Below are 101200 nucleotides of genomic sequence, written 5' to 3'. Positions count from 1 at the left end.
TAACGAGCCGCCAAGAGACGTCCCCGAGCTCCGACGTACCCGCTACGTTCATTCTCCGTGCTTACCACGAATTTGATTTTTATTAAACTCGGGAGAGCTCTTGGAATGAACTTGCGCCGTGGGACAGGGGTATAACTGCAGCACCTTATGCCAATGTTGCTCTCTTCCTTTCCAGTGCCCTTCTATTCCTCCCATTTTAAAGGGCTGGACAAAATTGGCCGAAAATGCAGTATTTAACAGGTACTACTCGCCCTTCAGCCCAAACCTTCTTTACAGTTGTTGGGCTCAGTGAGGAACTCGATGAAGACTGCACATTAGGAAAGCAGTGGTTGTACTCCCAAGAGCAAAATCCATGGAGCGTTGGGAAGGCAGGCAATAGATCTTATCCCAGACTACAGGTAATAAACCTGCTCACTGCACCCTGAAAGATGGAGAAAAAAAAGGCATGGGCTCAAGAGGTCTAGAGGCAGAGTCTAGACGTCTGGATTTGATGGTCAGGGTCCTAGGTTCAGATGTTAAGAGTCAGGGGTCATAGTCACCGGTTATATGTGGTGGAGGGTCTTTTGGTCATCATTATGATTTGTTATTCCGTTATACTCTTTATCATGCCCAATTGATATGCCATTACTCAGATAAACCCCAGCAGAGGCTACCACACTGGGTCTGACTTTCAAATCTCCCGTAAGCAGTCTGATCACCTGGATGCTCAATGCCAACATCACAAGTAAATAGAAATTTGTCTTGCAGAGAAATGTAGAGATTGTTACCATGCGCCACACCAAACATAATAGGACTTGAAACGAGCAGCTTTTAACACATCCATCTTTTCGAAATGATGTTGCATATTTTCGTCAGCTTTATATGGAATTTATTGACATGAAATTTACTCATTCGAAGATGGCCCAAATGTAATTCAGTGTACATCTTTTACATTTAGCTGCAGATGTTTTCTGAATATAACTAAATAAATACTACTCCCACTTTTTTTGCTCACTCACAAGATTGTTTCTTTCAAAGCTGGTTGGGAAAGTGAGATGTGAAGAGGATACTTCATAAGTGATGGGAGCGGAATTAGGGCATTCGTCCCATCGAGACTACTCCGCCATTCAATCATAGCTAATCTATCTTTCCCTCTCAACCCCATTCTCCTGCCTTCTCCCCATTACCCCCCGTACTAATCAAGAATCTATCCATTGACTTGGCCTCCACAGCTTTCTGCAGCAATGATTCACCACCTTCTGACTAAAGAATACTGAGTGTCACAGGTTGAATGAAGTGGCTGATAAGAGTAGGGTGGTGTTAGGCAGAATGAAGGAGATGATGAGGATCCTCCTTGAGAAAGAACAGAACCAGTTTGAGCAACATTGTTTTCCGGAGAGGTCTGGGCTGCTGGTTCAGGAACTGCAACGAGTAAATGTGCAGTGCGTTTGGGCAGGCAGTTGCTCACTAAGATATTATATAAAGCCAAATGAAAGGAGCAACTGAACACAACTTGGGTATTACTTCTGGGGGACTGGGTGTTTTTCGGTCTCCGATACCTGCCTTGGAAGAAATGCAACAGAAGGACAATTTTCGGGTTGCTTTAGTATTTAGAACTGAATAAATTAGCAGTGTATTGAGCAGCCGATTCCAGCCACCCACCCACCTGCCAGGTTTGCTGCCTGCAGCTAACATCATCTGATGCAATTAATTAACAGCCTGCAGGAGACTTGCAGAAACCGCAGTATTTAACAGCTACAGTCCGATTATTTCTCTTTTTTTTTCACTTCTAATGGATATTCTGATACTCACTAATGCGAACAGACATAATATACTTTTCCCCCAATATCAGAGGCAATCACTCTGACACAGGTAGATTTAAAAAAAAGGCACAGAGTGTTGGAGTAACTTAGTGGGCCAGGCAGCATCTCTGGACAACATGGATAGGTGGTTGGTGGGAAGGGATGGTGAGAAAGCTGGAAGAGAGGTAGGACCATAGAACAATGCTTGGTGATCTTTGGACAAAAGCCAGAGGTGAAAATAGAACAAGTGCGAGATAATGATTGAAAAGGTGCAAATTGTGAAGCCAGAGCAAAGGATGTTGGTGGAGGGGGGGGGGGGAGGAGAGGGGGGAAATGGGTGCAAGTCCGGGAAGGGCACAAGGAAGAGCGGGAAGAGGAAAAAAAAAAGGGGGGGGGGTTAATACAGTTGTTTGTAGGTTAGTTATCGATAATTGGAGAATTCAATGTTCATATTGCTAGGTTGTAAGCTGCCCAAGCGGAATATGAGGTGCTGTTCCTCCAGTTTGTGTGTGGTCTCACTCCAGCAATGGACGGGGCCCCAAGACAGAAAGGTCAGTGTGGGACTGGGAAGAGAAGTTAAAATGGTTGGCAACTGAGAGATCCAGCAGGCCTCGGCAGACCAAGTGCAAGTGTTCAGTGAAACGGCTGCCGAGTCTAAGCTTGGTCTCGCTGATGTGCATGAAGCCACAGGGCCAGACAGGTCCTGCTTGCACATTTGATGCAGAGCGCAGGAATTGCCACACTATCAAACACTTTCAGGTCAAATACATTTGGACAGGTACTTGGTTGGATATGAAAGGTTTAGTGGGATCTGGACCAAATGAGGGCAGGAGGCACTAGCACAGATGAGGCATCTTGGTTGGCATGGGCAAGTTAGGCTGAAGGGTCTGTTTCTGTGCAGTATGACTCTATGCTCCCAAGGCAAGCAAAGCATGAATTGCATACAAGATGAAGCTCTTTACGAGTGACCCAGCAAACACTTCCAAGGTCAGAGGCAGCACAACAGAAGGTGGATACCAAGTAAATCCATTGTGACAAAACCAAAGACAAGTTACACGCAGGATAAAAGACAGAAAGGTTATGCTGAGAGTAAACGTCCCTTGGAATTATCCTGTGAAACGATTCCAAATGCACCTGCAGATCAGATAAAGCAAGCTCCTTCTACACTGATCCAAAAACACTCCTGTGTCCTGCATTCTTTCGGCCTCATGCCTTTGCTGAGTTTTGAACATGTTGAAAATTGCAAGAAGGTGAGACTTGGGGTTCAACGGAGAGAATGACAAGAGAGAAAGGTGCGAAGGACTGCAAGCAGAAAACCATTTAACTTTTATTACATTTCATTTACAAAGACGGAAGCCTCCACACAAACATAAACTTTTAAAAAACATTTACATTTTAAAATGAAGTTCTTTTGACAGTCAATCAGCACAGGTTATTGGTTTGCAATACATCTGAAACCCTCTTCAAAATTTCAAAGTTTATTTATAAAAACCAAGACATCAGAAAAATAAATAAGTGTTGGCGAGGTTGAGGACGGAATCTGATTGTTGACCCTTTGGGGGTAAGCTGCTCTGCTGTTGTATCTCTGGGGGAAAAGAAAGGGATTTGCTGCCAATTCACTGTCTGCTGGGAGTGAGGGTGCGAAACACACAGAGTCTGGTGCACACACACACACGCGCGCGCGCACACACACACACACCTACACAGAGTTCTCCAGAAGATTGAAAGAGGAGAGGACAACCACAGGTTAGTGCAATGTCAAACAGGGCCCCCTCCCCGACTGAGGCAAACATGCCAACGTGCCCTAATGTAAAGTGCCAATTTGCCAGTGTCTGCTATTCAGAACCTTTTGTGAGATTACGTAGGATGAATGATGAAACTACAGATTATTCAAAAAAAAGTTGACAGCAAGACTGATGGGCAGGAAACTGGAGGTTAATGAGTGACCTTCTTCTGTTCTCCAAGCATCTGGTTTTAATTCACTCTGATAAACCACTTTTCATAATTTCACACTCTCGGTTCAACAGATGTGCTGTTATTTTCACACTAGGTGGTGAACAAGAAGTTTAACTCAGTTGGTTTCAGGCTAATCTGTAAAAAAATTTATTGGCTACGCACAATCAGAAGTAAATCCGGATTAAAAAACTTTCTAACCAATGAAGCCTTGGACTTTAATTGTAGTCCATCGGGCAGTTTTTAAAACAACCTTGTAAACAGTTCAGAAAATATAGCACATTTATGCCCCCACCCCCCCTTTTAAGCATTCTCAATACATAGCTACAGTAACTATCATCTATAGATCCTGGTCGCAGAGTTTGAGTTTACACTGCATTTAAGAGCTACAATGATTGTTCCCCACTGTAGTTTTAATGACCCAGCAATCACTCCAGCCTAGCACAAAGTAGACTGTAATGAACTCAGAAGTACCTCAAAGTCTGAGAAAGGAATCGCTCCCACCACCTCTCCAAGGATAATCCATCGCATCCGGCTTTAAAAGCACGGCTTGGCTGTCAGCCTTGTCGTATTGAATGCAGCACACAGGCCCTCGTATGAATGCAGTGCCCCATGTAACACTGCCCTGGACCATGCAGTGCAATGTATACAGAGCAACACCACCCAACAACACAGAAGGTGGAAGGTACATGGGTAGACAGACATGCTGCCATAATCTACATCAGAATATCAGAGTTCAGTGTAGTTTTGGTGATACAGCATTGGAGTGTCAGCAGAGCCCCCGTCCGTCCCCTGGAGGCAGTGCTGTCATTGAATGAGTGTGTAGTGATGGATCGAGAAGGCCTGTGTCTGCCAGCTTCTTATCACTGGATGAAGCAGGGAAGAGGTAGAGCCAATGAGAGAGTGTAGACTAAATCTGCAATCAGCAGCCATAATATTGCAGAAATATCAAATGATAATGACACGATAACGCATTTGGCTCATTGTACCTACACTTACTGCTTGGCTGAGATAAAATAATTCCACAATCCTGCAACTTTATCCCTCAAGCTTTTACCCAATTCCCCCTTTCAACTAACAGTTACAATAATACCTCTTAATCTCCCCTCTCTAAAACCTCTCCATTCTGTCATTTTGAACCTCTCTTATTTAACCTTGTCTGATCTATTTCTGCTGCAAGACCTCCAGTTTCTCTACACTGAACACACTGAAGGAGCCCTTTCTTTGCGCCACCTCTGGACTCCCCTCCTAGATATTGGCTTGCTTTGTGAAGTGCACTGCCCCATGGTGGAGGGTACAATACCTCACCTTGGGATTACCGGTGCTTGATAACATTTTGCGTAATTTCTGTCTCTTGTACTGATTTTAAAAAGCCAATGATCCATGTGCTTTTGAGAGTTTTCCCAACATATTCTTCCACCTTTGGAGATCTGTGTAAACACACCCACAGTCTTTCTATTCACGCACCTGCTTTAAATCTGCAAGGCTTATCTTATCTTTTCTCTCTCAATGCAATCCATCAAAATAAACCAATTCATACTTCCGTGTTAAAGGTAAACCCCGGGGTGGAAGATTGCAACCTTCACGTGGTCCACCCGGTTTCAACTAATGCAATTAACTCGACGTGCACAAACGGAAGATCAAATAGAACAAGTTGTCCAACAACTTTAGGCTGTGCATGCCACACGAAAGAAGAAGAAGAAAGCTGCCTATTTCACCAGCCTGCATTTCCACTTTATGTCGATAACAAGCCCCCCCCCCCTTCAAAGCTTACTACATTTCACAATTTTGTGATGTGCAACCTTTGAAATGCTACATTGGATAGCAATTTTAGGTAATTAATATTACATAGAAAGTAGTGGTTGTAATGCTGACCCCTGGGACACACACCATTGCACACACCCCTCCAGTTTCTGGAGCAATCATTTAGCACTAATCTCTGCTTTCTGTCCCCTTGCCAATTCTGCGTTCATGCTAACAAGATCCCTTTAAGCCCAATAAATTACACAGTAACTAACTTCTAAAAGCCAATATTCATAACCACCACTCACATCAAACCTGTTATTTCAAAAAGCCACTCAATTCAAACAAACATGATCCGCATTTAATAAAACTTCCCTGACTATTATTAGCTCAGATTTCTGTAAATAGCAATTCATTTTGGCCTTGACTATGGGTTCTAACATTTTCTCTGCCAATGTTAGATTGACTGGCCTTTAGGGTCCAAAGTTTACCCTTCTTTCAACCATCAGTATTCCAACAGTACACACCCTCATCTAACAAATCACCAATGAAGGGGTGAGCAATGAACTCCTAGCACACAGGCCACTCTCTGATGCCAGGTACCCATTCAAATGTTCACTTCAGATCTATCCAACTCCTCGACAGTGACAATGAAAAAGGGGATCGATCCATCCATTATGATGCAGCTAGGAATGTTCTAAGATGATGCCTCTGTGCAAGCTCTTTGCCACTTTACTTCCCAGTGCACACTATTTGACCAAAACATGACCGCACTCTCAGACTTGTATTCGTTTAGTTTAGTTTAAAGATAGAGTGTGGAAACAGGCCCTTCGGCCCAGCGATCCCCACACACAAAAACTACCCTACACACACTAGGGAAAATTTACAATTATTCCAAGCAAATTAACCTACAAACCTGTACGTCTTTGGAGTGCGGAAGGTAACCGGAGATGTCGGAGAAAACCCACGCAGGTCACGGGGAGAACATAGAAACTCGGTACAGAGAAGCACCCGTAGTCAGGGTCTCTGGTGCTGTAAGGCAGCAACTCTACAGCTGTGCCACCGTGCTTAATTCTTAAATGTGTAAATCAGGAGATACTTTGTGTTAGCAGGTGATAAGAATATTCTTTATATAAACACTTTGGTGCATGTTTGGCCCCAGTAAAATATCACTGTTTCCACACTCCCCGCTCAATTATTCTATTACCACTCAACGATCCAATAACTACTAACAGCATTGCTCTCGGTTACAAGTGGGGGTTTAGCCGTGGTAGGGTTACCTGAAATATGCCTTCCTGAACCTGATTATTTTCTGTGTGTTGGTCAAGACACAAATCAGGTGGTTTTGAAGTGTGGGTCAATGAAGAAGAGGATGTGGGGAGGATTTTTCCACCAGTGGAACAGAGGGCACAGCCTCAAAATATAAGGACGTACCTTTAGAAAGGAGACGAGGAGGAATTTCATTAGTCAGATGGTGGTAAATCTGTGGAATTCATCGCCACAGAACGCTGTGGAGGCCAAGTCAATGGATATTTTTAAGTCGGAGATTTACAGATTCTTGAGCAGTAAGGGTGTCAGGGGTTATGGGGAGAAGGCAGGAGAATTGGGTGAGAGGGAAACATAGATCAGCCATGATTGAATGGCGGAGTAGACTTGATGGGCCGAATGGCCTAATTCTATTCCTATAACTTATGAACGTATCATTGCAGTCAGCAGGGACAACACCACAATCCAACCAAAACTCATCACATTCTCAGTTACACTTCCATGACGACAAAGATCAGTTGATACCCTGAACAAACCACACAGTAAAAGACAAAACAAAAAGAATCTCTGACAACTGTTTATGCATTTAACAACTTCTCAGTAAAACTCACGCTCTCGCTCGAAGCTTCACAGCCTGAGTTCACTATTTGAGACAATAATCTCAAGGATAAGGTCTCAACAATTCAATTAACGGCTGCGCATCTTTGAAGTTTTGCTGATCTCCAGGAACCCAATTGATCACAAAAGTTAATTATTTCTACAAGCACATCAAGGACACTTGCTTATGATACGTAGGAGACACAAGAGACTGCAGATGCTGGAAATTGAAGCAAAAAAACAAACTGCTGGTGAAATCCCAATGCAGGGTCTTGACCTAAAGCATCAACAATTCCTTCCCTTCACAGATGCTGCTCGACTACTGTGTTCCACCAACAGTTTGTTTTTGTTCCTTAATACTAATCCTCTAGTTTTGGACTAACCCCACTCAATTCCTTAAGAATAAGGAGTAAGCCATTTAGAAAGGAGACGAGGAAACACTTTTTCTCACAGAGAGTGGTGAGTCTGTGGAATTCTCTGCCTCAAAGGGTGGTGGAGGCAGGTTCTCTGGATGCTTTCAAGAGAATGCTAGATAGGGCTCTTAAAAATAGCGGAGTCAGGGGATATGGGGAGAAGGCAGGAACGGGGTACTGATTGGGGATGATCAGCCATGATCACATTGAATGGCGGTGCTGGCTCGAAGGGCCAAATGGCCTACTCCTGCACCTATTGTCTATTGTCTAAATCACGGACATACAAGAATAAACCAAATATCAATTCAGTATCTGTTCAGTAACCTGGGTTAACATAGCCCTTCAAAGAGCCAATAATATGGGTTAATCTGTGCCTGGGTGAATGCAGCATCTGAATGAACCCTGGACCTGGTTTAATGCAGATTCTCAATCAGTTTGGGATCTGATTAAGGCAGATCCACACTGATCTGGGATCAAGGCTAATTCATCTGTTTATAGAGCCTGGAATCTGGGTAACAATCTGAGACTTGGTTCAATGCAGCTATCTGAACCTTGGACTGGGTTAATGTCATGCCTCATAGGGTCTGGACTCTGGGTTAATGCAGATCTCCATTGAGCTCAGGATTTGCTCAGGATGCAGCTCCTCACTATTCTCAGTCTATGGAAATCCTCTGCATGTTACACATGGCTTCCATTCCTTGATAGACTGAAGGAGCTTCCTGGCTTCAGGGTTTATCCGATTCTCATTGCTCACGGGGAGATGCAGTGGGAAATCACACGCGGGTTCAGCGTAAGAATGTACAGCATGGGTTTTGCTTCACTCACGTACACAATCTGAGGGAGGGGGGGAGGAGGTAGAAGGTTGATGTTATAGTACTATCTGTGCTCCTTTTTAGGAGTCCTGCAGCACCTTTGGGCCATCTCAGGATCAAACTATATTTCAGATTTCCCAAGCCTCAGCCTTTCCAAGGTCCCATTCATTGCATTTGGCTAGAAAGTTATTTGATTATTCACCAATACGGCGGTTTCAAATTATGCATTGTGTCAAATAAGAAGTTATCAGAATATTACTGTTTTTTATACAAATTAAAACTAGATATTTTGATAATGAAACAAAAGAACAATGATAAATATCCCCAAAACGCTTGCAGTTTTTCCCCTTCTCAAACTTGTCCAATTAACTTCATTTAATTTTCTTTGTTTAACAAAATCCCACCTGATTCACACAGACACAAGGTGGAGCACTTGACATTTCGCTTCAACATGCAGAATTGTTGCTTATAATGAAAAAAAAGTGCAACATTGCAGTAACACAGCAGAAGTCAGGCAGGGTGCATTGCAGCAGTGTGAAGCACACCACAGAAATGCTGGGGAATGGCAGGCAGCACATTACAACACTGCAGCAGAGGGGGAGGCACAACACATTGGAACACTGCAGTAGAGAGGAGGGGGGGGGGGCGAGGCACAACATTGCAACAATGCCACAATGCAGCATTGTGAGGCACACGGCATCACCAGCAGTCCAGTAATGCAGCACAGCGAGGCACAACTCATTGCGACGCTGCAGTGATGCACTCAGAGAGGCACGGCAGAGTGTGAGGCACAGTTCATAGCGACACTGCGGGAATGCAGCACAGCACCGACCAAGTCACACGGTACGAGTCTGAGTTTTGCAGCAAACAGCACTGAGATCCTACTCAATTCTGGTCACATCACACCAGAACAGATATTTAACGGATTAAAAGTTCAGATTTGGCATCTAGGCGGCGACCCGACACAAAAGTAACTGACAATGAAACGACAACTGGTTGACCATAAACCAGGCAAGTGTCAAAAGTTGATCTGTTCTCAACAGCTTAATGGCTGCAGCATTTCCCGCGGGGCAGGTGCCTGGGGAGAGGGCCAGATAGGGAAACACAATGGCACACTATGGCGATGAGAGCTCTCTGTGCTTGCTGGCAGAAACAGTTCACATCCCAATGACTGTTACTCAGAGACCAGCTGCTGTAGTTTTAACCACACAGCTCGCCACACACGGATCCAGTCACACAAACAGTGATGAAGCACCTGCCATGTATTAATGTGTAAGCAGAAAAGGAGGGAACTTGACCCAGCCCCACGTTCAATTAGGCCATTACCAACTCCACTATGACATTTACCCAATTTCTGTGGGGGACATGTACCCTAAAATCTATCCACCTCGATCTATTTGCCAAATGTTTCACTGTTTTACGTGTAGGAAGATGCACTTCACATTATCACCTCGAATGGCTTGGATGTGACTTCTGACCCTCTATTCTCTGAACCTCTGTAAAACCTCGCCAAACTGAGGAACTAGTATCTATTCACATTGTCAGAACTATCAAACGTAACGATCAGATAACTAACCATTTTTTCTAAACTCAACAGAATACAAACCAACCCTGCCCACCTTTATAAATTAATTCCTCTATTGCCACTATCATTATGGTGAATGTACTCAGCGCCTATGCTAATTTTCCAGAGATGCTGCATTCATAAATAAGCTTGGTCACACAAATGGAGTCTAAACCCCAGCGTTGTATGCTTGTGACATGATTCCCACACACTTGCAATCCTGCCTCTTTCAGATAAAGGCCAACATTCCATTTGATTTTTTACTTGCCCCCCAGCTTGGAATAATTGCTGTACTTGGGAGTTTTAAATCATGGCTCCCGTTCTTCACTTTCTAGAAAATATCATGAGAGGCATTTTATGGGTCCACAAAAGGGAGGCTATCATTCAACTCCACCTTATGCCCATTGGACTCTATCCCTTCAAACAGGTTCTAATAAATAGAAGAATGGCACTCAGACACGTGTTCCCGGGCACCTTTATCAAGCACGATAACACATTTTCTGAATTGTTGTCATTACAGAGTTTGGATGTGACAAGAGGGAGGATTCACTCAATGGACAAGGGAGTGTACGATGGAGGATTAACACACGAGAGAGAACGGATGTCCTGTATGTGCGGAGTCCATCACAAGCAGGGACAAAGGGAAATATCCCAAAGGTTCCTTCTACTGAGAGAGATTTATCACAGCTTTGAGGTGCCCAGATATTCCACATAAAACAACCTCTGGGCTTTAAATACTTTGTATTTAGTGCTGGGAAATATGATGAGTTAGTGTTCTCTGTTTAGATAATTTAGTGGGAGGTCAGTTTTGACAATGGTTCAGCAGACCAGCAGCACCTTAGTGTTTAAGAAGGAACTGCAGATGCTGGAAAATCCCAGGTACACAAAAATGCTGGAGAAACTCAGTGGGTGCAGCAGCTTCTTAGTGTCTTGAATTAATATTAGTGATTCTGTTGCAGAAGAAGATGAACCTGTGCGGTTACAAGTTTGACAGAGTTTTAACCTGTAGTAGACGATTCGGGAGACGAATCCCAGTAGTGTGTTCTTTTAGTGGACAACCCTCTGACAGCTGTAGGCCAGCCCTTCTCTTGGAACTGAAATTATTATTTTTGGTATTTCTTGTTTTGGTGGCCAGTAATAAGTTTGGACACAGCTATGAACCCAGGCAAGGGCTGAGAGAGAGCGACAGAGCCCACCAGTGCAGCCCCTGGCCCCCCAAGTTCAGAGCACTCACACATCACGTGCCCATGATGTGGAAGGTGTGGTTACAGTCTCCTGTTTGGAAGAGAGAGAGAGATGACAGTCTTCTGAGGTGAGACCTTGTAGCGGGCTCTGATTGCGTATGGTTACAGCAGGAGGGCAGGAGAACAAAACGATCGATTTCTCACCGAGAGAGAGAGAGAGCGAGAATGTAATCTCACCGTAGGAGAATCGAGAAAATCAGTTGCTTGTCGAGGGAGAGCTAGAAAATCAGTTCCACTCTGTGGGAGAGTTGGCAGCAAACATTGGTCTCTGACCGGCAGAAAATGTGGAGCTATTTTTCAAATGCTGCTGGAAATAAATAAATTAGAGGGACACACTGGGAGCGAGCATGGCCCCTCATGAACATTGGCAGTAATACAATTTCTGTCCATGCACTTAGCTCATGTCAGATCATTCTTTCAATCACTATCTCAGCAACATACAACAAGGCAGTGGCATTTGCTGAACACAAAAAACAGTGAAGGGAACGGAACAGGGGCGAGAAATCACAGACAATGTAAAAAATATAAATAAGAGTTGAGCAGCATGGGGAAATACAATGGCAATGGTACAGTGAAGGGGTCCTCGGTCTTGGTGAGTTTGGTTTAAATGACATCCGTCACCAGACTGGTAGCTGCCGTGTGTCGTTGTTACCTCACACGAGAGATTCCACTCTTCCTTCGTAAGTCGGCCGACGAGAGCGACGCCCTTGCGGCCAAGAGGACAATATCAACAGAGCTGCGGGGAAAATAAAACGAGAGGCCTGGGTATGAAATGGAGTCAATGAGGCTGCAATGGAGGAGCGCGCCACACAGCTGCACAAGCGCTATACTTGGTTCATTCGGGGTCGCAGTGCTGCAAGCTCAGAACAAGAAGCGGAATTCATTGCACGTTACGGCTCTCACGCTAACATCATTCCACCAGTCGTACTCGGTCACTTGATTTCCGCGCCCGGGTGGGGGCTTTTGGCTGTCTCCCCGCTTTGTCCTGGGTCTGGGTTTTACTTATTACAGACGATCCATGCGGAAAGTATCCTCTGTGGCGGGGTCCGTCAGCACCATGTCGGGGTCGTTCAGCATGTGCAGACCGTCTAGCGTTAAAGGGTCTATTTTCAGTTCGTCGAGAGGAAACTGGGAGTCGGTGTCAAAAGCCACATCGCCGACGCCTGCGAGCGAATTGGTCAACTCCTTCGACAGAGTCGGGGGGGATTCTCCCGTTACTGAGTGGCAAAGACACAAAGTTAAAAGCAGGTTTACTCTGGCCGCTGCAACAAGCATCAACTACCAACCTGGTAACCCCAACCCAGGCGACCATCCGAATCCTGGGAAGCCCATCCAAGCCCAGCGGCCCCCTCCCCTCCAGAAATCCACCCAGACCCTGGTGCATAGGAACGGCACAGCTTCACTGTGGTAGAGTTACTGCTTACAGCGCGGGTTCGATCCTGGCTATGGGCGCTGTCTGTATGGAGTCTGTACGTTCCCACTGTGACCTGCGTGAGTTTTGTCCGGGTGCCCTGATTTCCTCCCACACTCCAAAGACATGCAGGCTTGTTCGTTAATTGGCTTTGTGTAAATTATCCCTTGAGTGTAGGATAGAACTAGTGTATGGGTGATTGTTGGTACCTGTGGACCCACTAGGCTGAAGGCCCTGTTTCCATGCTGTATCTCGAAACAAAACTAAATTTCCTTTAGGTTATGGTAACTGGGCAGGGACTGCACGAGTTAGACACTGCGTAAAGCTCCCTCAGCACAACCTCCTATCAAAAACTCCCAGGATAGTGACTGCGTGGGTTACATACAGTGGAGAGCTCCCTCTACATTTCTTTGTCATATGCCAATTCCCTGGCGACAAACATCTAATTGTCCCAAGCAAAATCTTGCTAGATTAACAGATTGATAAATCCAGAGCAAAGGTGTTGTTTCCAGAGGATCACTGAGTTTACCAATACCCCAGTTTAAAGTGGGGAGAGCAATATCGAAACAATTATGGGAGGGCAGAAGCTGAAATAGTAATGCGTCAGATCTTTGATCAATCAGTAAAATAGGAGATAATTCGATGATCGTCCGGCATGGGGAGACCACCCAGTCATACAGCATGGAAACAGGCCCTTCGGCCCAACTTGTCCATGCCAACCAAGATGCCCTAAGCTAGTCCTGTTTATACGCATTTGGTCCACATTCCTATAAATCTTCCCAATCCGTATATTTGTCCAAATGTCGTTCAAATGTTATTATTGTATCTGCCTCAACTACTTCCGAGCAGTTAATTCCATACACCTACCACCCTGTATGACAAAACTGCCCCGTAGGTTCCTATTAAATCTTTCCCCTCTCACCTTAAACATATATCCTCTAGCTCTTGATTTCCCTACCCTGGGAAAAAGACTGTGCATTCACTCCATCTATTCCCCTCATGATTTTATACACCTCTATGAGATCACCCCTCAGCTTCATGTGCTCCAGTGCCAGCCTGCCCAACCTCTCCCTATAGCTCAGGGCCTCAAGTCGTGGCAACATCCTCGTAAATCCTGTCTGCAGCCTGTCTAGCTTAATGGCATCTGGTTGTACTGCACCAGTCAGTACCAAATGAATGATTTGAGGTGGGAAAGGTTTGAGTACAAGGCTGGGAAGTTGCTCACCGGTCAAGATGATGTTGGGTATGTTCCCATGGTTGGTGTAACTGAGCTGCGTGTCGTGCAGACTTCCATGGCTTCCCGTCAGTCCCATCATCGCTGCCTGAGAGTAGTTCAGAGTCGAAATTTGGTTGTAAAGGCTGTTGCTGCTGCTCGGGCTCTCAATCATATTAAACTGTTCAAGCTGAAGTAAAGAAGAGTGAGAGTCAGTCTCATGCCCTGGTCGTGTCCGGGACTATGCCGACCATTTGCTTACCTGCAGGAGGAAGGGAGGGAGGGTGAGAGGTTGGGTGCAGGGACTAAGCATCTTCAGCATAGCACGGTTATTGATAGGGGACGATCAGCCATGATCACAATGAATGGCGGTGCTGGCTCGAAGGGCCGAATGGCCTCCTCTTGCGCCTATTTTCTATGTTTCTATCTGTAGACATAGCTGGTTTACACAAAAGGACACTAAATGCTGCAGTAACTTAGCGGGTCAGGCAGTATCGTTGGAAAACATGGATAGGTGACGCATCGGTTTGGGACCCTTCTTCTGTGTAAGGTCCAGATCTAACGTGAGTCACTATATAAATCTGTATGTGTTCCGGATATAGTAGATCTTGTATCATGTCAGCAGCCGCAAAGAAAATAATTTGAATCCCACATTAAAAACTCACAGCTTAAATCAAAGCTTAAAGAAAAAGGCCGTGCTTTCAAATGCTGAATATGTCTTTAACATCTGGTGGTCCGGGGAAGTTGTTCCACACCTGTCAACCTGTGACAGCAGGTTGCTATGGGTGTACTGCGCACTGTGTGTGTTTTACCGTGCCTGTTTGTTTTAATGTGTTTGCCGTCGCCACTTACCTGGTGTGACAGTGAGTTGGCCTGCCTGCTTGTCAGCTGCTGATCGTAGTAATCCCCAAATACACTCCCGAGTATGGATGTCTGTTGGAAAGACAGCTGAGGTCAGTGCTCAGAGATCATATGCTGATCATCCTGCGATGGGCGTGCACTCACAGACACAGACAATGACTCTGTTACAACACACTCACTCACCGCCCAGTTCCTCCCCAGCTAGCGTGTACAGCACAGCACTTGTCCCCTGGTAACTAGTTATCATGTGATGGGACACCAAAAGCTTCCAATCGGACAGTACTCCATCCTGTCTGAAAGGCCGGGCAAAACTCGTATACACTCAAACCCCAGGTTTATTAACTCTGCACTCAGTTACTGGACCATCCATAGAGCCGGTCCTCTATACTCACTAACACTAAGTGCTGACGGGGTCTCAATAAGCGAGGAAGGTCGAGGTGGGTCAATGTGTCGAGGATAAATTTCTTGCCTGGACACTGAATGCCACCACCTCACACCAGGCTGCTTCTCATACAACTGATTTCACTGATACTGACTCAAATGTTGGCACTCAGCTTTCACCCACCAAAGCACTCGAGGTTTGTCAGCTTGCCTGTGCTGCATTACAAAGCATGATTCAAAAGTAAACACACCTTAAAAACAGGCAGACTACAACAATGGTATCAGCACCTCCAACAAACATACCTCCCCACTAGACAGAGAACCTCATAAAATAACAGAACTCAGCAAAAGCATACAGACTACACACCATTTCAAGGAGCTCTCTCACCATCCTCAGGGAGAAATGTTTAATAGAAAAAAACCCACAAGTTGTGATTTCTTTATTTGAAACACGGAATGTAAGCCTGTACTGTCATGTCATTCTCAGTGAGTAGTTCTCAGATTCGATGGGGACTGATCCATTTTACTCCACGCACTGGTTGTAATAGGTACTAGTGGGGGCTAGATTGGTTGGCGTGGAGAGGAGTTGCTGAGAGGACTCACTGCTCAATCTCTCCATAGTGCATTGTTTTGTACTCAACACTCAACCAAAACATGTTTCCTGCTGAAACTAACTCCCAAATGTGTGTGTGTTCCTGCCCACAATAAGTTCCCTCGTTCCAGAAGCAGAATTAGGCCATTCGGCCCATCAAGTCTATTCGCCATTCAAACATGGCTAATCTATCAACCCCATTCTCCTGCTGTCGCCCCTGATACCGTCAAGAACCTGTCAATCTCCGCCTTACAAATACCCATTGACTTGGCCTCCACAGTCGTCTGGCACAGCAGCCACAGGCAAAATAATGCTTCCAACTCACATTCACCTCTCTCCAGTTCTCACTTTTATGTTAAAGGGAATGTTTCTTGTTCACACTCAACACTCAAACAAATGTGTCCTACAAACACCCCCAGGGGTAGGATTTCCACCAATCTGCCGACACTCGCATCCAAGGAAATATTTCCTGCTCTCATTCATCCTCACTCAACGGATGCATCACGATCACTCTCCCGAAGGGAAGGTTTCCTGCTCAGAAGCCAAAGGATAAATTTCTTGATCACACTCATCTTCTGCCTGGATTAGAGAGTTTCCGCTACAGGGAGAGGTTGAATAGACTGAATTGTTTTCTCTGGAATATTAGAACTTGAGGGGAAACTAGATAGAACAATATCAAATTATAAGAGGCATTGATAGGGTAGACAGTCAGAACCTTTTCCCCCCAGGGTGGAAATGTCCAACACTAGAGGGAATGGCTATAAGGTGAGCGGGGAAAGTTTAATGGAGATGTGCAGGGCAACGTTTCTTGCACAGAGGATGGTGGGGGCCTGGAACGTATTGCTAGGAGTGGTGGTAGAGGCAGATACAATGATGGCGTTTAAGAGGCTTTTGGATAGGCACATAGAAATGCTGGGAATAGAAGGATATGGATCATGTGCAGGCAGATGAGATCAGTTCAGCTAGGCATCATGTTCGGCACAAACATGGTGGGCCAAAGGGCCCCGTTCCTGTGCTGTACTGTACTGCTCTATGTTCTATGTTAACAGATACTCTAAGAATATTTTCTGCTTACTGCCCCCACCCCCCCCCAAGTTTGCCAAAGGAATGCTTCTTCAAGAAGCAAAGGAGGCAGGATGCCTACAATATTTCTAAGACCATTTGCTGAGTCTAACCTACCTTTAAAATAATCTGTGGTATTTCCCATAAATTATACAGCCAACACAAGTCGACGTTTGAATCTCTCATGTATACATGCACCGTAACATGCGCACAAACATATACAAATGTGCATTGACAAACATGCAACTAATGCCCTGAATAGAGTCACATACACATGAACCAACATAGAGTGGCAAAAGAAGCATGTCAAAGGTTGAGAAATAATTATTGGTAAAATGGAGAGAAGCACAATGGAAGATGATGAGGGAACTGTGGTAAGGGGGCAGTTCTGGAAGAAGACGAATGCAAATAATGAATCAGTTACAACAGCAAGTCAGGCACTGGAAGCAACGGTTCCCTTACTTGAGGGGAGCTGCCTGGAGAGAAGCCTTGATTGGAGACAGGAGAGGTGGGAGACTGGTTGACTGGAGACCCAGCATTACTGCGGTACTGCTGGAGGGAAGGCTAAAGAACAAAAGAATTAAAAGTGGCTGCTGAGATACACGGAGCACGGCAACCTGGGAATTAGACTCACCTGTTAGAAAAAGACCTGGGACCACATATTTTAATCAGTTCACATCTACCTGAGAATGCTAATTGGATCTAAGACTATGAAACCAGAAGTTATTTGGCATTGTCCTCGTTTGGATGATATACGAGGGTTGAGCCACAGGACCTACTATGATTTATAGTTATATTGCGTGGAAACAGGTCCTTCAGCCCAACTTGCCCATACCAACCAACATGTCCCATCGACACTAGTCCCACCTGCCTGCGTTTGGCCCACATCCCTCTAAACCTGTACTATCCATGTACCAGTCTAAATGTTTCTTAAACATTGTGATAGTACCTGCCTCAACTACTTCCTCCGGCAGATTATCCCATACATAGATACATAGACAATAGGTGCAGGAGAAGGCCATTTGGTCCTTCGAGCCAGCACACCACCCATTGTGTAGAAAAGTTACCCCTCAGGTTCCTATTAATTCTTTCCCCCCAGCACATTAAACCTATGTCCCCTGGTTCTCGAATCTCTGGGCAAAAGACTGTGCGTCTACCTAATCTATTCCTCTCATGAACTTGTACACCTCTATAAGACCGTCCCTCACCCTCCAGCGCTCCAAGGAATAAAGCCATGGCCTGCTCAACCTCTCCCTATAGCTCAGGCCCTCAAGTCCTGGCAACATCCTCGTAAAGTAGATGCAATACAACTCACTCTACTGGCCTTCTCACCTCCCCCCCCCCCCTCCCCCCCATCGACACACTAGCCTCCCACCAATGATTATCTCTGTTCTAATCACTATGTCTCCTTGAGTGCTCCTTTCATGTTCTGCTTTCCCTTCCCATGCACCATGTTTTCCTTCCTCTCTTCCATCTTTCCTGGGTATCCCTGTCCCTTGTGCCTTTTGCCTTCCCACTTCCCTTACCATGGCCACCACTTCCCTACCATTCCCTCCTTCACTACATACCCATTCCCTCCTCCATGTTCCGTGTTAATTCTTCCCCAGCTCCTTTTCATCCCCCCAATACCTCCATATATTACCAACACAATGCCCTCTCACTCTTTTTTCTATGGATTTCTCTTGCATCAAAAACACTATTCCACAACGGCAAACATGTCTCCCTGTTAACTCATGATTATTATTTATGCCTTGACCAATATCACTCAAAAATATTTGGTCATTTTCTTCATATTTGTGAGATCTGATGAACAAAATTTCTGCTGCACTTCCTCCAATTTAATATGGACATGGCTTCAAAAATGTAATTAGCTTTAAAGTATCTTGGAATATCATTAAAAGGTGAAATTTGCAACCTAAATTCAAACCCTTTAATACAATACAAAGGAAAGTGGTATTCAGGTTGTATAGTTGTGTATCAGTCTGCAATGTAGGAACAATGTTTGTGGTCTTTCTCGTTTCGAACAGGGCCTGAATGTACAGAGTAACTGCATTCTCACATCCCAATCTTATGAACTAGCTGCTAAAGCTGCCAGCTGATCTCTACCAAGTAAAGATGCTCAGCAGTGGAAGGTGTGGCTGAAATTTTGAATGGGTTAAAAATTGATATCAAGGCAAATTATTTGATCCTGGATCGCCATGAGAAGTGAAGGGAGAAACTCCAGAGGTCAGTCCATAATCTATCAAATATCCACAGCTTCAAAGGTGGTAAGAATAAATATCACACACCTTTTCAAGGGACTATAGACTAGTCAGTTCTACCTCAATGATAGGGAAAGTCCTAGAAGCAATAATCAGGGACAGAATTAACAATTACATGGACAAGCGAGGACTGATTACAGAACCAGCATTGATTTGTTAAAAGCAAATCATGTGTAAGCAACAAAAGGATTGGATGAACAAGCTTTTCTCTAATAAAACAAGCCTGAGAGTTGAGCCAATAAAGGCTTTTAATAGAAGAATGGGATATTCCAGGTAGCCACCACCCCATTTGATTGAATGTCTATGACCATTGGTGGGATCAGTGCTGGGACCCTTGTGATATACAATAACAACATGGATTTGAATGTCACAGGTATGATGAGTAGGTTTGCGGCATTGTAGACAGTGAGGACGGTTGCCTAAATGTGCAATAGAATATAGTTCAGATGGAATGTTGGGCTGAAGTTTGGTAGTTGGATGTTAATCTGCTGTAGAACAGAGAAACTTCGATATAAACATCTTTAAACACGGTGACGCAGGTCGACAGGGCAGACAGGAAAGTGTTTGGCAGATTTGTTTGCAACTGTCAAGGCAATGAGTACAGGAGTTTGGATGTCATGTTACTGCTGTATAAGATGTTGGTATGACCACATTTGAGTACTGTGTACAGTTCCTGCTATTGGAAGGATGTCGTTAAACGTGAAAGGGTGCAAACAATTTAGGGGAATGTCACCGGGAATGGAGGGTTAGAGTTATAAGGAGAAGCAGGATACAATACAAAGGTAGACACAAAATGCTGGAGTAACTAAGTGGGATAGGCAGCATCTCTGGAGAGAAGGAATAGGTGACGTTGCGGGTCGAGACCCTTCTTCAGACTGATGTCAGGGAAGTGGACGGTACAGAGACAAAATGTAGTCGGAGACAGTAAGGCTGCTAGGAGAACTGGGAAGGGGGAGGGGATGGAGGAAGAAAGCAAGGGCTATTTGAAGTTAGAGAAGTCAATGTTCATACCGATGGGGTGTAAGTTGCCCAAGGAAAATATGAGGTGCTGTTCCTCCAATTTGCACTGGGCCTCACTCTGACAATGGAGGAGGCCCAGGGCAGAAAGGTCAGTGTGGGAATGGGAGGGAGAGTTAAAGTGTTGAGCAACCGGGAGATCAGGTAGGTTAATGCGGACTGAGTGGTGGTGTTCAGCAAAACGATCGCTGATGGGAAGGGACGAGTTGACCAGGGAGTTGCGGAGGGAACGGTCTCTGCGGAAAGCGGAAAAGAGTGGAGATGGGAAGATGTGGTTAGTAGTGGGATCCTGTTGGAGGTAGAATACAAACGGTTTGCAAGGACAGCTAGTGCACATCTGTAAGAGTCAATTTTGACAACTTCAATTACATTCTTTGCAGACAAAAAGCAAGTACAGAGGTAAAGTTAATTTGGTAGATGATGTGCATATTAATGACGAAGGAAGATTTCCAGGGACGGTAGCCGTGGAATAAGGAAGTTGGTGGTAAGGCAATAAGAGGTTGGTAACGGTAATTTATTAATGGCTGGTGGGATGTGAACAATGGCATCCTAAAACAAATGAATACACTTTGAAATATTTTATGTAAGTACAGTTAAATAACAGCAGCTGACAAAGCCAAATATCCACAACTGCAGATGACGCATAAATAATACTTGTGGCTAAATGTATTTAAAAATTGTGAAAGGGTGTAAAACAGGGAAGATTAATATTGGCGAGAAATGTCGGAGAGAATAAGAGAGGGCATATACATCAAATGGCAGAAAATCAGAGATTTGAGAAGCTTAAATAAACAAACTGACCATGGTCGTAAAAAGCCATACACTCAGAGGCTTTATAAACAGAAGTATTAATTAGAAATGAATGAGCACCATAAATCACAGATTCATAGATCTCACTAGTGAGAACGTGGAGATACTAGGGACCACAGGTGCTGTAAACTGGAACAAAAACTGCCAGAGGAACAAACCGTCGACCCGAAACGTCACCCATTCCTTCTCTCCACAGATGCTGCCTGTCCCGCTGAGTTACTCCAGATTTTTGTGTCTATCTTCGCCAGAGTAACTCAGTGGGTTAGGTGGCATCAGTGGAGACAAAGAGAGAGTCGATGATTTTGGTTAAGACCCTGCACTTGGACATATCTTTGCCTCCACTGATACTCACGGACCCGCCGAGTTCCTCCGGCAGGTTTTTTTTTTAGTGAGAATACATTGTGAAAATGTATTTTTTATAGTGAGAATACTTTGTGAACATTTCTAGGCATCATAGAACGGTGCTTGGGAGGGAGATTTTGTTTACATGGAAAGACTAGTACGCCACCAATATATAATAAGAGTTAACTGCTTTTTCTCTACCAGGCTGACTAAATATTTCCAGCAGTTTATGTTTTTATTTCAGACATCCAGCGGCTGTGGCCATTTGCTTTTTGATTATAAATGTACATTGCAGCAGCAGCAGGCCGTCAAGCCCGTGCCAGTCTTTACACTCCACCAAATCTTTCCCTTGCAGGGCTTCAATTGGGAATATCCTTCCATTCCTATCTCACTGTATGTTTATCCAGCCTCACCTTGAAAGAGTTTGCCACAGCCTGTGGCAGAGAGTTCCACATTCCCACCGTTCTCCAGGGAATAGTTTCTTTTGAATTTCATGCTGAGTTTATCTTGTGTTTGTGAATTCCTGTTTTGTCCATCCCCATTAGTGGAAAAAAGCCCTTTCTTTTTTCTTCTAGAGAAAAGCTTGTACAGTTTTCCTGGCAGTTTTAACTTCTTAGTTCTGCTGTATTATTCTTCAGCTCAATATCCCATTTGTAATAATGTTCAAGAAGGAACTGCAGATGCTGGAAAATCGAAGGTAAACAAAAATGCTGGAGAAACTCTGGAGCGAAGGAAATAGGCAACGTTTCGGGTCGAAACCTTTCTTCAGACTTCTCCAGCATTTTTGTCTACCTCCTATTTGTAATAACATGAAAAAGGAACTGAAGAATAATGCAAAAGGAACAAAGCTAAAACATCAGTAAAGAGCAGTCAGGAGAGAGTTTGTTCAGTGAGGCAATACATGTTTAATGGCATAGCGATTCTCCTGTGCCGTTTAAAAATATATATTTTCTTGGTTGTGGGCCTACTCCCCTGGTTGTCTCCTGGTCAATGGTTAGATTTCTCCACAAAGGGCCCAAGATAAAGCCTTCCCACAAAAAGTAAACAACATCCTCTGTCTAAAACTCAAGAAAACTATATCTGCAGCAGAGAAGGACATTTGGGACATCAGGTTTGTGCATCTTTGTGTACAGCCATCCCATCCCCATGCTCTCTCCCCAGAGCTTGCAAATGACTTTTTTTCAACTACCTATCCAATTCCCTTTTGAACTTCTGATCGACTCTTTTTCCACCCCTTCGAAAGTCCGTGACGTCACCAATCATGAGGTTTGTGAGAATTTTTTTTAAAAACTCATAGTTGGTGAGATGTAAGAGCAATGTAACTTTACAGACTTATGGAGGAGCAAGTAACAGAATGAAAAACAGTAATGGGGCGCATTCATCAAAAACAAAAAGAATCGGTAGTACCTTCAAGCCATGCAATAGTGAATTTCATAAAAAATCATTACAAAAATAACTGTAATGGGAATATAGAAGTGTATCCCATACTGTCAAACTATAAAGCCCAATAAACCAAAAGGTTACAACAGTAGTTAAAGCATGATTGACGGTGTGTGCTGCCAGCACTTAAGAGGTTTCCATTGTACTCTTGTACCACGAGGTGTGAACTAAAGAGCTCAGAGACAGAAGGCAGGTACTGACACCATCAGTCCTCGTCCCACTAAAAGGCGTCTATATTAATTGTCCATTCCCCAATGGCCATTGAGCAAAGCTCAAGAACAGAGTGGCATAGTGGCCCAACTAGTAGAGCCGCTGCCTGACAGAGCCAGAGACCTGGATTCAATCCTGACCTCAGGTGCTGTCTGTGCGGAGTTTGAATGTTCTCCTTGTGACCGCATGGGTTTCTGATAACTAAGAGTAATTTCCCCCCGGATGCTCTGGTTTCCTCCCACATCCCAAAGACATGAGGGCAGTAGGATAATTGGCCTCAGGAAATTGCCCCTAGTGTGTAGGGAGTGGATGAGAAAGTGGGATAACCGAGCAAGTGTGAACGTGCGATTGATGGTCGGTGTGGACTTGTTGTGTCGAGGGGCCTGTTTCCACGTTGTATCTCTAAACTAAACATGCTGCTACCCTCACATCCCAACTGTGAAACTGGGAGCTCTGCACCTACACTGAGATAGGATCTACTAGGTCAGCTGGGGCTTTTATTCAGTTCATGTGGTATCCGATGAGCAATGACCTGCAAAATGCACCAGCAATTACATGTGACTTTTCACTGAACTTTTAATTTCACTCTCACAGAACCTTTCTCAAAGCACAACGAGCCAGGATGGACAATTATGCTTTTTGCTTAAACCAGCTTTGCCCAATTCCTCTACACTTACCGTGCTGATATCCATTCCTATCGGTGCCTGCGTTTGGTTCATTGGAGGAGATTGTGGCACTGTGGTTGCCTGCTTCTGCCCACTGCTCTGCTGTACTTGCGAACTCTGACCCATGTTGCTGGAGCTCTGTGACTGCGGCTGTGTTGTCTGTTGCGTGAAAAATGAATATGCAGGAAGGTGCTGCTCCAGTGCTAATGCATCCATAGCAACGGCCTGCAATAAAGCAGAAATTCATTATCCTGTCACACATAGCACAATAAAATATAGAACACGTTACAGACCTCCCAGCCTCTGCACTGTTAACCGATTTCACTGGGTAGTTGAACGGTGAGGAAAAGGGGACAGGAGTGCTTAATCTTTTGCTAACATATTCATTCATGGTTGTTACTGGCATGTATTATTATTTCTCATTGCACCTGAATTGAGGAGGTATTTTAGGAGTTAACTACACTGATAACTAAGAGTGATTTATAGAGTGATTTACTCTCTGCCTCAGAGGTCGGTGGAGGCAGGTTCTCTGGATGCTTTCAAGAGAGAGCTAGATAGGGCTCTTAAAAATAGCGGAGTCTGGGGATATGGGGAGAAGGCAGGAACGGGGTACTGATTGGGGATGATCAGCCATGATCACACTGAATGGCGGTGCTGGCTCGAAGGGCCAAATGGCCTATTCCTGCACCTATTGTCTATTATAGGCTATAACAGGTAAGAATGGCAGATTTCCTTCACTGAAGGACATTAGTAAACCAGATAAGTTTTAATTACAATTTGCTATTCATTGTTATCCTACTGAGTCCTGCTTTTCTGTAAATTCCAAATGTATTTAATTACTTAAATGTAAACTCCCTGGCTGCCAAGGTGGGATTTGAACTTGTGGCTCTGGATCCAGATCTCTGGCATGCAGCCCATTAATGTAACCACTCTGGCTTCAATACAGTAGCCAGAAACTGGGTTTGTAGCTGCTGGCTACTGGATGAAAAATCAGGCAACATTCCTACTCTTAAAATCCAACTAATGCAAAGATTTGTATGTAGATGTCTGCCTATCTTTCCTTGGCAGCTTACCATGAACACAGAACAGTGTAGCACAGGAGCAGGCCCTTCGGCCCACAATGTCTGTGCCAAGCATGATGCCAAGATCAACCATTTCATTTATCTGCACGTGATCCATATCCTGTCATTCCCTTCATATCCGCGTCTATCCAGAAACCTCAACAACGCCACGATCGTAACTGCCTTCACCATCACCCCTGGCAGCGTGTTCCTGGCACCCACCACCCTTAAACTTGCCCCACTCACCTCCACTAAACTTTCCTCCTTTCACATTAAATCTATATCTCGAATCTTTGACATTTCCACCCTGGGAAAATTATTCTGACCGTCCATCCTATCTATACCTCTCATCATTTTGTATACTTCCATCGGGTCTCCCCTCAGCCTCAGCATTGCGAGAAAAAACAATCTAAATTTGTCCAGTCTCTCCCTGCACACAATGCCACCTAATCCAATACTTTTATAACGGTACTTGCCAAACCTTTGACCTTCATCAACTCAAAGGCATGGGCAGAAGACACTAGGAAACTATACCTGCAGGATCCTCTCCAGGTTATACATTATGCTGAGCTCAAAATAGATCATCATCACTGCATCTTAATTCTAGATCTTTTCAAGGGCAATAAAAGCTGCATTTGCCAACATACCCATAATCCAGAAGCGATTTTTTTTTTGTTAAAGCCCATGAATAAACAAGTAATCAGTGTAAGAGAGCAAAAGAAACTATACACTCTGTAAATCTGAGATGTACAACAGATAATGCTGGAAGTACACAAGAGGACAAGTAGTCTCTGTAGTGAGATAACAACTTGCTTATTCATGGAGGCTAATCAGTCTGGTGGCGGTGTAAATACTGGGAGAACAGGAGAGAAACAAGTCAAACATATTGGAATGTGAGAAACAGTGCACAGTAATTGCTTGAAATCTGAAGGGCCGAATGGCCTACTCCTGCACCTATTTTCTATGTTTCTATGAAATAAAGGAGAACTCTGATGAACGAGCTGCCACTCACCCTCTCTCAGGCAACACTCTCATAGTCTGCCCTATTTTCTTCTGGTCTTCGGCATATCATAGACACTCTCTCTGTAGTCACCACCTCACCTCACCTCCCCACCCCCCCCCTGTTTTTCCCTGCAACTTAAAATATACTTGTTCTATAGTAACTCAGGAGGTCAGGCAGCATCTCTGGTGAAAATGAATTGGTGATGCTTCAGGTTGAGTCCCCTCTTCAGACTATCTTTGGTGTAAATCAGCATCTGCAGTACCTTCCTTCATATACTTGTTTTATAAATGTTCCTAGTGCACAATAAAGGTTCTGGAACAGCAACATTAATTCTATTTACAAATATCGACACAAATTGCTGGAGCAACTCAGCGGGTGAGGCAGCATCTCTGGAAAAAAGGAATGGGTGACGTTTCGGGTGGGAACCCTTCTTCAGGCTGGTTACTGAACTGACAGTCTGAAGAAGGGTTCCGACCCGAAACATCACCTATTCCTTTTCTCCAGAGATGCTGTCTGGCCCGCGGAGGTACTCCAGCATTTTGTGTCTATCTTCAGTATAAACCAGCATCTGCAGTTCCTTCCTACACTCTATTTCCAAATGTTCTGTTTATAATCTCAGATTTTTCTTGCACCATATCACGATTCAAAATGTGATAGCGTCTGACCTTTGAGATTCTATCTAACAATTCACAGAAAATATGACTCAAAAGGAAAAAATGGGACCAAATAGTTGAGTGTAAGGTTGGAAGTGCCGACAAACAGTGGGAGGCCAAGAGAGCAAGCAAACTTTTTGCATGGACTGGAAAGTAGCTGGTCTTGCCAGAGATTGGTTGTGTGATAAATTCAAAACACATGGCCAAGATTGTTCTCAAACTGCTCCAGGCTGATACAGCAGCGGGGAACAATGCGGTTGGGATGAAGGAGAGAGCGGTTGGTAAAAACTGAAGAGGTTGGTTCTTATCCAGCAAATATTGTCTGTCACTAGCTGACCTTGAACAAGTTGAGGCAGGGTATTAGGAACAGTCAACAGGAACTTTCATTGCACATGTTGGATCTGATGATATGAGAGACCATTGAGTCACAAGGTTGAAGTTTCCCAGGATGGCTGCCCCCATCATTTATCTCCCAGCAAACCCTACCGTATTCGACTCCCAATTCGTTTCCCAATTACATATACCACTTTACTTTAGACTTCAGAAGTACAGCGTGGAAACATGCCCCTCGACCCAGCTAGTCCACGTCAACCATTGATCACCCCGAACACAAGCACTATCCTACACACTAGGGACAATTTCCCGAAGCCAATGAAACTTACAAACCTGTACGCCTTTGGAGTGTGGGAGGAAACCAGAGCATCCGGCGAAAACCCATGCGATCAAAGGGAGAAGGTACAAACTCCATACAGACAGTACCCGTAGTCAGGATCAAACACGGGTCTCTGGCGCGGTAAGGCAGCAACTCTTCCGCTGCACTGCCGTGCCACCAGTGTCATGATATCTGATGGACCCCGAAGAAGGGTTCCGACCCGAAACGTCATCCCTCCTAATCCCATTCTCCTGCCTACTCCCCATAACCCCTGACATCCGTACTAATATATAACATATATATAACATATAACAATTACAGCACGGAAACAGGCCACCTCGGCCCTTCTAGTCCGTGCTGAACACTTATTCTCACCTAGTCCCATCTACCTGCACTCAGACCATAACATCTGGAGCTAATTTGTTATTCTCTTCATATATTCATAAGATCATGTGATAGGAGCAGAATTAGGCCATTCGGCCCATCAAGTCTACTCCGCCATTCAATTATGGCTGATCGATCTCTCCCTCCTAACCCCATTCTCCTGCCAACTCCCATAACCCCATGACATCCGTACTAATCAAGAATCTATCTATCTCTGCCTTAAATATTACTTTTTAAAAACATGTTACATATTGGGTGTGAAAACCTCTGGATCGCAGACAGTACCTGTGTGATTGGAGAGAGTGGGGAGAGGGCAGGCGACATCTGAAGTTGTTGCTGCTGTCTTCGTGAGTCCGTGTTGAGCGGTAAGGTTAGGGGGGTTGCTGTGGGTTGCCGGCTCTGGAGTGACCCCGTCAGTGATCCTTGTGACGATGTCAAGCCTACAGTCAATGCAAGATGTTACTAACTGATGTTACTGAAAAATGACAAAGCGATCAGACTATTTTGCAGCAACTCTGCCCTAGTTCACACACATGGTGCTCTTATTAAGTCATGGTCACAGAGTCGTAGGGCCTGTTTCCACGCTCTTTGCCCCAACTGGCCAACGTTGCCCAACTACACTAGTCCCATCCCATCTGCCTGCGTTTGCCCCATATCCCTCCAAACCTGTCCTATCCATGGTGCACAAATATGCTGGAGAAACTCAGCGGGTGCAGCAGCATCTATGGAGCGAAGGAAATAGGCAACGTTTCGGCCCAAAACGTTGCATATTTCCTTCGCTCCATAGATGCTACTGCATCCGCTGAGTTTCTCCAGCACTTTTGTCTACCTTCGATTTTCCAGCATCTGCAGTTCCTTCTTAAACACTGTCCTATCCATGTACCTGTTTCATTGTTTCTTAAACATTGCAATCACTCATGCCTCAACTACCTCCTCTGGCAGCATCAACTACCTTCGCTGGCAGCTAAATGAGCAGATTAAAAGCACAATTCTACATATTTGCAGATATTTTGTATCTTTACTATCTAAAAATAAAAGGCACTTCAGGGTCTCACTGGAAGAATAATTTGTCTTCCATTCACTCACTTCTCTTCTCTTGCTGCTCAGCCAGAATATATATTTAGTAGAGAGATGCAGCGCGGAACAGGCCCTTCGGCCCACCAAGTCCGCACTGACCAGCGACCACCAGGTACAAAAACACTATCCTACACACTAGGGACAATTTATAATTTTTACCAAAGCCAATTAACCTACAAACCTGCATGCCTTTGGGACGTGGGAGAAAACCGGAGCATCCTGAGAAAACCTACGCTGTCACGGGTGAATGTGAAAACTCCATACAGACAGCATCCATAGTCAGGATCAAACCCGGGTCTCTTGCGCGGTGAGTCGGCAACTCTACTGCTGCGCCACCCTCTATCAAATGAGTGGATCTGTTGTTCAACTTATTCTCCCAAGTCAAGATACAGCATATTCCCTACATTTCTGGATTAATTCAATTTTGCACTTATCCTGGTTGTTGGTACAGAAAACCCACATAAGATAGAGACGAAATGCTGGAGTAACTCAGCGGGTCAGGCAGCATCTCTGGAGAAAAGGAATAGGCGATGTTTCAGGTCGAGATCCTTCGTTAGACATGATGTCTGATGTGGTCTCGACCCGAAACGTCACCTATTCCATTGCTCCAGAGATGCTGCCTGACCCGCTGAGTAACTCCAGCATTTTGTGTCTATCTTCGGAGTAAACCAGCATCTGCAGTTCCTTCTTACACCACACGTGACCTAGCTCTTGACACTAATACCCTTTCACGTACCTTGGTTGCTCGTGCTGAGTCCCAGATGGTTCATGTTTGCTGTCAGGTTACCGGTACTGTTTGCACTGCCCAGGGTCGGGAATGTTGACTCCTCTGGGTCTAATGGAGTGGGGAGAGGTGGTGGGAAGTGAATATTTGTGAGGTCCGGCAGAGATCCACCAGTGTTATGGGCAGCAGGTATCAGCGATGTGGTATTTTCTTGGTCTCCGGATGGGAAAATACTGTAAAGGAAAAACAAAAAAACATTGAAGTTTGGAACTGCGTTATCATGTTACATGCACGCACACACATGGGAAAGGAGGGGGGGGGGGGGAGGCACAAAGTACTGGAGTAACCCAATGGGTCAGGCAGAGTCTCTGGAGAACATGGATGGGCAACATTTTGGGTCAGGACACTTTTTTATACTGATTGTAGTAGGAGAAGAAAGCTGGAAGAAAGGTGGGGGGCGGGACAAAATCTGGCACGGGATAGGTGGACAGAGATGTGGTGGGGGGGGGGGGGGGGGTGGGGTCGACTGGCATAAGGTTGAACAAAAGTCAGAAATGAAAAGACAAAAAGTGTGAGATAAGAGATAAAAGAGGCGAGAAATGTGAAGTCAGCGGAAGGAAAATGGGTGGAAGAGGTCATGAGGTGAGGCGGGGTCGGGAATAAATGGATGTGCATCCAGGTGGGGCACAGAAAATGGGGGTGGGGGGCAGGAATGGGTGGTGGGTGTTTGTAGGTTAGTTACCTAAAACTGGAGAATACAATGTTCATGCAGTTGGGTTGTGAGCAACCCAAGCGGAATATGAGGTGCAGTTCTTCCACTTGTGAGTGCCCTCACTCTGGACATGGTGGTGGCACAGGCCTGAAAGGTCAGTATGTGAATGGGAAGGGGAGATAACATCTTTCATGCAAACAAAAAAATGTAATTGTACCCTTGTGTAAATGACAAGAGACTAAACTGAACTCACTTGATGCCTGGAACTTCACATGATTTCGGTCGTGATGATCCAGACTGCGGGTTAAATTGAGGGATGGATTAAAACAGTAATCGCCCCAGTTCATATGTCATAGAAGAAGTAGGCCATTCGGCCCTATGAGTCTACAGTTAAAAACTAGCAAGAGCAAAGCAATAATCACATCAATCCTTAGCATTCCAGTATTCCAACTTCCCCCATTTTGGACGGTGTGTAATTTCTTATTTCCAAAAGATTACCCTCATACTTATCAAACTCTAAATGAATTAAGTTCCTGGGAAATTTGTCAGAGGATTACCCACAGTATACAAGACTCAGACAGGAAGCAATGCTTTCCTGATCAATAAATAACTAATATAATCTTAGTATTCTAACAAACTTCCGCATAAAAATACTTTGACATCATGTTGAAGATGAAAAAGTTAAGCAGCCTAATTTAAGGGTGGCACAGTGGCACCACAGACCCGGGTTCGATACTGACCTCGGGTATTGCCTGTGTGGAGTTTGCACGTTCTCCCCATGACCACTTGAGTTCTCTCCCACATCCCAAAGACATGTAGGTTTGTAGATTAATTGGCCTCTGTAAATTGCCCCTCGTATGTAGGGAGTGGATGAGAAAGTGGGATAGAATTGGTGATGAGTGATTGATGGCCAGCATAGACTCAGTGGGCCATAAGGCATATTTCCTTGCTGTATCTCTAAACTAAACTAATCAGTATCAGTAACAGTAACAGTAATCCACCTTCTAGCACCTAATCCATAGATTTGTACTGCAAAAAATGATTGCAATTTTAGTTCCAAATATCTCAAATCTACATAAGTGAAGAAGTGAAGCTACATACAGTGCCCTCCATAATGTTTGGGACAAAGACCCGTCATTTATTTATTTGCCTCTGTACTCCACAATTTGAGATTTGTAATAGAAAAAAAAATCTCATGTGGTTAAAGTGCACATTGTCAGATTTTATTAAAGGATATTTTTTATGAGTCTTTGTCCCAAACGTTATGGAGGGCACTGTGCTTGCAATGGAGAGTCTTCAATAAAAATTCACTGGAATAATTCCAAGGATGTAAGTAACAAGAGCAGGTGTAGACCTGTTGGCTCCTCGGCTCTGCTGTGCATTCAATGAAATCATGGGTGATCCAAACTTGGCTTCACCATTTACTTTCCATTCACCCCCATATCTCTCAACACTCATGTAGTTTAAATATCAATCAGGTTCAGACTTGAATATATTCAATTTACGTCACTACTCAATGTTCCTGGAAAGAGAATTCCAGTCACAACCCTCTGAGAGTGAAAATTCTTCTCCGTCTCGCTTAGATAGATGACTCCTGATTCAGAAACAATGGCCCGAGTTATAGTCACCCCCCCCCTCTTCTGCTAAAATACTCTCAGTATCTACTCTGGCAAACCACATCAGAATCATCCGTTTCTATGACAGCACGTATCATTAATCTATCTATTACCTATCTATCTTAATTCCAATGAGTATAGGCCCAACCTGCTCAATCTTTCTTCATACGTAACCCAGTCACCCCAGGAATGAATCTAGCGCACCTTCTCTGCACTGTCTCCAATACAAGTACATCTTTGGGACTTTAAAATATAAAGACCCAAACTGTACCAGTGCCGTGTAAATTTGCATTAAATCTTCCCTGCTTTTATACTTCATACTTCTTGTGAACAAAGCCAACATACCATTAAGCTTCTTCATCACCTGCATGCCGACACTTTTAGTTACATGCTCTTTAACCGTTCTATTTAAATAATAATCCGCCTTCTCAATCTTCCATCAAAAGTGGATGACCTGACATTGTCCCTCTTTACCCTTCATCGGCCATATGTCTGTTGACTCACTAAATCTACATACAGTGCCCTCCATAATATTTGGGACAAAGACCCATCATTTATATATTTGCCTCTGTACTCCACAATTTGAGATTTGTAATTTAAAAAAAAAATCACATGTGGTTAAAGTGCACATTGTCAGATTTTATTAAAGGCCATTTTAATACATATTGGTTGCACCATGTAGAAATGACAGCAGTGTTTATACATAGTCTCCCCCTCCCCATAATATTTGGGACACATGGCTTCATAGGTGTTTGTAGTTGCTTGGGTGTGTTTAAATGCCTCCTTAATGCAGGTATAAGAGAGCTCTCAGCACCAAGTCTTTCCGTCACCTCTGGAAACTTTTATTGCTGTTTATCAACATGAGGACCAAAGTTGTGCCAATGAAAGTCAAAGAAGCCATTATGAGACTGAGAAACAAGAATAAAACTGTTGGAAACATCAGCCAAACCTTAGGCTTACCAAAATGAACTGTTGAAACATCATTAAGAAGAAAGAGAGCACTGGTGAGCTTACTAATCGCAGTCTGGCAGGCCAAGGAAGACCTCCACAGCTGATGACAGAAGAATTCTCTCTATAATAAAGAAAAATCCCCAAACACCTGTCCGACAGAACAGAAACACTCTTCAGGAGTCAGGTGTGGATTTGTCAATGACCACTGTCTGCAGAAGGCTTCATGAACAGAAATACATAGGCTACACTGCAAGATACAAACCACTGGTTAGCTGCAAAAATAGGATGGCCAGGTTACAGTTTGTCAAGAAGTACTTGAAAGACCAACCACAGTTCTGGAAAAAGGTCTTGCAGACAGATGAGACGAATATTAACTTATATCAGAGTGATGGCAAGAGCAAAGTATGGAGGAGAGAAGGAACTGCCCAAGATCTAAAGCATACCACCATGTCTGTGAAACATGGTGGTTCGGTATGGCCTGGGCATGTATGACTGCTGAAGGTACTGGCTCACTTATCTTCATTGATATAACAACTGCTGATGGTAGTAGCATAATGAATTCTGAAGTGTGTAGACACATCCTATCTGCTCAAGTTCAAACAAATGCCTCAAACCCCATTGGCCGGCGGTTCATTCTACAGCAAGACAATGATCCCAAACATACTGCTAAAGCAACAAAGGAGTTTTTCAAAGCTAAAAAATGGTTAATTCTTGAGTGCCCAAGTAAATCACCCAATCTGAACCCAATTGAGCATACCTTTTAAGTGCTGAAGAGCTGGACTAGCCCCCAAAACAAGCATAAGCTACAATACAGGTCTGGCAGAGCATCACCAGAGAAGGCACCCAGCAACTGGTGATGTCCATGAATCGCACACTTTAAGCAGTCATTGTATGCAAAGGATATGCAACAAAATATTAGACATGACTACTTTCATTTACATGACAATGCTGTGTTCCAAACATTATGCCGAAATAACATCGATGCTATTTCGATGAGAGGAAACATCTTAACCCAGAGGGTATTGAAATATTTGGAATTCTACAACATAGCTGTGGAAGATCAGTGGAATAGTGTAGTTAAGGTATTGAGAACGATAGCATATTAATTATTACGTGAATCAAATAACATGAAGCTAGTGCAAGTAAGTTTAACAAACAGCCTTGATTTTAATGAATGGTGGAGCTGGCTCCATGATCCAAATGGCACACCGCTGCTTCTATTTCTAATGTTTTATGCATGTCAAAGCGCTTCAGTACACACAAGGACTTTTAAAAATGGGACACTGTAGCACAGTGGGTAGATTAATGATCTAGTAGTCAGAAGTAGGACTGTTGATCCTGTAACAGGTTCAAATCCCACTATAGCAATGGGGGGATTCAGATTTAAGTAATTAAACAAGTCTGTAATTAAGATTATCTCAGTGATGGCAATAACAAAATAACTAAATTATTGTGAAAATTCACCTACTTCACTAATGCCGCACATGTGAAAGGAAATCCACGACTTCAGGCCTATCAATACGATTGACACATAAAAGGCTCCTCAGCTCAGAGGCATTTGGAGATAGACCATAAAGGCAAGATTTCTAACAACAGCCACAAGGAAATAAATAACATTTTGAATATGTCAAGAGGTGCTGACAGTTGAATGAAGTGCAAGGCCTCGCTGCTGGGACTATCCTACAAAACACCAACTAGGTGTTCTCTAAGGTCTTTGAATCAGACTGCCCTGATGTCCTGCTGGCAAATGCCTTTTACATTGTTTCTACGTTAACTCTAAGTGAGTTCCATTTGTCAGTTAAACTGGTATCACACTTCAGTTGGAACATGGAGGACTATGATCAGTTCTGATCTCCATATTAGAAAAAAGATATGGAGATTTTAACGCATGTGGAAATGGTGCAAAAAGATTAATTTGTATACCAGAAGATACTGGTCACAAGGGAAATGTTTCACTTGCAGTTAAAGCTAAAAATAGGGACCATGAATACAAGATTGTCTCTACTATACCCTATAGAGAATTTACAACAAATGCCGCTATCAAAAGAATTATTGCATTGCAAACTCAACAGCTCACGGAATGATTGAGGCAAATAGGAAATAAAAACAAGGATGAAAAGAAAAGAGTTATATGATAAGAGGGTAGAATGAAAGAAGTGGGATGCTTATTTGAAGAGCAGAAACGCTGGTGCATATGCATTTTCAAAAGACTTGTAATCTTCAGGTGGCTCCACAATCCGCATTTGGCTTAATAAGAAAACGTAAGATAAGATTCGTATCTATATAACAGCATTAGGGTTTCCAGGGTATGAGCTGGTTCCTGGTCTCAGATTGTCCACATATCTAGACTAGCAGCTGAGTTAACACATGGCTACCACCTCGCTGCTAGTCAAAGGAAGCTGCTGCCTACTGAATCTTGATCTTCAGCACAAACTAGCCTCTAAGCCACATTCATGTGCAACTTTGAGATCATTGCATCCTTATTGCAGTCCTCTGTTACCATAATGGACATTGTGAATTTAGGGTTACAGCAGGGTGCCTGGCTGATTTAAGGAATGCTTTTGTTTGTTAATAAATGCCTGTACTCCCCTGGATCAGCACAAATCATAAGACCGGTTACTCAATGGCTCAAAGGTGAGATCACCAAACCAACAGAACACAGTAGATCAAGCTGCAACTGTGGAGGGAACAGGACAGAAAACAATCACCCCATTTCCCTCTATTTGCTGCCTGACCCGGGTTCATCCAGTACACTGTCTTTACCAGCATATAACATCTCTTGTGCAACCAAACCAGGTAGAATGTAGGATTCATAGAAGTGTTTTGATCGCCCCAATCCCCTTTCTCAGTAAAAAAGAGCCAGGGTATCAACATTTCCTGCATAATAAATCTGAATTTAGAATCCACGCAATACTAAAAGAACGATACAATAATGAAAAAAAGTTATCCTTCTGGAGATAATATCTAAACCAAGTGTCCTCAACCAAGGTCCTTAGTCAAACAATATTACTAAATGCTGGAGTAACTCAGCAGGTCAGGTAGCATCCCTGGATAACATGCAGAGGTGCGTATCGGGTCTCAACCCGAAATGCCACCTATCCACTTTCTCCAGAGATGCTAGACACAAAAAGCTGGAGTAACTCAGCGGGACAGGCAGCATCTCTGGAGAGACGGAATGGGTGACGTTTCGAGTCGGGCCCCATCTTCAGGCTGGTTAGGGATAAGGGAAATGAGAGAGATAGACGATGATGTGGAGAGATAAAGAACAATGAATAAAAGATATGCAAAAAAGTAATGATGATAAAGGAAACAGGCCATTGTTAGCTGTGTGTAGGATGAAAACCAGACGCTGGTGCGACTTGGGTGGGGGAGGGATAGAGAGAAAGGGAATGCTCCAGAGATCCTGCCTGACCTGCTGAGTTACATCAGCACTTTGTGTCCTTTTGTGCACCTGCAGTTCTTTGTTTCACCATTACTGAAATAGTTTAACACAGATATCAGTTCAAAACTTAATTTAGTTGGCATGAAGTGTATTGGAGTAAGTCCAGACTTGCAAACATTATCATAAAGAACACTACTTGAAGTGCAATGCAACAAAGAGAAGAAAAGTAAGATTTTCTAATTAATGCTGTCGTATACTTAAAATAATAATTGATGCATAAAAAAAAACTTTAAAGGAGGGACAGAGACTGTGCAAGTATTGATATTAAAGGTGAAGAATGTACAGAATGTAACCAATGTTCTATCACACAAATCACAAGGTTTGCAGCCAGGTTTCATTTCCTGTGTTTCCAAGTCACACTTCACAAATTAAATGATTAATGGCTTACTGTACCTTTTTGTTGTCCCATAGCTGTTTGGATAGAGATTTATCATTGTCAGACGTATTCTCCTCCATCCCAGGAACCGTTAACAGTAATACTAAGTGTTGAGAGGGAGAGATGAAGAGAAAGAAACATACAATAAATGGGAATGAGGGAGTTCTTGTGCTTGGGAGGAGAGAGAGAGTTTACGCTGTTTAGGGGAGGGAGGGTGTGTGGCATGGGGCAGGAAGAATCACAACGCAGGAGAGAGGCTTACCAGTCCTCAACAAACAATTTGCTTTTGCAGATAATGCTTTTGCAGGAACTGCAAGGCAGATGGCTTGCGTCTCATATGATAATGTCGTTAAGTAAAATAAGAGGTCCGTGGCTCGAGAAGGTTAAATGCACAAACCATCTTGGACACAGAACACAAGTCCTTGAGACTCCAGCCATTTTGTTTTACCATTCTGACTTTCATTCTTCTACACACTGCGCCAGGTTCCTGACAGGGGCAGCACAGTAACTTCTCCTAGTATTCAAGAAGGAACTGCAGATGCTGGAAAATCGTAGGTAGACAAAAATGCTGGAGAAACTCAGCGGGTGCGGCAGCATCTATGGAGCGAAGGAAATAGGCAACGTTTCGGGCCGAAACCCTTCTTCAGACTCCGAAGGAAATAGGCAACTTTTCGGCCCAAAACGTTGCCTATTTCCTTCGCTCCATAGAGGCTGCCGCACCCGCTGAGTTGCTCCAGCATTTTTGTCTACCTTCTCCTAGTATTCACCCACTTCTTCTGCAGTCTAAGATCAGTTTAATGTAAGTGGACAGTCGACATTGACTTTTTGGCTGAAGGACTTGGTTCCATGCTGAATGACTCTAACTTTTTGAACCTATTGGAAATATTCTTACCTTGTGGCTTCCCCTGCACTCATTCAGTTTAGTTCAGCTTAGTTTAGAGATACATTGGGGAAACAGGCACTTTGGCCCACAGGGTCTGCACCGACCAGTGATCACTATCACTGGAACACCATCACTATCCTACACACTGGGAATAATTTACAATCTTTACCGTAGCCTATTGACCTAAACACCTGTATGCCTTTGGAATGTGGGAGGAAACTGGAGCACCCGGGGGAAAACCCACGCAGTCACGTGGAGAATGTACAAATTCTGTTCAGACAGCACTCGTAGTCAGGATCGAACCCGGGCCTCTAGCGCTGTAAGGCAGCAACTCTACTGTAGCACCTATGTGCTGCGCTGGACAACACCGTGTTGTCTGGACACCTACTGTTAACCGACAGCCCTAGACTGACGGGACACCGGCCCGGAGCAGTGGCGGCCCAGGCTTATAGCCTGCGCGGAGAAGAAGCGCTAACTCCACTGTTCCGGGCCGGCGTCCCGTCAGTCCAGGGCTGTCGGTTAACAGTAGGTGTCCAGACAACACAGCGGGACAAGCAGAGTTGAACTGGAGTTAGTGCTTCTTCTCCGAGCTGGCTGTACGCCTGGGCCGCCACTGCTCCGAGCCGGTGTCCCATCAGTCCAGGGCGCCACTCTCCGGCCGCCCCCAGACAGGGATGGGACACTCGGGAGGGGACGGGGACGGTCCAGTAGCAATTCAACAGCGCTTGCAGCGCCGGAGACCCGGGTTTGATCCTGACTACGGATGAAACGCAGGTCTGTATACATACAGCAGCACAGTAGCTGAGAATGTTTATCGCGAGTGACCTATGACCAGGGCATGCGCAGTCGGAATACCGAACTCGCTTATTAACGTTTTTGAATTGTGGGAGGAAACCGGAGCACCTGGAGAAAACCCACGTGGTCAAAATGGCCTCAGAATAGAATTCATGTCTGAAATGTGCCTTGGTGGGTTGCACAGGACTATTCTTTCCTTCCCAAATTTTTCCTGTAAAACTGCAAAGGCTTGGTTGCCAAAGGCTTTTGAAGTTTTCTACAAATCACCAGTCCTGTCACAGTCAACTGCTTTTCATGTTTATTTGGTTCCCATCAAAGTGGAATTGTAGTCGATGGAAAATGATAGAAAAGCCTGACATTTGTCATTCAGTTTAACCAGAGAGCTAGTGTGAACGAGAATCTAGTTTAATCACTCTCTCAACTAAATACTGCTCCTAGGCCTTTGTCAGGGACTTTCTCTGGTATATGGGTGTTTCCGTAAATAAGGGTACCAACCCGTGGCATGGGTAGCCAAATTTGAAAGTTATTAAATAATGAAATACCGCAGCATTAAAAATGGGCCTACCTATGATCCTTTTGAGCTAATTTGTGACCAAAGTGTGACCAAAATTTTATACTTTCAAAATTTGGAGGGAAAAAAATGCGGACATTTTTTTTTAATAAGACATACAAGACATATGGGACACTTACTGATTTCTAAGCTCCCTTACAAAAAGTCGGCACCTAACCCACCACGAGGCCCGTAGTTCACGTCAGGGTCAATACAATCACGTTGTTTGATATTATATTGTTATCGCGACAAGTGCAACAAAAACGTTATAGCGCTATATATAGCATTGCCGTTACTCAACGGGAGGGACCACAGAATAAGACATCGCTAAAATAGGTGAGCAAACTAGATTTTTATTTCATGATTTTAAGTTCCATTCATTAATAAGTATTTCAATGGAAAGCTTAAACACAAAATATAAACAATAAAAAAATAAACAATAAATATTAAAATGGTTACTCTGTTTTTAATTCACACATTTCACACGTGACCAAATGGATACTGCTACTCACGTTCTGCTGCAAAAACTTGGGACATCAGAAAACCATCTTATCGGGTGATAAATGATAAAAAATCATAAGCATAATCAGAATTTGGTTGATAGCGAGTTATTTAATTGCATAATATAATGTAATCTTTCTGCTATAAATTAGCCTAAGGATTTAATGAAATCCCACTTGAGAAATGTCACAAAAAAAGCAAGAAAACACAGGGACATATCTGATATTTTTCTTTGTAAAAACAGATTTATTTATTTTTGCTTCATCTCATTATTTTGGCTGTACACCATGATCTTTACTACTTAAAATACAGGATATGAAACAATGTGAATATTACATAAAAACAGGAAAATAAACTGGATGTTTGGAGACCTTCAGTTTCACTACTGAGTGCTGTATTTACAGAAACACCCATATATATCGTCAATGCATATTCTTTTCTGCAAGGGTACATGATAGGGCTCAGATGTAAGGAGGTTGGCTGCATTGCAATACAGTGAAAGGGTGAAGGGACTGTCGTAAATTCACAAGTTATAGGAGCAGAATTAGGCCATTCGGCCCATTAAGTCTACTCAGCCATCCAATCATGGCTGATCTATCTTTCCCTCTCAACCCCATTCTCCTGCCATAAACTTTGACACCCTTACTAATTAAGAACCTGTCAATCTCTGCTTTAAAAATACCCAATGACTTCCCTCCACAGCTGTCTGTGGCAATGAATCCCACAGATTCATCACCCTCTGACTGTAGAAATTCTTCTTCATACCCTTTCTAAAGGCATCTCCTTTTATTCAGACTCCTGGTCCTAGACTCTCCCACGAGTGGAAACATCCTCTCCACATCTACTCTTTGCAGACCTTCCACTCTTCGGTAAGTTTCAATGAGGTCCTCACCTCATCTAAACTCCAGCGAGTACAGGCCAGGTGCCGTCAAACATGCATCATATGTTAACATAGTATTCCTGGCTTCACCGTATCAGAGAAATTCCCTTTGTCCTATCAACCCCTCTGTAATTTAAAACCAACTCGTTTTCTCTCATTCCCAGTTTTGACAAAGGGTCTTGGCTCTGAAAAACTGACTGCTTCTTTTTCCGCAGATGAACAGATAAATGTTTCTCATATTTCTGCTTTTATTTCAGCATCTGAGATTTTTGCATTTTTATGTTACAGCAGATGTCAGTTTGAGCTAAGCCATGTCTGCATACTGGCAGCCTACAATGATCATCTCCCCAAATTGCTCAAATCTGCATCAAGCCTATCATTAAGACATTCTGAATCCCATAGTTCATGACCTAGGCCTCATGAATTTTAATCTAGATGGCAAAGCTAAAGGGATCGGAACTGGGAGCTTTGTCCAAGGCATACCAGACGGTTAAATACTGAGGTTTACATAATCAGGATGGAGCCCAGCATGGTTGTGTTCTGATTAAACCAGGTACAGCAAATCAGAGAGGACTCTCCTCCACTACAGTAATGATGGAAATGTCTGAACTGGCATAAAATATGCTCAGTTACACTGCCAATTGATCAAGATCTACTCACTGTACAATCTTGCCAACCTCATCAATATTCAACCCATGTGTAGCCCTGCCCACAGCATTAATAATGGGTTTGCTTGCAAGCTAGCACACATCAATAGTTTAGTTTAGTTTAGTGGTACAGTACGTAAACAGGCCCTTGGGCCAACTGAGTCCACGCCGACTAGGGATCCTTGAACACCAGCACTATCCTACACACTAGGGACAGTTTACAATCTTTACCAAAGCCAATTACCCTACAAACCTGTACAGCTTTGGAGTGTGGGAGAGAAAACCCACACGGTCACGGGGAGAATGTACAAACTCTGTACAGACAGCACCCGTAGTCAGGATCGAACCCGGATCTCTGCCGCTGTAAGGCAGCAACTTTATCGCTGCACCACCGTGCCGTCCCTAGACCCTAGGCCTGTTTGGGATAGTCAAATCTGTAAATCCCTGCTGTCCAATCTTTAATGTAGCTTGGGTGCTGAATTGCCTCGGTCTAATGCTGGATACTGTAATGTTGATGGTACAAATGAGTTTGTAGCCAATCATCTAGAGATTGCATTGAGAACAGAGATTGCCATCTCCCTCCTCTCAGAACTGCTGAGAAAGGTCATCAACCTAAAGTATTAACTTTCTCTCCCCACAGATGCTGCCTGATTTGCTGAGGTTTTTTTTTGTTTCATCATAATTTCAGGTTTCAGTATATTTTGTCGCATGCTATAATGTCGTCACGAGTCTGTGGCTTTGAATGTAGAACCTGTTATTCCTTTATCATGTATCATGTATATGTATTGTCTTTCTGCTTACTGGATAGCACGCAACAAAAGCTTTTCACTGTACTTCTGTACATGTGACAATAAACTAAACTAAATTAAAGTTTATACTTGCAATTGAATATATATATATATATATATATATATATGTTATATATAGGGAACAAATTGCTAGAGAAATTGAACTTTTGAATCTCCCATAACTGGGTATAAGAGGCTGGCCCTGATATCTCTGTCTAGGCTGCTACCGATCAAAGGGACCAGTGCCCCAAAACGAACATTGCTCTCACCTCGCTTGTGTTGATTTTGTGATTCTTGGCTGCTCCCATTAAATGGATCCTGTGCAGTGGGATTCATTGTACTCTGGTGCAGAGCAGAGTCTGAATTAGTCCTGAAATTAAAAGAAATGTATTATTTACTCAATCCGTGATAAGATCCAATAGCAAATGTCATGTTACAAGTGTGACAGAAATATAGGAAATAAGAAAGGCAAACAAACAGATCAGTGAAAAAAATTAAGTGTTTAACTCCAACAATAAATCGTGGATAACAGTAATCGTGTATGCACTTGTGACGTACATGTACAAAGACACATAAAACAATATCACAATGGACACATTACAGAACAAGGAAGATCCCTGCATGTGATAATTACAATCCCAATCTTGGAGCATAAGACAAGCATTTATCCTTCATGCAGGTTACTGGACAATCACAATTCCAGCGCACAAATTACAAGCAAAGTCCCTGTACCTAAATGTAACAGTACCTGCAGCTGTGGAAGAAAGACAGGCTCCATATATTCATTTCAGGACAATGACAGCCTTGTCACACGTATTACAAGACAAGGACAGAGCAGATACATGTATTGCAGGACACGGACAGACCATATATACACATGTTAATACAAGGACAATCTGTTACCATTTCAGCATCGTTTAGGATACCCAACAAATGAAGTCCTTTCCCTTTCTATGGATTGGGAATGCAGATCAGAGTCTTGCACTACGCTGAATAGAATCCGAAATGTTGCAGGGAAAGAAGACATTATCTTTATGATTCCTGATGTACACAGAAATGTAACTGATTGCTTCTGTAAGGCTGTCAAGTGAACATTGCTTTGCTTTTGTGCAAACCTTCTGCACATCAGAGAGGTAAGATCAAAATACGACTGAATACTCAAGAGCAGCAGATCTGCGCCAAATATCCCCACCCTCAGATGCCCCAGCTTGACCTGCCAACTGCACGTTCCACTGTACTCCTATGCTCAATGCCCTGACTGATGAAGGCCAGATTGCCAAAAGCCTTCCTTATCCACCCCATCTACCTGTGACATTACTTTCAGGGAACAATGTACAGCTAAGATCCTCTGTCCTATAATACTGCCCAGGGCCCTGATTTAACTTCCCAATATTGTGCAATCCGGACCCTGATTTAACTTCTCAATATGCAACATCTCGCACTTATCTGAATGGTACGCCATTTGCCATTCCTCAGCCCACTTACCCAACTGTTCAAGATCCCGCAGTAATTTTTGATAACCGTTTTCGCTGTTTATGATACCACCTATTGTAACATCACCTGCAAACTCATTTATCGTGCCTTGTACATTCTTAGCCAAATCATTGACATCAATGATGAGCAACAATGGGTCCAGCACTGATCTCTGTGGCAAAGCACTTGTCACTGGCCTCCAGTCCGGGAAACAACTTGTCACCATCAACCTTTGCTTACTGCTATCAGGCCAAAGATGTATCCAATTGGCTGGCTCTCCCTGGATCCCTTGCGACCTAACCTTCCAGGCTAGTCTATCATGCAGGACCTTGTCAAAGGCCTGGCTAATGTCCATACAGACAATATCCACCACCCTGCCCTCATCAATACTCTTGGTTACCTCTTCAGGAACACAAATTGATTTAAAAGACACGCTTTCACACACACAATGTTGCATTGACTATTGGTAACTAGTGTTGGTAAATCCTGAACCTCAGAACTCCTTCCAGTACCTTACCCACCACTGATATCAGCCTCACCAACATGTAGTGCCTGGCCTCTCCTTGTTGCCCTTCTTAAATAACGGTACAACATTTGGCACCTTTCTGTAGCTAAAGATTATGCAATTATCTCTGCAAGGACCTCCAGAATTTCTTCCTGAGCTTCCCACAAGGTTTTGATGCTCCACATGGTCAGGCCCTTGGCATTTATCCACCTTAACGTCCTTTAAAACTTACAAAACTTCCTCTTTCATAATTCATATCTGGTCCAAGGCATCTCAACTCATTTGCCCCAATTCCTTAACTTGCATGATCTTCTCCACAGTAAAAACTGATGACAAATATTCATTTAACATCGCACCCACGTTGACGGCCATGTAGTTCATTAAGGGAAACTATTCTCTCCTTTGCTACCCTTTTACTCTGAATATATCTATGGAATCTCAGGGATTTCTCATCACCTTGCCTGCCAGGCTTGTAGGAGAAGCCTTGACCCTACCCTACAACTGAAACTGCACCCTCAGCTTCCCTTTGTGCACAGTCATTCCCATTTCTAAGAGAAGTTATATCAGTAGGATTTATGAAAGATCTCCCGAATTTAAAAAAAATAAACTTCATTAGTTGATGTCTATTACAAAGAGCAGGATCAACACACTGATGATCTGACATCAGAGCTTTAATTTTAGTAAAGTGTCTCTCACCTTCTCCAGCTGGTTTCAGGTGGAGGCGACAGATAGATCGAACTATATGGACAGCTGTCTGCGTACTGCGGAGTCAAGGAAACTTCAGAGAACAGAATGGATTCTGTAACAAACTGTTAAACTGTGCAGAAAATTATATATTATACGCAGGGCTCCAGGCCCGTGGAGCAATACCTGTAAAAATATCACATAAACTTTGAATGCCCTATTCCACCCAGACTACACCAATCCATCACCAAGACCTGCTCCCATTATATTGCCCACACCTGCCATACCACATCCCATTAGCCGCTGAAAGCTTCACTATGTATCATATCTTAAGTTTCATAAAATAGTCCAATACAGAGGAAGGCATTCGACCCATGAAATGCAGGCTCCTTCAGAGAGCATTTAGTCCCATTATCCCATTCTTTACTTGCACTTCTCTTAATATTATTCACCTTTGGGTATTTATCTAATTCCCTTTTGAAAGCCACAACTGAATTAAGCAATTAAGCAAAGTTGTATAAAAGACTTTCTTTGATTTTATTTGCTGTTCAGCAACTGCCCCTGAACCTGTTCTGTGACAGTCAACGATTTCTGTATTAAACCTTATCTGCGATGTGCTCACCCATTCCATCCGTCTATCTCTTCTTTAGTACCTGTCCATTAGTATTTGTCTCACCTATATTTTGCATCATTAATGATTTTATAAACTGTGGGATCGCCCTAAGATCCACGTTAATCTTTGTTAAAAGAACCAGAGGTCCAGTAATGAACCACGTGCAGTTTTTTGGTTTACCATCTTCAATTATAAAAAAAATACAAGTCTTAAGTTTTCTGGTCATACAGCATGGAAACATTCGGCTCAACTTGCCCATGCCAAGAAAGATACCGCCTCTAATCCTGGTCTTTGTATTATACTCTATCCATGCTATTGCCTACCTTTTGGGTTCAAATCAAGATGGCTATTTCAATGCTTCTCTGTCGCTTCCTTTGTAAGATGGATCTCATTCAAAATGTTGCCAGCTGCACCCTAACTTTCACCAAGTAGCCTCCATTCATTCCTGTGTTTGTCGACTGCATTGCTTTTGAAAATGGGAATTCCTTGATTTTAACATCCTTATTTGTGCTTTCAAATTCTTCTCCTACCCCATCGCTCAGATCTCTGACACCTTTCTCCAGCTTTACATTTCTCCGGATTGCTTGACCTCCCTGCTTATTCTTGCATTGAATGGTGTACGAGACCACTTCAGAAGGCCATTAAGATTCATGTGTGTCTAGTACCACATACAAGTCAGAATAAGGTGGCATGGTGGCGCAGTGGTAGAGTTGCTGCCTTATAGCATCAGAGATTTGGGTTCGATCCTGACTATGGGTGCTGTCTGCACGGAGTTTGTACGTTTTTCCCGTGACCTGCCTGGGTTTTTTCCAAGATCTTCAGTTTCCTCCCACACTCCAAAGACGTTTAGGTTTGTAGGTTAATTGGCTTGGTATAGATGTAAATTGTCCCTAGTATGTGTAGGATAGTGTTAGCGTGCGGGGATAGGGCCTGTTTCCGCACTGTATCTCTAAACTAAACTAAACCCGGATTTGATCCTGACCTTGGGTGCTATCTGTGTGGAGTTTGCACATTCTCCCTGTGACTGCATGGGTTTCCTCTGGGTGCTCTGGTTTCCACCCACATCCCAAAGATGTGCTGGTTAATTGGTCTCTGTAAATTATCCGTAGCGTGTAGGGAATGGAGATGGAAGTGAGATACATAGAACTACGGTGAACGAGTGATCAATGGCCAGCCTGACTTGGTGGGCTGAAGGGTCTGTTTCCATGCTGTATCTTTCAACCAATCCATCCAATAGGAAGAATGTAGAAACAAGGAACTGCAGATGCTGGTTTACCAAGGAAAGATGCAAAGTGTTGGTGTAACTCAGTGGGCCAGGGAACATCTTGGAGAATATGGATAGACAACATTTCGGGTCGGGACTCTTCCCGATCCGAAACGTTGCCTATCCATGTTCTCCAGGGATGCTGCCTGACCCAGTGAGTTACTCCAGCACTTTGTGCCTTTCCAATTCAATAGAAGACTAGTTTTGTTTGCTCCAGGCCAGAATTAGGTAAGGCAAGCAGAGTTTGTGAGCCAAAGGGTTGTCTTCTACACTGTCCAACTCTCCGACTGAAGGACATTTAGTAAAGCAGATTGATCTTCACATCATTCTGATAATTTCATATTCACTGTTGCTGATATATTTGTTTTTTAATTTGTTTTTTAACTAATTTGAACTTGTATTTTCAAATCATTTGCCACACCTAGATTACTAGCCCAATAACATAACCACTTCCTTTAACCTGCTCCTTCAAATTGTCTTTAACCACATTTTTGGTTACCAATCTTAATACTCTACCGAGATTTGAAACTAGATTTCATTTTTTTAGGCTGTTCTGAAGCATCATGAGATGCCTTGTACCTTAAAGCATGATATAAATGAAAGTTGCTGTTGTCAGGAAACTAACCATTAAGATTTATGTATCTTTACATCAGTAAAAAGGTGATTTATTTGTGCACATCAATATTATAGATCTATATTTCAGAAACAATTCAGTTTAGTTTATTGTCACGTGTACCAAGGTACAGTGAAAAGCCTTTGTGGTAAAATACCAAGAATTCTTTAAAATTGTGCACTGCACCTCTAAGTGCTTCACCCAAAAAAAATTAAAAAATGAGATCACTGGTATTGATTGTTCAGTGTGGGACCACTCAATGTTTCTTTTGGAAGCAATGTAAAAAACAACAAGAGTTCTTCCTTTGTTTAAGAAAGAACTGCAGATGCTGGAAAAATCAAAGGTAGACAAAAATGCTGGAGGAACTCAGCGGTTGAGGCAGCATCTATGGAGAGAATAGGCGACGTTTCGGGACGAGAACCCTTCTTCAGACTGATGTCGGGGGTGGAGAGGCGGGAAAAAGAAAGGAAGAGGCAGAGAAAGTAGGCTTGTGGGAGAGCTGGGAAGGGAGAGGGGAAGGAGGGATAAAGCAAGGACTATCTGAAATTAGAGAAGTCAATGTTCATACTGCTGGGGTGTGACTTCTCTCATTTCAGATAGTCCTTGCTTTCTCTCCTCTTTGCGAAACGTCGCCTATTTCTTCTCTCCATAGATGCTGCCTCACCCGCTGAGTTCCTCCAGCATGTTTGTCTACCTTAAGAGTTCTTCCTTAGTTGGATGATTGATAATGTTACACTGGGTCCAAAAGCCAGAAGACTATCAAAGGAGGGTTCAGGAATGAACACTAACACTCTGAACCCGTGAGACTCCCTCCACTGCTTTGTGAGGCTTTACCTGGCAGTATGGGTGAAACATTCTCACTAGAGATCATTTTCCTCAGTGCTTCTCGCTCTGGCCCACATCTCAGCAGCCACACCGCTCTGACAGAGGAAGGATATCTGACGCCCATGTTTGTCAACAGGAATGGAACGGCGGTGTGGTGATCCCATCCGGTTTTTGTCCCTGTAGACCCGATCGACCAAGCCATGATGCCTGGTCGTTCTACTCGTGTCCAAAGCAGACGACTGGAACGGAGTCTGTAACACAAACAGGGGGAGTCTTTTCACCTGTTCTGGATATCTTCCCTCTTCGGCCTCCAAACTCATAGACAACCAACCCAACTCAGCAAAACGTGTTCAATATTGATTATCACACAAGAATTAATGGCATTGGAGTGATTTATTAGTATGGATTGGCCACTGGGTAACCAACTGAAAATAGTCGGGGTGGTGGGGGTGGTAGTTATTTTCAGGCTGGCAAACTTATTGGGAAGGTACCACAGAAATCAGTGCCTTAATTAATTACAATTACAATCTAAATTAGTAATATAGATGAACTGACCAAGTACATTCTAGTCAATTCTGATACAAAGATAGGAAAGCAAGTTATGAGGAAGATACAAAGAATTTGCAAAGGTACTAAGGCAGGTAAGGCAGAAATCAAGTAGATGGAATATCATGTGCAGATTATCTAGTTCAATAAGAATATGATGGCATAGTGGCGCAGCTGGAGGCCCCCCTGCTTGCTTTATAACATCTCACATGCAACGGGAGACTGAACGGGGGGTGGGGGTGTTGGTTGTGCACATAACATTAAGGAGCGCCAAACTATCTGCATTGTTAACCCAGAATTTAACTCCTGTTAAGGGCATCGGCCCAAAACATTGACTCTTCACAGATGCTGCCTGACCTCATAGGAATTTTAAGCATGTAGTTTCCTTTCAAATTTTCAGGATACAGTATACAGAAACAACATTTTGGGACAAGCGAATGCCATTTAATTTGCTTACCCCACAATGTCTCAAATATGTGGAAGTGGATAAGACCTCCCATACACAGCCTGGGCTGCCGTATCTCCCACCATGTGTTGAAATAAACCCTATTACATCCACAGATAAGACTTTCAGTTCAGTCACATCATGGGTGTTGGAACTATAAAACTACTGGGCACCATCTTAGATACCTCGGGCATCATCTCAGGTACTCTCAATGCTTAAGAGGCATTTGGACAGATATATGGATGGGATAGGTTTAGAGGGTTATGGACCAAGTGTGGGATGGTGGGAGTAGTGTGGATGGGGGCATGTTGGTCGTCATGGCCAAGTTGGGCCAAAGGGCCTGTTTCCATGCTATATGTCTCTATGACTATCTTCATGGGAAAATGGTGATGATTCTCAATCTGACATTGACTGAGGTGTTCCAGCAATTAAACAAAAAACTTGAAAGGAAGAGACTATTCTGCAGATAAACCAACAACTCAAGCAGCATCTAAACACTGGAAGGTTCACTCAGTTCCTCACACACACAGTACTTCACGCTTCATACTCTGTTTTAATGGCAGTACTTCATTGTTTACATTTTGTTTGAAAACTGAACATAGCAATCGGGAGACTTTAGCAGTCCTTGGTGTAACCGATTAATAGTGACTTCAGAATCATTGGAAACAAACAACTGAATACTAGGCATTGCCATGAATATAAAACTCTGGGCTGAACGGAGAGATGACTGTCTCTTCATAGCTGCAAATATCATGAGTGGATGGAAATTTCATCATCTCATGACTTTTCGTCATCCGAATTTGATCAGGTGCAGAATTCACACTGACCTGAGTGGAATGTCCTTGAGGGGTAAGCGGTAGGGGACAAAGGCAGAGGGTGTTGTTGATTTGGAGGAAGGGAACACAAAGGTTTTATGCAATTTGGTTTCCAAAAAAATTAGCCACACAGCATGACCAGCAATATGAGCTTGCTTGTCAGTCCCTTTTATGCTGCGAATTGTTTGGAGACATAAGGAACTGTAAATGCCGGAATCTTGAATAAAAGTGCTAGAGTACCTCAGCAGGGTAGGCAGCATCTCGGGAGGACATGACTAGGTGATGTTTTAGGTCGGGATCCTCCTTTAGATAAAAAATGGGCTATGAATTGTTTTGTGATTCTAAATGAATTTTTTTCTCTTTGTCCCTTGTAACTGCCGAAAAGCTCCAATCACCAGTGGATGGAGATTCTCATCTCTTGAGATGGTTGTGGTAACAACCCTTTTCGTTTTTTACTGCCCAATACCCACTGATTCAGAGGTAAACAAAAATCAAAAAAATACTTCAAGACACTGGAAATCTGAAATAACAAATGCTGGAAAAATCAAGGTCAGGCAGCATCAGTGGAACGAGAAACATTAATACTGAAATCTGGATACTCCAACCTTCATCAGAACTGGGAAGGAGACTGCTACTCTTTACACAGATGCTGCCTTATTTATATAGTTTTTCCACCATTTTCCGTCTTGAATCAGACAGTTTCTCAGACATTCCAGAACACCAGATGTGAACCCAATATGTTTTAAGCCAATATGTAGAAGAACCGACTGGAGGACAGGCCATCCTAGACTGGGTATTGTGTAATGAGGAAGGATTAGTTAGCGATCTTGTTGTGCAAAGCCCCTTGGGCAACAGTGACCATAAAATGTGGGAATTCTGCATTAGAATGGTAGGTGACACGGTTAATTCAGAGACTAGGGGCCTGAACTTAAAGAAAGGAGACTTTGTAGGTATGTGACGGGAATTGGCTCGGATAGACTGGCAACTTATACTTAAAGGGTTGACGATGGAGATGCAATGGCAAGATTTAAAGACTGCAAGGATGAACTCCAAAAATTGTTCATCCCTGTCTGGCGAAAAAGTAACATGGGGAAGGCGGTTCAACCGTGGCTAATGAAGGAAATCAAGGATAGTGTTAAATCCAAGGAAGAAGCATATAAATTGACCAGAGGAAGCAGCAAACCAGAGGACTAGGAGAAATTTAGAACTCAACGGATGAGCACAAAGGGGTTAATTAAGAGGGGGGGGGAAAGAGCATGAAAGAAAGCTTGCGGGGACTATAAAAACGGACTCTAAAAGCTTCTTCAGATATGTAAAAAGGAAAAGATTAGTGAAGACAAATGTTGGTCCCTTACAATCAGAGACAGGTGAATTTATAATGGGAAACAAAGAAATAGCAGAACAGTTAAATGAGTACTTTGGTTCTGTCTTCACAACAAGACACAAACAATCTCCCGGAAATACTAGGGGACTGAGGATCTAGTGGAAGGGAGGAACTGAAGGGAATCCACATTAGTCAGAAAATGGTGTTAGGTAAACTGTTGGGACTGAAGGCAGATAAATCCCCAGGGCCTGATGGTCTGCATCCCAGAGTACTCAAGGAGGTGGCCCTAGAAACCGTGGATGTATTGGTGATCATTTTCAAATGTTCTCTCGACTCTCAATCAGTTCCTGTGGACTGGAGCGTAGCCAATGTAACCCAACTTTTTAAGAAAAGAGGGAGGGGGAAAACGGGGAATTATAGACCAGTTAGCCTTACATCGGTAGTGGGCCTTCATTGCGAGAGGATTTGAGTATAGGAGCAAGGAGGTCCTAATGCAGTTGTACAGGGCCCTGGTGAGACCACATCTGGAGTATTGTGTGCAATTTTGGTCTCTATCCATATGTACATTGCAAATTCAGACTAACATATAAATTATAGCACAATCCTCCGATTAGGACATTGTCCTCTGCAAAACATTAGTTCGTTCTTTGTGCATTTTCCTTCCAATGTTGAGGGATCTGCTATACATGTCAAGTAATTTTCCCTCTTTTATTTCTGGGATGAGTGGCTAGCATTTTAGAACCCAAAAAGAAACTCACCTGAAAAGGCAGGTCCAGAGTGGTGCTTCCTATCTGGTTGACATTGGGCAAGGAGCCTCCGTAGTACTGAGCCCGGCCCTGTCCCAGCTGTAGGTATTGAGATTTCTGCAACTGCAACTGAGAACAAACAGGCCCATTATAAATAAGCTAACAACACTTGAGACATTGGCTGCCCAATCTTCCCGAATCTCTCCAGTAAAGACAGGACAGGCTGATCATCATCACATCATTTATAAATGCACCTGACATCAAAGACTTCTTAGGTAGACAAAAATGCTGGAGAAACTCAGCGGGTGCGGCAGCATCTATGGAGCGAAGGAAATAGGCAACGTCCCGAAACGTTGCCTATTTCCTTCGCTCCATAGATGCTGCTGCACCCGCTGAGTTTCTCCAGCATTTTTGTCTACCTTCGATTTTCCAGCACCTGTAGTTCCTTCTTGAACATCAAAGACTTCCTGCTGAGCTGAACTCTATCTCACAGCATGTGGCAAAACAACTACCTGGAAAGATACCTTGACGCTAAAGGTTAAACCACAATAGCAGTTTGCATAAACTCGGGCTTTAATCCGCTACAATACTGGCAGCATTCATGTAGAGAGGAGTATAAAATTACAAAGAGCTACTGAGAGATTAAGGCAAAGTTCAATGGGGGTGGGTGTGAGCACATCCACCAGTAACTGTACAGCATGCAGCAAGTATTCAAGTATGAACATCCGTGGCAATCAATTTCAAATAGATCTAGGGACCAGTGTGCACAGATCACAAAAATGTAGCAGTTAGGTACAAAGTAAATAAAACAGCTATTAAATATTAATTTTAATATCTTTAGAGAAGTTATGCTACAATTACACAAAGCCCTGGTTGGTCTGCATCTGCAGTACTGAGGATGAATATAGATGGGAGCATACATACAGAAGCTATGTAGTCACAAAATGCTGGGGTAACTCAGTCGTTCAGGCAGCATCTCTGGAGAAAAGGAATAGGTGATGTTTCGAGTCGAGACCCATAGGGTCTGAAAAGGGGTCTCGACCCGAAACGTCACCTATTCATAGAAACATAGAAAATAGGTGCAGGAGGAGGCCATTCAGCCCTTCGAGCCAGCACCGCCATTCCTTGTGATCATGGCTGATCGTCCCATATCAATAACCCGTGCCTGCCTTCTCCCCATATCCCTTGACTCCACTAGCCCCTAGAGCTCTATCTAACTCTCTCTTAAATCCATCTAGTGACTTGGCCTCCTCTGCCCTCTGTGGCAGGGAATTCCATAAATTCACAACTCTCTGGGTGAAAACGTTTTTTCTCACCTCACTCTTAAATGACCTCCCCTTTATTCTAAGACTGTGGCCCCTGGTTCTGGACTCGCCCAACATTGGGAACATTTTTCCTGCATCTAGCTTGTCCAGCCCTATTATAATTTTATATGTTTCTATAAGATCCCCCTCATCCTTCTAAACTCCAGTGAATACAAGCCAAGTCTTTTCAATCTTTCCTCATATGACAGTCCCGCCATCCCAGGGATCAATCAATATTCCTTTTCTCCATAGACGCTGCCTGATCCGCTGTGTTACTCCAGCTTTTTGTGTCTATCTTTGGTTTCAACCAGCATCTGCAGTTCCTTCCTACAGAGACTATGTATTAGGCTGTGAAGATAAACTGCTGATTATCACAGATTCACTGGAATATGCTCAATGATTGTACAAACAAGGTTTACATTCTCTGGAATACAGAAAATTAAGAAGCATAAATTATGTTGTTTTCAAATTCCATAAAATGCAAAAGTATAGTAAACAATGAGAATAGTGACAGATATCAGAAAGGCACAAACTGTAAAACTAGTTGGCCTACTGTAGATCGATTAACAATAATGAAGTGATACAAGTTGTGAAGTGAAATGAAGAGAGGCAACACTAAATATGTGGTAAAAGTGTAAAGGTGATGGCAGCAACAGAGAATTCTGGGGATCTTTGAAGCTGACAAAACATGTTAAGAAGGATATTTAAAAAAATGCAGAATCCACAGCTGTATTAACAGACCCCATAAAACTGTTCTGCCGTCCATTGAGATCACAGTTGATCTATTACCCAGCTCTATATAACCGTCTTTCCTCTAATTCCTTTAATACATTCTTGAGCAAAAATATGGGTATCAGTTATGGCCTCAGCATAGCTCCTTCAGGGCTATCACAATTTACATTTTACCAATCTGAGCACATCCATTATTCCTGTTTTCTTTTTCCTCCCACTCACCCAATTTTATAGGCAAATCAATAATTCTCAGCATTCCACCTGAGCTAACAAGCTAAAATGGAGTACAGTATCAAATACCTCTGGAAGTACACATATGCATAACACCATTTACATACCTGCCTGACCCCATTATTTAAATCACTCTTCAAAATGCTCAATCAGGATCATTAGACATGACTAGCTCTATAAATCATGTTGCTTATTCCCTGCAAGATTTTTTTTTAAATGGTGTCCAGTCACCTACACTTGATTAGGTTCAATTAATTTCTTGATAGATGTTGGGCTAACCAGAGTATAATCTCCTGGGTTTCCATCTCTCATTTTGGGGAATTACAGATATGTGCAGTTTTCCAATTAAAAGACAGTTAGAAGATTATAGTTAGAGAATCTACAATGTTCTAATCTGCCTCATTAAAACCCTGCAACAGGAACAGTCTGCTCCTGGGAATATGTCACTCTTTGATGCTGTTATTTCTTTCTTCTACAAGATAATGTGTTAATACTGGTAAATTACCTGCTCATTTATGATTTTGGAAGGTGCAGCATCACCAAGGCAAGCACGAACACAAAGTGGTCATTCAGTATGGTCACTATTACCGTACAATTTCATTAAACCGTTGCATAATGTTTTAGTTTTGATATCCTTTGTACTATTATTAGCTCTTAGCTATCTAGCCACCTTTTGCTACACTTTGTAATGGCCCTGTCCCACTGTCCAAGTTCATTCAAGTGCTCTCCCAAGTTAAAAAAAAAATCAAACTTGTGGTAAGCACGTAGAATGAACGTGGCGGGTACGTCGGAGCTCGGGGACGTCTCGTAACGCTAACGGCAGGTACTCGGGAAGACTCGTGAAGATTTTTCAACATGTTGAACAATGTCCACGAGAGCCCCGTGTACTTACGAGCGGCCATTACTCAGATCCAGCACATTGATGCAACCATAAAGAAAGTCCATCAACGCCTCTATTTTCTTAGAAGCTTGAGGATATTCAGTGTGTCGACGAATGCTCTCTTGAACTTCTACAGGTGTATGGTGGAGAAGATATTGACTGGTTGCATCACGGCCTGGTTCGGCAACTCGAACACCTAGCAGTGAAGATTACAAAAAGCTGTGGACACTGCCTGGTCCATCACAGGTACTGACCTCCCACCATCGAAGGGATTTATAGGAGGCACTGTCACAAAAAGGCAGCCAGCATCATCAAGGATCTACACCATCCTGGCCATGCTCTGCATTTCATCCCAACCATCAGGAAGAAGGTATAGGGGTCTGAAAACCATGACCTGCAAGTTCAGAAACAGCTTCTTCCCTAAAGCTATCAGGCTATTCTGCACTACAAGCACCAACTCAACTTAGGACTTCAAACTGTCTTGGTTGCATTAGTGACTTCAGGCTTTCAATTTGTTTTGCACTATATTGTTTTTTAAAATTCATTGAACTTCTTTTTTGTTTGTTTATTATGTTATCTACGGAGTACTATGTTTACAAACTTGCGGTGCCACTGCAATTAAGAATGGCATTGTCCTGTTTCGGTACATATGACAATTAACCATTCTTGACTCTTGAAAATATATGCCCCGTCTACTGTGGCCAATCTTTGTCGCTTCACATGGAAATCAGCCTTCCTAGAATCCATTTACATTTTTCTGTTCTGAACAATACATTAACAAGATTATGTTAGGATCACTATTACACAGATGTTCATGTGTCACATGATTGTTAACATAGTTTCCATCCAGATATTTACTTTCTTTCAGACTTGAATTAGTTTGCTTGTTCCAATTCATTTCAAACATAATATTTACGCTCTGCTACATTCTTCTGTAGTTCATCTGTTAAGCTAATTCTTTTGTTGCTGTACATGACTCTATCTTAACTGGCAGCTACATAGTTTTTATATGCCCTTTCATCATAGACACAGTTTAATCCTTGTGGCTTCTCTACCACTTTCCTTATCTTTTATTGATTGTATAATTTAATAGATTCACTTCCCAGTCCTGACCATTTGCCGTCCTTTCTCACCATGTACTACCTTTCCGATATAACCACTTATGCCATCCCGTATGCAGCGAAAAATTAATGGCATTACATGCTATATGATCACAAACCCAAATATGTATAGTTGGGCATGGACATAAACAGCAACTTTATACAAATTAAATTGATATTATACAGTTGATGAACATCTAATGAATGAGGGAAGATCAAAGGTCACAGAATCAGAGAGGCCATTGTCTCATCAAATTGATGTCAGCTTTATTCAAGACCATAGATAGTCACAAAATGCAGGTCAGACAGCATCTCTGGAGAAAAAGAATAGGTGATGTTTCAGGTCGAGACCCTTTTTCAGACTGAGAGATCAGGGGAGAGAGAAACTAGAGGTATGAAAAGGTTCAGAATACACCAGAGCCGGCACCGATGACCAAGGAAACGTGGAGCCCACAATCAATATTCATGCTGCTGGGTTATGAGCTATATACCAGCTAGACCAACCGCACACTGGGCGATCATTTCGCTGAACACCCACGCTCAGTCCACTTTGGCCAACGTAATCATCCGGTTGCCAAACATTTTAACACAAAAATTGGAGGAACAGCATCTCATATTTCACTTGGGCAGCTTACAACTTAGTGGTATGAATATTGATTTCTCTAATTTCAAGTAACCCTTGCATTCCCCCTCTCTCTGTTCCTCCCCCACCCTAGTTGGCCTGCTAATTTCACTGTTTGCATCCATATATCCCTTCGTTATCACCCCTTCCACAGCCAACAACGGACCCATTGTGGGCTCTACCTTTCCTTGGTCATTGGTGCCGGCTCAGATTTGTTCTGAACCTTTTCATACCACTCGTTTCCCTCTTTCCTGGCTCTTAATATGAAGGAGGATCTCGACCCGAAACATCACCTACTTCTTTTCTCCAGAGATGCTGCCTGACCCGCTGAGTTACTCCAGCATTTTGTGTCTATCTTCCGTGTAAACCAGCATCTGAAGTTCCTTCCTATACATTTATTCAAGACCTTTCCTGCTTGTCCCACTCCTGCACTTCTCTACAAAGTCCTGCAAATCGTTTTCTATAAAGGACATATCCAGTTCCTTTTGAACACCATCAATATATCTACCTACCCAACCACTACATTCCAGATCTAAACCACTATGTTGCGGGGGGAAAAAAAAGGTCTTCATACCACTTTTGTCTCTTTGGCCATCGCTTGCATCTATGACCTCAGGTCTACAACTTTCCTGCCAATGGGAACATTTTCTCTCATCTGGACCCTTTATGATTTTAAATACTTTTGGTGGATTTTCTCTTACTCTTCGCTGCTCCAAGAGAAACAACTCCGACATTTTCAGTTCATTCAAGTAACTGCACCCTATTCCCGGAACAATTCCAGTGCATGCATAAAGATGACTGAGCCAAGGATATTTCTTTGAGGAATGCCTGCAGTTATATCCTGGGGTTGTACTGATTCACCTCCAACTAAAACGGAATGTGAACCTGAGCTGGTAGATTCTTCCTTTACCTCATTTACTTCATTTTACCAGGCTTCTTGAGACTGCATCTTGCATACTAATATCTCATCTTCATTTCATAGGCATCAACTCTCACAGTGTCTCTGCAATTCAGCTAATTTGTTCTTGGTTGGGTTAAAGGTATAAAGTTTGAGTTAAGTAGTCCTGGCAGAATATAAATCAAGCAGAATTTTCACTTGAACATTATCTTTACTATCTCCATCATTTGTTGATAGGCCAGTTATTATGTTGCTTTTAGAGGGAGAGATACACCTGGGTAATTTTCTACTTTGTAGTACTCAAACTGCTAAACAAGAGATGTCAGTAGTTCTGGAGTAAGAAACTGCTGGAGGTACTCAGTGCGGGTCAAGCATCATCTGTGGAGGGAAATGGACAGACGACACTTCAAGTTCGGTCCCTGCTTCAGAGTGTCTTCAATCTATCCCATAATTCCAATCACCTGTACCTGGAATAATCCCAGTATGTACATACAAGATGGTTGGGCCAATGATATTGCCTTGAGGAACTGCAGTGATATCCTGGGGTTGTACTGATTTACCTCCAGCTAAAATTATCTTCCTTTGCAGCAAATGTAACCCAAGCCAAATTGTAATTTTATCCATTTTCTTCCACAGATGCTTCCTGATCCGTAGAGTTCCTCCAGCAATTTGTTTTTTATTCAAGATTCCACCAGCCGCGCGGTCTTGTGTGTCTCTGGAGTACAAGAGTGCATAAGACCTTGCATAAATCAAATTGGAAGCAAATTGGCTTCTGTATTGGTGAAGACCTCAGGAGGCTAAGACAAATCAATCAATCGGCAATCCTGACTGAAGATATCTACAAATGCTGAGCTTACACTCACTCAGTGAGAATGGGAAAGAGGACGGAACCTAAATGGGGAAGAGTCAACGTTGCGATAGTACCATCCTCAGCTCATTCCACACACCCAACCCCCTTTGTGTGAAAAAGTTACCCCTCAGATTCCTTTTAAATCTTTCCCTCCTCACCTTAAACTTATGTCCTCTGGTTTTCGACTCCCCTACTCTGGGCACGAGACTCAGCGTTTACCCGATCTATTACTCTCATGTCTTTTTACATCTGTATAAGATCATCCTTCATCCTCCTGCGCTCAAAGGAATAAAGTTCTAGTCTGCTCCCTAGAGCTCAGCCCCTGAGTCCTGGCAACATCCTTGTAAATCTTCTCTGCACCCTTTTCAGCTTGACAACATCTTTCCTATAACATGGCGCCCAAAACTGAACACAATACTGTTTATGTGGCCTCACCAACGTCATATATAAATGCAGATAGACGCAAAAAGCTGGAGTAACTCAGCGGGACAGGCTGCATCTCTGAAGAGAAGGAATGGGTAACGTTTTGGGTCGAGACCCTTCTTCAGACTGCATAACTGCAGCATGACTTCCCAGCTTCTATACTCAATACTCTGTCTAATGAAGGCCAACACGCTGAATTTGATATATGTAACTTTTCAGTATTATGTGGCTTCCACTTGACTGGTTCCACAAACGGCAGGTTTGCCACATGAGGAGCAATTGAGCATGCCAGGCCTCTCTGGAGCTTAGACCAATTAGAGGGGATTGCAATGAAAATCATAATATTTGTAAAGGACTTGAAAGGATGGATGTAGAGGTTGTTTCTCCTGTTTGAGGAGCCAGAATTTTCAATTTCGAAATGTGGGGTAGGCGGTTTAGGATTGAGGTGAAAATATTTTTCCACAATAGGGAAGTGAATCTTTTAGGATTTTCTATATTAGGGAGCAATGGAGGCACAGTTGAGTTTGTTCAAAGATAAATAATTAAATTCTGCGCATTAAGGTAATCCTGGGATATGCATATAGTGCAAGAAAATGAACTGAGCTACAACATCAGGTATGATCTTGATCAAAGAGTGAGCAGGTAAAGGCCTAGATGGCCACCTTCTGCTCCTGTTTCTTCTGTTCTGATGTACATGTTAGCACCTCATTTTAAAGTAACCCTGCACTCTATCTGACCGGCTATTCTGCTTCCTCCATTGAACCCAGGTTGCCCCCTACACTCAACCACAATGGCAATGGCAAAGTGAAGCATGTTATATTATAAGATTACAGTCACGGAATATTCCGTGGAGTAAGCTATGGCCCATTGTTCTGCTGCTGATGGTCCTCAAAGCCTCATGAAAGTCCAGCTTTGAGCTGCTGACGCTTTCCTTTCTAGTACAATTGCAATGCCACACAACACAGTGGAAAGATTCTTGTGTGTCAAGGCAGCATTTCACATTAATGTCTGCAAACTGGTCATGCCTACCAATGCTATCATTGATGGAGGCATCAATGATGTTTAGTTTAGTTTATTGTCACATGTACTGAAGTACAGTGAAAGGTTTTTGATGCGTGCTAACCAGTCAGCGGAAAGACTGTACATGATTCCAATCGAGCCATCCACAGTGTAAAGATGCATGATAAAGGGAGTAGAGATTTAAAAGAGTGGAGCGATTGTAATGTATGATTGCAGATCCACTTCGGTGACCAGCACACAAAGAGGCACCTGAGTTGGGTGCCATCTTGGATCATGCTCATAAGTAAATTAGTGAGGATGCGAATGGATTATTTTGTTTATGTTGCCTCATGTATCACCAACTACAAACAAAGTCTGGTAGCTTTGTACCTATGGATTTGGCCTCAAAATCTTGCCTACTCTGTGTTAGTAGTTGGAATATTGACAAATTCTTCCCTCTTCTCCATTAACCCTTCAAGCCAATTTAAAATGTCCCTCCCAGATGCACAAAATACAACGTTCCCAAAGGAAACTATCTGGACCCTCAATTATAGAATCCTGCAACTACCACGTTTGCCATCTTCCACCTTGTCACAATCAGCATTCCGGCTGTCTATCTAACAGTGTTTATCCATACACTCACAGACAGCAAACACAACACTACGCCACCCAGAAGTGATCTAAAAGCTTTGACAAGAAGTCATCTACCTGAAATGTTAACACTGTTTCTCTCTCTCCCCTCATACTATATTTCATCATTTTCTTTTTTGTTCTAAAGGTGGCGTCAGAAGAGCATTCATCATTCTCTCACTCCCTTCAACAATAAATGTGAAAACTATGATTGATGAGAAAGGTGTTCACAGTTATGGAATAAAGCAAGTAAATGCAATTAAATATACAGAATCACAGACCCACTTGAAAGGCTTATGGGGCTGAGTGGCCTACTTCTGATCCTCTGGTTTGTTTGGCAATTATCTTTAATGTGTATCCTCTGTTTACTGATCCTACCTCTGAAAACAGTTAGTCCTTTGATCAGATATCGATCGAACCCACTGCCTCTCAGGGTTTCCACATCCTATTGCTGTTTTCAATTAAGTCTATGCAAGTGAAGCAGCTGCACCTAGTGTTCACATTACTCAAAAGCATCAAATTTGTTGTTGGCATTGTTTAGCTTGTTGCTGAAATATAAAAACCCATTCACATGGAAGTGATGCAGTGTTGATAAATGGATGATTTTCTAAAATGCAAAGGGAAAAGTCCAACAATACTCAAAACAAACAAAAACCTGCTGGTTTGTTGGAGGCAAGAAAACAGTACGAGCACTTTTAATGACAATAAACTACATTGACTTTCAATTTCTGGGAATCTGTTGACATCACCTTCATCTGAAACGAAAGCCGGTTGTTTCGCTCAACACATTGAAAGCAATCCAAAACTTCTGCACCAAGAAACCCAAATAAAAGCACTCACAACCAAATGCACAATTAGCCTCAGAATATAAAATCCAAGGAACTTCACTCGAAAATTTCACAGCTGTTATTACAGGATGAGAGACTTATTCCGTTTGCGGGGAGTGGAGATAATTATTTTAGACACCCCTGAATAAATATTGATTTTGACAGTGTCAGATTGGTGGGTTATGCAGGTGCACTTCTTGCAATTATGTGGCATCTTTATTCTGGTTTAAAAAAAACACATTCCAGTGCTTCACAATGTGGGGTCATGCAGTTTACATTGTGCGGTATTGTCGAGGCAATATGGGATGTTGTGGGAGCGAGGGCGTTCTCTGCAGTCAGGGAGTCAGTGTGGGATTGGCGGGGTTCAGCGTGTAATGGCAGGCGGTACAATATGTCTGGATATTTAGTGCAGAGTTGATGATACGGAGAGAGGGGGTTAATAGGGATTTCAGGAGTTCGCTGCGGGGTCATGGGGTAGGGGTGCGGTGAGATCTGGGTTCAATGTGGTGTCAGTGTGCAGCGTGGGCGCGGAGTGTGGTGGTGGACAGGGTTTGGTTTGGTGTGGGCTGGGGAGGAAGGAGCCGGCGTGTGGAGTAGGGGTAGGGGTGCAATGTTAGTGAGTTCAGTGCGGGGTCGGTGGGTTCACGAGGGGGGGAGGGAGGAGGGGGATGCTCGTCTGCAATAGGCCCGAGTGTGGAGGCCGATGTCGGCCCTTTTAGCCAAATATCCGCACGCTCGGCTCTTGCGGGGGTTTTGTGACTGAAGGGCTGGTGCCCGCGGGCAATGGACGGGCTGTCGAGGCCGGTCCCTTCCCCTCAGTGCGGGGGCTGCGGCATCCCACCCCCGGCCGGCCGGGCTGCAGCCTCCGCGGGTACATCCTCCCCCCCCCCCCCCTCTCCCCCCTCAGCCCGGGGCGCCGACTCACCCGGGCCGCCCGGGTGATGCTCAAGTCCTTCATCACTTCCTCGAACGCCGCCGTCTCCTCCGCCTGCTTCTGGGTGTGGAGCGCGATCTTCTCGCTGAATTTCCGCGGGTTGTTCGACGCCGCCATTTTCCGCAGCCGCCTCCTTCATCCTACGCGGGCACGCCACGCCACGCACGCCGCGACCTCCGCGTCAGCACGCACGCACGGGCAGGGCAGCGTCGGGACTCCGCTCCCAGTCCCATCGTCATCCTCGCCCCTCGCCAACTCAATGCCCTAGACACATCAATGCCAACTCCATGCCCTCGCCAACTCAATACCCTAGCCAGCCCAATGCCAACTTAATGGCCTCATGTGCTAAATACCAACTCAATCGCCTCATCAACTCAATGCCCTAGCCATCTCAATGCCAACTCCATGCCCTCACTAACTCAATACCCTAGCCATCTCAATGCCTTCATTAACTCAATGCCAAATCTATGCCCTCGCCAACTCATTGCCATCACTAACTCAATGCCCTAGCCAGCTCAATGCCAACTCAATGGCCTCATGTGCTCAATACCAGCTCAATGCCCTCACCCGGTCAATACCAGCTCAATGCCCTCGCCCCTGCCCATCCTCGCCCCCTCACCAACTCAATGCCCTATCCTACACGCTGTCCTTGCCAACTCTATGCCCTAGCCTGCTCAATGCCAACTCAATACCCATGCCAGCTCAGTGGCAACGTAATGCACTCACCAGCTTAATGGCAACTCGATGCCCTCGCCAACTTAACGTCCACACAACTCAATGCCAATGCAATGTCAACTCAAAGCCCTCACCAATGTAATGCAACTCAATGTCCCCATCAACTCGATGTCCTCACAATTCAATGCCTTCATCAATTCATCGCCCTCATCCTTCGAACCCTCTCTCCCAAATCATGACACCAAATTTCCCCATGCACCAACAATTCAATCCCCACTCTAGCAAGCCATCCAGCGGTCTGAAGAAGGATCAAAGACCTCATCCCCCAACCCCATTCTCCAAAATCGCATCATCAAATTATTTCATCCACCAACAAATCATTCCCCATCCTAACAAATCATCTCACAGTCAAAAGAAGGGTCCCGACTGAAACCGTCGCCTGTTTCCACCACATATGCTGCCTGATCCATTTACTTCCTCTGTGTTTTTGCATCTGCATTGTTGTGTCTCCATTAAACATATCCCCTTTGGTCCTGGATGTCCCCATTATGGGGAAAACTTCTCATTATCCATCCTGCGCCTCCTCATAATTGTGTATGCGATGTGTGGAGAACGAAACTGAATTCACATTCAAGCCAATCATCTGTCTGAAGAAGTGTCCCGACCCAAAACATCACCTATCCATGTCCTCCATAGATGCTGCCTGACCCACTGAGTTACTCCAGCCCTTTGTGGGTTTTCTTTTGTGTAAATCAGAATCTGCAGTTCCTTGTGACTTCATATTTTATTAGAACTGGTCAAGGTTGAAGCAGCTCAGCAACTGAACCTCACATTTCATCAATTGAAATAGGAGGGGATGATTCCCCCACTCTAGCCTGTTCAAAGATTTAATGCGATCACATTTCCACTTACTTCCCCTTGATCTCTTAAGACAATACATTGATCTGCTTAAAAACCATTCCCTTGACAAAAGTTCATTGACCACAGTGTCTTACAGCGCCAGAGACCCGGGTTCAATCCTGACTACGGGTGCTGTCTGTGCGGAGATTGTACCTTCTCCCTGTGACCTGCGTGGGGTTTCATCTGGTTGCTCCGGTTTCCTCCCACACTTCAAAGACGTACAGGTTTGTCGGTTAGTTGGCTTGGTCAAAATTGTAGATCGTCCCTCGTGTGCGTAGAATAGCGTTAATGTGCGTGGATTGCTGGTCCGCGCGGACTCGGTGGGCCGAAGGGCCTGTTTCCGCGCCGTATCTCTGAACTAAACCTGAAATAATTATTTGTTTCTTCGCCGATGTTGCCCGACTCGCTAAGTTACTCCAGCACTTTTGTGTTTTGCTCAAGATTCCAGCAAAATCCTTGTGTCTCCAACCCCTCATCCATCCTACCTACTACCCATCCACCAATTTCCCATCTGTTTATCCAGTCCCTGCTCCCCACACCCAAGTCTCACCCATCTTATCCATTCCCTTAACAGAACACTTTCTCCCATCCCAACTCCCTCAACTTCCCTAAGACCACAAGACAAAGGAGCAGAATTCAGCCATTCAGCACAGTCTAATTTAACTTTCCGATCATGGCTGATCTATTTTCCTCTCTCGACCTCATTCTCCTGCCTTCTCCCTGTAACCTTTGACACCCTTATGAATCAAGAACCTATCAATCTTCACATTAAAAAAATTCTATGTCGGCCTCCACAGCCATCTGTGGCAATGAATTCCACAGATTCACTACTCTCCAGCGAAAGAAATTCCTCATCTCTATTCAAAAGATACATCCTTTTATTCTGATGCTGTGCTCTCTGGTTCTAGACTCTCCCATTATTGGAAACATCCTTTCCACGTTCACTCTCTCTAGACCTTTCCCTGCCCCATTCTCCCTTACTCTAAACCCTATTCAGTCAACCTAATCTCCATCCTTTAGAGATACAGCGTGGACACAAGCTGTTTGGCCTACCGAGTGCACGCCAACCAACAATCACCCCGTCCTATCACTATCCTACACACTAGGGACAATTTTACAATTTATAGAAGCCTATTAACCTGCAAACCCGTATGTCTTTGGAGTGTGGGAGGAAGCCAGAGCGCCCAGAGAAAACCCATGCAGTCACAGGGAGATGGTACAAACTCTATACAGACAGCACCTGCAGTCAGGATCGAACCTGGGTCTCTGGCGTTGTAAGGCAGCAACTCTAACGCTGTTCCCATGCTCTAATGTTCCCATCTGTGGAATGTCTGTGGAATTCTCTGCCTCAGAGGGCGGTGGAGGCAGGTTCACTGGATGCTTTCAAGAGAGAGCAAGATAGGGCTCTTAAAAATAGCGGAGTCAGGGGATATGGGGAGAAGGCAGGAACGGGGTACTGATTGGGGATGATCAGCCATGATCACATTAAATGGCGGTGCTGGCTCGAAGGACCGAATGGCCTACTCCTGCACCTATTGTCTATTGTCATCCATCTTCCATAAACCTGCACCCCATTCAGAGTTAACAAAGAGTATAGAGTGGTGACCAGCAACCCACCCCGACTGACTGGGTTTTAGCTTCATAACACACACACGCGCGCACACACAAATCATTCTCAAATATTATATTAGTGTTTAACATTCAATGCATTTAAAAAATTGATTCCACACTTCATTTCCAGATGTCATAATCACATAGTTTGATTAATTTGTGGAAAACAGTCTCAGTTGGAGCAGGATTCCATGAATTTTGAATAGGTTCCAGATTTACGACAGATTCAATTCCCCCTTCTGGGTCAATCCAATTCGCTCCTCGGTGTGGCAGAGTGCATTCAAGAGAGTTGCATCAAAACTTAATGATCATTCAGTAATTTTTAAACAACAATCTGGCGAGTGAACAGAGGGAGAGTGGGTGGGTGATGCAGGCCAGCATGCAAGTGTTGTGGTTCAACATAAGCTGGAGTGTGAGATGTACAAGGCAACAAGGACTGAAGTGCGAGCGACTTGCTTTTCGATCTGCTTTGCTACCCATCCATGGGCTGCCGTCAAATCCTTCCAGATCTATTGGCTTCTTGGGTTTAAATCGATTCAAGAAGCTGCTAAATTGGGACACTGCAACGAAAAGGCTGGCTCGGTACAGCAATCAATTTTCTTTTCATCACCACTGTCAATCTAGTTCTGGTTGTAAAGTGATTAAGATGTCAGTTGGTGAGAGCTCCTGGGTAAAACAGACTTTGACCTGGCTCCTTCCTCTCTCTCCTCCCCCTCCTTCCCTCCTTCTCCGTCCCCCTCCCCCTCGTCCCAGTCCCCATTCCGGTCAATTCCCCCTTCTGGGTCAATCCAGGAGCATTCTCATCACTACCTCTGTGGCGGAAGCTGTGGAAGGATGATAGGAGAGCAGGCGATGCCCGCAAAGGATTCGGGGAAATGCAGGTCCCTCTCCCACTCATCGGTGCCAATGTTATAAACCTGCACCACGCTGGTCACGTTGTTCAAGTGCCAGTTGTACCCTCCCACCACGTAGATCTTTCTGTGTAGCACACAGCAGCCAGCTTCCGACTGGCCTGTCCTCATTGGACTGACTGTAGTCCATTGGTCGGTCTCGGGGATGTAATATTCAACGGCCAGGACGTCAAAGCAGTGGTCGACGTGGTCCATCCGGCCACCTAGTGCGTAGATCCTGCCGTTGGCCCCGACCATGGAGTGGAGGACCCGTGGCTCATTCATTGGAGTCTTTTGTTCCCAGACGTCCGTCTTGGGACTGTAGCAGTGGAGAGATTTCTTGTCTTCGATAGTAATACCGTAGCCCCCGGAGATGTAGAGGTTCCCCGCGCTGGTTGTGCCCGCGTGCCCCCACGTCCGCCGTTTCAAGCAACACACGACGGTCCACTCGTTCTGCCGCGGGGAGTAACGCTCGACCGTGGCGAGGCTCCCGGTGCGGTTGCGGCCTCCGGTGGCGAACAGCATCCCCTGCAGCACGCCCAGCTGGAACTGGATGCGGGCCTCGTGCATGGCGCAAATGCGCAGCCAGTGACTGAGGTGGGGGTCGTAGCGGAAGCACCAGCTGACCGCCCCCTCGCCGCTGCGGTACTGCAGGTGCTGACCTCCCACCACGTACACAAAGTTGTCCAGGACGGCCACGCAGGCGTGACTGCACCCCACCTCCATCTCGGACCGCTCCGTGAACTGCCGGGTGTTGCCGTCTGCGAGGACGAAGACCTTGCGGCTGACGGTCCTGTCGTTGTCCGTGTACGGGGTGCCACCGAAGGCCACCAGGGAGAGGGTGTCGGAGCGGATCGTGGTTCGGGCCGACTGCATCTCGTGCTGTCGGAACGGCAGGATCTGGTAATTAAAGGCTTCGAGCAGGTACTGGCGACACATGGGGTCGTCCAGCATCAAGCTCTGGGTCTGGACGCTGTCTACCAGCTCGGTGGACTTCATCAGAGGGAAGCGGATGTGGCGGAGGACCAGGCCGGCGCTGGCCTTTCGCGCCTCCTCGTACTGCAGCCACCTGATGGCGGCGCGGAACAGGTCGACCTCGCCGCAGTTCGTCAGCTTGTTGCTCTCCAGGAAGAAGGCCAGTCGCTCGAGGGGGAGGTGCAGGAAGTCCTCTTCCTCCACGATTTGCAGAAAGTGGGCAAAGGTGAAGGCGTCCACGGACTCCTTCAGGGAGGAGAGGCTGAAGGTGGTGGCCATCTGGCCAATGTTGAGGCAGGTCTCCACACTCATGGCCGTCTTTAGGAACTGCTCACACAGTTCGACCACGGGCACAATCTGCAGGAAGACAGCAGCCCCCAGCACGTCTTGTATGCAGTCGAGGTCCAGCGTCACCTCGGCGCTGTAGGCAAAGTCAATGATGTGCTTCAGACCCCTGGCCGACACTCCTTTCAACTCAATGACATCCTGGCCGCTTTCCCGCATTCCTCCAGTGAACATCGCTCTGGGAAGGAACAGATGCAAAGGTGAACAAAACACAGTGCACATCCTATCAATACCACATTGTTCAAAGCAGGGATTGCTGCCATTACATCAGATGCCTCTTTTTTTAACATTCAATAGGGCAGCATAGTGGTACAGTGGCAGAGTTGCTGCCTTACAGCTCCAGAGATCCAGGTTCAATCCCGACTACGGGTGCTGTCTGTATGGAGTTTGTTTGTTCTCCCTGTGACTGCATGGGTTTTCTCCCACACTCCAAAGACGTGCAGGTATGCAGGTTAATTGGCTTCAGAATTTTTTTTGTGAAATTGCCCCGAATGTGGAGGGTAGTGCTAGTGTCCGGGGTGATCACTGATTGGCGCGGACGCGGTGGGCCGAAGGGCCTAGGTCCACGCTGTATCTCTAATGTATAGTCTAAGTAGATTCTGAACATTGACAAACACCTACGTTCAACCTGCCAATCCCTATTGGATCTCCCGGTTGCTAACCATTTTAACTCCCCTTCCCATTCCCATAACGACCTTTCTATCCTGGGCCTCCTCCATGGCCAGGCTAAGACCACACGCAAGCTGGAGGAACAGCACCTCATATTCTTCTAGGGGAGTTTCCACCCCAATGGTATGAACATTGGATTTCCAGTTTTAGGAAACCTCTGATAATTCCCCCACCCCATTCTTCCCCCAATCCCCCTTTCTTCCCCCCCCCCCCCCCCCCTTGTACCCCGCCTGGACTTATACCTATAACGCCCCTTCACCTACATTCCTTCCTCTGGCTTTACAATTCATAACTCTTCAATCCTTTTGTTCCACACTTTCTGTTTTCTCATCTCTGGCATTTGTCCAACTATCTGCCTATCAAAACCCTCCCTCACCTGTGCTCACCTATTACCTGACAGATCTTCTCCTGCCCCTCCTCTCTTCCAGCTTTCTCCCCCATCGCCCCCCCCCCCCACCCCCCCTCCGCCGCGACAATCACTGAAGAAGGGCCCCGACCCAAAACGTCACCTATCAGTGTTCTCTAGAAATGCTGCCTGACCTACTGAGTTACTTCAACACTTTGTCTTTTTTCTCTCCCACATCTTCTCTGTTCTAAGAACAATCTCAGCTTCTCCAACCCCCACTATGTAACTGACATCATTCACCCTTGGGACCATCCAAGTAAACCTCTTTTGCATTTTCTCCAAGAGCTCCGTTGGCTGAGGTCTAAGCATTAATTTGCAATGTGTTTGCATGGTTTCAGTGCATTTCTATCCTCTGCACCTATTTATTAAGCCTCGCACCCCATCTATTTTCTTGAATCATCTTAACAAGCTTATCATTTCACCTTCAATGATTAACAAAAATGTACCAGTCATAGAGTCTTACAGAGTGGAAACAGGCTCTTCGGCCCAACTTGCCAAGATGTCCCATCTACACTAGTCCTACCTGCCTGCCTTTAGGCCTCTAAACCTGTCCTATCCATGTTCGTGTCAAAATGGTTCTTAAATGCTGCAATTGTACCTACCTCAACTACCTCCTCCGGTTACTCGTTCCATACACCCACCAATCTTTGTTCGAAAAGGTTACTCCTCAGGTTCCTATTAAATCTTTCCCCCCCTCACCTTAAACCTATGTGTTCTGGTTCTCGATTCCCCTAGTCTGGGCAAGAGACTCTACCCGATCTACTCCTCTCATTAATTTGTACACCTCTATAAGATCAATACTATCTCTACCACCCGACTTCATGTTGCCATTGCATAACAATGCGATTTTCTAAAGTGCATTACTTCAGTTACTGCTATTAAAATGCATCTTATATGTGTCAAAGCATTTTATTAGTCCATGGTTCTTTAAATTCATTCACAGGCCGTGAACGTCACTGGCAATGCGGACATCTATTGTCCGTCCCTGCTCCAAGGTTGTCAAAAGTCTTCCTTGTTATGTTTGAGGCACATTCAGGCATCCAGAGTAGGAATTGATGGCTTTCATTCCTTGACAATAGATATTTACAACAATCCTGTTGCCCTAAGGTTGCTTTTACCTTTCCTTTTATTTAATTCACTGATTTGAAATCTCTCAGTTCCACGATGGGATTTACAATTATATTTCAGGAACAACATTCCAGAGTTCTATTAGAGGTGTAACGGAACCACAATGTTCTTGACATGTACTAGCTCGGCTATGTACGAAATGTACTATCGTATTCACATTAGACCATCTTGCCAAATCAACCAGCAGGTAATTGCATTTGTACTCCCTATCTCCATCTCAAGGTAACATAAACATTAAAAGGTGCAACACCAATCACGGCTGATTAATTTCCTTCCATTCCTCAGCATTCTCTTTCCGACTGACTCCACCATCACCTTCATGTTTCTGTTTCCCGAGTAAGTCACTTCTGATGCATTTATTCAAATTCCTATGAATGTTCATGCCGACCATCGATCACCCGTCCACACAAATTCTATGCCATCCCACTTTCGCATCCACTCCCTACTCACTGGCAGCAATTTTACAGATGGCTAATGTGTCTTACAAACGCGCACGTCTTTGGGATGTGGGAGGTAACGGGAGCACGTGGAGGAATCCGCAAAACGCCACAAAGGCAGCACCCAAGGTCGGGATTGAAGCCGGGTGTCTGGCGCTGAGGCAGCAACTCTACCAGCTGCGCCACTGCTGCATAATCTTCAACATTCCCTTCTATGGGCTAAAGGGCGCAGCAGTAGGGTTGCTGCCTTATAGTGCCTGAGACCCACGTTCGATCCTGACTATGGGTGCTGTGCGTATGGAATTTTCCCTATGGCCTGCGTGGGTTTTCTCCGGGAGCTCCCGTTTCCTCTCACACTACAAATATGTTCAGGTTTGTAGGTTAATTGGCTTGGTAAAGTTGCAAATTTTCCCTGGTGTGTGTTGGATAGTGTTAGTGTGCGGGGATAGCTGGTCGACACAGACTTGGTGGGCCGAAGGGCCTGTTTCCATACTGTATCTCTAAACTAAACTCACTCCATTTAATTTGTCCCTGACAAATCTAAGTTTAATTCTCAAAAGGAGAACAGTTTTCATCTTTGACAACCTTTGTTAAAAATAATTTTATGTTGGATCTGCATTGCCTTTTCTTTTTATTTCCATCCCATCATTGGTTTATTTTTATACCGCCTTCACTTTCCCAGCCGCGCCAGACAGCACAAAGGCTGCACGCCAAGTGCTGGGCAGGAAAAGGAGCTGAATCAGACAGATTCCTTACATGGCCTCAGCTTAAAGATGAGACCCGCAAGCTGGGATAACTGGCAAGAAATTTCTACTGTAAACATTACTCGCAGTAATCATCAGCAGTATTCGGAGCCTCAGTTGCAAGCTCACACTCTCTGTTGAAGCAGTTCTGGACTGCTGTCTTCTACAACATAGAAGTAGTGACATGGTGGCACAGCATAGAGTTGCTGCCGTACAGCGCCAGAGACCCATGTAGGATCCTGACTACGGGTGCTTATTGTACTGAGTTTGCACGTTGAAATTTAGAAGGATGAGAGAGGATCTTATAGAAACATTTAAAATTATTAAGGGATTGGACAGGCTAGATGCAGGAAAATTGTTCCCGATGTTGGGGGAGTCCAGAACCAGGAGTCACAGTTTAAGAATAAGGGGTAGGGCATTTAGGACTGAGACTGAGAGATGTAAATCTGTGGTATTCTCTGGCAGTGGAGGCCAATTCACTAGATGTATTCAAGAGAGAGTTGGATATAGCTCTAAGGGCTATCGGAATCAAGGGATATGGGGATAAAGCAGGAACGGGGTACTGATTCTGGATGATCAGCTATGATCATATTGAATGGCGGTGCTGGCTCGAAAGGCCGAATGACCTACTCCTGCACCTATTTTCTATGTTGTCGCCGGGTTCTTGGTTCTTGGTTCTTGGTTTCTTGGTCCTCCAAAATATTCCAAATGGAATTTAAACTGGAGGTGGAATCTCAGGTGCTCCAGTTTCCTCCCACACTCCAAAGACGTGCAGTTAATTGGCTTTGGTAAAATTATAGATTGTCCCTAGTGCGTGGGATAGTGCTAGTGTATGGGGATTGTTGTTCGGCACGGGCCAGGTGGGCCAAAGGGCCTGTTTCTACGCTGTATCTATGAAGTCTAAAGCGGAAATATCAGAATGCATTCCAACTCTCCAAAAGGCACTGCTAGATAAATCTGTTTTCTCCCAAAATACCAATCTTTTTTACAACGTAAATTCAGCAACTATGAAAGGCTTAGCAGCTTAATAGAACACGACAATGTGTCCGCTTTAACTCATATTAATGGATATCACTGCAGGGATGAAATGGAGGTCAGTTTGTGAAATCACACCCAGGCTGACGGTGAGGAAGATGAGACCTTCAATCAACAGTCAGCTTGATCACGGGTCCGATTGCTTGTTTGGGTGTTCCTTCCGATGCTGGCTTGGATTTCAGATTGATGTCTTGCATCAGAGAAAACATTTACTCAGTCTTAGATTGAAACAGTACAGCACAGGAACAGGCCCTTCAGCCCACAATATCTGTGCTGAACATGATACCCAGACTACATAACCCATCTCCCTCCATTTCCTGAATCCCCACGTGCCTATCCAAGCATCAATGAAATAGTATTGTCGTATCTGCCTCCACCACCACCTCCCCTGGCAGCACGTTCCAGGCACTCACCACTCATTGTGTAAAAAAGCCTGCCCTGCATACCTCCCTTAAACCATGCCTCTCATTTAAAAGTTGCCCCTCAATCTGTAATCTGTAGTATACCAGTGATGGTTTATTTTACTAAAGGACACAAAGTGCTGGAGTAACTCAGCAGGTCAGACAGCATCCCTGGAGAACATGGATAGGTGACGTTTTGGGTCAAGACCCTTCTTCATACTCTGTCTTTATCCAGGTGAATTTGCTTTTCACTGTACCTCAGTGCACGTGACAATAAACCAAACTAAACTTGAGGGCAGGGTGGAAGTTATTGGTGAATTTAATGAAGTCCACAGGTCCTGCACGGGTGCGGGAGGCAACCCCGATACAGTCGTCGATGTAGAGGAGAAATAGATGGGGGATAGGGCCAGTGTACTCCTAAAAACAAGAACTATTTGACGTAACCCACAAAATGTCAGGCATTGCCGGGCCCCATCCGAGTCCCCATAGTTACACCTTCAACTTGGAGAAAGTGAGAGAAGTTGTTGAGGGTGCAGATAAGTTCCGCCAGGTGGAGGAGAGAGTTAGTAGAGAAAAATTGATTGGGTTGATGATGGACGAAGAAATGGGGGTCCTTCCTTGTGGGGAATGGTGGTGTAGAGGGGCTGGACGTCCATGGTGAAGATGAGTCATTGGGCTCAAGAAACTAAAGATTATTAGAGTTCAAGGGCGTGTGAGGTGTCTCGGTCGTAGGTGGGAAGGGACTGGACAAGGGGGGGGAGGGGGAATAGAAATGAATCGAGACATGTGGAGATGAGAGTGGGGCAGGAGCAGGCAGAGATGAGGAGTCTGCCGGGGCAGTCCTGTTTGTGGATTTTTGGGAAGAGATAGAAGTGGGCAGTGGGCTCCTGGCACGGTAGAGGTCAGCCCACCAGACGACAACTGAAGCAACAGAAGAACTATAGTGTTTAAGAAGGAACTGCAGATGCTGGATAATCAAAGGTAGACAAAGGAGAAACTCAGCGGGTGCGGCAGCATCTATGGAGCGAAGGAAATAGGCAAAGTTTCGGGCCGAAACCCTTCTTCAGACTGATGAACTATAGGTTAGCTTCATCCAACACACTAGGGGTAATTTACTGAAGACAATTAACCTACAAATCCGCACGTCTTTGGAATGTGGGAGGAGACTGGAGCACTCGGAGAAAACCCACGTGGTCACAGGGAGAATGTGAAAACTCAGCACAGACAGCACCTGTGGTCAGGATCAAACCCGGTCTCTGGCGCTGTAAGGCAGCAACTCTACCGCTGTGCAGCCCAGATTCAGTCATGTTGGTTTAAGTTGAATGAGTTGCTATTCACCTCATTGCCAAAATCTGTATTGTCAGCAATTGTTTAAGTACTATTTCCTACACCCAAGTCTATGTTGTTTAAAATATGTCAGGAAAATGCCAATTTGGCAGAGTTACATCTGACATGCATTAATAGTATAAAATCAGTATAAAATCAGGTTAGCATAAATAGTTCACTTTCAACAGATGCCAGGCACTATTATAAGACACCCAGCACTATGAAGCAGGAGCCAAGCTCCTGACTCTCTACTTATATTGCAATTCTCAGGCAACATTTATAGAAATCGCACCCTGGCCACTCCCTCTTCTCCCCTCTCCCATCAGGCAAAACGTATAGAAGTGTGAAAACACACACCTTCAGATTCAGGGGCAGTTTCATCCCAGCTGTTACCAGACAACAGAACCATCCTACCAACAATAAGAGCGCAGTCCTGAGCTACTATCTTCCTCAGTTGCAACAATTGGGCTATTTTTGATCGGACTTTACTGGAATTTATCTTGCACTAAATGTCATTCAAGTTATTCCCTTTTTCATGTATCTGTACACTGTGGATGGCTCGGTAGTAATCATGTATTGTCTTTCCGCTGACAGGTTAGTAGGCAACAAAAGCTTTTCACTGTTCCAATGACAATAGACGATACTCGAACTCAACTCTAATACCACACGCTGACAAAGACAGAATGAAGAATGGTCTGAAATTCACCCGAGTGTGAGGGTATAGGGTGACCTCCTTCCCCTACTTATTCCAAAATGAGGGATGAGGCAATCCACAAAGTTACCGCCTCCTGAGGAACGAGCATGGAGAAACAAGAGGATGCAAATGCTGGAATCACAAGTAAAAGAAAATTGCCGGAGAAACTCGGGCAACAACTATGGAGAGAAATGGACAAACAACAAGGGACCCTTATTCAGACCGACGCAAAATAAAATTTGTCCATCCCCTCGAATGATTTATTTTTTAGAAATACAGCACAGAAACAGGCCCTTTGGCCCACAAAGTCCACGCCGACCACACTAGGGACAGTTTACAATTTGTAACAAAGCCAATTAACCTGCAAACCTGCACGTATTTGGAGTGTGGAAGGAAACTGGAGCTCCCAGAGAAAACCCAGGTGGTCACAGGTAGAACGTACAAACTCCGCACAGTCAGGATCGAACCCGGGTCTCTGGCGCTCTAAGGCAGCAACTCTACTGCTGCACGGCCCTACCGTCGACCCGAATAATCGCCCATTCATTCTCTCCAGAGATGCTACCTGACCCGCTGAGTTACTCCAGCATTTTGTGTCTGCCTTCGATTTAAACCAGCATCTGCCGTTCTTTCTTACTCCTAGAATGAGGGATGGAATGGGGAATGGGACCCTAATTTCACCCCTCCTGAGACAAGCGATGGGTTACCTGGGCATGAGGGACAGGAGCCAGCCAGCCCTACAGTGCCTGCTCGGCACAGTTTCCCTGGTAAACACACACAGCGAGCTGAAGTGATGCAGGGAACTCACCGGAAATAATCACTGCAGGCGGCCAGCACCGCACGGTGTACCCGGAACATCACCGCGTTCACCATTAGCACCACGTCCAGGAGCTGCTCGTGGGCACGGAGTGCCGACAGGCCCAGCAGGAGGCTGGCACTGTGCCCTGGGGCTGAGAAGGTGTGGCGCAGGGCAATGCTCCTCGTGGCCATGCTGTGGGGACAAAGAGAGCACAGAGGCAGAGCATCAGTGGAGCGGGGCCAATCCTCACCCTTCTCCAACCAGGGCCGGGGCTGCTCTCTCCAACCCACTGCAGCCCACTCTGGCATCTGGGCCTGGCGGGGAGGGGGACGGAGGTCAGGAGATAGAGCAGGGAAGAGGTGAGGTTAGTTTTGTTTAGTGTATGGACACAAAATGCTGGAGTAACTCAGCGGGACAGGCAGCATCCTCTGGAGAGAAGGAATGGATGACGTTTCGGGTCGAGACCCTTCTTCAGACTTCAACAGTTTAGTTTACAGATACAGCGTGGAAACAGGCCCTTTGGCCCGCCATGTCCGTGCCGACCAGCAATCCCCACACACGTACACTATCCTACACACACTATGGACAATTTACAATTTTACCGAAGCCAATCAACCTACAAACCTGTACGTCTTTGGAGTGTGCGAGGAAACCGGAACTCCCGGAGAAAACCCATGCAGGTCACGGGGAGGACATACAAATTCCATACAGACAGCACCGGTCGTCTGGATCGAACCCGGGTCCCTGGCGCCGTGAAGCAGCATCTCTATCGCTGTGCCACTGTGCCGACCATTAGGGTGAAGGAGAGGAAGGTAAGGAAGGAGAGTCGAGTAGAATGAACAAAATAACATAAAAAAAACAAGAGAAGGCCACGTTTTCTCTGCTTTTCAATAAGAACAGGCCTGGTTCTCCCCTCAACATCCATTTCCTGCCCTATCTCCGATTCCAATAATATTCACAAATCTATTAATCCTCAGTGCAACTAACAACTAAACAGTTACCGCTTTCCAGGGTGCAGAATTCCATAGATTTGCCGCCAATGTACAAATTTCTTCTCAGTTCAGTCCTAAATATCCTACTGCTTATCTTGGGACTGTGGCCCTGGTTCTATTCTCTTTATCCAGGGGAAACATCCAAGTCTTCTGAGTAATCTGAGACTTGGAAATCTTTGAAATTCCAGAGAATGGAGGCCTAAACTACATAAACCTTCCTCATTTTGACAGAATTGCCACTGCAGGAACACTGCAGAATCTTTGGTGCACACCCTCTCTAACAAGTGTCAATGTTCCAGCGAAGGAGACCAAAAGACCAAGCATTCCAGATGTGATCTCAGGGAGGCTCTTTAAGTAAGACACCGTGACTCTTGGACTTGCAGTTAGGGCCGGCGTACCATTTTAATGCGCGTTTTGGTTTTAGTGCTGGGCATGGGGATGGGAGAAGGAAGAGCAAGTGAGGCCAGCACTCGGGGCCAGGGTTGGGACAGTTTGAGTTTTCAGTTTACTTTATTGTCACATTTACCGAGGTAAAGTGAAAAGCTTTTGTCACGCGCTAACCAGTCAGCGGCAAGACAATACATGACTGCAATCGGGCCATCCACAGTAGACAGATCCATGGTAAAGGGAATAACGTTTAGTGCAAGATAAAGTCAGTAAAGTCCCATCAAAGATAATCCGAGAGTCACCGTGAGGTAGATAGTAATTTTGTACCACTCTCTAGTTGGTGATAGGATGGTTCAGCTGGCCGATAACAGCTGGGAAGAAACTGTCCCTGAATCTGGAGGTGTGTATTTTCAAAGATATAGGATCTTTTGCCTGATGGGAGAATGGCGAGTCTGGACTGTGAGTAGGGGGCGTGCTTGGTGCTGGTGGGGGAAGCGCAACATGTAGCTAGGGGGGGGGGGGGAGAATAAAGGTGGGTGGCAAGTGGGTAAAGTGTACACTAGCATGCTGGTATGGTGCAGGCTGGCAGGAGTTTCGATGAGGCTGCCAGGTAGTGTATAGAGCGGGGTGCTGGGCAGGAGTGGTCTGGTGTAAAAGTGTGGGTTGGTGCAGGTAATCGGGAACCATGAGGGAATAAGGTGCGGGCTGCAGTGTGCCCTAGTGAGTTGCAAGTGGCGGCAGGAAGAGCGTCCATCAGTGGACAGGTAATTGGGACTGCATAGGAACTCATGGTGTGGGGCAAGAAGTGGACAGGAGACCAATGATACGGAGCTGAAGAGGAATTGTCTTGTTGCAGTTTAGTTTGTTGTCACATGTACAGTGAAGTGGGGAATGGGGTGATTTCAGGAAAGGGTGGAGGGGTTGAAGGGGGTATGAAACAGGTGATGGGGGGGGGAGCGGGTGACGGGTGGCTGTGGGGAGGGTGTGACGTGGAAGGTGGAGGAGAGGGTGACGGGGAGGTGGAGTGACAGGGTGTGTGTTGTGGGGAGCGTGTGATGGGGAGTAGAGGGGGTGACTGGGATTTGGAAGGGGCGATGGGGTGAAAGAAAGGGGAATGCTGGGGCAGCAGTGGCAGTGATGAGGCTAAAGGGGGATGACAGGAGGGGTGATTGGGTGGTGGAGGGGGATAACAAGATGGGTGACGGGCAAGTGGAGGGGGTAGAGATGGGAGGTGGATGAGATTGATGGGGAGTTGGGGGAGGTGAGGGCTTCACGGGGGAGGTTGCGGGAGTAACAGGGGAAATAGTGACGGGAAGTGGAGGGTGAGGGGCTGGTGGAGAGAGTGACGGTGTGGTGGAAGGAAGTAACAGGGGGGAAGAGTGGCGTGATGTAATGAGAAATAATGACGGTGATAGTGACGGAGGTGGATGGGATGTTGAGGGGGTGACGGGGATAGAGTGGTGAGGGGGTGACGAGGGGAGAGTGGCGAGGGGGTGGCAGGGTGACGGGGAGGAGGAGGGGAGAGAGACGGGGAGCTGAGGGGGAGAGAGTGGCAGTGGAGGGGTGATGACGGGAGAGAGTGGCGGGAGGTGGAGGGGTGATGAGTTGCTGAGGGGGTGACAGGGAAGAGAATGGTGGTGGGGGGGGAGGTAATGGGGGGAGAGTGGTGATGGAGGGGAGGGGAGGGGGTAACGGGGGGATAGTGGTGATGGAGGGGAGGGGGTAACGGGGGGAGAGTGGTGATGGAGGGGAGGGGGGGGGGGGTAACGGGGGGGGAGTGGTGATGGAGGGGAGGGGGTAACGGGGGGGGGGGGAGAGTAACGGTGGAGGGGAGGTGATAACAAGGGGGTGAGGTTCGCGCCCGTCCGCCCGCCTGGCGCCGGTGTGTGTGAGGCGGCGCAGGTGAAGATGCTGTACAGTGGGCGCCGCTTCCCTCAATGCTCAGGCCGCGGCCTCTAGCCCGGCCCCGCCGACCCTCCCCTTCCCCCGTACCGGCTCCCCCGCGCACCGCTGCCGGGGCCTGCGCCGGCCTGAAGCCTCGGCCTCGCCTTTACCTGTTCCGCCGCTCGGCCTGGAACTCGCCGCTGCCGGACTCGGCCATCTTACCGGGGGCGGGGCCGTGGCTAAAGGGCGGGGTCTTGTGTTTGGGGGCGGGGCGTGTGACTAGGGGCGGGGTCTGGTGTTTGGGGGGCGGGGCTTGTGGAGTGGGGCGGGGTCTGTTGTTTGGGGGCGGGGTGTGTAACCAGGGGCGGGGTCTGGTATTTGGGGGCGGGGCACGTGGAAAGGGGCGGGGTCTGTTGGGGGGGGGGTTCTGGTGTTTGGGGGTCTGGTGTTGGGGGGGCAATGGAGAGAGGGGCAGCTCTAGGGGTGGGGGCGATGAAGATAGACACACAATGCTGCAGTAACTCAGCGGGCCAGGCAGGATCTCTGGAGAGAAGGAATGGATGATGTTTCGGGTCGAGACCCTCTTTGAGAGTTCCAACCTGAAACATCACCTATTCCAGGGATTCCTGGCACACTGAGTTACTCCAGCATTTTGCGTTTATCTTTGACATAAACCAACATCTGCAGTAGTTCCTTCCTACATACTAATGAATGTATGTATAACCGATGAGAATGTCAGAAGAGTTTTTCCACTGTTCTTGCTTTGTATATATATTTTTTGTAAATGAAGCCAACATATGGTAACTCGTGCATGGGTGAGCTATGCAAAAAAAATGTAACAATAAAGAAACATTGAACCATTGAAGACCCTGCTGTAATTTTTGTTAACCATCTTCGCTGTAATACCAGATAATGTAGATAATACCACACACTTTAGTGTAATTTGCTTACTAACATTCTCACCCAAATTGTTCCTATAAACCATAAAAACTAATGGCTGATGGCCTGCACCAATCCCTGAGGCACCCCATTAGTCACAGACCTCCAGTCCAATAAACAATTTTCCACCACCACTTTGCTTCCTTTCATGAAGCAAATTCTCCATCTCATGGATTCCATGCGATCTAACCTTCCAGAGCAGCGTACCATGTGGAACTTAATCAAATATTTTTCCGAAGTCAATATAGACAACCTCTATGGCTTTGCCCTTGTCAACCATTTTGGTTACTTCAATAAAAATCTGATTTGTTAGACAGGATCTCCCATGTACAAAATCAAGTTGACTATCCGTAATCAGTCCCTGTTTCATTGCCACCAAAGGCTGTGGGGGCCAAGTCAATGAATATTTTTAAGGCAGAGAAAATTTGAATTTTGATTAGTACAGCTGTCAGGGGTTGTGGGGAGAAGGCAGGAGAATGGGATTAGGAGGGAAAGGATAGGTCAGCCATGATTGAATGGAGGAGAAGACTTGATGGGCCAAATGGCCTAATTCGGCTCCTATCACTTATGAACGCGGAAACAAGCCTTTCAGCCCACGGGGTCCGCGCAAACCAGCAATCCCCATGTACCAGTTCTATCCTACACATTAGGGACAATTTACAGAAGTCAATTAACCTACAAACCTGTACGTCTTTGGAATGTGGGAGGAAACCGGAGCACCCAGAGAAAACCCGCGCAGCCACAGGGAGAACGTGCAAACTCTGTACAAACAGCACCTACAGTCAGGATCGAACCCGGGTCTCTGGCGTTGTGAGGCAGCAACTCCACCGCTGCGCAATAGTGCCGCCCCTACATCTGCGCCAGCGTGCCGCCTCAAAATCTGGCCCATCTCTTGTTGGGCTCGTAAGGTGTTAATTGAATGGTTCACTAGAGTGCATGCTAAGAACTCAGCGCCATTTGCAATTTCTGCACCGTCAAATAGCTTTGTCGCCATAATCGCCCTGCCTAGCTGCGTCCGCACATTGGGTAACTGCCGCTTTTGCAACCATTCCATTTATCGGAATGCATCGTTAGATGATTTGAAAAGAAATAGTTCCTGAAATTGGTGATAAAAATCTAAAATTCGCAACATCACCCGCAACTTCCCCTTTGCTTCATTTCCTTCTGCCTATTTCCCCAAAGGAACCAACATTATTGGACTTATTCGCGCTCAAGCTAACCCTGTTTGTGGCAGAAACAAACGGAATTTGTGTGCAACAAGGTAAGGCTACTTTCGTTCGATGGTCTGTTAGAAAGTATTCTCACTTAAAATAACTTTATAGTTTAAACATTTGCTGCTGTTTCATCTCTGAATGAAGTCTGAATGAATCTCTTTATGATATTTCCACTCTTTGCTCGTGTGCTGTGTTTTTCCCACCCTCCCAACATTGCTGACTAATATATTGTATAAAAGTTTTTTAAAAAGACACAAAGTGCAGGAGTAAATCAACGGTTCAGCCAGCATTCCTGGAGAACATTTTGGTGGATGACATTTTGGTCGGAACCCTTCTGAATCAGTCTGAAATGTCATCTCTCTATGATCCCCAGAGATGCTGCTTGACCCGCTGAGTTACTCCAAACTGTATCTCTAAAGTCTAAAAAAAAATAAAGTTTTGGAAAATAATAAAGCAAGGCAAGCAGCATTTGTAGAAGGAAAAAGAGAGTTAATGTTTTGGGAGGAGGACCCACATCAGAACTTGGAAAAGGGAGAACTCTTTCCTAGTTTGCTGTAGGGTCTTTGGCCTGAAATGTTAATTCTGCTTCGCTTTCCACAGATGTTGCCTCTTTTCCCCATTCCTTGGCAAATCTTGTACAGGCTTGGAGCATTCATTCAATAGGGATTCATAAATGTCGAACAGTAAAGGCGATTTTTTACTTTGGTATTTACTTTTCCTGAGTATTTGATATTTTTATTGATTTGTAAATGTGTGAATGGCTTTTAATCAAGTCATAGAGTGATACAGTGTGGAAACAGTCCCTTTGGCCCAACTTGCCCACACCGGCCAACTACACACCGGCCAACTTGCCCACACCCAGCTACACTAGTCCCACCTGCCTGCGTTTGGTCCATATCCCTCCAAACCTGTCCTACCCATGTACTATGTAATATTTGTTTGAATAATTCTTTTTCGTAAACATACCTCATAGTTCAAGAGCCTCTGTGTGTTAGGGATATGTCGATATTATAAAATGGCCTCCCATGCTTTTGGTAGGAGGCTCTATCCATCACCTTCTGTTAGGCCTTGTTGTTAATCCCCAGATGGAGACACAAAAATAGGTGATATCATAAACAGTGAAGATAGTCATCGAGATGTATAGCGTGATCTTGTTCAGCTGGGTACGTGGACTGAGGAATAGCAAATGGAGGGACAGTTTCTTCCCAGCAGTTATCAGGCAACTGAACCATCCTGCCGCAACCAGAGAGCAAGCCTGAACTACTATCCAGTCAAACCAGGGTGAATGTTAAGACCCTGGGGAGGGGGTGCGGAACAGAGAGACCTAGAAGTGCATGTACATCGTTCTCTGAGAGTGGTCTCACAGTTAGACAGGGTGGTGGAGAAGGCTTGCGGCCTTCATCGGTCTCGGCATGGGATGTTACGTTGCAGTTCTACAAGAAGTAGATCTGTACTTGGAGCCGTTGTTGTGTTCAGTTTTGGTCAACCTAAAAGAGAGATGCTGTTAAGCTGGAAAGAGTACAGAACAGGTTTATGACTATGTTTCTGGGACTCGAGGGCCTCATGTTAGCGGAAGTGGTTGGGCGGGCTAGAATTTTATTTCTTGGAGTGTGTGAGGCTGAGGAGTGATCTTATAGAGGTGTATAAAACCATGAGGGTGAATACACAGTGTATTTTACCCAAGGGTGGGCAGTCAAGAACTAAAGGGCATAAGTTTAAGGTAAGATGGAAAAGATTTAATAGGAATCTGAGGAGCTATTTTCCCACACAGAAGGTGGTATATATATATACAACAAAAAACAGGCTCCAAGGCCCACCAAATCCACGCTGGCAATTGGTCACCCTTTCACACTAGTTCTATCTTATCCCATTGTTGCACCCACCCCCCGCACACTGGGGGCAATTAACAGAGGCCAATTAATCTATAAACCCGCTCATCTTTGGGATGTGGGAGGAAACCGGAGCACCCGGAGGATACCCAGGCAGTGACAGGGAGAGCATGCGAACACCACACAGAAAGCACCCGAAGCCAGGATCGAACCCGGTGTCTGTGGGGCTGTAAGGCTGCAACTCTGCCAGCTGTGCCACCGACTGGAACTAGCTGCCAGAGGAAGTGGTCGAGGCCGGTATTAATTTGACGTTTAAAATACATTTGGACAGGCCGAGGAATAGCAAATGGAGTTTAATTCAGATATAGTGTAAGGTGTTATATTTTGTGGAGTCAAACCAGGGTGAATGGTAAGGTTCTGGGGAAGTGGTGAGGAACAGAGTGACCTCGGGGGACAAGTACAAGTAAGGTATGTGGGAGGAAACCAGAGCAAACTCATGTGTTTGTCAAACACAGACAAATGGAACTAGCTTAGATGGGCATCTTGGCTGGCATGGATGGGCTGGGCTAAAGGTCGGTTTCAGCGCTGTATGGCTCCGTAACTTTGCTCCTCTACCTGGCCCTGGTTAGATGGGTGGTGTAGAAGTCCTAAAAACTGTTGGATGTAGGATACTCTGTTGCCTATTTGAATCACTTCATCATTGATTGTTTATATCACGTAAAACAGAGCTTCTTGTTCAAATATACTTTATTGATAAAACTAGCAATGCAGGGTGGGCACAAAAAGCTGGGGTAACTCAGCGGGCCAGGCAGCATCACTGGAGAGAAGGAATGGGTGACGTTTGGGGTCGAGACCCTTCTTCAGACGAGGCAGTAATACAGGGTGACTCCTGCATCACGGGTTACAGAGATCAATAACAATTTAAACCAAGATGTCGCTCGGTAGTATCTGTTCATTGACATATTGATCTAATCACCCCTTGTGTGCAGAGCTGGTGGCTATCGACTTTGAGCTGAACAATCCTTGTGCATCCTGAGTCATCTCCTCCGTGTATGAATGAATGAATACGTTTATTGGCCAAGTATTCACATATAAGGAATCTGCCTTGGTGCTCCGCCCGCAAGTGACAACATGACATACAGTGACAGTTAGGAATGACACATAAAACATTAAACATTAATAATAAATAATATATAACGCGCAGAGCTAGTGTCTATCACCTTTCAACTAATCAACGTTTGTGCATCGCATTGAAACATCCTCTTTGTGCTTAAATATCTTGTTGTGCCATCAAACTTTGGAGGTGTGATCACAGCCTTTTGACTGAGACCCCTCTCCCCTTGCGCAAGTAAAAGAAACTTTCAGTCTGAAGAAAGTCATAAGGAATAGGAGTAAACATAAACATAGAAACAGAAAATAGATACAGGAGTAGGCCATTCGGCCTTTCGAGCCAGCACTGCCATCCAATATGATCATGGCTGATCATCCTAAATCAGCTGGGCGGCACGGTGGCGCCGAGGTAGAGTTGCTGCCTTACAGTAATTGCAGCGCTGGAGACCCGGGCTTGATCCTGACTAGGGGTGCTGTCTGTACGGAGTTTGTACCTTCTCCCCGTGATCTGCGTGGGCTTTCTCCGAGATCGTCGGTTTCCTCCCACACTCCAAAGACATATGGGTTTCTAGGTTAATTGGCTTGGTATGAATGTAAAAATTGTCCCTGGCGTGTGCAGGGTAGCGATGATGTGCGGGGGATCGCTGGTCGGTACAGACTCGGTGGGCCGAAGGGCCTGTTTCCTCAAGGTATCTCTAAACTAATAATCAGTACCCCGTTCTCCCCATATCCCTAGATTTCATTAGCCTTAAGAGCTACATCTAACTCTCTCTTTAAAACATTCAGTGAATTGGCCTCCACTGCCTTCTAGGGCAGAGAATTCCAAAGATTTGCATCTCTCTGGATGAAAAAGTTTTTCCTCATCTCAGTCCTAAATGACCTACTCCTTATTCTTAAACTGTGACCCCTGGTTCTGGACTCCCCCAACATTGGGAAAACATTTCCTGCATCTAGCCTGTCCAATCCCTTAAGAATTTTATATGTTTCGAGAAAATCCCCTCTCACCCTTCTAGATTCCAGTAAATAATAGCCCAGTCTATCCATTCCTTCATCCATCCTTAGGCCATTCGGCCCATCAGGTTTACTCTGCCATTCAATTATGGCTGATCTATCTCCTCCACCTAACCCCATTCTCCTGCCTTGTCCCCATAACCTCTGACACCCGCACTAATCAAGAAGGGTCTCGACCTGAAACGTCACCCATTCCTTCCCTCCAGAGACACTGCCTGCCCCGCTGCAAATGGTGAATGATTCGAGTCCGTGAGTCTTATCGAGTCCTCGAGTCGCGACTTCAACAGTTGTCAGGAACCACGTTTGCCAATTGTGGCCAAAGTGGGGCCATTGAAGGTTATGGGTGAGGCCACCCTCGGTAGAGGTGTTTGGTGTGAGGTGGCTAATGGAAGCTTCTCGCTTATCCTTACAGGATGAAGACTTTGGCGATTATTGTGTTCCTCCTCCACGTGGAGTGGAGCCTGGGGACAAAATGCAATGGGACGGTGATCAGCAGCAAAGGAATCGCCTACAACTGTTCGCTCCATTGTCTGGACTGGGCTAAGTTGGAGCTGGAAGGCATGACCTCCTTGTCACTGGAAGGCTGTGGGATATCGCGCATGATTAACATCAGCATCAACAAAGAGCTGAAGGAACTGAATCTCAAGAACAACAAACTAACGGGACTTCCACCAACATTCCTCAAAAATTTTCCAAAATTAAAGAAGCTGAATTTAATTGGGAACCCCTTAGCGACCATCCCGCTCAACCTGATCGAGACAATACATGTGGACTTTACCTGCTCTTGCCAGATCTTGAAAGATGTGAATCGCAACTGCAGAGCGGCAATCAACTGCACCGAGGATTTCCTGAACAATATAACATGCACCGGGTCAAATGATACTCAGTTGCCGGCTATGGCCAATTTCTATAAAGCCGAGTGTCCGGACTTATCGCTGGTCTACATCCTTGTTCCAGTCTTGTGTGTTTTCGCCATCGCGCTTGTTGTCGCTGTCCTTGTGCTGGTGAAATATCGCTCGAAACTCGGCTCGCACTTCTCACCCACTCCGAGCAAGCGGCAGTCGGTCAATTCAGCCGACCAAGGGCATCAGAGGTACGCCAGCACCGGGGACTGGAAGGATCAAGCGGCGATGTCGCCGGGGGCTCACGCCAACTATGAGAACGTCTTTATGGGTGAACCGCAAAACGCAAGGTACATTAAAGCCCAATATCCACCGGTCACTGCAAATGTGCCACGCTATATGAACGGCAAAGGGTGTAAAACAAAGAACCGCGGATGCTGGTTCAATACCGAAGATAGACACAGAGTGATGGAGTAACTCAACGGGTCAGGCAGCATCTCTAGAGAGAAAGGATAGATGACATTTCAGGTCGGGACCCTTCTTCAGACTCCTGGCCCAAAATGTCACCTAATTCATGTTCTCCAGAGATGCTGCCTGCCCCGCTGAATTACTCCAGCACTCTGTGTCCATCTATGAATTGTAAGGGTATAGGTTTAAGGTGAGAGGGGAAAGATTTGATAGGAACCTCATGGGTGATATATTTACTCAGAGGGTGGTGGGGTACATGGAACGAGCTGCCAGAGGAGGTAGTTGAAGCAAATACTATAACAACATTTAAAAGACCCTTGGACAGGGACTTGAATTGTAAGTTTGGCTAAACACCAAAGACTTCGACACAACTGTTGGTGGACACAAAATTTTGGAGTAACTCAGCGGGTGAGGCGGCATCTATGGAGAGAAAGAATGGGCGAAGTTTCGGGTCATAATTAGGCCATTCAGCCCATCAAATCTACTTTGCCATTCAATCATGGCCGATCTATCTCTCCCTCCAAACCCCAGTCTCCTACCTTCTCCACATATCCCTGACACCCGTACTAATCCAGAATCTATCTATCGCTGCCTTAAAAATATCCATTGGCTTGGCCTCCGCAGCCTTCTGTGGCAAAGAATTCCACAGATTCACCACCTTCTGACTAAAGAAATTCTTCCTCATCTCCTTTCTGATGGAACGTCCTTTAATTCTGAGGCTATGACCTCTAGTCCTAGACTCTCCCACTGGTGGAAGCAGCTTCACTACATCCACTCTATCCAAGCCTTTCACTATTCGGTAAGTTTCAATGAGGATTATGGATTCAAATGGATTCTGGTTTATGGATTATGCTTCGAATGGATTTAGAGAATTTTGAATTAATTAGATAGAGGTAGCTGATTTTATTCGGCTTACCAAATGAAATACTTTGATGCAAGTTACTGAGAAAGTTGATGAAGGGAACACATGGTGGTTGTCTGGGGGGATTTTAGGAGAGTGGAAACGCCACATGGAAAGCTGGTTAACAAAACCGGGGCTTAAGGAATTTAACGGCCAGTGGCAGGAAATATTGTCTCCAGGATCAAAAGCTGAATCTTGGCAGAGACACCAAATGCTGGAGTAACTCAGTGGGACAGGCAGCATCTCTGGAGAGAAGGAATGGGTGACGTTTTGGGTCGGGACCCTTCTTCAGACAGTCCGAAGACCCAAAACGTCATCCATTCCTTCTCCCCAGAGATGCTGCCTGTCCCGGCTGAGTTACTCCAGCATTTTGTGTCTATTTTTGATTTAAACCAGCACCAGTTCTTTCCTGTACGCTGAACCTTGGTAACTGGTTGTTTTTCTAGACTAGAGGGTGATAAAGCTGGTATTTCCCAGAGCTGGGAGCTACTTTATATATTTATGCTCCTGCAGCGTTGCTAAACTTATTATGCCGACAGACACGATGTTTGCAAGCAGCCTTGGACATTCACTGTCATTTTTAGTGAATTCTGTCAAAAACCTTCCTCCTTGTTTGGAGAAACAACGAACGGCAGATGCTGGTTTACCAAAAAAAAAATATACAAAGTGCTGGAGTAACTCAGCGGGTCAAGCGATATCTCTGGAGAACATGGATAGATGGAGTTTCGAGTGATGGACGTAACATACGCCATCTTAGCATTTAGAAAGGGCGGCATGGTGGCGCAGCGGTAGAGTTGCTGCCTTGCACCGCTTGCAGCGCCGGAGGCCCGGGTTCGATCCCGACTACGGGCGCTGTTTGTTCGTTCTCCCCGTGACCGCATGGGTTTTCTCCGAGATCTTCGGTTTCCTCCCACTCTCCAAAGACGTACAGGTTTGCAGGTTGATTGGCTTGCTATAAAATGTAAATTGTAAATTGTCCCTAGTGTGTGTAGGATGACGTTATTGTGCGTGGATTGCTGGTTGGCGCAGACTCAGTGGGCCAAAGAACTAAACTAAACAAAATGGAAGAATAGAGTACAAAGTTGGCGGCACACTGGCTCAACGGTCGAGTCGCTGCCTTACAGCGCCAGAGACCCAGGTTCAATCCTGATTGCGGGTGCTGTCTGTACGGAGTTTGTACATTCGCCCCATGACCGTGTGGGTTCTCTCTGGGTGCTCCGGTTTCCTCCCACACTCCAAAGACATACAGGATTGTAGGTTAATTGGCTTCGGTAAAATTGTAATCTGTAAAGCGGAATGCTGGGCTGTTCAGATCTAATCAGTTTTTTCCCAAAATAAATGGGAACAGTCAGTAGTAAAATAAGGTTGAAATAAATGACAGCTGGGTAAACATCACCGAGTTTAGCCTCATAGAGGAAAAGATACATCAGCCACGATTGAATGGCGGAGTAGACTTGATGGGCCGAATGACCTAATTCCGATCCTATCACATGAACATGAACTCTGACTAAAGAAATTCCCCCTCCTCTCCTTTCTAATGGAAGGGAAGTTGGTTTGTGTGATGGTCTGGGCTGCGTCCACAATTCTCTGCAACTTCTTGCTGTCTTGCGCTGTTTGCGCTAATGGTATTTATTTTTAATCTTCCAGGAAGCAGCAGGCCACTGATGACACTTACTATCTGGAGAATGATGCAACCTGTGAAGTTTACCAAAATGAGCAGCCAGTCTACTGTAACTACAGTGGGCCAGCGCCTACAGCAGAGGACGACATATATATAATTGCCGACCAATAAATGCATCGTCGGGATCCCCCTTCAGATGTTGCAAGATTTCCACGTCTACATTCTATTCCATTTCCCCTTCACAACGGTCTTGAAAACGTCTCACTTTCAAGAACCAGCTCAGACGTCAAGCACCATCCAACCTGAACATGTGGAACCCGATTATGAATATCCAGGACCCGACCTAACAACAAAAGCATCGGTACCCGCAGCGAGGTTCAGTTAGAATGTGTAGAATTCAACCTAAACACATGGAACTCTTTCAAAATATCTGGACTTCAGCAAAACAAAAACAAAAAATCAGGAAGCCCACAAAATAACAGAAATTCATCTGAGAAAAAAACACACAAGGAACTGCAGAAGTGTTTAAAGAAAGAACTGCAGATGCTGGAAAAATTGAAGGTAAAATACTGGAGAAGCTCAGCGGGTGAGGCAGCATCTCAGAAGGAATAGGCGACGCTTCGGGTCGAGACCCTTCTTCAGACTCAATAGGTGACGTTTCGGGTTGAGACCCTACTTCAGACTGAAGAAGGGTCTCGAACTGAAACGTCACCTATTCCTTCGCTCCTTAGATGCTGCCTCACCCGCTGAGTTTCTCCAACATTTTTGTCTGCCAGGGAACTGCAGATGGTGATTTACAAGAAAATAAAGACACAAAGTGCTGGAGTAACTCAGCGAGTCTGGCAGCATCTGTGCCGGTCATGAACATATGACATTTTGGGTCGGATCCCTTCTTCAGACTGGTTTATTATAGTCATTTATTATTGTACCGAGGTACAGTGATAAGCTTTTTCGTTGCGTGCTAACCAGTCAGCAAAGAGATTATGCATGATTACAATCGAGCTGTCCATAGTGTACAGATACAGGCTTATGGGTATAACGTTCAGTGCAAGATAAAAGTCCAGAAAAGCCCGATTAAAGATAGATTGAAGGTCTCCAATAAGGTGGTAGGTGGGAGGTCAGGACCGCTCTCTAGTTGGTGAGAGGTTCAGTTGCCTGAAAAACAGCCGAGAAAAAACTGTCCTGAATCTGGAATGTCATAACCATAATCATACTTTATTAGCCAAGTATATTTTGCAACATTCGAGGAATTTGATTTGCCGTACAGTCGTACCAATAAAAAGCAACAGAACACACAAAATACATTTTAACATAAACATCCACCACAGTGACTCCTCCACATTCCTCACTGTGGTGGAAGGTGAAAAAAAGTTCAATCTCTCCCGTCTTTGGCCTCCAGCGGTCGGGGGCCTTGAGCCTTCCGTTGACGGGACGATCTTACTCCCGTAGCCAGCGGAGGGCCCCCTCGTCGGGGCGATCAAACTCCTGCATCGGGGGTGGGGGGGGATCTCAGCTCCCTCGCGCCGGGCGATCTACCTGGTGAATGTCCAGCAGAATAAAGAGAAACTGAGTCTTTTCCTGCATGATATTGAAACCAAATAGCTCAAATGTTTATTGTGTTGTTGAAGAAGAGGAATTTAGCACCAGGAAACTGTGGTTAGAAACAGAATGCCTTGATAGCGAGCTTGTGCCCTGCGCAGGTTTTGTGTTTGAAGTTTGATGAGAGCTATAGACCTTTAGTAGGGACAGGAGAGGAGGTCAGGGAGACACAGACATAGAGAACATTGACAGCAGTCAGCATGAATATCAGGAACTAGTCAGCAGCAGAAGGAAAGATAGGTCAGTGGAACTTCAGATCTATTGAGGTAAAGAGGAACTAGTCAAAAGGATTGAGAGAAGCTGGCTCCTGCAGGGAAGGACTAGTCGGTATGTTCGTGACCTGCTGTTCAGTGGGTTTGGGCTGCACGGACTCCACTTCAGAAGAACACCACGAGCACACACGGAAAACTACCTGAGATACAGTGTCAGTACACTGGATCTGCTCTGGAAGCACGTTGCCAGTGTGTTGGAAGAGCACTGGATGAACAGTGGGAGTGTAATGGAGGGACAGTAAACCCTCGTTATGATGGACTATGGGGGAGGGGGGACTGGTGCCCGTTCAGACTTTCTTTTAGAGTATTAGTGACACAGGCCCTTCCACACCGACCAGCGATCACCCCCCTACATACACCAGGGACAACTTTACAACTTACCGAAGCCAATTAACCTGCAAACCTGCGCGTCTCTGGAGTGTGTGGGAAACCGGTGCACTCGGAGAAAACCCACGCGGTCATGTGGAGAACGTACAGACTCCGTACAGACAGCACCCGTAGTCAGGATCGAACCCGGATCTCTGGCGCTGTAAGGCAGCAACTGTGCCACTCTATTCCCCATTGACCGCTATAACTGAGTAAGGGATTCGCTCCAACTCACTCACAAGTTGTTTTCAAATACATAATTCTTTTTAACAGCTAAAAATGTATTTTTGTTACTGCAAGCTAAAGGCTGTTTGTTATATTGTTTAAGAGAGTCTCTGTCATGAAACATATGTTATAGGAGTCTGCTGAATCCTTGAACCCAGCGTGGATGATGTATTGAAGGAGATGGATAGACATGAGAAGTGTCAAGAAATATGGGGAGAAAGCAGGAATATGGCATTGAATTAGGGCATGGACTTCCTCCAATCTCCAACATCAACCTGCTTCATCTGTAATCAATAAAAAGGGCATTGATCTTCCATTGGTCTTGTGATTGAGGCAGTGCAGCGTAGGTTCACGAGATTGATCCCTGGGATGGCGGGACTGTCATATGAGGAAAGATTGAAAAGACTGTGCTTGTATTCACTGGAGTTTAGAAGGATGAGGGGGAATCTTATAGAAACATATAAAATTATAAAAGGACTGGACAAGCTAGATGCAGGAAAAATGTTCCCGATGTCGGGCGTGTCCAGAACCAGGGGCCACAGTCTTAGAATAAAGGGTAGGCCATTTAAGACTGAGGTGAGAAAAAAACGTTTTCACCCAGAGAGTTGTGAATTTGTGGAATTCCCTGCCACAGAGGGCAGTGGAGGCCAAAACACTGGATGGATTTAAGAGAGAGTTAGATAGAGCTCTAGGGGGTAGTGGAATCAAGGGATATGGGGAGAAGGCAGGCATGGGTTATTGATAGGGGACGATCAGCCATGATCACAATGAATGGCGGTGCTGGCTCGAAGGGTCGAATGGTCTCCTCCTGCACCTATTTTCTATGTTTCTATAAGAATCTCTCTGTTTCATGTCCACTGACACTGATAAAAACATATCAATGGGTGAATTACGATCCAGTTACTGAAACGTCATATACAACTGTGGCACAGCTGGTAGAGCTGTAGCTGGTAGCGCCAGAGCCCTGAGTTTGATCCTAATCTCCAGTGCTGCCTGTGTGCAGTTTGCACGTTCTCACCATGAACCGCGTGGGTTTCTTCCGGATGCTCCGGTTTCCTCCCACATCCCAAAGATGTGCGGGTTTGTGGGTTAATCGGCCCTCTGTAGGTGGCCCCTCTCTGTACAGCGAGTGGGTGAGAAAGTGGGATAGCTTAGATCATTGTAGGTGCTATCACAGTTTAAAAGACATTCGGACAGGTACACGGATACGACAGGTTTAGAGGGATATGGGCCAAATGCAGCCAAGTGGGACATGGGTAGATGGGGCATGTTGGTCGGAGTGGGCAAGTTGGGCCTCTTCCACACTTTATGACTCTATCTATGACCAACTAGTGTGAACAGGTGATCGATGGTCAGTGTGGACTCAGTGGGCCGAAGGGCCTGTTTCCATGCTCTATCTCTAAAACGATGGGGGAAAAAAATTGCTTTGAGGTCTGCAGACCACCTCGACGATTCTTGTGAAGGTGTCAAATTTACTCCTGTATTGCTCAGATGAGTAGGGAGTGCCACACTCAGAGGAGAGAGCTGGCAGTGCCCCCTACTCATCTCTACATGATGGGCACAGTGGGGGGGGGGGTCACTTGAGTCCCTGGCGCATGCACCTTCTTGGTGGCACGGTGGCTCAGTGGTAGAGTTGCTGCCTTACAGCGCCAGAGTCCCGGGTTCGATCCTGACTACGGGTGCTGTCAGTACGGAGTTTGTACGTTCTCCCCGTGACCTGCGTGTGTTTTCTCCCCCCCCCCCCCCCCCCCCCCGGGTGCTCCGTCCTCGGTCTCCTCCCACACTCCAAAGACGTACAAGTTTGTAGGTTCATTGGCTTCGGTAAAATTGTAAATTGTCTCTGGTGTGTGTAGGATAGTGTTAGTGTGCTGGGATCGCTGGTCGGCGCGGACTCAGTGGCTGAAGGGCCTGTTTCCGCGCTGTATCTCTAAACTAAACAAAACTAAAGTCCTGAGTCTCACATCTCATGTCCTGAGACAGTGACTCCCAGAACATGGAACATGGAACATAGAACTCGGAACAGCATAGCACAGGACAGGCCCTTTGGTCCACAACATCTGTGCTGGCCATGATGCCAATCTAAACCACACATCTGCCTGCACATTGTCCCTATGCCTCCATTCCCTGCCCTTCAAGTGTCAGTCTAAATGCTTCTTAAACGTTGCTATCCACCATCTCCCCTGGCAACGCATTCCAGGCACCTACCATTCTCTGAGTTAAAAAAAAATTGCCTCGTAAATCTCCTTTCAGCTTTCTCCCTGTCGCCTTGAAGTTATGCCCTCTAGCATTTGACATTTCCACACTGGGAAAATCTACCCACCCCTCCTTCCCCTCCCCCTCCCCCTCCTCCTCCTCCCCACCCCCTCCTTCCCCTCCCTCCCCCTCCCACTCCCTCTCCCCCACCCCCACCCCCTGCAGCTCAGCGTGTTACTGCTGCCTCGATTGCATGGGGTCTGTGCCTTTAAGAGCCAACACAGCTATGTATGTGGTGCCTACAGGAATAGGGCAGGTGTAGATATGGAGCTGGGTGTAGATCACTATAATCTGGTTTCTGGGTGTAGATCACTGTAATACTGCTTCATACGCCTTGCTGACCTGTTTCACAATATTTGTAGTTGAGGGTGTTGGTGGGGTGGGGGGTGTGGGGGGGGGGGGGGGTTGTGGGTGGGATATGTTTGTATTCTTCATCCACATTGTTAAAAAAAAGAGGGATCCAACTCCTTGGTGTATTTGTGTAAAATATCAATGATGCAAATTTATTGGCAACAGTTGTAAAATAGCTTTGCGTTTGATCAACAGCCGCATTGTTGTTGAGGATTGAATAAACAGCGATTCATTGCAAATACAAATGCGAGTGGTGCCAGTTTGTATAAATTGTGTGTGTGTGTGTGTAGTTCTGCAGTACAGGAACTAGTGTGAATCGGTGATCGATGGTTGACACCGACTTGGTGGGCCGAATGGCCTGTTTCCCCTACTGTGTCTGTGCTAATATGTGTTCCATGTTCTAAACATGGTTTCCCATCCATAAGTCCATGTTGGCTTTGTTTAACGCCACTGATATGTTTCTAAGTTGCTTGCTATCACATTCTTTAATGACATATTAGGAAGTTCCTTGCACACCAAAGCTAAGCTAAGCAAATCTGCCTTTTCTGTCTCCCGCCTTTGTGTGGGATCACATTTGCTCCACCCCAACCTCTCTTTTCCAGCTTTGTCCCCCCCCCCCCCACTCCATCACGCTACACTAAAAACTAATCTTTGCTCCAGGACTGAAAATCTCTTGCAATGAAGGCTGAAGTATCATTTGTCTCTTATGGGCCTGTCACACTTGGGTGATTTTTTAGGCAACTACAGGCGACTAGTTTGTCTGTCGCATGTTTGCCGGTGGTCGCCGGGAGTCGTCTCCTCAGTCGCGCAAAACGTCGTAGCGTCTTTCTGGTCGTCGCTAAATCTTCAACATGTTGAACATTTTTTGGCGACAGTGGGCTTGACGCCAATGAGCGTAGCTTGACTTCTCCTGACGTCGGTGCTGTCGTTGGTTGTCGCCAGGATGACGCAGGTTGTCGCCGGTTTTTCGACGACCAGCTACGACTACGACAGTCGCCGGCAGTTGCCTAAAAAGTCGCCGAGTGGGACAGGCCCATACCAGTTTGCTGCCCGTACCTGCTTGGTCTACCACTGTGGCCAGGTCCCGTGCATCAACATATTTAAACATCACGATTTAAATGCGTACATAGGCAAGGCCAGGTGTAGACTCAGCGACCATTTGGCTGAGCACACGCGCTTGGTCCTCCAAGGCTTGCTGGACCTCGCTCACCATTTAAGCTCCCCATTCCCAATATTGATCTTTCTGTCCCGAACCTCTTCCATTGCCGGAGTGAAGCCACACGTAAACTGGAGGAACAGCACCTCATATTCCGCTCGGGTAGTTTACAACCCAATGGTATGAACATTGAATTCTCCAATTCCAGGTAACCTCTTACTAACCACTCCCCTCCCTTTCTCCCACACAACCTGCCCCCTATCTTTCCTGCCCCCCCCCCCACCCCATCTTCCCTTGTGCCCCTCATGCACTCCCACCTATTTCTGCTCTGCACTCAACCCCCCCACCACCCACCACCCCCTCAATTTCTTCCCTCTGGCGTGACAATCCGCGACTCTTCCAACCTGTCTCACACCTTCCTTCCTTTCTTATCTCTGGACTTTGCTCCAACTATCCGCCTATCAAAAACCTCCCTCACCGATGCCGACCTACCTGCCACCTACCTGTCCCGATAAGTTACTCCAGCACTCTGTGTCCATTAGTGTATTAACCAGCTTCTCCAGTTTTTTGTTTCTATGGTTTATTGTCGGCATGGTGGAGTAGCGGTAGAGTTGCTGCCTTACAGCTCATAGACCCAGTTTCAATCCTGACTACGGGTGCTGACTGTAGGTTCTCCCCGTGACCTGCGTGGGTTTTCTCCGGGATCTCCGGTTTCCTCCCACACTCCAAAGTCATACAGGTTTGTAGGTTGATAATTGACCTCTGTAAATCGTCCCTAGTATGTGTAGGATAGCGTTAGTGGGCGGGGATCACTGGTCGGCGCGGATTCGGTGGGTCAAAGGGCCTGTTTCCGCACTGTATCTCTAAACTAAACTACACGTTAAATAATACTCTGCTTTCTCTATCAAAGGGAATAACTGGACAGTTACCCACGTCATATATCGCATCTGCTGTGCGTTTGCCCACTCAGTCAACTTGTCCAAATTGCCGTGAGGCTCTTTGCAGCCTCCTCACCACTCACCGTCCCACTCACGTTTGCGTCATTGGCAAACTCAGAAACCTTGTGTGAAACACAAAGTGCTGGAGAAACTCAGCGGGCCAGGCAGCATCTGGGGTGCCAATGGACAGACGACATTTCGGGTCGGGTCGGTTCCTCAGAGTGATGGCGTAGAGGGGGAGTAAGCGGGAAAAGAACGTTTCTAGGGTGGAACAAATGTGGCCCCAAACGTACACATGGGGACAGAAGAAGCAAGCAGTCAAGGCAGAGTAGACTTGACGGGCCGAATGGCCCAATTCTGCTTAGAATTGCAGATTGCTTAGCTTAACATAATTTGAAGGGAAATTCCCAGTACGTCATCAAAGAACGTGATATCAAGAAGCCTAGAAAATATCAACGGGGTTAAACATACGGATGGCACGGTGGCGCAGCGGTAGAGTTGCTGCCTACGAGCTCTTGCAGCGCCGGAGACCCGGGCTCGATCCCGACTACGGGTGCTGTCTGTACGGGGTTTGTACGTTCTCCCTGTCACCGCGTAGGTTTTCGCCGAGATCTTCGGTTTCCTCCCATCACTCCAAAGACGTACTGGTTTGTAGGTTAATTGGCTTGGTATAAGTGTAAATTGTCCCGTATGTGTGTGTGTAGCGGGGATCGCTGGCCAGCACGGACTCGGCGGGCCGAAGGGCCTGTCTCCACGCTGTATCTCTAAACTAAACTAAACTAAACTAAAGTCAACATGGATATATGAAAGGGAAACCATGCTTAGAACATCAGGCAGGATCTGTGCAGACAGCAGCAGAGTTCACATCCCCTGTTAAGCCTCTGCCCCCCCCCACCCCCTCTACACGCTGAGTATGTCCAACATTTATTCTTTGAATTCAGTTTCCCAGAACGTGCAGTATTTTGCTTCTGCCTGAATGTCACAATCGTGTAGGAAACCGAGCTGATCGCAAGGCAGATTGACAAAGAGATAGGGCCGAATGGGGAACCTACAAGACGTTTTTCGCAAGCTGAGGAAACCAGTGTGGTATTTGCAGTCGCCTTCACTGAAGCCAATAACGCCAGTTCCTCTGTAAAGGAGACAGTAGGGGAATTTGTTTAACGTTAAATGGGTTACGGCCAGAACCGTTAGCCCAGGGTGGAAATGTCAAAAACTACAGGGCATAACTTTAAGGTGAGAGGGGCAAAGATGAACGGAGTTGAAAGTTGAAAGTTTAGGCATGTTTAGGTGAATCTGTAAGTTTTTTTTGCCAATCAAGGCTGTGGAGGTCGAGTCAGCGTATATATATTTAAGGCAGAGATAAATAGATTTTTGATCTGTCTGAACAAGCGTTTCGGCCCGAAACATGACCTATTTTTCGGGTCAGACCCTTCTTCAGACCCTGACCAAGACTCGAAATTAATGGTTGCCCGGGTACCATTGACCCACTCAAAGCGCCGCCGGGCAACCTAAACACAGTCAGTCTGAAGAAGGGTCTTGACCCGAAACGTTGCCTACTTCATTCGCTCCATAGCTGCTGCCTCACCCGCTGAGTTTCTCCAGCAATTTTGTCTACCTTCGATTTTTGATTAGTCCAGGTGTCAGAGGTTATGGGGAGAAGGCAGGAAGTGGCGTTTTGGGTCGAGACCCTTCTTCAGACTAAGAGTCAGGGGACAGGGAAACGAGAGATTATAGAAACAAATGAAGGAAAGATATGCAAAAAATAAGGATGATCAAGGAAGGGTGGAGCCCACAATGGTCCATTGTTGGCTGTAGGGTTGGTGATAACAAGTTACACAGACAGTATATATACCATCCATGTACCTGTCTAAATGGTCCTTAAATGCTGGTAAGTTGGATTAAAGGGCCTGTTTCCATGCTGTAAGACTCTGTGACTCTCTGTGACTCCATAAGACAATATGAGAACACTTTAGAGTGTATTTACTTTTGGCTAAAAAAAATGGCACTTGCATAAAGTACACTTCCTTGGTTTGCTTTAAGGCATGAGCCATGGTTTCACAACTTGTGATACCATCTATAAGTTATCTTTTAGTGGGTGAAGGGTGCAACAGTCCGGAGACTAAAACAAGAATAGAAAAACTATTGTGGTTATGTGAAAAAAAAAGATTTTGCTGAAATAATAGAGCCAATATATAATAATGAGAGACTTTTTGCTATAGGGGGTGGTAGGACAGACTTGGATTGTTTTCCCTGGAACCCCGGATGTTGAGAGGAGATTAGGGTTGCCGACTGTCCCGTATTAGCCGGGACCTCCCGTATTTTGGGCTAAATTGGTTTGTCCCGTATTGGACTGCCCTTGTCCCGTGTTTGACCGCTACTACTCGGGTCGAGGGGACCGTCGTGTCGGAGCGCCGCGTCTGGCCCCTGCCTCGCCCGTCCCGACGTAGTGCAGCCCGTGGAGTGCAGCAGCTGTCCGACCTTCGGACCTTCGCTTACCGCCGACACCACCACCCCTCCTTCTCACGGCCGATCATCGGTTCATGAGTTGGATGGGTCGCCGGACTTTGCGCGCGACGTCGCGCGGCCCGGGCCAAAACTCCTCAGCTGGCCCGCCGGCTGGGCTTTGCGTGCAGTCCAGCACCCGGGCGACTCATCGTTCAACCAGCCACGGCCGAGTCGGTCAAAGAATTGCCGTTGGGAATTTGTCCCGTATTTTGACCGTTTGTCCCTTATTTGGGAGTGAGAAAGTTGGCTCCACGTTCGCCCTTCCCCCGCACTCAGTGTGATCGATCGAAAGGTACAGCACGGAAACAGGCCCTTCGGCCCACTGAGTCCATGCCGACCATTGATCACACATTCACACGAGTTCTATCGTAACGCACTTTCACATCCACTCCCACACAGTTGGGGCAATTCACAAGAGGCCAATTAACTTACAAACCCGCACGTCTTAGGGATGTGAGAGGAGACCTTTGGGCGGCACGGTCCCGCCACTGGTAGTGCTGCTGCCTCACGGCGTCAGAGACCCAGGTTCGATCCATACCTCCAGTGCTGTCTGTGTGGAGTTTGCATGGTCACAATGTGACTGCGTGGGCTTTTTCTGGGTGCTCCGATTTCTTCCCACGTCTCCAAAGACGTGCTGTGAATTGTCCCTGGTGTGCAGGAAGTGGATGAGAAAAGTGGGATATCATAGGACTAGTGTGACCGGGCGATCGATTGTTGGTGTGGCTCTGGGCCGAAGGGCCTGTTTCCATGCTTTAGAAACGAAATAAAACGACGAGGAAACGAAATCACTGAAAAAGAAACGAAGAAAGCAGAGCGCCGCGGACACTCGGGACAATTTACAGCCTGGAAACCCGCACGTCCTTGGGATGTGGGAGGAAACCGGAGCACCCGGAGACAACCCACACTGTCCTATGTGGAGAATGTGCAAACTCCACACTGACAGCACCCGAGGTCGGAATCGAAACCCGGGTTTCGGGCGCTGTGAGGCAACCCACAAACCGGTTGGTCCAGAAGGTCTCGACACCGCGTTGCGTTCAAGCCGGGACGTGACTGTTCTATTCCGGGCAAGAGGCAGAAGCTGGGGAGAAAGAGGAAGCTGTGGTCAGCGGGAGTCGGAGCCATCTGTGTGGGGAAGTGAAGCTGCCACCATCAGCTCCAGACCTCGCCTCCCCCACTCCCAACCGCCTCTCCCCAGCCTGGCAGCCCGGCTGCCCCCAATCCGGGTGTTCCCGTTCCCTCCCACACTCCAGAGATTAATTAGCCTCTGTAAATTGTAAATTGGCCCTAGTGTGCAGGATAGTAGGACAGTAGAAGGGGTCTCGACCCAAGACATCACCCGGTCTTTTTTCCAGAGATGCTGCCTAACCCACTGAGTTACTCCAGGACTTTGTGTCTAACTTAGTTTAGTTTAGTTTAGTTTAGAGGTACAGCACAGGCCCTTCGGCCCACCGAGACCATACTGACCCTGCACACTAGCACTATCCAACACACACACTGGGGACAATTTACATTTATACCAAGCCAATTAACCTGCAAACCTGTGCGTTTTTGTAGTGTGGGAGGAAACAAGAGCACCCGGAGAAACCCCAGGCAGGTCACAGGGAGAACGTGCAAACTCCGTACAGACAGCACCCGTAGTCAGGATCAAACCCGGGTCTCTGGCGCTGTAAGGCTGCGCCACCGTTCCACCCTTGGGTGTACACTTGTTGTGTAAGTGTCTGTGTGCCTGTGTGTGATGGATGTGAGCGAAGTGCATGTGTGTGTTTCTGTATGAGAGGCCCGTGTCCTTCTGAGTGAGTGTGCACATGTGTGTTGTGTGTGTGCACGATCGGCGTACATGGATAAGCGTGAGCTGCATGTATGTGTATAAAACCTGGAAGGAACTCTGAGCAAAGGGTCTGGCAGCATCTGTGGAGGGAAATGGAAAGACGATATATCAATGTCAGTCTGAAGAAGGGTCCCGACCCGAAAAACGTTGTCTATCCATTCCCTCCACAGATACTGCCTGACCTGCTGAGTTACTCCAGCACTTTGTGTTTTGCTCAAGACTCCAGTGCCTGCAGTTCCCAGAGTCCCCTTGGAAAGCGCTCACTGACTCCCACAGCTATCTCGACTACGCTTCTTCCCACCCTGTTTCCAGTAAAGACTCTATCCCCTATTCCCAATTCCTCCGTCTATGCCGCATCTGTGCCCAAGACGAGGTGTTCCATACCAGGACATCCAAGATGTCCACTTTTTTAAATGAATGGGGGTTCTCCTCTCCCATCATAGATGAAGCCCTCACTCATGTCTCTTCGGTACCCCGCAGCTCCGCCCTTGCTCCCCCTCCCCCTGGTCGCTCCTAGTCCTTACCTTTCACCCCGTCAGCCGTCGCATACAACACATAACCCTCTGCCATTTTCGCCACCTCCAACGGGATTCCACCACGAGTCACATCTTTCCATCCCCACCCCTTTCCGCCTTTCACTGAGACCGTTCCCTCCGTAACTCCCTGCTCAACTCATCCCTACCCACCCAAACCAAGGTACCTTTTCCTGCTACCGCAGGAGATGCAACACCTGTCCCTATACCTCCTCCCTCGACTCCAAGGACCCTGACAGTCCTTTCAGGTTTGGCAGAGGTTCACTTGCACCTCCTCCAACCTCATCTACTGTATCCGTTCTTCAAGATGTGGACTCTTATACATCGGCGAGACCAAACGTAGACTGGGCGATCGTTTCGCTCAGTCCGCCTGGACCTACCTGATCTCCCGGTTGCTGGACACTTTAATTCTCCCTCCCATTCCCACACTGACCTTTCTGTCCTAGGCCTCCTCCATTGTCAGAGTGAGGCTAAACGCAAATTGGAGGAACAGCATCTCATATTTTGCTTGGACAGTGGTATAAACATTAATTTCTCTAACTTCAAGTAACGCCTGCATTCCCTCTCTCTCTCCATCCCTCCCCCACCCAAGTCGCACCAGCTTCTCGTTCTCACCTAGCAAACAGCTAACAATGGCCAGTTTCCTTTATCATCATTAATTGTTTACATATCTTTCATTTATTTGTTCTTTATCTCTCCACATCACCTTCTATATCTCTCGTTTCCCTTTCCCCAGAGAAAGTTTGAAGGAGGATCTCGACCCGAAACGTCACACATTCCTACTCTCCAGAAATGCTGCCTGCCCTGCTGAGATACTCCAGCATTTTGTGTCTGTCTTCGGTTTAAACCAGCATCTGCAGTTCCTTCCTCCATATAACTCTGCTCCTCGATGCCGTTTCCCCCAGACGACAGTAGAGGGCAGCAGACGCACATTGATCATGGGGACTCAAGGAACTGCAGTTGTTAGTTTATTAAAAAAAAGACAGAGTGCTGGAGTAATTCAGCCGGTTAAGCAGCAAGACTGGAGAAAATGAATAGGTGGGTGCCATTTGTGCACAGCCGTCTGTGGCAATTAATTCCACAGATTCACCACCTTCTGACAAAAGAAATTCCTCCTCATCTCCTCTCTAAAGGTACATATTTTTATTCTAAATGTTTAAGAAGGAACTGCAGATGCTGAGAAATCAAAGTTAGACAAAAATGCTGGAGAAACTCAGCGGGTGCGGCAGCATCTATGGAGTGAAGGAAATAGGCAACGTTTCGGGCCGAAACCCTTAGGGTTTCGGCCCGAAACGTTACCTATTTCCTAACTCAGCGGGTGAGGCAGCA

The 101200-nt window shown here is 45.5% G+C and overlaps 3 protein-coding genes across 6 annotated transcripts; 1 reads left to right on the top strand and 2 right to left on the bottom strand.

Moving 5' to 3' along the window:
* Positions 1 to 10986: 10986 nt before the first annotated feature.
* crtc1 (CREB regulated transcription coactivator 1) lies at positions 10987 to 77539 on the bottom strand. 3 transcript variants are annotated; one of them, XM_033046996.1, is made up of 16 exons: positions 77533 to 77539; positions 61608 to 61746; positions 51199 to 51315; positions 47424 to 47561; positions 44008 to 44069; positions 41603 to 41703; positions 39030 to 39065; positions 36307 to 36392; positions 30158 to 30201; positions 29205 to 29425; positions 27677 to 27831; positions 23651 to 23863; positions 17356 to 17457; positions 14850 to 14930; positions 14010 to 14187; positions 10987 to 12590 (listed from the first exon to the last, which is right to left on the bottom strand). In XM_033046996.1, exons 2-16 carry the CDS (start codon positions 61731 to 61733, stop codon positions 12379 to 12381), a joined length of 1872 nt encoding a protein of 623 aa, XP_032902887.1. In that variant the 5' UTR covers positions 61734 to 61746; positions 77533 to 77539; the 3' UTR covers positions 10987 to 12378. The 3 variants fall into 3 exon arrangements, with proteins under 3 accessions (XP_032902887.1, XP_032902888.1, XP_032902889.1); XM_033046997.1 differs by lacking the exons at positions 39030 to 39065; positions 77533 to 77539 and having other exon boundaries at positions 10988 to 12590; positions 61608 to 61803; XM_033046998.1 differs by lacking the exons at positions 17356 to 17457; positions 77533 to 77539 and having other exon boundaries at positions 10988 to 12590; positions 61608 to 61802.
* Positions 65549 to 78146, bottom strand: klhl26 (kelch like family member 26). Of its 2 annotated transcripts, XM_033046999.1 has the most exons (3): positions 78081 to 78146; positions 74657 to 74839; positions 65549 to 67190 (listed from the first exon to the last, which is right to left on the bottom strand). In XM_033046999.1, exons 1-3 carry the CDS (start codon positions 78125 to 78127, stop codon positions 65609 to 65611), a joined length of 1812 nt encoding a protein of 603 aa, XP_032902890.1. In that variant the 5' UTR covers positions 78128 to 78146; the 3' UTR covers positions 65549 to 65608. The 2 variants fall into 2 exon arrangements, with proteins under 2 accessions (XP_032902890.1, XP_032902891.1); XM_033047000.1 differs by lacking the exon at positions 74657 to 74839 and having other exon boundaries at positions 78081 to 78140.
* Positions 78147 to 79982: 1836 nt separating this feature from the next.
* Positions 79983 to 88438, top strand: LOC116989526. The gene is made up of 3 exons (XM_033046995.1): positions 79983 to 80110; positions 84426 to 85205; positions 87872 to 88438. The coding sequence occupies exons 2-3, from the start codon at positions 84427 to 84429 to the stop codon at positions 88014 to 88016; spliced, it is 924 nt and encodes a 307-aa protein (XP_032902886.1). The 5' UTR covers positions 79983 to 80110; position 84426; the 3' UTR covers positions 88017 to 88438.
* The last annotated feature ends 12762 nt before the right edge of the window (positions 88439 to 101200 follow it).

Source organism: Amblyraja radiata, chromosome 29 (genome assembly GCF_010909765.2).
Source record: "Amblyraja radiata isolate CabotCenter1 chromosome 29, sAmbRad1.1.pri, whole genome shotgun sequence".
Classification (NCBI taxonomy): Eukaryota; Metazoa; Chordata; class Chondrichthyes; order Rajiformes; family Rajidae; genus Amblyraja; species Amblyraja radiata.
This window is presented reverse-complemented; position numbering and strand designations above follow the sequence as displayed.

Bases quoted from the DNA above. Each gene is read 5' to 3' on its own strand.
- klhl26 (XM_033046999.1), bottom strand. From the start codon at position 78,127: ATGGCCGAGTCCGGCAGCGGCGAGTTCCAGGCCGAGCGGCGGAACAG. The intron at 74,840-78,080 runs GTAAAGGCGAGG...TTGTCCCCACAG, and splicing joins CAGGCCGAGCGGCGGAACAG to CATGGCCACGAGGAGCATTG. The intron at 67,191-74,656 runs GTGAGTTCCCTG...GTTCCTTCCCAG, and splicing joins GCCTGCAGTGATTATTTCCG to AGCGATGTTCACTGGAGGAA.
- LOC116989526 (XM_033046995.1), top strand. From the start codon at position 84,427: ATGAAGACTTTGGCGATTATTGTGTTCCTCCTCCACGTGGAGTGGAGC. The intron at 85,206-87,871 runs GTACATTAAAGC...TTAATCTTCCAG, and splicing joins GGTGAACCGCAAAACGCAAG to GAAGCAGCAGGCCACTGATG.
- crtc1 (XM_033046996.1), bottom strand. From the start codon at position 61,733: ATGGCGGCGTCGAACAACCCGCGGAAATTCAGCGAGAAGATCGCGCTC. The intron at 51,316-61,607 runs GTGAGTCGGCGC...GTTTGTTCTCAG, and splicing joins GCATCACCCGGGCGGCCCGG to TTGCAGTTGCAGAAATCTCA. The intron at 44,070-47,423 runs ATATCCTTCCTC...ACTCCGCAGTAC, and splicing joins TTGACAAACATGGGCGTCAG to GCAGACAGCTGTCCATATAG.